Source organism: Rhincodon typus, chromosome 5 (genome assembly GCF_021869965.1).
Source record: "Rhincodon typus isolate 14 chromosome 5, sRhiTyp1.1, whole genome shotgun sequence".
Taxonomy (NCBI): domain Eukaryota; kingdom Metazoa; phylum Chordata; class Chondrichthyes; order Orectolobiformes; family Rhincodontidae; genus Rhincodon; species Rhincodon typus.
The window spans coordinates 68718573-68825667 of record NC_063336.1 but is presented as its reverse complement, the minus strand read 5'-3'; the positions used below and the strand labels follow the sequence as shown (position 1 = coordinate 68825667).

Genomic DNA, 107095 nt, shown 5'->3' with positions numbered 1-107095 from the left:
CAGAGGAGCAAGAAAGCTGACGTTTTGGGTCTGGGCCCTTCTTCAAAAAAAAGAAGGATCCAGACCCAAAACGTCAGCTTTCCTGCTCCTCTGATGCTGCTTGGCCTGCTGTGTTCATCCAGCTCTACACATTGTTATCTCAGATTCTCCAGCATTGGCAGTTCCTACTATCTCTGATACTTTGTAATTAAATGTTTAAATTGTTCCTAGTACTTTGAGATTCTGATTCATCGTCATGACAGCATCATTCCTAAAGGAGAGTCATGCATTCCTACCAAATGTGGAAGTCAACTGGTTGCACCAGTTTCCTGAGGCATTGTCATATTCAGCAGTTTTAAACTCCCACCCAGCCAAATCCAAGCCCGTGTGCTCTTCCACATTAAAAATCAGCCTTTATCTTAGGAGGTCAAACATGCCCTGAAGATAATGTATAAATATCACAACCAGGTTTGGCTACTTTAGACAGATGAGGATTTGATGCCATACTAGTGAAAACTAATGACATTGTTAACTACACACACTTTGCATAATATGGTTGAGCAGGAGTTCACTAGAACATTCTTCACTCATTTCCCAGTTCTATATAACCTGACATCATCTGACATTGGCCGTTACTACCAGGAATTTGGAGTATAAAAATGGCGAAGTCTTAACACAACTGTACATAGTGTTTGTGAGGCTGCACCCAGACCAATATGTGCAGGTTTGGTTCCTTATTAAAAAAATATTGCCATTGGAAGCTGTTCAACAAAGATTCATGATTCAGGATTCAGGATGAAAGGATTAATTTATCAAGTATGGGTAAAGAGATTTAGAAGAATGATGGTGATCTTTATTAAACTATGCAAGATTCTGAGTGGACTTGACAGGGTAAATGTTGAGAAGATGTTTCCACTCGTGGGGAATCTGGAACTCGGGGACATAGTTAAGCAAGGAGAAATTTATTTAAAAATGAGATGCCAAAGAATATTTTCAATAAGAGGGTAGTGAATATCTAGAATTCTTTACCCAAAGAGTTGTGGAGGCTAGATCATTGAAAGAATTTAAAGGTAGATCAATTTCAGAAATATCAGAGAGTTGATGGTACACTGAGCTGGTACGAAGGAGGAATTGAGGCCTTGACAGAACAGCTATAATCTTATAGAATGGTGAGCAGCATTGAGGGGCTGAATGGTCTACCCCGCCCCTATTTCTTACATTCTTATGACATCACTGATGATGCAGTCTAGTTATTAAATCCATATAGATGAGATCAGTAAGTTGCAAAAAAAGACAGACATAACAAATTAGTGGATAAAGGTATGGCAGTTGGAGTTTAATGCATCAAAATGAATGGTCGTGCATTTTGGATCCATTAAAGACAAATCAGAAATTTTTTTAAAATGTTGAGTGACTGGGAATGGTAGAGGAATAACGATATTTCTAGTACATCTACACAAGCCATGAAACGCAAATGTATAGGTGCATAAATGATCAAAAAAGACTAATGGAATGTTGACTTTTATCTCATGAGGTTAGAATTTAAAAGTCAGAAAATGATGCTTTGAACTCCATATAACCTTGTTCAGACTCATCTGAATTACTGGGTTCAGCTTTTGCAATGGAACCACGGGAAAGATTTATTTTCCTTGGAAAGGGTACAATACAAAATCATCAGAATCAGTATCAGAGATTAAAGGAACAAATTCTAAGAATGGAGTTGATAAATGGTGCTTATGTTTCTTTGAGTTCAGAATATTGTGGCATATCTAATTATGGTATTTAGGTTAATTAGATGACATAGATATAGAGAAACTCCATCTGATGGAGGAATGTGAACAAGAAGGCACAATACAAGATGTTGGTGAGGCCACATTAGGAGTACTGCATGCAGTTCTGGTCGCCCTACTATAGAAAGGATATTATTAAACTAGAAAGAATGCAGAAAATATTCACTCGGGTGCTACCTGGAATGAATGGTTTGAGTTAGAGGGAGATGTTGGATAGGCTGGGACTTTTCTCCCTGGAGCATAGGAGACTGAGGAGTGACCTTATAGAGGTCCATAAAATCATGAGAAACATAGATAAGGAAGATAGCCAACAGCTTTTCTCCATGGTAGGGGGAGTTCAAAACCAGAGGACATAGGGTTAAGGTGAAAGGGGAGAGATACAAAAGGATCCAGAGGGACAATTTTTTTCACATGGAGGGTGGTGAATGTCTAGAAAGTGCTGTCAGAGGTAGTGGTGGAAGGGGGTACAATTTGTCATTTAAGGAATATTTAGACTGGTACATGGATGGGATAGGCATGGAGGGAAATGGACCAAATGCAGGCAAATGGGACTAGTTTAATTGGGAAAACTGGGTGGCATTAGTAAGATGGTTGAAAGGCCTGTTTCCATGCTGTAGACCTCTATGACTCTATCTTAATAGAGCTAGATTTTTAAGGAAGTTTTTCCAAACATAGGGCATTGAAAATGTAGAACTCTGTTGTTAAAAAGTGGTGAGCCTAATTTTTGTCAGGTAGGGATATCAAGATATATGACTCAAAGGACAGGTAAATGGCATTGAAGACCAGATGAGCCGTGAGCCAACTAAATAGTGGAACAGGCTCAAAGACTGAATAGGTTTTTTTTTATTTGTTGATGAAAGATTTGCTATGTAGCTTTGGATCACCTGAATATTACTTATTTTCAGATGAAGCATTAAAGATAATTGAAGCAAAATGGTTTGGCGATATTGGCCTATGGATGGATTGCGTTCCCCTCACCCACCCACATACACAATCGCTACTGGAATTTTCTTTAGCCTCACATATTACCTGTGAATAATGCCAGTGTCTTATAGCACTTGTTAATAATGTTACTAAGCAGAACAAATTTATAAGCTATGGCATCTTTATAACATTACCTAACCTAGTCCAGAGTTATAAAAAAAAATCCATAGAAAACTTATCCCCTGCAATTTTTATTTTCATTTATTTTCTTCAGCTATGCAAACAGTGGGTCAATGTTTAAGAAATATGGTGCCAAATTATCATAGGATGGAGACAGCCTCAGGATATGTATTACACAGACAGCCTACCTAAAGCTACAATTGTTTTTGTGTAAGGGCTGCAATATTTTGCCAAGAACTTATTGGATGAATGTAGCCATCCTACTGAAATTTGCACAAAATAACGACAGCACTGATAGAAAAACCCCATAAACAGTTTGCAGAATGCACAGATTTCAGATAAAGAAAAGATATACAAAGAGAAGTGGAAAGGTGACAAAAAGTGCAGGAGACAGAGATGTAAGGTGAGTTCAGGGCCTGGAGAAATGGGAATGTAGGAAGAATTGATGGGGACAGAAACGAGTAAGCAAGAAAATAAAGGCAGAAGTTAAAAAAAAGCATCAAAAGACTGGATTCTATTGTGTATCGGTGAAGCACAAGCACATTGTGTACCTCGTTTAAGAATCTAACAACATAAATGTGTTTTTGAAATGTTGAGCATCCTGTTCTTTATGTCTTTGTGGGTTTTGTTTATCTTGTTTGGCTTTAGTATTGTCTTCCCGTGGGAAAGTATAATAGCACAGCTGTAAAATAAAAACTGCATTATTTCTAGCTTGAAACTGAAGAATCAATTCAAACTGACAAACTCAACATCTCTTCTCAGAAACTTGATCCTCCTTTAAGGCAAAAGTCAATTTGTTTCAAAAGTACTGAGCAAGACATTCATAATAAGAATCTTACAGCAGTGAAATCACCTTAAAGACTAATGGAATTGCTCATAGTGATAATATATTTCTATGTAGTATCAGAGAACTCTGTCAAACTAAATCCACTACGTCATCTTAGGAGCTGGCAGTAAAACAGCAAGAACTAAATGCATCTAAGTTTTTTTAAAAAAAGTAATTGGAACAGTATTCAATGTTATTCTGACAAAGTTTATTCAGTCTTTTGCAGCAGTAAGCAATTGCTTTGGACAAGTATTCTTGCATTATTATGATGGAGTGTTAGATCATTATGAACTGATAATTAAATACTTTGCTGGTTATATTAGATACATATCTCAAGAAGGTTGCATTTAACAAGCATTATTTGTTTATTTTTAAATATCAGATATTGGGGAGTATTTCATGTGACAGTGACAGAGGCAACCTTTCTTATGACCATCTATTGTAAAATATGTATATTTAATTATGCCAGCTGATGGCATATTTATGACTTAGCTGACTCATATCAGCAACAGTAAAAGCTCACACTCTTTTATAATTGAAGCAAATTATTTTTCTGATGTATAACTGAGAATAAAGATAGTTAGATCATTATTTTTGACTGGCACAGGTATGATGGGCTGAAGGGTCTTTTCCATGCTGTAGATCTCTTATGACTGTATGACTCTAAAGGGAGCTTATAGATTTCATGTTTGTTAACTAGATTCCTACTTGGTGTACACACACAGTACTCAGCACTCTTTTCTCACAGTAATCTGTGAAGATTATTATAACTCAGCAATAAGAGATGGCAAAAATCATTCGTATTTGATTGAACCATTCATTATACTTAGGCCTGGATTGTATTTTCATAATCTATGATGATGTGATCATGTCAATAAAAGTAATTTACCGTCCATTTATTGGCAATGAAGTGGAACTTACTGCCACTAAACAAATATGTGTATTTGAACTGAATTCTCCTGTCATGCCTTTGAAACACTGTAAATAAAATACAGATGAATAATAAATTCTGTCTGAATGAAAAGAACAGTCATGCCTTTAGTTGCCTAAACCTAAACTGTGTTATTTTCTCCATAAAATTCTGCAGTCCTGTGGACCAATTTTTCTTTCCTCCAGATCTCAGCTGGAACATTCTTTCTCTTAAATTTATCCAAATTGAATCTGGTCTTACGATTTTGTACTAACATTTTCATTTTCTGGTTAGATCTTAATCCTCATTGGGATTATCGCTTCCAAAGTGCTTATTTAGTACCTTCCACAGTCACCATATTTAGATTTTTACCAAATCTATTTTGTTACTTGTAACCAAATCTAGCAACATCCTTATTGACCTACTAATGGTTTTCTCTTATTATGCATTCATGGGATGTGGGCAACACTGACTGGGCCAATATTTGTTGCCTATCCTTAACTGCCCTGGACAAGGTAGTGGTGAACCTCTTCAGGCCTTGGGAAGCAGGGATATCCACAGTGCTATTAGGAATAGAGTTCTAGGACCTTTTCACAATGTGATATCATTCCAGGTCAGGGTGGTTTTTGGCTTGGAGGGGATCTTGCAGATAGTGGTGTTACCAAGTATTTGTTCTTGTGTTGTTTCACAGCTATTAAAAGACGTACTCATGATAGCCTCACTGTATTATAGCGTATGACCTAATGTATAAAGGTCTTAATCTCCATCTTACTGAATCCTTGTGCAGCATGGTGCACTGAGGGACGTATGATACAGCTTATCTCCAATATGTTCAGTTTTGACCCAGACATGAGTGCCCCTGGTTGAAATGTATATGGATGACAGGAGCTGTCATAGCTGTTCATTGAATCTTTCAGTACTATGTTACCCACCATTCATCATTGTTATAGGAATTTACTGTGGCTTTTAAAAAATCTCAGCAATTCTGAATGTGTCTGTTATCCTCTTTTAGTAGCTCTGCTTCTGGCCTCCTAACATCATGCTACAAACTCACATCACAACAGTATCACTTGTACTATCTCTATTGAATTGGCTGCAAGGTGGATCCCTGAAATGAGTGCCTCACTGCAGAGGTCACATAACTACAGCAAGTCAGGAAGGGTATTTGCACATGAAAGCACTCGTGAATTCGCCTATCCGCGCCAAAACGTAAGAAGCAACAAAATTCAACATCCGCAGGCAAACTCACATAAAACCTGCATTTTTAACAGGCTCAGCATTTGCGAATTCCATCATTTGTGGGAGTTCTCAGAAATGGAACCCTGGTGCATATGGACAAATAACTGTACTAGACAAGGAGCCCCACTCCTCAATTTTTGTTTCTATTTGTGTCTGTATCTATTTCTCTTTCTAAAGTTATTCATGAATCTAGTTCCACCACCATTTCAGGCAGTATATATTCCAGATCATTAAAATCACTGCCGCACAAGAATTCACCTCATTTTATCCTGGGTTCTTTTGCTAAATATGATAAATTTGCATCCTTTGTATGCTGACACATCCACATGATAATTTTCATCAATTCCTTCAAATGCCTGCCAAAATTTGTGATTTCTAAAAATCACAAACCTAACTTTACCAGAGTCTCTGCAGAAGTAAAATCCTTTAATTTGGAAGGTATTTTCTGCACATTTTCTCAGGCCTTGATGTTTCCAGAAGCATGGTATGCAGAACTGAATGCAACAACCAGTGTATTATAAACATATAACACAAATTTCCTATCTTTTTACTCTATGCCTCGATTTGTAAAGTCAAGAATGCCATCAATTGAACTTTACAAGTTTGGTGGCAAGATGAATGGATGGGTGGTTCAGTGAGATAATGGCATGCCTGCGACTGCTGCCAGCCAATTTGATTGGCCAACAGCGCAGGCAAGTTCTCAAAAAACAGCAATGAATTTCAGGGGACCTGGACTAACCTAGGTCATGGACTTTCAGGGCAGGAAGGATTCAGGAAGCCTAAAACTCGAGGACAGGGATTAGCAAAGTAGTGATGGAAAATTCTGGAGATCAGGAAGGGAAGGAAACAGTCGGGTGTCAACAAGACTAAAGAGGTAAAATTAAAGATTGATGAGGAAGATAGGTGCCAATTTTGGCATCTGACTGCTGTGATAACTTCACAGAGGCAGGTATACCACCATCAAGTTACCCTTTATTTACATGTGGAAATTCCTTTACACCAATCCAGCTTCCTCAGTGTGAACAGAAGCTCTGACACTCCTACTTATATCTGCCCGTGAGGACTCCCTGATTGGACCAGATTAACAGCCCTAATCAGGAAACTCATATTTTATGTGCCCATCTGGCTGACCTTGTTACAATTATTACAACCACATGCTGTTGTATGGGATTGGAAGTGGGCAGGAAGGCATCAAGCTTGCACCTCTTAGACATATTTTATTTGTCCCACCCCCACTCAATATACACCAACCATGTTTACTTCCACTTGTCCAATTTGAATGCTAGGTTTCCTTTAATGCTCTTATGTCAAAGTCTTCCTGTAAAATAATTGCTTGTATTACTCCTAGTACATTTCCCCACTCCATTGCAATATTTATTTTTTCAGTTATTTTTCTTCTCACTGAAAGAAAGCTATTCCCTTTCCCATGATGGGTTTGTCTAAAATAGCCCAAAATCTTTAGTTAATTTTCTTCCCTGTTTCTACTTTGTCAATTGATGTTTGCCCTCTGTGTCTGTATCACTCTTACTAATTTTTTTTATCGCATGATTATTATCCTCATCTATTTCTCCCCTCAGTATTCACTGGTTCTAGTTTTTCATTGTCAATTTTACTCCTTTGATTAATGGTTTTGCCAATGCATCAACAGCCAGGCTGTTGAGGTGCAGCTTAAACTAGGAACAACTCCTGTCTGCTCAACAAATGGAAGTTTTCATCTAACCATGCTTTGATATTGGTCCATTCCTTTCTAGCACATTGATGGGAAAGAAATCTTGAGATTAACACATGTTATGTTCTTCTCCTAAACCTATTTCTCTATCTTGTAAAGTGTACAAGATGATGAGAGGCCTAGATACAGTGGATAGCCAAAGACTTTTTCCCAGGGCGGAAATGACTATTACAAGGGGGCATAATTTTAAGGTGATTGGAGGAAGGTATAGGGGAGATGTCAGAGGTAGGTTCTTTACACAGAGAGTGGTGGGTGCATGGAATGCACTGCTGGCGGTGGTAGTGGAGTCAGATACACTAGGGACATTCAAGCGACTCTTGGATAGGCACATGGATGATACTAAAATGAAGGGTATGCAGGGTAGTTTGATCTTAGAATAGGATAATAGGTCAGCACAACATCGTGGGCTGTAGGGTATGTACTGTGCTGTACTATTCTATATTCCATGTTCTATGTAAATTCTCCTTGCTGAACTACATGGCTTTCTTCATCTATAATACTGGGAGATACATGGACTCCCTTGACCAGTTGTTGCCCTTCATTTTAATTAATCTTTCTAGACTATTCAAAATACCCCTTACTCTCATTCCTGGATGGTAATAGAGCATTGCTGTTCTAGACTAAGATCACATGTGATGCTTAAAAACCTTTTGCATATTAAGGTCAACAATTATTGGTGGACGCAATTTAATGAATATTGAAGTGGGAATCATGAAAGCTGCAGCTCTTAAATGGTTATTACTCCATTTTAAATTTTGTACTTCTGTTACTGAAGAACAGCTATGAATGCACACATGGAATAAGACAAATTGGAAGTTATATTGGAAGAATATAACCTGGATGACAAAAACTTTATGACTCAGCCCATGACAATCTTCAGGAATGCAGGCACAGCTTACCTACAGCGCAATGCCACCAGAAACATCATTAAGCAGGCAGTTGATATGGTCAAGTAATGCTGGACTGTTTGGGAGGAACTTTGCATTATGCCACTGAGTAGGTATCCAAATTCAGTGGTGTTTGTTGCACACTTCAAAATGTCATTATCATGAGGGACCAAGCCTCACCACAACCTCAGCAGACAGAAGTACAGCAAAAGCAGAGTGAATGCACAGAGAGAAAGTGCAGGGCTTATAAAGACACCGGGGGATGTCCAGCTGTCAGATCTTTCAGTGATTAATCCTTCAAAGAATGCTTCACATATCCACTCATACCAGCACACAAAAAGATCCATTAAGCATTACGTTACCAAGAGGAAGAGGATTCACCTCTAAATATATTCCCACTATCCAGCCAGCAGCCCCTTTAACAAAGTGAGTTAGTATTGAGAGCTGTATGCCACATCAGTATTATTTTTAATTATGCAGCATGATCAGATAAAAGGACAGTTAGAATCATTCACTTCCTTCAGTTACAACACCTCAATCTTAGTCTGGTCAAGTATCATTTTGCATCATGTACATATTAATGAAAGTCATGGGATATAAATTTGGAAGACTTGAAGTATAAGGTAACCATAGAGCTTGAACCTTTAAAATTTAAGCACTTATTATTCATCACAATTCATTTCTTATTTGCATTCTAAATTACATGTTAGAGCAATAAACATTGTCAAAACAATACCACTCAGAAATTCACCTAGAAGGCTAAACAATTTTGAAATTACAGAGAGAAATAATTGTAATGTCAATATTCTCCTTTGATTAACTTGTGCAAATCTGAGAGATGTCAAGTTGAAATTCCTTTCAGTTTGGATTACATGCCAATTGAGTTCTCAGCAATGTTTTTCAGGTCCTAACAGTATTCCATCATCAGTTGGCTGCACTGCACTGACTAATCTAAGTGTTTCAAATGAACGGTCACTAAGATTGGCATTTCTGCTGAGGTTTCAGTGCTACAATATTTAAGAGTGCATGACATTACAAATATGCTTTTTGGCTTTTATTTAATTCTAACTGAATCAAATAGGGCATGTTTCCAAGTAATTTCTGATATTGCCAGTTGCTTGATTTCTCCAATATGAAGTCAACTTTTAGTCTCTCAATCACCTCAATATAGCTTTTGCTATTGTTTTTCCCAAAAGGTGCACTGTGATCTCACAGTCTGTCAAATACAAAAAGAATAATTTACTCTGTCCCTTTGGTTACTAAATAAAAAATTCTAAACGCTGGCATTGTAATCCCATCAACATATGCACACAAATATGCACACCTCCATTTTTAAGAGTATTATAAAACATAATCAAAGATTATTTACAGTTCATGTATGATGTCTAACTGGGGAAAAAAAATCATAAAACACTCTGATACAGGAGTCTCAATAAAAATGATGACACACACACAATCAGATTAATGGGCTGCCTGAAAATAACTGACATTTTATATTGACAGACTGGGTAAACACAATGTAATGACAAAGGGGGACCTCCAACTAATTGTAGAGCCAAATGTGTGCACAAAGAATTTACAAACCATGTTTGGTTCATTATGTTATGAGTATCCATCTGTTAGTGTTTGTGAGGACTGTGCAAGGGGCAGAGAAGCGCAACTCTGGTGCCCGCTCGCTAATCCGGCAGCCTCCCGAAATAGTGGAGTTGGCCATGCCTGAAATGTGAAAGTATTTGAGGTTGATGCTGGTTGTGTTGGATTGTAGTTTCAAATTATTTTACATTCCATCCAACTGATGGGAGCATAAATTTCTCCTAATGGGAATTGTATAGAGACTCTGGAGTCCTAGGGAGAAAAAACAATTTAAATTGAATCGTATATCTTGTGAAATGGGCTTACATTGGACTTGCCTATTTGGGGTAGGAATGCCATACTGTATTAATGTGCCTTCTGGCTTGCTATGGACATGTGACCTCTAACATAAAGAACTCAGTGTAGGCATCCATCTTACAACCAGTTCAAGAAAGACATGATACAATCCAGAATATTGTTCTTTTAGTTTGTAATATGGTGTCAGACTGGAGCTAAGATGGAGTGTGGAGGAGCTGTGTATGAGCACATCTATTAAAAGAGGAAGACGGAAATATTCACAGAATCATTATGGTGGCCATTATGGTTCTATTAGCTAATGCCAATCTCCTGCCTTTTTCCCCATATCCCAGCACACCATTTCTATCTAAAATGTTGGATCGAACCAGAACAATTCTGTTTGTGATTTCAGGGCACAAGTCACAGGCACTGACAATTAGCATTTGCCAATTCCTCAGCAACTATTATGGCACCTTTCCACTCCACTCCAGTTCCAGGCTACTTCAGAAACACATTTAAATTGCACGGCACACCAGCAGCTAGCACTGAGAGACTACAGCAGGGACACTCGGCTTACAGGTACAGACACTCAGCTCAGAGAGTGGACAAGATAGCACCTCAGAACTCGCCTGCTCCCTTAATGCATTGATCGACTGCCTGCATGCTCACGGCACCTATGTTTTGTCTTTCCTTGCCATGCCTGCTAGTGTGTTTGTGCTTTAGCTGGAGCCAAAGCCTACCAGTAATAAAGAAACATAAACATCCCTACTCATTGGTAGGGATCTGTCTGAAAGTTGTGAGGGAACATCTTGATGTGTAGCAAACCCACAGCATGTACCAGCTGCCTGTACAGCCAAGACATTGCACGTTTATTCAACTAAATGACCATGTTGGGAACTGGGTGGGGGCCAGTTCCCTGTCCACTCAGTTAGGGATGCTGTTAGACAGGTCCCTGGTACCATCAGTCACAGGCACAGTCAGGGAGCTTGGTCATGGTCAATTATCATCTTTGGACATTTGCCACGACAGGCTCTGGCTGACTGTTGGAGAGTGGGTGTTAGTCAAGCCAGCACCAGCAGTCGGGGGCATTGTATATTGTCAGTTGGGCAGCTGCAAAGAAAGTAATTGGGATTCTGGTCAGTCATGTCTAGGGGCTTCTCGTCAATGTTAGTCAAAGGTCCAGCGTAATCACAAACCAGGGTGCCTGTCTGTTAAGTGTTGAGTATTGTGTAAAGGGGGGCTTATAAGGCCAGGGCAATCACTGCCAAAAGGGGCGCAGGAATGAAAGCTGCAGTGGGGGAATCAAGAGGTAAGCGGAGGAAATTTGGGATGTGGGAACAAAGAGAGTGACAAGAGAATATCAACATTTATGGGAGGAATACTTGGAACAATTTTGAAGGGCATAAAAGTCTCCAGGAGGAAGATTATTGGTAGTCTCCATCACCGTGGCTTCTGGAGAGGGAGAAGAAAGTTGCAGGTTGGGCATCATTAAGGTGTAATGTTGGAGTTCAGCCTCACTACTTGTCTCAGACCCAATCTAGCAGGTCTTCCATGATTCGGACAACTTGGTCAGTGGTAGTACTACCAAAAAAGCCAGTCTTGATGATGGACATTGAAGTCTCCCATCCAGAGTACATTTATGCCCTTTCTCTATACGACGTGCAATGTGGAGAAATACTGATTCGTCAGCTGAGGGAAGGGGAGGCAATAGGGAATAATCATCAGGAAGCTTTCTTGCCCATTTTGTTGTGAGACTTCATGAGGTCTCCCAGGTAAATTCCCTGTATAACTGTATACCACTGGTGGGCAAGGCCAATACCCAAGGATGGCGATAGTTGTGTCTGGGCCATACTCTCAAAACTGCACATTACAGACAATGCCAGGCTATTAGTTGACTGGTCTATGATACAGTTCTCTATATTTTGGCACAAACACTCAGATATTAGTAAGGAGGATTTTGCAGGATCAGCAGGGCTGGGGCTGCTGTTGTCATTTCCTCTATCGATGTGTCTTTTGAGTTTCATTCTTTTCTTTAGAATTCATAGCATCTTGAGAGTGTGGCTTGTTCTCCCATTTCAATTTAAGTGTCAATCACATAGCTATAGGTTTTGAGTCACATGTCGGCCAGACCAGGTAAGGATGGTAGTTCATTATTTGCAACAACATCACACGGTTGCCATGAGACTAGCTCTTAATTCCTGATTTTATCAAATGATATTTCACCAGCTGCACAGATGGGATTCAAAGCCATATCCCAAGAACATTAGCCTGACCTTGTGGATTACTCATCCAGTGACAATACCTCAACTGCACCACTTCTCCTTTTTTACAGCCATTGGCTTCAAGACTGCAATTTTTTTATATTTGGCCATCTCTCACTCCAGTTGAAGCAGATGGCATGGATTCTGTGTATTACCTCCTGCAATGCAGTCTACGTAATCCCTCTTGTGAGCAAAAGGAGTAAGCAAAGTATAGCAACTGTCTTTTCCAATGCTTTATTCACTATTTAAGACAGCATAAAATCAAACAGAGCATTTGTTAAATTACAGATTCTAGAGGATATTATTGTTTATTATTCCCATAACTACACTTTTTCATCTTCATTTCTCTGCTGGTTTTCTCCTCCACCCTAATGATTTTTTTTTTTGGTCTTTATTCATTTACAGGATGTGGGCATTGCTGGCTAGGACAGCATTTAATGCCCAGCAAGTAGTTAAGAGTCAATCACATTGCTGTGAGTCTGGAGTCACATGTAGGCCAAACAAAATAAGGATAGCAGCTTCCTTCTCTAAAGGATATTTAGTGAACCAAATAGCATTTTCCCAACAATCATTAGACTCTTAATTCCACTTGACCATCTCCTCTCTGATTGCTGGATGTCATCTTGTACATCAACAAGTTGATTAATCATTTTGTGTTTGCCTCAACAGTGAGTGCACTGAGGAAGTGAGTAACTGATAAGGAATTAAGCCAAGATTAGTTCTATCCTTATTGCACAGACTATCCAATGAATCCTGTTAGATCAGTTGTGGGGATCAGAAGTCTGATACTCTGTCCTATTCCAGAGGTGCTGAGGCCAATTATAACAGCTCCAAGCAGGAACTCTGCTTTTAAAAAAATTTTTGTGTTCTGGTATTATATAAGTCAGAAATGTACCAACAGGAAATCTTCAGGCAGCTTGCTCTATATTTGGGCAGGTTCCTAAAATGAAATGTTGAAATCAGAGAAGTCACAGCACTGATATCCATTCTGCTAGGCAGTGACTGAGTTCTCTCCTTTCTGAATTTTCTTCCAGAGATGTATTACAAAGTGAAAATGGGAGATGATGTAGCCTCCCCACCAACTTTGACCCACCCTAATTCTTCTCTTCTGCTTTTAGATCCCTAACAACTGTCGCCTGGACAGGAGGAGAAGCAGTAGTAAATTTGCAGCAGTAAACCCACAGCAGTAATGTAGATACATTATCACTTGCATTGCACTCCCATCCACCAGTTCATATACTGTGCTGACATTTAAGGGCTGGTATTGAGTCAGTAATCAGTATGTGATGGATCACCAGGTATTAGTTGTCAACATGAACATCTTCCAGCCATTGTCTAGGAGCATAGGGATGCTGACTCCAAAGCAATATAGTGCTTCATAAGTTTGGAGCCTGACTTACAAGGTATAGAAGTGACATCCAGCCAATGGCAAACACTACTGTGATGCAGCTTCTAAGGTCTCAGTTTCCATTGCGGCACAGATACAGCAGCCTCACTTCTCAGTGCTGTAGTGTAATCTCAGATGGAAGCCATGCAATCTATGCTTGCTGCTATGACGTTTCAGACTACCATCATCATGGCTTTATATTTTAGTGCTACAAAGCATGGGGCTATGTAAGCTTTCTCAGAAGTTCAGTCGTCATCTTTTCACAGATTACTAGATCTCAGAGATTTAGCCACAGGGGAGTAGTTGGAATTTGTTCTATGGAGCTCAAACTTATTATTCTTCCTCAGGATGATCCATTTCTCCCTCCCACCATGGCCACTCTACCAGTGTTGTTCCTGTTGTCTCTCAGCCAGTCAGACCATGCTGCTGGTGCCCAAGCATTGTTGGTGCCATTCAAAATCTAATCATGAAGTTTCAGAGTCCTTGACGTCTTTCCTGCAAGACCATTCATCATCCATTATACAGCCACATGGCTAACAGCTCAATCAGATGCACAACTACCATAAGACAAGGACTGAAGAGATTTCACCATATTGAGTAGTTCATTGTTCTTTGTATAGTTTAATGCGATACTGGATAAAGATTATTGGTAAAGTTTTGGTCAATGGTATTTATCTTGAGAGGGTGGCCAAGAAGATATGGTGATTGAATGTCATAAACGGATGTGATGGCAGTGAATCTTAGATCCACGTTGGAATAGGGGAATTGTTTCAGTGGAAGAGGAGCCTAACAGTTTCTCCCTGATAGTCTGTTCATTTGGTTCCAATGTGCATTCTCCCTGTCTCTTCCTCCTGCCCTTCTCTTCCTCCATGATGAGTCTTCCGTCTCTGCTTTCTTTATTCTATTTTCAAGCTAATGTGTAGACAGGAGACAATACAACAACTGTACCTGGATCGGGAAATCCTCTCCCCTCAATTGCATTCAGAAATTGCAAACAAAAGTACATCACTGAACTGGCACAATAACTATCTCCCAGGAAAGCACTTTTGGCTGTAGCTTGTAGAGTGTCCTTTTAGACACAGAACTCAGTTTGTATCAGAATGCTCCATTATTGTTGAAAGATCAGTGAATTTATTACCCACACCAGCAATGCCCAAGTTTCTATAACTTTCCTTAGCATTTTATCAGCTGATTAGGCATTAAGGCTCAGTGACATTAGATTATCTTGTAAAGCTTTGGGGATTGAATGAAGGAGTAGGAGTGACTGGATTATTCCATGTCGAATTAGTATGGACTCGGTGGGTTGAATGGCCTCTGTTACTGCAAATGACACTACAATTACCAAATTAGAGCTCTCCAGTACCCTTAAGCGAAACCCCTTTGCCTTCCAGAATATTTTGTTTGTTGCCAGGAAACAGCCAGCCCACAAAGCACTTCCAGAAAGCATCAATCAGCATCTGCAGTATTATTTCATGCTCCGCATTTCAAATTCATGCTTCACATTTTAGAATCCTGACTTGTAAATGAATTACAATTGTAAGCTGTGCACGTGTTCTGGAGGATGCCAGTTTTATAACTGATATAATCTCATGCTGCTAATGAAAGTGGAGAACCAAGAACTGAATATTGTCTGCATAATGAACTACGGTTTCATTACTTACTCTCAATCCCATATCTTATTGGGATTTTTATGAACATTATGAAAACTAATGTTTTTCTCACATCTATATTTCATTTACTAGGTGGGCCTAATTATATCCACCCTTAAGTTTAATTTTATTTTCAGAATCTCATTTTCAAGAATTGTGTATTCAAAATAATTCTGGTCAATATTTGTTGATTCCAATGAAAAAAGCTATCAGTGGAAATATGTAGTTTTTTTTCTCCTGCTTAATCTTTTAAAACCTATTTATTATATAATATTGTGGTACATTTGCACTCATTTGTCCTGGATTCAGACCCTAGTGTCAGGGTCAGAGGCCTTCCAGCTTTAAAGGAACAGCACGCTGTAATAAGATATAAGTGGTGGAGAGCCTGCTTCATGATGGTGATGTCCTCTTGCAAACTTTCCAAAACATCAATTTAAAGAGCAGATTTTGCAGCCAAGCCATTGCACCAGGCCTCCCTCAATCACTGGCTTTTTTACCTGCTGTCAGGAGGTCACTGTCAGACTCCAAACTGGTCATCCACCACCTGCTGGAAACTAGAGGATGATAGATTTGGCTAAGTTTAATTAGCCTCTTTAGGATCTTAATGAGCCAATTCTACTACCTACTACATGTTGGCAGGTAGCCCCCATACTCATCTTCCTCCCCAACCCACCTCAACAAAAATGGCCTATAAGCATGACTTTCTAGCTCCAAATGGTCTTTTATCTTGCCCCACATGCTCACAGTCCTGCTCTGGTTTTCATTCCTGTAGGAATGGTGTTTCTAGAGGGTTTAGCTCAGATTTTATGCCGTCTGTAGTCAAACACTTTGTTAATCGTACATTTTTTGATTCAAGTAGAACATAGAACATAGAACATAGAACATTACAGCGCAGTACAGGCCCTTCGGCCCTCGATGTTGCGCCAACCTGTGAAACCAATCTGAAGCCCATCTAACCTAAACTATTCCATTATCATCCATATGTTTATCCAATGACCATTTAAATGCCCTTAAAGTTGGTGAGACTACTACTTTTGCAGGCAGGGCATTCCACGCCCTTACTACTCTCTGAGTAAAGAACCTACCTCTGACATCTGTCCTATATCTATCACCCCTCAATTTAAAGCTATGTCCCCTCGTGCTAGCCATCACCATCCGAGGAAAAAGGCTCCCACTGTCCACCCTATCTAATCCTCTGATCATCTTGTATGTCTCTATTAAGTCACCTCTTAACCTTCTTCTCTCTAACGAAAACAGCCTCAAGACCCTCAGTCTTTCCTCATAAGACCTTCCCTCCATACCAGGCAACATCCTGGTAAATCTCCTCTGCACCCTTTCCAATGCTTCCACATCCTTCCTATAATGCGGTGACCAGAACTGTACGCAATACTCCAAGTGCGGCCGCACCAGAGTTTTGTACAGTATTCACATAAGGTGTGGTATTAAAGAATTGCCACTACACAAATATACAAAAACTGATCTCAAAAAGACATTCCAGTCCATTTGACATGTCCCAAACAATTACAATGCTTTTCATAATGGATATACTCTCTCCACCCAGAATGGAAAATCAGGTGGTGATAAAGGCGGAAAAAGATAAAAACACAATCTAATTTTGAGGGCAGGGTGGGTATCTGGGAAATTCCTCCCAAAGTCAAAGGTAATCAAAACCAATTCAGGATATTGCTTTGATCGTGGCCGTCATGTAACACTTACCTTGTCTGAGCAATGACCTCCATCCCAGCCAGAACAAAGTACGGCCCTCAGTTGAAAGTTTTCAGCATTAGTCCCAGACTATTATTTGAAGAAAGCACTGTTTCCTAACTCCTAAACTAATCCAGGCCTTAAATGACTTTAAATTGTGATTCTAGTCCTCCCTAACATATTTGAACCAAACAGATTGTCTACACAACTAGTTTATTTGCTCAATCATTGTTTTCAAAAGGCAAGAGAATGTATTAGATCTTGTTTTCTCTCTACTGCTCGTATTTTATTGCCAACAACTCTTATTTTTAAACAGATGCTTTGGCGTGTGTGTGTATGAAAGGGATTTAAAAAGTAAAACAGAAAACTGAACACAACACAGAAGAAAACCAGAGGATATTCCACAATAAGAAACAATGAAGCTTATTCAGAAGCAGAAGAAATAAAGATAATGTAAAACCCTAGCTGTCAGAGTGATAAATAGTACCTGCTTACTAACCAAGCAGCACATATTAAAACAAGAAATGACATATGCTAGGCCATAGGTCCTAGGTTGCACTCTAATTTTAGCATTCAATCAGTGTTCAGAAACCGCTTCAGCTGCACACTGTTCATTGTCATAATGACAGATCAGAACCCAAGTACAGTCAATATTGTTAACTTTTAGCTTCATAAATGTGTTTTTGAAAATAAATGCTGTGGCCTAAATTCACTGCAGATGTAGATTCAGTTGCAGTCTGGCAAAGCCCTGTGTGAGACCAGTAGAATGTTGCATCTGTAAAGTGTTAGGGAAACTTCAGAGAGAGAAACGTAACAGGCAGCGATAAGGATAGGTGAAACTATCTTCCACTGTCCCCTAACCCCAGCAGAATGTAACCTCTTTCAGAATGTCTGTGTTTTGGCCTTCCAGGAATATGCAATGGTTGAATACCAACTTTTAAATACACTACTTTGTGCATTACTGACCTGACATTCTACTGCGTATACTATTGTGCTGTGAGGGTTACAGCCCCTAAAACACCCTTGCATTTTAGGTAAAGAAAATAGAAATGGCTGAGATTGTAAAAGGTGTGTTGGCCTTTATTTTCCTCATTTAACACAATCTCAAACTTATCCAGATCAGCTTTGGCATTTACCTTTAAAATCTTGAGAAATCCAATGATTTGACCTTTTACAGTCACTTCCTTCAATGCAGAACATGTTCAATTCCCTTTTTTATCATTATCACTCGTCTCTGTAGTAGTAATATTCTACATATGCTTACGTGATCACAACCACTCACAGCACTCCAAAGTAACTTGAGCAAGATCTTTAATGGTAAACATATAATGTGTTCCAATTCACATTTTATTCCCCTGCTCACGTCATAAGCACCTTGTTTGCCTACCAGCTACCTAATCTCAGAACAACTCATACCACCCAAACATTTAGATGATGTCAAACTCCTGATTATCAAACAATACTGTGACTTGACCCCATGATTTTTATCCTAATGTGAATAACCATTTAAGCTCTGACCTGCAGCCATCTCCCAGGGACAGGTTCTAGGCAAACCGTCATCAGTTGCTTCATCAATGACCTTGCCTCCATCATAAGGTCAGAAATCAGAACGTTCACTGTCGATTGCATGACATTCAATTCCATTTACAATTCCTCAGGCCATGAAGCAGCTGATAAGTGGCACATAACATTAGTGTCATACAATTTTAAGGCAACATCTTCAACAAATAAGCCTAACAACTCCTCCTTGATGGTCAGTTGCAATACCATCATCAAATTCTCAGCTATTAGTACTCTAGGGGGTTAATGTAGAAACATAATTGAACCAGTCATATAAATACTGCAGCTACAACAGCAAGTCTGATTCTGGGAAATTTGTGGCAAGGAACTCAACTTCTGACTCCCCAAGCTAGGAGGCCAATTTTCAAAAGTCAAAACTGGGATACGTTGATAGACCTGGAAAGGTGGGATACTAAGATGTCGGGTGATCAATGACATGATGGAAAATTAAAGATCAGGGTTCTTGTGATGACATCTTCCAGATCTCATTCAGCCACCTATTAAGATTTTAAGTAATTGAAGATAGCAGCTATGAGTCATAAATTTTTGTTTCAATGGTATTTAGCTTTATTTTCTTAACAAAACCAGCCAGAATCCTTTATTTCTCTATAACATAACTGTATAAATACACAATGGTAAAAACAATATCCATTTAAATGTCTCATATGTTTTGCACAATGGGTCTGGCAACAAGATAGACATTAGGAGTCTTTTGAGGAAGATTGTGATAATGATCTGAGACAGCAGATGCTTCGAAGAGGAGTGAGTGTTGAGTGCTGTATGCATACATGTATAAACTCACTAGGCTGAATCTTGCATAAAATTAAAACAAAAAACTATGAATGCTGGAGATCTGAAGCAAAAGCAAAAATTGCTGGTAAAACTCAGCAGGTCTGGAAGCAACTGTAGAAAGAAAGCAGAATGGATATTTTGAGTATGGTGATTCTTCATCAGAACTGATAGCAGCTTGGAAAAAGTGATATTTATAATGAAATCAAAGTTGAGGCTGGTGAAGGTAGGAAGGGGATAAGGGAGCAAATAAGTGGAGATGATGCCAGAAGGAGGGGTGGAGAGAGTGACAGAGAGATATGAAATGTGGAGACAAACAAGGAGATAATGAATAGCAGGCCAGAACTGAAAAGAAGCCAAATAAGTTAAAGTAAGTACTGACAGCAGGAAAAAAAATGGGTGAGCTGTACTGAATGTGATAATGGGCCTAGGGGTACATACGAATAGGTGACTATGTTAAAAAACAACACATATCATTACAGGACCAAATGTGGGGTAGGTAAAAAAAAAGTGGAAGTATAGAATGAGGCTCCAAAGTTATTGAACTCAATGTTGAGTCTTAAGAGGCTGAATCTTTTCTTGACTAACTTCAAGTTGCATCGAGTTTTTTGAAGGCAGTTTTGTAATGAGGCCTAGTGAGTTCTCTCAGCTCAAGGTCCTCACCTTTCTCCTCAGATTACTGCTGTCATTCCCCTCCTCAACATTGATCACATCGCTCAATTACCTGCTCCAGTCAAATTATGCCAGGATGGTGCGACACAAACTGTCTGGACCATACTGGAGGGCCCTCTCTACACCCAGTCCAATACAGGCTACAGACCCACACCTTCAGCAGCCCTATCATCTGCTCCACCGTTGCCCTCAGCATTACATGTGGTGTAACTTGGTGAAAATGCCGTGCCAGTTAAGTGACCAACACATTGCATCAAAAAGGGAATTCCTGCTGCGTTCTAACCCCGCCCCCACTTCCTATCCTGGACCCACATTAGCCATGAAACTTTGCACTGAATTCAGTACAGTCCATCTTCATACTTAAATATGATATAATGAAGTGATGTTACCCTCGTCCCTCAGCACCCTAGAAGTTGAACAAGTTATAAGGCAGATTTGTCCAGCATTTGTTTCCTATTAAGTTATTGCTGCTAACTTCTACACCACTGAAGTGTAGGCTAGGTCGGCTTCAGAACAGTAAACTTGATATTTTACACAGTTAAAAAGCTAAGAATACCTGTCTTGAATAGTCCTTGTAAACAGCACTTACCCAGTTGAACAAACCTGTTCCCTCAAACAAGGAGGGGAGAAAGGAGGAAGGTTATTTTATCCTTCCTGACCTAGATATAACACTTACCACTACCTTCTCAAGGGAAATTAGGAATAGGAAATAAATTCTGATCTTGGCAGAGATGCCTAAGTACCAAAAATGAATTTAAAAAAATAATTTTTCATTGAGTACAATGGAACTTGTGTAGTGATGTAAGTCCAATATATAAATACAATTTCCAGTTGTTGCAAATTACACAGAATGAACTGTTTGATTTATACTTCTTGTGATGACTGGCTAGATGAGCATATCGATTAAAATAACTGCAGAAATAAAAGGAAAAGTGCAGCCAAAACAACTGCTGTGAAATGCATAGATTAGCAGAAAGCAGGCTATTAATGGGCTTTGCAATCAATGGTACAGTAATATATGAAAAAAAGAGATTAACTCAGATGAAGGAATTTGCAGTTTTGGCTGAACAGGAATTGAATATTCAAATTAGTTTTATCTTTGAGGATAAAAGATTGGAATTATTTGATTCAAAATCTTAATTTAAGAGTTGTGGCTGGCAATAGGAGTTGACATTGCTTACTGTAGTAAATATTAAGACATTTTGTTTACTTGTTTTTCTGCTCAGGATTGTGATGCAGTTCAAACTCCTTTAATATTTATTTTAAAAATAATGTTTTGTTACAGTTATGTTAATACTGTTACAAATGTTCACACATCTATATAAATTCATAACCAGAGTGAGACTACAAACTGCACTTTACACATTAAATATTAAATCACACAAGCTCTAAACAAAATAAATTTATAAACAACTATCTGTTCTCCAGCCAGCCTTGAAGGACGTCACGTATAGACCATGGCGGTGAACCGGGAGCTGATAAAAATATTTAGTGAGGAGACAGCAAGGCAGAATTGAGGAGGACTGGCCTAGAAATAATTGCTATTTTATGACATATTTCTAGTTTATTTTCTGACTTATTTCTAGTTAAACTTATTGAGATCTTACTGAGTGTCAACAATCTTTTTAGAGACTGTTAATTTTTAAAGATGGATTTGACCATGCAACAATTAACAGGAACAATCACACCACAAGATTTCTTGCTTTCAAATAGAAACAAACCTTTTACTTTATCCTTCTTAAAAAAACATTATTAACAGAGTAGTTTGTGAAACCTTGGAGTATAAATTCAGTACCCTTTATACTTCCTAATGCTACCCAAAATGTCCCTCATAAAGTATGAACTCTGAAGGGTTAATTTAATTCTCTTTCTGTATATAAAATTAAGTATGGCACAGCTCTCTAGATATCACTTTAATTTCTCCTCAGAATTCCAACCATTCTCCATGTTACAAAAGTTCATGTGGATCTTCCATTAGCTTTAGCTAATTGACACTCAACATTCCTTTAAGATTTCACAACAGTGGACTTTTCAGCTCAAGTTCAGATGTCACTGCTGCTTTGCTTTAAAAAATAAGAAAATTCCCTGGGTTTCTAATAGCCCATCACTCTGTCCTGGTTTTGGATGGACACAGACTGCTTTGAGCTAGTCCACTCCTAGGGTAACTTTCATTCTCAGGGTTACTGTCAATGTTTTCCTATAACTCCAAACAAGGCACATCTTTCAGCTTCTTTCCTTCACAAATTCAGTCTGCAAACTAAGTGTGAGCTCCCACTCACTTTCAGCATGATGAATGATAAAGTTAGAATTTTGTCTGCTTAAAACCTAGCTAACATTTATCTCTGTGTTCCCCTGACTTTTAGTGATCTGCAAATAATACAAGGCCAAATCTGTAACTATCTCCAAATGTAATATTCCTGACTTCATAGGACAGCCTGTAACATGATCCCAAAAATAGCTTCTCATCACTTTTTTCATGGCAGTGGGAAAACCCTGTCTCCAAGTAAAAATGGTACTTGACTATCTCTATCCTAGAAACAAAAAGGAACAGCTTTCAGCATAGCTATTTAAAATCTTGATTCTGATAATCTCTTATCAATTTCTGGAGACAATTCAAGTCTTCTGATTGTGGACATAGCATAGATGTTATAGTCCTCAAAAGGTACGTATCTGTCATTTGTCTTTCAGTAAAACATTAGAGTTTTGTCTTTGACCCCTGCTAATTATTTCTCTGTTTTGTAGTCAGGTAGACTGTAGACACAGGGTCAAAATCCTGGAACTCCCTTCCTCACAGCACTGTGGGTGTTTTACACTGCACTAAGTGCATCAAGAAGACAGTTAACCAGCACTTTCTCCAGGACAATTAATGATGGGCAATAAATTCTGGCTTAGGCTCCAATGAATTTTAATGAGTCAATAACAAAAAGAAGACTTTAGCACACATGCTTCCTCTCTTTACCCTAAATTTAAAGATATATTCTCAATATAATCCTCTTCCAAATCAAAAGCTACATTCCTGCTAGATCTCATATTTTTCTAAAGAGAATCGGAGTCCAGCGGTAGATTCAGGTACAACCTTAGTTTGGTACAACTTTGTTACAGTTTCAGATTTTCTTTTCTGTAAGGAACACAAAAACTTCAGATTGTATACAGTTAAAACTTAGAGTGCACATGCCCCTCCCTTTGATACTATTGGTCAGCAGCAGTGAGATGTTCCTCTGTAATTGGCTCTCTCATACGACATCTTACACAGTTCCAATTAAGATCACTGAACAACAAAGAGATGGACAGGTTGGTGGCCCCCCCACAGTCATGATGTTTCCACAGACTTTAATGTAATGATAAGGGAGGTACTTCTATTGCCTGAAACTAGTTTGAATCTTTCCTTTTGGTGACTTTTTTGTGTACATGTGGATCTGTAACTATTTCAGAATCGATATCCATGATTATCTGAAGGGTCTGAACTAAAACCTACTCTTAATATTAAATAATTCAAGACAAACAACTTATTAGTGTAAAATGTTCTTATCTATGTAAGCAATTGCAGCTGTACCCAGCCGGTAACCTTGATTAAACAGTCCTGCTATTGTTCGACTTGCTGATACATTAAGCAACTATTTTCCCACACGCTCTAACTACTGTCAGCCATGTTCTGCTGCATTCCATCAGCCATTTTCTGTTCAGTTGTGGGCAGCTGTCAGCCATTTTGTGCTAATTAATTATGGGCATCCCTAACAATCCTCCCTTATTCCTAAAACATAATTTATCAGATACACTTTGCCATTGTAACAGTGTAAATTGGCAGGACTTAAAGTGCTTTGTACCATCCTGAGTTAATGTAAGATATATAAATGCAAGCCATAAATTCTTAGGGATGGATTTTTATATTGGAGGTAGAAATTAATGGGCGGGGGCAGGACAAATTCCACAGTCACAACCCATCCTTCCTTACCAGGTTGCTGGCAAATGGGATTTTCCTGGAGAAGGCCACAGATTGCTCTGCCTACATTTTCTGCTCTTCAGTCAACTCTGTCAAACAGGCGCTGAATTAACCAAATGGGCAAGCACAAAGTAGAAAACCGCAGGTCCGTAACATGATGGAAGTTTTGTGAAGTTATTGCCATAACTCCTCCCGGTTGACCTGATTGTCAGTTTACTCTCCCTAAGCTAAACTTATCACACAACTTCTAACACAATTTGTTTTATGTAAAAAAAATAACTTTTTATTGCTAATGAAAAGTGCTTTACAAAATTCTAGGAATGACAATGATACAAATTCTTAAACAGACTAGCTAACTGCCCAGACAATTGACCCAAAATCCCCCTTTCCCACCTAGATATTAGGTTAAAAATAGAAAGAGAGAAATGTGGTAAGTCTTGTGATTGGACTGAGAATATTTGAATCTCAGGCTAGCAGCACTGACCTCCAAATATACTAAATCCCTCTGAGCAGCTCTAAGACAATTTAATGATGAAAGAGCTTAAGCCTTTGAAGGAGTTATTGAGTTCAATTGATTCCTTTTTCTGGGCTCTCTCCTCGTGGTACCCTACTGATCAGTCACTCACAATATGGTTCCTTGTTGAAAACAGTCTTCCAGTTTGACCTTTACTGCTCCAGTCCCAGCTTTCTGTTCTTTGCTTCAAGTAGTGTTGCCCTGGTTCCATACCAAGTGGGCACTCACGTTATGTCTCCTCTCCAGGAGCAATCCTTTCTCGGATCTCACTACTCAAGCTCTATTCATTGACTCCTCACCCAGGGCTGCACAGTTTGGCTTTAGAATTCCAGCTCCTTGATTTTCCCTCCAGATTGTAACTTCTGTCTCTTGTTTGTTTTTGTACCTGTGTGAAGTTACAGGTTTAAACTCCGTCTTAGTTTTTGTTTGCTTTCTGCAGCGTGGGGATTGATCAATCAGCGGACAATCCCGATCCCAATCCTGCTGTCGCCAAGGTCAATTCCTGGAGCAGGAGAAGGTGCTAGGGAGTGTGGCTTGGTGCACTGTGAATCACTTGCAGAATCCCAGTCTTTTCTGGCTAATATTAAAAATCAACTTTAGATGTTAGTTATAGAAGGAAAAATTAAAATAACATGTCGGTTAATAACACTTTGCACACAATGATAATCATGAACCTTCTTTTTTGGGCCTTTTGATATGGATGGAATGTCTTACAGCCCTGTAGGCTTCCTATGTTTAGCACCATGACCGCCAGCAGAAGTGGAGACCAGACTTCCACCCACACTGCTTGACTGCTATGTTCTGATGTCTTATGTCCGTTTTGACTGATTTTGGGCCTTGAGAGCTTGCATGAGGTAACAAATGATGGATAAATTTTAGTGTGACTTGAAAGAATATCAGCAAGAACATATTTTTAAAAAAAACAGCTTGCCTTCAACTGGTTCCATAATTATTTAAGAGATTCAAAAAGAAAATTAAAAGTTAACTTAATGTAATAGATGTAAGCACTAATGCTAAGAAAATCATGCTGTGATTATTGACAAGGTTTAAAATAATGCAAAGCAGTAAGATAACATTCAATGTGGATTAAAAGTGGCGTAAGATGGAGATTCAAAGCACCTTGAATTATTTCATTTCACATTTCTTTATAAATAAACCAAATTTGGACCAATTGGAGCAGGACCTAAAATGATTAAAATTGTACATCACCGTACCTGAAGGATTACCATTTCTGTAGTGACTACACAAAATACTTATTTGGGTTGTTCATACTAATTTGCATCAAGGGAAAAGTAATTAGGATGATTTCAATCCCTTGCTTCCTAATGCATGCTCAAAACTATTCAGTTAGTGAAAGGAGAGCACAATATTCTGGAAAATGGGGTAATGTCTTAATAAACAGAAGATGGTTTGGGGGCTCTTTAGTCTTTTTGTCCACTATTAGGATTTAAGGTTCTTTAGTTCAAGTGAGGATATGTGTAGCACACCGATCATGTATTTGGGGTGCCCCATTGAAAGGATGATGATGAATGATGATGAATGGCGTTCTAATTTTGTAATCTTTCCACAATTGCCAATTTTAAGAAGGTGCTAAAGACTTTAAAAGCTACAGGTGGTATATATTATTACACATTACTATAAACCTTTTACAGAGTGATAAGTTTTGAAAAGATATTTAAATTTCCAGTGACTTAATGAAAGGATCACATGACAAGATTGCACGTTTTAAGGTTTTTGTTGAAACAAACAGAAAGTAACAATATTGACTAAATACTTTTTTAGAACACAATTTAAAATCCAGATTAACCATCTGGATTTAATATTGAGTTCAACACCTTCAAATTATAAACCAACTTCCATTCTTTCCCTTTTTTTTAGCTTTACTTGTTACAGTCTCTGTCACCATGTCCTGTCTCCCCTCCTCCCAACCGTAGTAGGACTGTCTGTTCTTCCCAGTCTGACAGGAAGATCCACCATTGTTCTGACATTCTCACATCCCAATCACTTAATCTGAACTATCAACACCCTTTCTCCCCCCATCACTCTACACCCCACACTCCCCCCACCACCGCCCAAACTAAAGCATACACACTGTCTCCTCTACACTTCACTTCAGGTCTGACGAAGTGTCATCCAGACTCAAAACATTAGCTTGCTGTCTTGTCCATGGGTCCTGTCTGACCCGCTGTGATCTCTAGTATTTGTTGTTTTCAGTGCAGATTCCAGCATCTGCAGTAATTTGCTCCTCCTTATAGAAAAGCTTCCCTGAATTAACTTTTAAAATGACCAAAAATTCCCCTCCACAGATATAAATGTCCCTTAAGTGGACGTGTTATTCTCCCAGAACCAGTCCAAAGCTACAGAGCCTACACTTTTTAACCTTGCCAACTAGGTAGCCTCTAAACCCAGGACTGACTTTCTTGATGGTGAAGATTCATCTTTCTAGTCAAAATTAAGCTAATATTCCAAACTTGTTTAAACCTGGGAAATTCAACAAAAAAGACTAGAATTAAGAATCTACTGATCACCATGAAATCATTGCTGATTGTTGGAAAAACCCATTTGCTTCATTAATGTCCTTCAGGGAAGGAACTCTGCCACCCTCACCTGGTCTGGCCTACATGTGACTCCAGATCCACAGCAATGTGGTTGACTCTCAGTTGCCCTCTGAAATGGTCCAGCAAACCACTCAGTTGTACAAATCGCTACAAAGCCTCAAAGAAATGAAACCAGATGGTTCACCTGGCATCGACCTAGGCACCGGAAAAGACAATGACAGAAACAGCCCTGTCGACCCTGCAAAGTTCTCCTCACTAACATCTGGGGGTTAGTGCCAAAATTGGGAGAGCTGTCTCACCGACTAGTCAAGCAACAGCCCAACATAGTCATACTCTCAGAATCAGACGTTACAAACAATGTCCCAGACACCACCATCACCATCCCTGGATATGTCCTATCCCACCGGCAGGACAGACCCAGCAGATGTGGTGTTACAGTGGTATACAGTGGGAGGGTGTTACTCTAGAAGTCCTCAACACTGACTCCAGACCCAATGAATTCTCATGGCTTCAGGTTAAACATGGGCAAGGAAATCTCCTGCTGATTACCACATACCGTCCTCCCTCAGCTGATGAATCAGTACTCCTCAATGTTGAACAACACTTAGAGGAAGCACTGATGATGGCAAGGGCACAAAATGTACTCTGGATGAGGGATTTCAATGTCCACCACCACGAGTGGCTCGGCAGCAGTACTACAGATCGAGCTGGTCGGGTCCTAAAGGACATAGCTGCCAGACTGGGTCTGCGGCAGGTGTTGAGGAAAACAACATGAGGGAAAAACATGCTTGACCTCATCATTACTAATCTGCCAGCTGCAGTTGCATCTGTCCATGACAGTATCGGTAAGAGTGGCCATCGCACAGTCCTTGAGGAGATGAAGTCCAGCCTTCACATTTGGAATAACTTCCATTATGTTGTGTGGCACTATCACCGTGCTAAATGAGACAGACTTCGCACAGATCTAGCAACTCAAGACTGGGCATCCATGAGGCACTGTGGGCCATCAACAGCACCAGAATTGTACTCCAGCACAATCTATAAACTCATGGCCCGGCATATCCCCCACTCAACCATTACCATCAAGCCAGGGGATCAACCCTGGTTCAATGGAGAGTGCATGAGGCCATGCCAGGAGCATCACCAGGCATACCTGAAGAAGAGGGATCAACCTGGTGAAGCCACCAAACAGGACTACTTGCACACCAAACAGCGAAAGCAGCAAGTGATAGACAGAGCTAAGCATTCCCCTAAACAACAAATCAGATCTAAACTCTGCAGTTCTGCCACATCCAGTCAGAAATGGTAGTGGACAATTAAACAACTCAGTGGAGGAGGAGGCTCCACAATTATCCCCATCCTTAATGTTTGAAAAGCCGAGCACATCAGTGCAAAAGATAAGGCTGAAGCATTTGCAGCAATCTTTAGCCAGAAGTAACGAGTGGATGATCCATCTTGGCCTCCTCCAGTGGTCCCCAGCATTACTGATATCAGTCTTTAGCCAATTTGATTCACTCTACGTGATATCAAGAAACAGTTGGAGACACTGAATACTGCAAAGGCTATAGGCCTTGACAACATTCCGGCTATAGTATTGAAGAATTGTGCTCCAGAATTTGCCACTCCCCGAGCCAAGCTGTTCCAGTACAGTTACAACACTGGTATCTCCCCGGCAATGTGGAAAATTGCCCAAGTATAACCTGTTTACAAAAAGTAGGACAAATCCAACCCAGCCAATTACCACCCCATCAGTCTACTCTCAATCATCAGTAAAGTGATGGAAGGTATCATCAACAGTGCTATCAAGTAGCACCTGCTCAGCAATAACCTGCTCGGTGATGCCCAGTTTGGGTTCCATTAGGGCCACTCAGCTCCTGACCCCATTAGAGCCTTGGTTCAAACATGGACAAAAGAGCTGAATCCCAGAGGCAAGGTGAGAGTGACAGCCCTTGATATCAAGGCTGCATTCGACTGAGTGTGGCATCAAGGAGCCCTAGCAAAACTGGAATCAATGAGTATCGGGGGCAAACTCTCCACTGGTTGGAGTCATATCTGACACATAGGAAGATGGTCGTGGTTGTTAGAAGTCAATCATCTCAGCTCCAGGACATCTCTGCAGGAGTTCCTCTGGGCAGTGTCCTAGGCCCAACCATCTTCAGCTGTTTCATCAATGACCTTCCCTCCATCATAAGGTCAGAAGTGGGGATGTTCGCCAATGGTTGCACAATGTTCAGCATTATTCATGTCTCCTCAGATACTGAAGCAGTCCATGTTCACACGCAACAAGATCTGGACAATATCCAGGCTTTGGGCCGACCAGTGGCAAGTGAAATTCATGCCACACAAATGCCAGACTATGACCATCACCAATAAGAGATAATCTAACCACCACCTCTTGACATTCAGTGGACTTAACATCATGGAATCCCCACTATCAACATCCTAGGTATTATCATTGACCAGAAACTTAACTGGACTCACCACATAAACACATTGGCTACAAGAGCAAGCCAGAAGCTAAGAATACTGTGGTGATTAACTCACCTCCTGACTCCTCAAAGCCTCCCACCATCAACAAGGCACAAGTCAGGAGTGTGATGGAATACTGTCCACCTGCCTGGATGAGCGCAGCCCCAACAGCACTCAAGAAGCTTGACACCATCTAGGACAAAGCAGCCCACTTAATTGGCACTACATCCACAAGTACCCACTCCCTCCACCACCAACGCTCAATAGCAGCAGTGTGTACTATCTACAAGATGCACTACAGAAATTCACCAAAGATCTTCAGACAGCACCTTCCAAACCCACGACCACCTCCATCAAGAAGGACAAGGGCAGCAGACATAGTTCCAAGACGAAGTTCCCCTCCAAGCCACCCACCATCCTGACTTGAAAATATATCACCGTTCCTTCACTGTCACTGGATGAAAATCCTGGAATTCCCTCCCTAATAGCATTGTGGGTCAACCCACAGTAGGACGACTGCAGCAGTTCAAGAAGGCAGCTCACCATCATCTTCTCAAGGGCAACTAGGGATGGGTAAGAAATGCTGGCCAGTCAGCGACGCCCACATTCCACAAATGAATAGGAAAAAAAAGTCTGGCCTTGGACTCTCACCTTCCTCCCACATAGTAACTAATGATAGCATTTTCTACGTTTCAGTTGCCTCAATAACTCTGTTCTCTCTATCTCTGTATTCAAAATGTTACATATTCCCTTTCTCTGAATTTTAGGGATATCTGAACAAACCCTATAACTTGGCACTACAAGGATTGTCATGGACTCTTCCACTCTCAAAGCCCAAGCCTCAGCAAACAGAATCACATGGATCTTGTATCTAGGTAGTAAATTTATTGTACTATCCTTTTAACTCTATTAAATGGATAATTTAAAGTGCAATCATCCATAAAAGCTGACATTCCAAAACCACCCTGTGAAACTTCAGACTAATGGTCTACCCACAGTCAGAAAAAAAGCTGTTGTCATTGGCTAGAGGTGTGAACATCTTACACTAAGCTTATCAGGCAGAATTCAGAACGTATTACATGGCCTCCTTAATTTTTCCATTTTACTCTAAATTGCAATGCCAAAACATAAACTTCTTATAATTTGTAACAATTGAAATGAGATTCAAAAATGAAAACTCAGTAAATCATAGCTTATATCATGAAAGTCAGCTGAATGTCAGCCCGTACTGAAAGAATTGCCTTTATAGGGCTCTATTCTATCTGAACCGCTTGATCTACTTTTGCATGTGACACAGAGCGTGCCCTCTAGCCAATTAAAAGTATTATATGTTTTGTTCAAGGCTTAAAATGCCAGCAATTTAATGCACAAATAGAGCCAAAAAGTGAAAATAGAATCTATGGCCTCTGCCATTTTTACTGCTGTTGAAATAGATCTAAACAAATTGCAGGTATCACTCACTTTCATGGCATAATAAATGAATGTTGCTAGTGGACATAGAAGGAATTGTAAAGTAATAAAGCATAAGCAAGAAACAATTTGCAAAAAGGACAGGACAGGTTTCCTTGGAGATTCTCTCAGTCATTTGTACAACTTTGGTGGAAGAGCCATACAAGGCAAGGCTAAACATATTGCTGATAATTTGCGTCATAGAATAATATGAAAGTTTCTCAGTTTATAAAACATGCATCTAATTTAGGTTGTGGTGAATTGATAGAGCTGGAATCTTACGCATGTCATGAAACAATTCCAACATTCTTAAGGGATCTTGATTAAGAAGAGATTTTATTTAACTAGGAGATTTCAAAAGTATATTGTGAGCACATTGGAATGGGTCATACTCATGAATAAAAACTGTTATTCATAGTAGTGCTTGCCAGATAACAACTGAGAGAATGATCAGGTTCAGTTGTGATGCTAGTTCTAGTTAAATAGTCTGCTAGCACACTCATTCAGAATCACACATTAAAATAAAGCACATTGGTAAAGTATCACAACACTGCTGAAATAATGGAGCAGACTTTTACAAGGGTATAGTCTGACAGATAATGGAAGTGCAAAACTGCTGGTTTATCAAATTTGCATTAAGTTGCAAATAATTTTCACCATCTGTCATGGTGTGATTCTAACCCATGCCCCCTATCACATTAGCTTTGACTTCTGGATTACTAGACTAGTGACAATACCATTACACCACTGCCTACGCTTGGTTATGTAAATACAAGCAGTTTCTTTCACTGTGCGGCAAACCATTCCAAATGCTATCCAGGTTTGATTCTTGGGTTAAATTATCAGTGAATTATGCAGCTCTGAGATGTGTTGACCACTTCTTATCATTTATCACAGAGTATCTACAGAGACAGCAGAGAGCTGAAGTGGCTTGTCTTTTTACAGCCGATGCAAATGTAATATTTCCGGATAGCAACAGATGAACTGTTGCGCACACCACTGAGCAGAAAGTATTGCCTGTAGGCATCTCTTTTAATTTAAATTACTTGAGATGGAATTCAATTTGCTATGTTATCTGTTTGCTACAATTATGAAAATGAATCTTAATTTTATTTAGATTAAAAACACATTTTTAAACTAAGACAGTATTGGCCTAGAAATGCCTATTCTTATGCTGGTGCCAAATAGGCATCAACAGCACTCTTTTGGCTGCTATTTTACATGAAATTGCAATTCAAGACAATAAATGTCTTCGTTAAAATAAGTGGTAAACAAATTTTACAAAAGCATTAATATGTTAATAATAATAACAGTAATATCTGGCCAATGGTTCAAGCATTAGCACATGTATTATTACAGAGATATAAGAAAACTATTTTAAAAAGATAAGGTGAATTTTTCAGGTGTTTCCAATAAGAAACCACCCACAGGGGATATTACATGGAAAATCTGAACTTCAGTCATTTTTTTGTTAAATAAATCTTAACAACATCAATATTTGAATCTCACTGCAGGAGCCTGTGCTAGAATGTTGCTGATTATAACAATTGACTTACATCCCACACTGATGTGATTGATTTTGCCAATTTATGGTGTTTTCCAGCATTTTGTCATTATTCTAAACATTTTCTCCTGTGATGTTAACTGTGAACAGGATCTCAAATTACCATCTAAAATCGACACACCTCTTTATCTGGGAGGGGCAGAATTTGAACATTGTGCTATTACATCTATACCCAAATACTTCAGCGCATTGAGATGGAACTGTGACTTGTGACATAATTCTCATTATTTATGCTTTCATAATATTTGAGTTGATTTGATCTGATTTATTGTTGTCACATGTACCTAAGTACAGTGAAAAGCTTTGTTTTGTGAGCAGTACAGGCAGATCATAGCAAACAGAGATGTACAGATCATACTGTGCTTAGACAGAGCGAGGCATTCAAGGTTACGGCTGCAAGGAAGTGCACAAAGCAAGATCAACATTAGCAAGATCAACATTATTTAAAGTTAGAGAGGTCCATTCAGCAGTTTAATAACGGCAGAGAAGAAGCTGTTCTTGAGCCTGTTGATGCGAGCGTTCAAGCTGCTGTATCTTCTGCCTGATGAAAGAGGTTGGAAGAGTGTATTACCTAGGTGGGAGGGGTCTTTGATGATGTCAGTACCTGGCAGTAAGAATTACCTCAGAGATAGTAGGAACTGCAGATGCTGGAAAATCTGAGATAACAAGGTGTAGAGCTGGATGAACACAGCAGGCCAAGCAGCATCATATCTATAGTAAGAATTACCTGTTTGTATCTGACCTTTAAAGGTGTACAATAAGGTTTGCTCCAAGTAAGGCTTTTACTCCAGTAAGTCTGACCTGTTGTTGCGTTATGAGAAGTGTATTTTTATTGACAACTGTGGTTGATATTGAGGGGATGCTGGATCCAGATTGACAACATCCTTCGTGAAATATTTAATATAATCTCTGATGGGATTCAATCTGCTAGGGACATCCAAGGAAGTAATACTGCTCTCTAGAATGTAAAAAAATTATGCTTAAAAAATAGTAATGTAATACTGTATTCAAAATATATTGATTGTTAAATATGGAGGACAAGTGTTACCCTTTTCACTTAATCAATGAGTTTCGTGCATTGAATATCATTTTTCTGTACATTCTACTTCCTCATTCAATTCACGTAGTGAAACAAGCAGCAACAACTGCAGTATTGTGATTTATAGAAGCTAGAATATTCTTCTAACATCTTCAGATATATATAGATGAAAGCCTATAACTTAACCATGATTTTCAGAAACAGTAAGAGAATATTAATTTGATACATATTGTAAAAAAATTAATTAAAGTGTTGCATTTTTGTAATGCCTTTCACAAAATTGGGACATTCCAAAGGATGTTGTTAAACTTCAAAGTGTTCAGAAAAAGGTTTACAAGAATGTTGCTAGGATTGGAGGATTTGAGCAATAGGGAGAGACTGAATAGCCTGGGGCTTTTTTCCCTGAAGCATCAGAGACTGAGGGGTGACCTTATAGACTTTTCTAAAATCATGAAAGGGCTGGATAGGTGGATTAGCAAAAGTCTTCTTCCCAGGTTAGGGAGTCCAAAACTAGATGGCATAGTTTTAAGGTAAGAGGGAAAAGAGGGACCGGAGGGGCAACATTTGGAGCTGTCAGAGGAAGTGGTGGAGGCTGGTACAATTACAACATTTAAAAGGCATCTGGATTTGGATAAGAATTTGAATAAGAAGAGCTTTGAGGGATATGGGCCGAATGCTGGCAATTGGAACTAGATAATTTTAGGATTCATGGTTGACATAGATGAGTTGGACTAAAGGGACTGTTCCTGTGGTATATAACTCTATGATTCTATGTCTGTATGACACATAACAGCCAATGAAGTACTTTTGAAGTCTTGCCATTGTTGTAATCTAGCAAAATTATAAAGAGAGTGTAAAAAGAGCGCATATCTTGGGAGTGTCTAAAATAGTCATAAACTGTGATTTCAAAGATAATAAACTTCATAATGTTGTTTATTGCATTTAATTACTTTGAGAAATTGAGACCATGTCATGTAATATACTTTAGTCATTGAGTCATTGGGTCATACAGCACAGAAACAGACCCTTCGGTCCAACTCGTCCATGCCGACCAAGTTTCCCAAACTAAATTAGTTCCACTTGTCTGTGTTTGGCCATATCACTCTAAACCTTTCCTTTCATGTACCTATCTAAGTGTCTTTTAAATATTGTCACTGTACCTGCATCTACCACTTCCTATGGCAATTCATTCCACATATGAACCACCCTCTGTGTGAAAAAGTTGCCCCTCAGGTCCCTTTTAAATCTTTCTCCTCTCACCTTAAAAATATTCCCCCTAGTTTTTAACTCTCCCACCCTAGGGAAAAGATCTTTGCTATTCATTATGATTTTATGAACCTCTATATGGTCACTCCTCAACCTCTTACGCTCCTATGAATAAATTCCCAGCCTATCAAATCAATCTTTTGTCTCAAATCGTCCAGTTCTAGCAACTGGTAAATCTTTTCTGAACCCTCTCAAATTTAATAATATCCTTCCTATACAAGGGCAACCAGAACTGTATACTGTACTCCAAAAGTGGCCTCACCAACGGCCTGTACAACATTAACATGACATTCCAACTTCTACACTCATTGATCTGAGCAATGAAGGCAAGCATGTTAAATGCCTTCTTAACCACCCTGCCTCCCTGTGATGGAACTTTCAAAGAAATATGTACCTTAACCCCTAGGTCTCTCTGTTCAACAACTCTACCCAGGCCCTACCATTAATTGTATAAGTCCTGCCCTTCGTTATTTTACCAAAATGCAATACCTTGCATTTATCTAAATTAAACTCCATCTGTCACTCCTTATCCTTTTGGCCCAATTGATCAAGATCCCTTTGTATTCTTACATAACCTTTTTCATTGTCAGCTATACCATCAATTTTGGTGTCATTTGCAAACTTACTAACCATGCCTCCTAAATTTTGACCCAAATTGTTTGTATAAATGACAAACAAAAGTAGACCCAGAACCAATTCATGTGGAGCATCACTGGTCACAGATCTCCGGTTCAAAAAAACAACTCTTCACCACCACTCTCTGCCTCCTATCATCAAGCCAATTTTGTATCCAATTGGCAAGCTTTCCCTGAATCCTGTGTGATCTAGCTTTACTAATTAGTCTACCATGCAGAACCTTGTTAAAGGTTTTACTAAAGTCAATATAGACAACGCCTACCACTCTGTCCCCATCAATCCTTTTGGTTACATCCTCAAAAAACTCCAGACACAATTTCTCATGCACAAAGCCATGCTGACTATCCCTAATCAGTCCTCTCCAAATGCATGTAAATCCTATCTCTCAGAAACCCCTCCAACAACCTATTCACCACTGAGGTTAGACCCACAGGTGAATAGTTCCCAGGCTTCTCCTTACTGCCTTTCTTAAATAAAGGCACAACATTAGCCATCCTTCAGTCCTCTGGCATCTCAGCTATGGCTGTAGATAATACAAATATCTCTGCTAGGGGCCCCGCAATTTTTTCCCTAACTTCCCACAATGTGTTGGGATACATTTGATTAGGTCCCAGAGACTTATCCTCTTAATGCTTTATAAGACCTCCTGCAGTTCATCTTTTGTAATGTGGGCTGTTTTCAATACATCAATATTTATTTCCCCTGAGTTCCCTAGCCTCCATTTCTTTCTCCACAGTAAAAACTGACTCAAATATTCATTCAATATCCTTCCCATTTCCTGTGGTTCTCTCCTCACTGATCTTATTCTCTCCCCAGTGCTCTTCATCTACTTGATTTAGATTTTGATTGTATTGTCATGTGTACTAAAGTACAGCAATACAAGTGTAAAGTGAAAAGTGTCTAATGTTGTCACACATGGCACCATCTTAGGTACAAAACCCTCAGGCACAAAGTAGCAAAAGCAACAAAGTTAAAAATTTAAGTATTACAGACCTTCGTAGGATGAGTAGAAAATCAAGAAATAAGGCAATAGGTAACAATAAAGCCCTTCTTAATATAAACTGGAAAAATAAAGGAATAATGTTAAAAATAAAGGAATAATGTTAAAAGTTCAACTGTCTTTGATGAGTGCTTGCTGGGGTCCCAATCTCCTCTATTTAGCTCGCTCTGCGAGAGACTTCAGCTGTTTGTTCTTGCTATCGCTGCAGACACTGGGGAATCTCCCTCACCGCTCACTCTTGCTGCATTGGGCTGCAATGACATTGCCACTGCTGCTGCTTCCAGAATACTCCCAGGCAGGATCGATCGCAGGACCTATTCACAGTCTCCAGTCGCCGGGTATGTACTGGGCCCCGCTCTGACTGCCAACACCTTGGACATCAGGCCTGGAGACCACTACAGACTGCCAAGACATCATCATGGGCTGCCAAAAGACTCCCATGCTGTGCTGGGAAGACACCTCACTGGCTCTGCACTGACAAGGAGAAAAAAACACAGAGAGAAAAAGGAAGGATAAAGAAACAGATGGACCAGGCAAGCTCCAGGAGAAGCGTCCTACTCCTCTGCCATCTTCCGGTATAATCTCTTTGGATTATCCTTATCTGCCAAGGCTATCTCATATCCCCATTTTGCCCTCCTGATTTCTTTCTTAAGAATGCGCCTACACCTCTTAAGCTCTTCAAGAGATTCACTTGATGTCAGTTGTCTATACCTAATATATGACTTGTTCCTATTCTTGACTAGAGACTTAATATCTTTATTTATCCACTGTTCCTTATTTTTCACTCGATTTGGAACATAATGTCTCTGAACTCTCGTTATCCCACTTTTGAAAGCCTTACACTTGCCAGTCCTCCCTTTACCTGCAAACAATCTACTCTAACCAACTCTTGAAAGTTTACATCTCTCACCATCAAAATTTGCCTTTTATACAAGGCCTATCTTTTCCCTAACTATTTTAAAAGTAATAGAATTATGATCACTGGTCTTAAAGTGCTCCCTCACTAACACTTCAGTCACTTGCCCTGCCTTATTTCCCAAGGTCAAGCTTCATTTATTTTAAATTCAAATGCATTACACACACTGGTTTCGCCTTATTTACCCTACTACTTACAACTCAAAAACTCTTAATGGATTTTTCAAAGATGCTTTCTCTTTCATAAATCCATGTTGAATCTGTCCTCAGTCTTTGACAATGAAATCTTGTGAGGGTTTTATTTGTTTCAACCTTTACACATTTTGTTCACTTCAGGATTTGTCTACTTTTCTCCAACAACTGATTGCCCTGTTTCATATCTTCCCTGTTTGGTGTGTTCTGATTTTGTTGGGAATGAAGTGTGCTCCTTGCTGAACAGGAAAGCTAAATACTGGACTGAATACTCCCAACCTCTGAATGTTGTGGCCAATAGCAAGTTGATTGGAAAAACATGCTGAAATCAGAAAAGTAAAATTCTCAACTCCAAGAAAAAGTGTCTGATTTTCCAACCAAGGTTTGAATGGCAAAATGAGAACCATACTAGTGAGTGGTGAGGAGCCTCTCTGCATGCACTTATATCTCATCTATACCTAATCATGCCTCACTTGTATGCAATTTCCAAATCTCCCATGTGGTGGAGAGAAACTAAACAATGATAATCCCGATGTTAACGTCTGAGCTCCAGCTTCCTGTTGCTCTTCTGGGCTTTGAGGGTCATGGACATGGTGAAGATTACCAGGCTGAGCCTACAGGCCAAGCACAATCTGTGTTGTTTTACATCTTTATCTGAACCTCAAATGCACAATGGAAATAGAAAATGGCTGCAGCCACACTCAGGTTGGGCATATTAAATGTTTTCCTTACTGTATGAGCATGTGGGTTCTAATGGTCAGCAATGTGAGACCCTTCTAGGAGCAATTGCATTATTCAGTCACTTACATAGTACAGGTTAAAGACATCTGTAATCACAGCACTCTATATGTGAAATGTATGCACTGACCACCCTAATGGGATGCAAGTCCTGATCACAAGTAACCCTGACCATTTCATTACAGATTGATCACATTAACCTCTGTTAATCAGAAGTAATCATATGCAACCTTAAAAGTATCATCTGTGGGCAAAAATTCACAAAGACAATCCAAGGTCTCATACGCTGCACAAGGATACACAGATGATTTCCTTCATCCTTGAACTGTAAGCATTCACCAACCTGCTCTTACCGGAAATGCTACCTTTCTTGGGCAATGTAGGTGGGTTGTCAGGGGTAAGATTTCAGTAATCCCACTGTGCATTGCATGGCTTGTGCTACATTTATCAGAATAAGGAACAAAAACAGAAGTAGCTGGAAAAGCTCAGCAGGTCCGGGAGCATCTGTGAAGAAAAAATCAGAGTTAACGTCTCAGCCTGGTGACCCTTCCTCAGATGCTGCCTGACCTGCTGAGCTTTTCCAGCTACTTCTGTTTTTGTTCTTGATTTATAGCATCCGCAGTTCTTTTGGTTTTTATATATCAGAATAAGGTTCAGTTCATCAAATGTACATGTGGAGGCATTCCATGGCTCTCTTCTTTGAGTACTTCATGTCCAATTTAATGTAAACTACATTAAACTGTGTGATGCAACCGCTGACTGCTCACATTACTAAGGAACTGTTTTGTTTTTGATGTTGCACAAGGTCTTTGGAACCATGACTAATGGATCCAGCCACAGCATTGATGTAGCCGTGTGCTACCAAGGCACAGAGAAATCGAGGGTACAGCTATGCCATCAAGCCCAGGACCTGCAGCAATGCCCAACTGCAGATGAACAGTCTCCACATGAAGAAGTGGCAGCTGAAGGTCCCCTCAGGGCTGACAATAGACTTCCTGAAGATGAGGTTCCAAGACTTGAACCAGTCTCAGGGGGAGGCCTTCACAGTACCCTCCAGACAGAGTGTACTGCATAATCTGAACATACTGTGTTTTGCACAACCACAGCAGGCAAAATCGGCACGTGCAGTGCAGAATCTAGTGCAATAAGCCAGTCGACATCAGATTCCAGTAGATGTGAACTGGGTGTAGAGACCACTCTTCGAATGTAAATTTGTCATTCCTGAAAAGGCACGTAGTCTCTGTCTGTTCTGAGGCACAACATAATTTTCTTATGTATTCATTTTTATTTGCTTTTGTTGTTTTTCAAGAAAAGCTAATGCTTTCAAAGGTTTGAAGGCTTTCCAAATGTAGAAGTGAACAATAACCAGATGTAATGCTACACTGGATATTAGGGGAAAAGTAACACTCCATTAGACAAGAATGGCTCTAAGATAGGGCAGCCTGTGTGGAGTCATAGAGTTGTACAACATGGAAACAGACCCTTTGGTCCAAATTGTCTGCACAATCAGCTATCCTAAATTAACCTAGTCCCATTTGCCAGTATTTGGCCCATATCCCTCTAAACCCTTCCTATTCATGTACCCATCCAAATGCCATTTAAATATTGTAATTGTACCTGCCTCCACCACTTCATCTGGCAGCTCATTCCAGACACGCACCATCCTCTGTGTGAAAAAGTTGCCCCTTTCGTTAGAGAGAAGGTTAAGAGGTGACTTAATAGAGACATACAAGATGATCAGAGGATTAGATAGGGTGGACAGCGAGAGCCTTTTTCCTTGGATGGTGATGGCTAGCACGAGGGGACATAGCTTTAAATTGAGGAGTCATAGATATAGGTCAGATGTCAGAGGTAGGTTCTTTACTCAGAGTAGTAAGGGCGTGGAATGCCCTGCCTGCAACAGTAGTAGACTCGTCAACTTTAAGGGTATTTAAATGGTCATTGGATAAACATATGGATGATAATGGAATAGTGTAGGTTAGATGGGCTTCAGATTGGTTTCACAGGTCAGCGCAACATCAAGGGGCGAAGGGCCTGTACTGCGCTGTAATGTTCTATGTTCTATGTTCATCCCTTTTAAATCCTTTCCCTCTCACCTTAAACCTTAAACCATTAATTTTGGATACGCCTATCCTAGGAAAAAGACTGTGGCTATTCACTCTATACATGCCCCTCATGATTTTATAAACCTCAATAAGGTTACCCCTCAGCCTCTGACGTTTCAGAGAAGAAAGCTCCAGCTTATTCTGCCTCTACCTGTCGATCAAACCCTTCAATCCCAGCAACATACTTGTAAATCTTTTCTGAAACTTGATTCTTGTAGCTGCAGTTTCAATGACAGTTGATCAGACAAGTGATGAAATAAGATTGCAATACATTTATAAATGTGAGGTTCTATTTGCAATGAGTTGTCAGCCATGTGCCCTCAGGAGTTTTTGTCTTTGTTTCCCTCCCACTACGCGTGCTGTGAGAGCTTTTTCTGCTTGGCAGTGAGAGACCTGGTAAACAGTGGGGATTTAAATATGGCGTTTGTGATGGAAATCCCAGGAGGTCCTGTCAGTGGCGAGTACTTCTGCTTCTAGGATAGCATATTAGTACAAACATGTGCCATATAGACACAATGCATGTATAAGAGGTGAGCTACAGAGATTGGTATCAGGAACAAAAACAAAGTTGCTGGAAAATCTCAGCAGGTCTGGCAGCATCTGTGAAGGCAAAAACAGAGTTAACGTTTCGGGTCCGGTGACCCTTCCTCAGAATGGTATCAGAATAGTTCCTAGGACTCATGGAGTGAAGCCGTCCATGAAGCTCCCCGAAATTGACACTTAGCTGATTTTTGGTTAATATAAGCCTACCGTGTTTCGTTGTGTCATTTCCAAGGAAGAGTCATATTGGACTCAAAATGTTAACTCTGTTTCTCTCTCCATAGATGCTGCCAGGCATGCTGAGTTTCTCCAGCATCAGAAGTACTTCACATTTACCAAATTATCCACTGATTAATTATACATAGTGCTTTCAGTCTTATAATTTCCAGACCACTGAAATCTCTAAAATCATGCATAATTTATCCTTATTGGAAGATATGGATTCTGAAGTGGGTGATGCTAGTATCATCTTCAGGTCAGTTATCTTAATACTGTATGTGAAATTTAGAAGCTGAAAATTTACCCTTTTGATCACTCGGTGATCATGATCTATGTGTTAATGAAAGTAAACAGCCTTGGACTTAATGAAGTCAATGACGTTGATGGTTTTGCGTCATCTTATTCGACAATGGCTCATTTGCTTCAGGCTTTGATGGCAATGGTTACATTGTGTGTAACAATTGCTCCATCTAGTGGTTTGATTAAGTATAGTGATGGCATAAAGACGTCAAAAATTCAAATGCCAAAACACCTTGCTTTTACGTAGCAATTCAGTTAATTACGTGTTCAAAAAATGCTATCACTGTGGCAAATTGGCCTCCCCATTTCCATAAATTATGCCCAGCAACATTTTAAAAATAATAGTCTGATAATTTGGTTTTTTCATTCATTCACGGATGTGGGCCAAAATTTATTGCTAATTACTATTTGAACTGACTGGCCTGCTAATGCCTTTTCAGAGGATTGTCAAGAAACAACCACATTGCTGTGATTCTGGAGTCACACGTGGACTAGACCAGAAAAGGATGGCAGATTTTCTTCCCGACAGGGAATTAGTGAACCTGATGGTTTTGTGTGACAATTCACAATAGTTACATAGTTACCATGAGGTGAGCTTTTAATTCCAGATTTTCTTTCAAATTTTGACCATCTGCCCTGGCAGGATTCAAACCCAAACCCCTAGAATGTTAGTCTGGGTCTCTGAATTACTAAGCCAGCGATAATACCATTGTGCCATGGCCTTCCTGGTGACCACGTACCAAACAAACTAGGAGCAAAAGTAGGCCATTCGACCCCTTTGAGCCTGCTCCACCATTCATTATAATCATGCTGATCATCAAGATCAATACTCTAATCTCGCCCTTCTCCCATATCTCTTGATCCCTTGAGTCACAAGAGCTATCTACCTCCTTCTTCAAAAAGTGTGTTTTGGCCTGAACCATCTTCTGTGGTTGTGAATTCCACAACAGCCCTGGAGTAAAGAAGTTTCTTTTCCCTTCAGTCCCAAAAGGTTTACCCCTTATCCTTAAACCATAACTCCTTACTTCTGGACTTGCCCACCATCAGAAGCATCCTTCCTGCATCTAACCTGTCTGGTCCTCTTAGAAATTCTATGGGATCATCCACACACCCCCAACTTTATTCTTCTCGATTCCGGTGACAACAATCCCAGCCAACTCAATCTCTCATCATACATCAGTCCTGGAATCAATTTGGTAAACCTTCAGTGCACTCCCTCTATACCAGAAACATCCTCAGATAAGGAGACAAAAATTGCACATAATATTCCATGTGTGGCCTTACCAATACCCTGTATAATAGAAACAAGACGCCCTTGCTACTAATCTTGAATCTTTTCACTATGAAGGCCAACATAGTTTGCGTTCTTTACTGCCTGCTGCACCTGACTCATAACCTGGCTAGAGTTTTAAGTTTTTAAAAATCTCTCTCTCTCTCACACACACACCTGATATTAGACACAAGCATATGGGTGGTGAAGGAAGAAACAAAGCCAGAGCTGCACCAATTCGAATGTTGATGAGCTGTTCTCTTTCAGTTCCTTTTGATTCTGAGTATGTGATGTATGGTGGATACACTGATTTTCAGTCTTTCATTCAATGTTGAAAATTTCCCCCTTTGTGTCACTGAAAGTGTTTTTGGCCCTCTTTCTTTCAGCAAGAGTAGTTTATAGAGAAATTGAGAGTGAGGACAGCTGTTGAAAGATTTTCTGTTACTTCTCCGCACAAGAGGGAGATAGCATGCTCTGGATGCTTCTGCTCCGTCATCCACACCTAAGCCTGCGCCACCTGCCCAGAACTAATCAAGTGGCTGTAACCGTACTGAGCGTTCCTGAACCAACAACAACTGGTCAATTGAAATCAAAGAAATGTCTCTGGTCGAAACTGCCCCTAGTTTATACACACAAATGCACACTCAGCCAGTAGATCAAGCATCCTTCTCCACAAACATTATTCAAGCACATTGTGTTTAGTATCTACAATGAGTTCCAGTAAAACTCCAACAGCTTCTCCCTCAGTTTTCTTGGTTCAAAGCTGTACCTTTCCCCATTTTTAGTCCAGTCAAAAAAGTAAAAGTGGTCTTTACAATGTACACCCCAAGTTCCACTTCTTTGGAATTACCATTTTAATAAATATTACCAGCCTTCAGTGAAAGCACCAGTCATTCATTTCTACTTACCTTCTACTTGGAGCAACTATCTCTCAAAGCATGCAGTACTTTGAGTACCACTTGATCTCAAGGATAGCATTCTCCATCACGTGGTGCATAACTAAGAATATTTTCTCTCTCATATACAACATTGCTAACCTCTTTGGTCATTTTCTTTAGTGTTGAAAACACTAGTCTATCTTAATCACCTCTTTTTGCAGTGCGTTCCTCACTTACCTCCTTCGTTCTATCACATTGATAAAATGTCACTCCGACAGTTCTGGCCTGTGTTCTCATCCATACAAAGACTCACATCACCAAAGCACTAAGCTCTTGCTAAGCTTGCAAAGTTTTAGCACATTTGAAAGAATGAACTAAAAACTTTTTACATTCAGGATTCCCATAATGTAATCTCCAATGTCTGCAATCACTCTTGTAATATATGTACAACTTTCTGTAGCCTCAGATTCTCTACTTCTGGTCTGTCTTTCACTTTCTGTCCTCTCTGCTTCATTGTTGCTGACTTGCTCTTTCTACTATTTCCTGTTTCCACTCGAACTCTCACTCAACATCATCACCTTTTTCTTCGCTTTCAATCACTGCTAAAGATCCTCCTCTGATTCTCATTTGTTCTTTCCTTTCACTTTGTGAATTCTCTACCACCTTTGAAAAGTACTCAGAGAATGTGTGCAGTCAGTGTTAATGAAATGTCATGATAATATTTCATTCCCTACCTTGCAGCTAACCATTGAGCTGACAAGACAAAACCCTCTGGTATGATAAATGTCAGGACTTTTATTATTACAGATATATTAATTATAAAAAGCACTGGTGATTTTATTATGGTACATATTTTATCCAAAATTCAGTAGTGTAGACAGTCATCTGAATACAACAATATCAAATGGTGAATTATTATTAGGTGTTGATAAATTTCCGAATTTTACAGAATGCTGCCAGTAAACTACACCTATTGTATTTACATATCATCCCATGAGTCACCAGACTTCACATTGAGCTGAACTACATGATAATTCTACTTATTAACTAAACAGACAGACAGAGCTGGTTGGGAAGTTTTAAAGTATTCAGAATGAGCATAGACACATAAATGGTAGTATTAAAGCAGCATTTGCAAAGCTGATTTGACGTGAGTTTCAGTGTTGTATTACAAAAAAGATTACAGTGCAAAGTAGTCCAAATTAGATGCTGTATAACAGAATTCTTCTGCAGGCTGCATTCAAAAAGCAGAAATATCGAATTAAACAATTCGTTGCATAGATACCAGTAAGTAGAAACTTCAGTTTGTCACTATTATCAGCACTTACTCTCAACATTTCTGGCTGAATAACTCTCAATCACGTTGTAAAGCTTCATTTTTTAAAAAAAATAATTCTATGTAATATTATACAGATCCAATGTTTATATATTTCAACAAGCACTTTGCAGTTGAAATGGCACAAGTCAAAGAACAAAAAATTTAATTAGTGATGCTGCTAATTAATCTAGAAGTTGAGTGAAGTTCTATTATGGTTTAAGTACAGTAGTTCTAGATGGCAACAAATTATAATATAAAATGTCGATAAGTTTAACAATGAATAAATGAGTTTTGTTGTCATTTACATATATTGAGTGTTCTTCATAATCTGTTTTTTTTTTCTAAAATAAACAATAAGTCACCATTGCCAACATTTTTGATGTACCAGTATAAAATACCAAACCCACACTGCATCACCAAACCAAGTACAGTACATAGCACAACCCCGTTTACTTAAATACAATGAAGGCTGGTCAAAATAGATTTTATATTAATATACAGTTCTTTTCAAAATTATATTACAACAAAATATCTTTTAAAAAGCACATCAGTCCAGTGCCATTCTTTAGTTTTTGTTTTAAAGGAGTTCTAGATTTGTTAAGTACAGCAGCATTGGTCAGTAAAGTTACATCTTTGTAAAATAACAGTTTATCTTACGGCATAGTTGTTGTCAGTTAAAAATCTGCAGCATTTCCAGAATAATTTAAAATGTTTAAAATGTACAGTTGTAATTCAAAACTATTCACAACTATTGTTATTGTGTATGTTCCAGTTAAATTGTGGATCTATTATGTATACTAGCTCCAGTTGATACTCATGGTATATCAGGGTTTTCCTTCAATTGTAAAAGTAATTTTCTTCAAAATTTAAAGCTCAACATGAATACAAAAGGAGACATTCATGTTGATCTACAGTCACTGAAAATCACAGAATCCCTACAATGTGGAAACAGGCTATTCGGCCCAACAAGTCCACATTGACCTTTTGAAGGCATTCCACCCAGACCCATCCCCCTATCCCTTTAACCTACACATCCCTGAACACTATTAGCAATTTCGCATGGCCAATTCACCTAACCTGCACATCTTTGGACTGCGGGAGGAAACCGGAGCACCCAGAGGAAACCCATGCAGACACGAGGGGAACATGCAAACTCCACACAGACTGTCACCTGAGGTAGGATTCGAACCCAGGTCCTTAGCGCCGTGAGGCAGCAGTGCTAACCACTGAGCCACTGTGCCACCCTGTTTAATTCTGTAAAAAAACAATAGTTCTTGTCACCCTTAAAATTCACAATTAAGATAGCACAGCTATTGGGGTTGCAGCATTGAGTTCTGAATAATGCATGTAAGCATGTTCTTTTATTTCATTTTCAAATTTATTTGACAATAATATTTTAGTTATATACTAGTGTAGTATTTTAGATAATTGTTAAAATAAACATCCTAATTGTGTTAGATGCCACTTATATCATAGGGAAGCAGTAAAAATATTTTAAAATTACGCTTTAAAAGATTTTTATTCTGCTTCAAATTCAAATTTTTTAAAAATCATGGTTCTTTCCAAAATTGACCTGTTACATACCAGAATGTTTAAAATTGTTCGCTTTTAGTGAGGACACCTAACTTCAGAGTAATACATCAGTTCCTTAAATGTAAAATCCAAAAGACAATAAAAACAATTCTCTAAGTTTTCTTTGTCTAACCAACAATTCTGTTCCATGTGACGTGAAGGCATGAGTATTGATAATATACATATTCTAAATACAAGGCTACATTTTTCAACACAGAGAAATCAATTCAAGAGTCATCTTATTTCTGCTGAGAAATAAAGCTGCATTCATTTTTAATAAATAACTACATTTCCCAAATTCCCAAGCATTCTGGAGCAGTAAATTTATCAGCAATCTGTAGCCACAACTTGTAGATTAGAAAAACAAGTAGTAAGAAAGGCTGGGATCCTTTACAGCAGACCTTGATACATTTGCCACTTAGTAGCTGTGTGTTACATGTGGATTCTTTACGTACTCTTATAGGTATTAGTTATAATGGCTGGTTTCCAGTATGGTAGGAGGTAGCGGATTAATTGTCAATGATACTCACAGTAACTATCTTGTTAAAGTTCAAACTATCCCTTACAACGGTGCCATTACATGTATATCGTACAGCTCCATTGGAGTTTATTCTTTGCACTGATTTGAGAGTCGGCTTCCCACACTGTAGCCTAAGTTCTGAAGCTCAGCTTTGCTCCAATTGACTGGCTCACTCAACTTCAATTTTTTTTTTTGAGTGATAGCCCTTAATTAGTACGAGTCAGGGCTTCCATCTGTCCCCAAATGGGTGGCAGTAACTTTGCGCCACACTGGGATTGGTGGCTACAGCTAGTGCTGTAGAAGGCCTGACACAAAACAGAACCATGCATACCTCCACATTCAGCTAAGTCAAGGGTCTTACTTGGGTTGACAGGCCCTGGTGAAGGGGGCATGGCTGCTTTTCAGATAGGGCATGGGTACAGGTGGACGTGGGGAAATAAAAAGCATGGGGTCTGGGAATGAGGCAGTCCCTCACCACTTTTCATTGACCAGCAGCCTTCCTGGTTAAACATGACAGGCTACATGTTTGCTGCAGACCTAAGCTGCCTTTAAATCTTGTGGCAATGGAATGAAACCCTTAATGGGATTTAGTCAGTCAGTCAGTCATTCACCTAGCACCTCAATTGGGCCATAAGCAGACACGCTACCCAACATCAACATCACCCCCACCCCCACCCCCTCCTTCCAAAGAGGGAGCTGGCAGGCAAGGCATGGCCCTAATTTACAGGTTTATCTGCTTACCTTCCTGCCATTGGTGAATCTGCAAGAGACAGCCAAATGTGTGACAGTTTGTTAATTGTTTGGTAAAATGCCCCTAATTTTAGAAGAACATGGAATTGCTCAGAAACAACAAGACCAAGGCCAACTAAGTTCCTGATAGCCCTGTCAAACTATGCTATGATTAGTCTACAGCTCCAATATCAAGCAATTTCTGTCAATTAATATAAAACAGCTCCAGAAATGAGATAGAAACAATTGTGCCATGAAAATCATAGAACAAATCTACATACTGTTACAAAAACAAATCTTCCTCATTGTTGTTAATGCAAATCAGAGGAAATGGTGATTTTCAAGCAGGTGTTAGCTAAAGACAAGCAGCACATTTCTCTGCAGTTCTGTCCTTTCAGCATGTTCCAAAACCAAGCCAAAGTTACTGCGATTAGAATGCCCCATCTCAATCATAAAGTGAGTGGTTGCTTTGCCTAAACCAGATGGCATGGTGACAAGACTTCGAGTTTGTAGGTCATGGCCACACTTTGTTTGAGTCTGCGATCGTAGGAGGGCCTCTTCTACTCAAGAGTCCTGCAGATCTACTGAGACATTCTTGCACCGTATGTTTGATCGAGATTTTGCAAATCTGAAATAAAAAACAAAGCGATAATTTCATTTCTTTTTACTAAGACCATTATGTTCAGGTCAATTTACAAATTCATACTGCCATTATGGAACTTTCTCCACTGCAAGTGTGTGTCAGAAATGTGAGATGCCCACAATTTCCTGTGTATTAGAATTGAATTAAGCCTTATTTAATACCCTTTAAGATGCTAGATTGCATCCTGAAGCCATGTACATAAAACAAGTCATTGAAATAATCAAACACCGAAATTGAACATACTTGTATCAATTTAAACAAAAAAAAACAAATTCACATTTACATGGCATCTTCTGCAGGATTTCCCAGTGCAGTTCCAAGCCAAAAATGTATTTTGCGTTTAATCTAGGTTGTAATGTAGGAACTTCAATATCCAATTTTCATACGGAAAGGACCCACAAGCATGACCAGATAATCAGGTGTAGAGCTGGATGAACACAGCAGGCCAAGCAGCATCAGAGGAGCAGGAAAGCTGACGGTTCGGGCCTAGACCCTTCTTCAGAAATGAATTTCTGAATTCATTCAGAATTTCTAAAGAAGGGTCTAGGCCTGAAACATCAGCTTTCCTGCTCCTCTGATGCTGTTTGGCCTGCTGTGTTCATCCAGCTCTACACCTTGTTAACTCACCATAGTGTTGCCTGGGATGGAGCATATCAGAGATGCTGGGTAATCTTGGGCTGTTTTCTTTGGAGTTAAGGAGGTTGAAGGGGGACCTGATAGAGATGTAATAGATTATCAGTGTCATGGACAGGGTGGACAGAAAGGGGATGTTTTCCTTAGCTGAAGGCTCAATAACAAGACGGCACACTTTTAGGGTGAAAGGTAGGAGTTTTAGAGGAGACTTAAGGGAATGCTTTTCTCCCAGGCACAGGAGGTTTCTGGAATACACTGCCTGGGATGATAGTTGGGGCAGGTAACCTCACAACCTTTTAAAAACAAAAAAGGTACTTGAATGAGCTCTTGAAGTGTCATAATCTGGAGGGTTCTGGGCCTAATGTTAGAAAGTGGGACAAGTGTAGATTCAGTGTACTTTTGGTGGTACAGACTTGATGCACCAGTGAACCTTTTCTGTACTGTATGATTCTATGATTCTAAATTCAACATCTTGCCTGCAAGACAGCATGTCTGTAATGTAACACTCCCTCATACTGCAGTGGAGTGTCACCTTAGACTTTATGCTCAAATCTCTACAGTGTGACTACAATCCACATCCTATTGGTTCAGAAGCGAGTGTATTACCACCAAGCATATAGCTACCTGAACCAAATTTAAAATTTAACAATTTGTGTTTCAATTGTACTTCTTTTAGCTTGAATGATCAACATTCTCAATCCCTATTCCCAGCAAGGAGACAGGTTCCAAGGCAGTGTGACTCAAAAGACCATTGCTACAGTTTCATTGGCCCTCACTCCCAATGGATGCATCAGTTTGCACTGTCGTTTATATATCTTCAATCATTAATCACACAATTCAGTGCAAATAACTTCTAATTTACCTCAATTTCCTTTACCAATCAAGATTCTTTTGGACATAAACTAGTATCAGCCTGGAGGTTATGCCCTCTGGTCCTAGACTCTCCCACAAGGGGGAAACAAACTTTCCATATCTACCCTATCAAGTCCCCTAAGAATCCTGTATATTTCAATTAGTTCACTTCTCATTAGAGTCATAGATAATACAGCATGGAAAGGCCCTTTGGCCCAAACTGGTCCATGCTGACCATGATGCCCACTCCGTTCCAATTGCCCACATTTGGTCCATATCCCTCTGAACCTTTCCCAATCATGTACCCGTCCAAATAGTTTTTAAAATGTGGTTGTTGACTTGCTCGTGGAGCTGGTAAGTTTGTTTACAGATGTTTCATCACCACACCAGGTAACATCATCAGCGTGCCTCTGGTGAAGCCTTTGTTTAGTCGACCTACCAGGACGGCTTTTTCAATGTCTGAGTGTGGCCGGTCAGATAGGCTCCTTATCCAAGTGTCTGCCCGGTCTGTGTTGTCGTTGTGTGTAAGTTTCGTCAGTTTTTCCTGTAGGGCTTGTCTTTTCTTGGTCTTGGTCTTCTATTGTTTCATGATAATGGCTCGTTCTAGTGTTGTGGTCAAGTTTGAATACAAAGTTTTTTGGCATACAATTTCTGGCTCATATTTGTGATGGCAGTTGTGAGCATCAGTAATCATGATCTGTAGCATTCTGCAGCTGTTCTATTCAGCTGTTTTCCATGCTTGTGGGTTGTTTAGCAGTGGCTTGTATTTTACACTGTTTTTTTAAATGATGCTATTGTACCTGCCTCGACCACTTTCTCTGGCAGCCCATTCCATATACACACCACTCTCTGCGTGAAGAAGTTGCCCCTCAAGTCCTTCTTAAATCTTTCCCTCTCACCTTAAACCGATGTCCTCTAGTTTTCAATTCCCCATCCCTGGGAAAAAGACGATATGCATTCATCCTATCAATGCCCCTCATGATTTTATATTCATGAATAAGGTCACCCCTCATTCTCCTACATTCCAAGGAATAAAGTCCTATCCTGTCAAACTCTCCCTATAACTCGGGCTTGAGCCCTGGCAACATCCTCGTAAATCTTCTGTGAATGTCTCCAATGCTAGTTCTCGAGGCTTAAGCCAATATCACAATGCCGTGTAGTAAAGCCTCTCATGATGAACTTTCCAGTTTAACTATGTCTTTCCTATAACAGGGGCACGAAAACTTTATACAATACTCCAAGTGTGGCCTCACCAATGACTTATACAACTCCAACATAATGTCCCAACATAATGCCTCGATCAGTTGAGGCATTCTTCTGAACTTTGTCTCTCCTCATAAGAGGGTTCCTCCATACCCGGGATCAACTCTGTGAACCTTTTCTGGATTGCTCCAACATTAATGTATCTTTTCTTAGATATACCCACTTTACCTTTAACGGCCAAATATCTGAACAGATCAACGGGACACCTATGGGATCCCCTATCTCTGGACTAATAGCTGAAGCAGTGATGCAAAGACTCAAAAGCATGGCCCTTCCACTAATCCAACCGAAACTATGGATACAACACCTTTGTAATTATTAAACGGACCAAACTAGAGGACACACACAAACTAATAAACAACACTCTCACCGGGATCAAATTCACCAAGAGGAAAACAACAAATAGCTCCTATTCCTGGACATCATGGTGGAACGCAGGCCCAACAGGGAATTCCTAACAAAGGTACACAGGAAAGCCACACATGCTGACCAAGTACTGAATTTCAACAGCAACCATCCTAATTCCCACGAACGAAGTTGCATAAAAAACTCTACTTAAACGGGCAATAACACACTGCACCAATACAGAACTACGCCAAAAAGAAGAAAGAACCTCCAAGTATTCAAGGACAATGAACACCCGAAAAACTGGGTCAGAAAATGCCTATTACACAAATGACACCGGGAAGATACTGCATGCCCTGAAACACTCATCACGCTACCTTACACCAAGAACACATCTGAACTGACCACAAGACTCCAAGACCACTGGGCATCAGAGCAGCATGCAAACCCACATAATCCTATGCCAACTGCTAACCCAAACCAAAGACCCGTTACCCACTATGGACAGGATCAATGTCATGTACAAGATCGCCTGCAAAGACTGTGACAAACATTACATTGGACAGACAGGAAGAAAATTAGCCACAAGAGAACACAAACATCAACTAGCAACAAAAAAAACACAACCAACAGTCACTCATCTCTATCCACATTGATAAGGAAAACCACCAGTTTAATTGGGACAACACTAGGATCCTGGGACAGGCCAAGCAGAGACAAGCACAGGAATTCCTAGAGGCCTGGTTCTCCACTAAGAAGGCCATCAATAAACACATAGAGCTAGACCCTACATATACTCCACTGCGAAGGAAAACCGGAAGTGAAGTAACCCAGCTCAATGGACACCAGAGTTTAAACAACAGGCGGGAAAACACAACAACACTTCATCAGAGGCTACACTGATGATGTTACCCAGCAGGGTAATGAAACATCTGCGGAATAACAAACCAGCCTGGCGAGCCAACCAACCATAACTTCCACAACCCGAGCTACAAATCTACTCAAAAACCTTAGAAATCATTTCCTATGTTCACACACTAAAATTTATCACTCATATGATGTACCACAGTTTCAGGCATTTGTGGACAATAGAATAGAGGATGAGTCAGAACTGGGAAGAAATGAAATTACATCACATATTGAAAAATCACTAAATTTTAATCAATAGAAAATATATCTGTTGGAGTAAGTTATGCAAACTGAGAGCACAGCATAGCATACAAGTAGTTTATAAATTTTCCTGATTTTTCTCAAAATGTTGGGCAAAACTACATTTTTATGGTTGAGAGCATAATGTTTTGATATTGTTTCTGCACAGGCTCAACAAGGGCAAAGTGTTATTTTTCATTTACATCAAACTTCATGTACAAGAAGAGAAATTGACATTAAAATGCCAAGGTTCAGACACCATCATTACACTGCAGGCAAAAAGATTGGCAGTTTGCAACATCAGACTAAAATGCAAGGCCTGTACAGCAGAAAGTACAACAATACAATCCACTAGGGGACAGCAGACATCAGTGCACCACAAGCACTGATGTTTTGTTTTTCATGTGGTATATTCGTAACTAGAATTTTACAATTCATACAATTTTCTGAAAGACAGTGTTGGTGACAATAAAACAAATTCCAGACCAGCAACAATGAACAGACATCTGTCACAGCAGGACTTGTGCTCAGAAGGACTTGGTAGCGATCCCAAACCAGAGGCACCACAGCTACTTTAAATTTTCATACCTCTACCTCATTTTAAGGACAAGCAACCTCCCAATCCTCGATCTATAAATTCATTTGGGTTGAAATTGATTCCATTTTCTCCAGAGCACAGCTGTACACGTCTATCCCCAGTGATGTGCTGGGACAAGCAGCTGGGCAGTGGGATTCTTCACCATTGCTGGCTTCTGTAACTGCAGGGTGCTTGTGATTATACAGAGATTGCTTTAGGAGTCTTCTATCACCATCCTGCAGAGTTCATCTACAGAAAAGGCTTCCACTCCATCAGTACTCAAATTTTATACAACCATCTATACCACATCCTGAAGGTATGTGCCTAGTACTCTGAGAGCTGCCATGACTCTTACACAATAGGGAAGTCTCAGTTTCCTGCCTCCTTCCCCCTTCCCAGGTTTGAACGTCACTACCTCTCCAAACATGTTCCATGACACCTTCATTAAGTTCCCAGATTGGCACAGAATGAAAATATAATGGCCTTCGCACTTCCACTGGGGTCTTCGTGAAATAGACCACAGACCTCCTTAAGGTGAGGTTTTAATGTCCAGATCTGGACCAGTCTTGCAATGTAGCCCAGAAAGGATCTGCACATCATTATAGCATGCTGTGCCCCTCACAACCAGAGCTGATAGGAGATGTAGGGAGAATGTCCCGAATGCAGGCAAAATGTGGAATGAACAGCAAAATTCTGAGGAGGAAGATCAGACTGAGGATTATGACATGGACCAAGAAGGCCACCCAAGACAGCACCATTGAGCATAAGAAGCCAGGAAGCTTCCAGGATGCATGAATTGGATTTGGAATCTATTTAACAAGGTGTAGAGCTGGATGAACACAGCAGGCCAAGCAGCATCAAAAGGAACAGGAAAGCTGACGTTTTGGGCCTAGACCCTTCTTCAGAAATGGGAGGGGGGAAGCGGATTCTGTAATAAATAGGGAGAGAGGGGGAGGCAGATAGAAGATGGATAAAGGAGAAGATAGGTGGACAGGAGACAGACAGGTCAAAGAGGCGGGGGTGGAGCCAGTAAAGGTGAGTGTAGGTGGGGAGTTAGGGAGGAGATAGGTCAGTCCAAGGAGGACGGACAGATCAAGGGGGCGCGATGAGGCTAGTAGGTAGGAGATGGGGGTGGGGCTGGAGGTGGGAGGAGGGGATGGGTGGGAGGAAGGAAAGGTTAGGGAGGCGGGGACAAGCTGGGCTGGTTTTGGGATGCGGTTGGGGGACGGGAGATTTTGAAGCTTGTGAAGTCCACATTGATACCATTGGGCTGCAGGGTTCCCAAGCGAAATATGAGGTGCTGTTCCTGCAACCTTCGGGTGGCATTGTCGTGGCACTGCAGGAGGCACAGGATGGACATGTCGTCTAAGGAATGGGAGGGGAAGTTAAAATGGTCCGCGACTGGGAGGCTGTGTTCGTCCAGCTCTACGCCTTGTTATCTCGGATTCTCCAGCATCTGCAGTTCCTACCATCTTTGGAATCTATTTAACTGTTTAAGATTATGCAAGTATACAACCCTTCGAACAAAGGACATAAGTGTCTGAATAAATGTATTATTATCTGTCCAACTAGATACAATATCTTTCGTGTGGTCCCATTTTCAAGTATCTACATTTTGCTGCTTTTGCCTGATGGTTGGTAGAGGACATAGTCAGTGAGACAATACACTAACATTGCACATCTCCAATGCTAGCTCTCGAGGCTTAAGTCGATTTCACAATGCTGTGTTGTAAAGCCTCTCATGACGAATAGCAGGTTGACAGGAGTCCTAGTTCTGGGTTTCTGATTTCTGATGCTATGTGAAGTCAGTTGCTTGTGAGAGATCAATGCTCAACCAGTATGATGCCATCTGTACCTTAGACATCTGAAGAAGCTGATCATCTCTCACGTGAATGTGACTTAGCCACATCCAACAGGGAAAAATATACTACAGAGCACATTTTAACAGTGCGTATGAAGGTATGTTTAGAAAAGTAAGAATTAGAAAGACACAGAAACATGGAAACAGAAACACAGGAGCAGCAGTAGGCAACTAGCCTTTCATGCCTGCACTGCCATTTGACATGATCATGGTTGATTATCCAACTCAGTACCCTGTTCCTGCCTTTACCCCTTTGATGCCTTTAGCCCCAAGAATTATATCGATGTCCTCTGTGAAAACATTCAATTTTTTCACATTAACTGCTCTATGGCAGAGAATTTCACAGGGTCATTACTCTGTGTAAAGAAATTCTCCTCATTTCAGTCCTAAATGGCCTACTTTGCTTCTTAAGACATGATCCCTGGTTCTGGAATCCCCGTTTAGTAGGAACATCCTTCCTGAATTTACCTTGTCTGGTAGAATTTTGTACGTTTATATGAGATACCCCCTCATTCTTCCAAATTCCGCGAATATGACCAATTCAGTGTATCTTCATTCTTCAGCCCTGCCAACCCAGGAACCGATCTGGTACATCATCTTTGCACTCTCTTTATAGCAAGAGCATCCTTTCTCAGCTAAAGAGACCAAGACTGCACACAATACTCCGAGGGCTGTCTCATCGAAGCCCTATACAACTGCAGCAAAACATCCCTGTTCCTGTACCCGAATCCTTACATGAAGGCCAACTTACTCAAGTGTCTAAATCACGTTGAAACATTTCTGCATCGTCCTCACAATTCACCCTCCACCCAGTTGTGTGTTATCTGGAGATATTACATTTAGTTTTCCCATCTAAATCATTAACATGTATGATGAATAATTATGGACCAAGCACTGATCTTTGCAGTACCCACTGGTCACCGGTTGCCACTTAGTAAAAGACCCATATATTCCTATTGTTTTCTGTCTGCCGGCCTGTTCTCTACCTAGGAGAGTACACAACCCTAATCCTATGCGTTTTAACCTCACATACTTTACTCTCGTCTGGGACCTTATTGAAGGTCTTCTGAAAGTCCAAGTAAGCAGCATTCACTGGCTCCCACTTATCAGCTCTACTCGTTACATCTTTTAACAATTCCAGTGGATTTGTCATCAAGAACAAATGCCCTTTTGTAAATCCATGTTGACTCTGTCTAGATTAGATGAAAGGTCACTGGATTCAAAATGTTGATCTCCAGATGTTGCCTGAGCTTGCTCTGTAAGTTGGCCTTCTTGATGTGGAAGACTGGTTGGCTATCCCGGAGTGCACTTAGGCCTAGAAAGCTCAGAGCTGCTGAGAACCTTCTATATGGCTACAGACAAACCTTTCTTAGTTTGAACTTCTGGATTAAGACAGGGCAGGGGAAAGTTGGAAGGGTCAAGCTCTTCTAGAACGCCCCAAGGGGAAATTTCTGTGGATCGAGTGTCGATCCTCCTCCATATGGATGCTTCCTGTCGGCACTTTCTCCCTGAGAGGAAAGGGTGTCTCGAGTGAGGTTGGGTCACTCATTGGCCTCTTGGTTTGACAGTAATGCTGAACAACTAGGACTATAGTGATGGAATGCAGTTCCATCTGCAGATCCGGCAGACTCTGAGCATGCTGCAACACTAAGGCAACATCGTGGTGGTGAAAACAGGTTGATACAATACAGACAAACACTGTGGACCCCTAATGTAGTACCATTGTTCAAGAAATGGCAGTGATAAACCAGGGAACTATTGACAAGTCTGTCTAACATCAGTGGTAGGTAATTATCGGAAAAAAATTCTCATCTTCAGAAATAGTTTCCATTTGGCAAGGTTTAATTAAACAAAGTCAGCAAGATTTTGTCGGAATGGGGTTGGGATCACGTCTGACAGGTTTGATTGAATTTTTTGAGGAGGTGACTGAATGTATGGATGAGGGTGGTACATTTGATGCAGTCCAGAGGATATTTGTCAGGATGTTGCCAGGCTGGAGCAATTCAGCCATGAAGAAAGACTTGATAAATGCGTTTTTTTTTGTTTTTTTTAAAGGCAGCAAAGGCAGAGAGGGACCTGATTGAGGTGTATAAACTTATGAAGGGCACAGGCAGGGTAGATAGGAAGAAACTTTCTCCCTTAGTACAGGGATCAATAACCAGGAAAACACATATTTAAGACAGCAGATGTAGAGCAGAATTTTCATCCAGAAGGTGGTGGGTGTCTGAAAGGCTGGTAGAAAGGAAACATCACAAGATTTCAGAAGTATTTAGATAATCAGGTAAAACTCCATAGCATACAAGGCTAACTGTTGGATAATGGAACTAGAGTAAATTGTTGTTCGCTAACTGCCAAGGTCATGACGGGTCAAAGGGCCTCTTTCCATGCAGCATAACTGTATGACTCGGATGTCCCAATGCACAAGTAGGAAGTGCAGAAGACAGGAAGGGATAGTAGTTTGGGAGGATTAAGTGGTTGAGAGCCATTGAGTGGTGATGGCACATGCAATAGTCCAGGAGACTTGATGTGCGCAGTGACTGAGTGAGTGGTAGCCTGGAGTGAGTGGGTGATGTTGACAGGGGGGAGGGGGAGGGAAAGGGAAAGGGAAAGGGAAAATAAAAAGAGATACCAGACAGATGATTATTGCACTCAGCCATGCTTAGTGCAGAAGGTCATTGATCAGCCTCACCAAGGTGGTTGCAGTCAATGTCATAGCCACAGCTTCTTGCAGCAGTCAGCTGGGGAAAAAAAAACTGCTCTCGTCTCTACTATCATGTACGCCAACACCTCCAGGTTCTTGACTGCAAAGCAAGCTTTCATTTCTGTGCTAGGGGCAAGGGGCTGTTCCCGACTTGCAACATCTGAATGTGTAGCTGAGCTTCAAAAAATGGTACCAATGGCATGAACGCCAGAGGTTGTTGGCAGTGGTAAGCATGTCAGTGTCTCCCCTGGCATGCAACTGCAAGGAAAAGGTACCAAAGAGCCTGGCTGTATAATGAATGAGGTGAAGAGCAGAAGATTATCCAAGAAAAGACACTCTGATCCATATTAAACTGGGTTTTATGAATCTCACTCGAAAAAACATGCTAACTGAAAATAGAAACATTCTGCCCATTATGTTTGGGTAGCTGTTTAAGGCTCCTCTCAGATTCAAACAAATGTAGAGACATAAAACTTTACTGTCTATTTACAACATCAACAAAATCTTTTAAGTGTTTTATAGTTGTCATTAATACAGCATGCCAGTCCAGAAGTCAATCATACACCCAAGACACTGCCTACTGCCAAAATAAATTCAATAGCCAGTTCCTGTTTCTATACATGTTTGCCATCCTATTACTGTAAAGCTGAGGTAACATTTCCAGCTCACTGATTTTCTTCTGTTGTCATCCCGGAATGAATTCTGCTAACTACGTTTAGAAAGGTTTTCAGTCAATATCCCATTATAAATCAGCTGGAACAGATGGTCTTACTCCCAGGTCGATGGCATTGGTCCTAAATAATTGGTATTCTGGGATTGGTTTAGTAGTTTGAGAGGATGAGGTGGGCGAGAGCCATCAACTGGAGACGACGCATGAAATTGTCCAGGAGACAACTGCATGTGTCATATACAAGTAATTGGACATTCTGCCAAATAAGGAAACACTAAGTTAAAACAGGCCAGGCAGTCTGCTATGTCATAATTCAACAATTGAAGAGAGAGAGAATTAGTGAGATTTTTGGATCCTCTGTGTGAGGCAGACGAATAGTGAGCCGATTGTATGTCTTATTATTATGCTTCTCTTCAGTGATTTTCACTAGATGCTCTAGTCCCTAGAAATTTTATTTGCATTAAATACATACAATCAATGTATGATCTGTCCATGTGTCTTTTCATTGCTAAAAAGGAACAAAAGCTACCAAACCAGGACCATCATCACCAGGTCAGATTCTTGGTTCAGATCTTCGGGTTAGTCTCAGTTCCCATATTACGACAAAGCAACAGGACTTCCATCTACCTCAACAATGCATAACTGACCTGGCCCAGTTTGCTGGGGTGCAGCCATTTAAATGGTCTTGAAAGACTATCTGAGCTGTGCCTGGGAGTTGCCAGCCTGGCTATAGCTTGCACCATCCTGGAAGACTTGCTGCAACACACACTTTTATCATGTGATTTGAAGATACCTTGAGAGTCTGAGTTCAAGACAGAGTTCAAGAAGGAGAAGCCAAAGTCAAGAACCACCTTCAGGTTTAGCTCTCAAAGTAACACTATTTATCATACATTAACATTAATCATTGAAAAACCAGGTTCTGACTTACAGTTGCATTATTATGGGCAAATCTATCTTCCTTGTGCATTCATTTTCGTGTGCTGTCAAGACACACTCATTCTGGCGTGTTCCTGCACTGCCCACATTGCTATTCGTTCTCAGTCATGTCCAGTTTGTGACATCATTGCGAGGTTGTTCCAAGGTCCTGAAGCCCTTACACAGTACTTCTCCCTGAACTATTTTCCCCCTTGTCATTAACTTGGAATAATACTGCTCTATATTCTCAAATGAGTTATAAATTACATCTTTTTACATTGCGTTCATTTTGTTATTATCTCACCCAGCCACCATTTGTCAATCTCCATGGCTCATTGAATCAACACGTTCAGCTGTTAACCAGAAGGTTGGTGGTTCTGAGACTGCCCAGGGACATCCTCGTATTTAGGGACATAGGTTTAAGGTAAAAGGGAGAAAGTTTAAAGTAGCTAAGTGGGGTACACAGAAGATAGTAATTGCCTGGAATACACTGCTGGAGGCAGCAGTGGAGGCAGATAAAATAACAACATTTAAAAGACATCTTGACCTATATATGAATAGGCAAGAATGGACGGATTTGGACCGCATAGAGGGAGAAGTTTTTTAGTTTAGAAAGGCATCACATGTCAATGCAGCCTTGGTGGACCGGAGGACCTGTTCCTTTTCTGTATTGCTCTTTATTCTCTGTGCGTTCCTCCCCTTGTCTTTAACCTGCTTCATCAGTATCAATAGCTGGGTAATGAAAGTCTATAGCCAGGTACAGAAACACTTGTGATCTTGCTTGTTCGCTGCAGGCTTCCGTTAGGTCAGATATGATTATAAGCTCTGACGTATTAGTAAGGACTAATCTGTTTTCTTCATGTCTGGTTATTTCCATATTATCATTCTTGAGTGTTTTAACTCTTGCCACATTGTGCTATTTATGCTCAGTGATGTGCAGCTTCATGATGTTGTTGCAAGGTTGCTCCAGGACGTTGAAGCCCTTACACAACACACAACAGTCTCGAGAGATCCATTGCGACATGTGCAGCCTCCAGAGCAACCACAGCAGAGAATGGGAGTCTTTCGAAAAGCTAACTAAGGAGTATAATTAATGACACAGAATACAGCATCTGACATTTTCATTCCCTGACAATTATAATACATTAATTCACATATGGGTAGATGGAAATGATACTGGGCTCTCAGTATAAGGCACAGACTAGTCACACCAGGACCGATTAGTGAACTGGCACCATGGTTAATCTAGGCCCTTTTATCAAAAGCTCTAACCATAAAAAAGAAAATGAGTACACACTATGTTTGGCATTGAACGCATCAATCATCTACATGCAGACAGATTCCAAAATTAAGCTTATAGAATCCACAAATGTGATGCATAAATAAAAATCTTGCTTAATAGCAACCATATAACCACTGTAGATCGTCGTGAAAACACATCTGTTTAATTAATGTACATTAGGGAGGGAAATTGGCCAATCTACCGGTTCTGGCTGATACAGGACTTCAGATCCACAGTAATATAGCTGACTCGTAGCTACCCTCTGGACAATTAGGATAGGCAATAAATGCTAGCCAGTGACTCATGTTCAGCAAAACAATAAAAAAGGTATAATGCTATTTTAACATATTTATCAATAAATATGCCAAAGAGGACCAACATACGCTATGAATAAGGTAAAAGAGTAGACCATTTGGCCCTTCAAGCTTACTCCATCGTTCAGTAGGATAATGGCTGATCTGCTTCTAACCTCAACTCTACATTCCTGCATATCCCGATATCTTTCACCCCCTTGGTAACCAAAAATTGATCTACCTCTACCTTAAATATATTTAAAGATTCTGCATCCACTGTCTTTTGAGGAATATACCCTTCGAGAGATAAAATGTTTCCTAATTTCTGTCTTAAATGGGTGATCCCTTATTTTTGGTATATTCTCCCACAAGAGAAAAGATACTTTCGACATCCACCTGGTCAAGTCCCCTCAGGATTTAATACATTTCAATTAACTCATTTCCAACACCTCTAAACTCCACAGGATAATGGCTGAGCATGTCTAGCCTCTTCTCATAAGACAATCTCTCACTCCAGATAATCTTCCAGGAAATTTTCTCTGAAATGTTCTAATCATATTAATATCTTTCCATCTATACAGTGACTAGTACGGTAGACAGCATCCCACACACAGTCTCAGTGCATAACTGAAGCATAACTTCCCTAATCTTGCATTCAATTCCCCTCGCAATGAATTAACAGTCTATTAGCTCTCCTGATTATTTACTGTCCCTGCACAATAATCTTCTGCAATTCACGTGCTAGAGCACACAGATCTGGCTGCATCTCAGAACTCCGCAACCTCTCATCATTTCGATCATATGCTTCTTTTTTATTCTTTCTGCCAAAATGGATAATTTCACACTGTCTCACATTGTAATCCTTTTGCCAGATTTTTGTTCACTCACTTAACCTATCTATATTGCTCTCTGGACTCCACTTCACAACGCGTTTTCCTATCAATCTTTGTGTCATCAGAAAATATAACCAGCATACTTTCAATCCTTTCATTCAAATCATTTATATAAACTGTGTCAAGTTGAGGCGCTATTGCCAACTCCTGTGATACACCACTCATGACATCCTGCTAGTCTGAAAAAGACCCATTTACTCCTACTCTCTGCTTCATGTTAGCAAACCAATCTTCTATTCATTCCAATATGTTAAACCCTACACCCAGAGCATTTCTTTTGCTCAATAAACTTGGATGTGGCACCTTATCAAATGTCTTCTAGAAATTTAAGTACATACATCCAATAGTTCCCCTTCACCTACAGCATAAGTTACTACTTCAATAAACTCCAATAAATTAGTTAAACATCATGTCCTTAATAAAACCTTTTTGGCTTTGTATGAAAACCTTGAATTTATCCAAGTGTACTAATATAAGATCTTGAATAAGGGCTTCTAACATTTTCCGTGTGACAGTTGTTAAGCTAACTGGACTGTAGTTTCCTGCTTTCTGCCTCCCTCCATTTTTGGATAAAGGAATTATATAAAAAGAGCCATTTTCCAAATTAAAAGGAACATTCCCTGACTCTAAAGAGTTTTGGAAAATTAAAACCAACACATCATCTACCTCACTAACTACTTCTTTTAAGACCCTAAAATGAAATCCATCAGAATCTGGGAAATCATCAATTGTAATTTCAACAATTTACTCAGTACTAGTTCCCTGGTAATTGTAATTTTTCTGGAGTTTCTACTTCCCTTTCAATTCCTGATTTACAGCTTTTTTCATATATGTTACTTGTAACCTCCCTAGTGAAGACGGATGCAAAATATCTGTTCAATTTGCCTGCCATTTCGTCATCCAATATTACTAATTCTCCAGATTAATTTGATTACAAACACTTGGCTAATTCTTTTCTTTTTTAAATATCTAAAGACGCTTTTTTAAAAAAAAAAATCTACTTCTTTATTTTTGGCTAACTTTCTCCCATTTTCCTAGCTTATTCGTGGTTTAGTAACAATTTGCTTTTTTTTAAATATTTCTCAAATCTTCTGAGAAGCAAAACTAGACCTTCTTTTGGTCAATAAGTCAGGGCAGGTTACTGAAGTAAAAGTGGGGGAACACTTTGTGTCTTACGATTATAATTCTGTTAGTTTCAAAATGGACATGGAAAGGAATAAGCCTTCCAAAACAGTTAAAGTTTTTAATTGGAGTAATACAAATTTTAATGGTACGAGACAGAACTTTCAAAAAGTTGATTAGAGTAGGCTGTTCGCAGGTAAAAGGACATCTGACAAGTGGGAGACATTCAAGAGTGTGATGACAAGAGTTCAGAGGCATTTTGTTCCTGTTAGAGTGAAGGATAAATCTGGTAAGATTAAGGTACATTGGATGAATAAAGATCTCATCAAGAATAGAAGAGAATTTTGTTTAAAGATACAGACAACTTGTCAATTGAATCTCTTAATCATTATAAAAAGAGTGTAGGGGCAGTTTTGAGAGAGAAATCAGGGAGGCAAAGAGATGCATCTCCTCCAGGAGATGGGAGAGATACTAAATGAATATTTTGTGTCAGTTTTTCCTGTGGAGAAAGAAATGGAGTCTAGAGAATACAGGGAAATAAACTTTATTTTAAGAACAGTTCACATTACAAAAGAGGAAGTTCGGGAGGTCTTAGAGAATATAAAGGTGGATAAATCTCTGGGACCTGATCTAATGTATCCCAGCATGTTGTGGGAAGTAAGGGAGGAAATTACGAGATCCCTTGCAAAAATATTTACATCATCTATAACTACGGGTGAGGTACCTGATGACTGGTGGGTGGGTAATGTTGTACCTTTGTTTACGAAAGGTTGTAAGAAGAAACCAGGAAACTACAGACCTGAGAGTCTGACTTTGGTTGGAGGTAAATTGTTGGAGGTAATTATAAAAGACAGGATTTATGGCCATTTAGAGAGGCAAAAATTGATTAGGGATAGTCATCATGATTTTGTGCGAGGAAAATCATGGCTCACAAACTTGATTAAGTCTTTTTTGACAAAGCTACCAAAAAGGTTGATGAGGGCAGAGCGATAAATGTTGTTTATTTGGATTTTAGTAAAGCCTTTGACAAGGTTCCGCATGGAAGACTAATTAGAAAAGTTGTCACGTGGGATTCAGGGTGAGCTTGCTAATTGGATACATAATTGGTTTAACAGCAGGGGACAGAGAGTAATGGTGGAGGGACTGGAGGCCTGTGGCAAGGGGTGTTCCACAGCGATCAGTTCCAGGTCCTCTTTTGTTTATCATTTATATAAATGATTTCAGTGAGAATGTAGTAGGCACAGTTAGTCAGTTTGTGGAAGACACCAAAATTGATGGCATTGTAGACAGTGAAGAAGGTTTTCTAAGATTACAAGGGGGACTTGACAAAATGGAGCAACAGGCTGAAAAATGGCAGATGGAGTTCAATCTGGATAACACAAGGTATTGTATTTTGGTACAACAAACAAGGGCAGTGCTTATACAATTCATGGTAGAGCCTTGGGTAGTATTGAAGAGGAGGGACCTAGGGCTGCAGGTACATAATTCTTTGAAGTCTGCATTGCATAGGGACAGGATGATTAAAAAGGTGTTTGGTACACCTGTCTTCATTGCTCAGTCCTTTGTGTATAGGAGTTGGAATGTTGGGTTGAGGTTGTACAGGGCATTGGTGAGGCCTCTTCTGGAATATTACGTCCAGCTCTAGTCGCCCAGTTATAGGAAGGATATTATCATGCTGGAGAGGTTTCAGAAGAGATTTACCAGGATGTTGCTGGATATGGAGGGTTTGAGTTATAAGGAAAGGCTGGATAGGCTGGGACTTTTTCCACTGGAGCGTAGGAAGTCAAGAGGTGACCTGATAGAAGCTTATTAAATAATGAGAGGTATAGATAGAGTTGATACAAAAACAAAGTTGCTGGAAAAGCTCAGCAGGTCTGGCAGCATCTGTGAAAGAAAAAACAGAGTTAACATTTCGGGTCCGGTGACCCTTCCTCAGAATGACATATGCCTTTTTTACTAGCTTATCTACCTACGTTTTTTCCTTCACAGATGCTGCCAGACCTGCTGAGCTTTTCCAGCAAATTTGTTTTTGTTTCTGATTTACAGGATCCGCAGTTCTTTTGGTTTTTATATAGATTGAGTTATAGGAGTTGTCTTTTCTTCAGGATGGGGAATTTCAAGACTAGGGGGCACATTTTTAATGTGAGAGGACAGACAGTTGAAAAAAGACATGAGGCAATTTTTTTTGTTTTACACAGAGGGTGGTTCGCACATCGAATGAACTTCCTGATGAAGTGGTGGACGTGAGTACAATTACAATGTTTAAAAGGCATTTGGGTGGATATATGAATAGGAAAGGTTTGGAGGGATATGGGCCAGGAGCAGGCAGGTGGGACTAGTTTAGTTTTTGGTTATGGTCAGCATGGACTGGATGGACCGAAGGCACTATTTCTGTGCTGTATGAATCTATGATTCTATGACTCTCTGATGTATTTTGGGAGGTCAAGCATAGGTGGAAATTATTGTGAATGGCAGAACCTTTTACAGTATTGATATGCAGATGGATCTGGGTGTGCAGGTCCAGAGATCACTGAAGGTGGCAGCACAGGTAGATAAGGTAGTAAAAAGGGCCTATGTCATGCTTGCTTTTATTGGAAGGGGCATTGAGTACAAGGATAGGCAAGATATTCTGCAGGTTGATCAAACTTTAGTTAGAACACATTTGGAATATTGTGTACAGTTCTGATCAACACACTACCAGAAGAATGTGGATGCATTAGACAGGATATAGAAATATGGTGCCTGGTATGGGGGATTTTAGCTATGAAGAAAGGTCGGATAGACTGGGTTTATTTTCACTGGAAGACAGGAGGTTGAGGGGCAACCTGAAAGAAGTTTGTAAGATTGTGAATGGCATAGACAGAGTAGAAAGTATGAGGCTTTTTCCTCAGGATGGAGGAGTCAATTACTAGGGGGCAAAGGTTTAAGTTGCAGGGTAGGGGCAGGTAGTTTAAAGGAGATGCACGAGGCAAGTTTGTCACACAAAGGGTGGTGAGCACCTGAATGCACTGCCAGAGGTATGGTAGAAGCAGACACAATAGCAGCATTCAAGAAACACCTGGACAAATACGTGAATAGGAAGGGAATAGAGGGATAACCATCCTGTAAGTGAAGACAATTTTAGTACGGGAGGGCAGAATGTGTTGGCACAGTCTTGGAGTGCCAAAGGGCCTGCTCCTGTGCTGTATTGTTCTTTGTTCTTTATGTACCATGACCTACCAAATGGCTTCTGTTAGCAGGCCTGTATACAACACTCAAGTGACCTCTAACATTTACCATTCCTCACCTCTATCTAGGCTGCTCCAATATCCTGGTCCTGCCTCTCTACTGTGCAAATATCATTCTTAATTAAAAAAGTGACTCCTCCATCATTTCCTAGCATCCTCTCCTTCCTAAATATTACATACCCTTCAAGATTCACATCCCAATACAAGTCATTCCACACCCACACATCAGTAATGGCCTCTAGATTATACTTGCATATCTCAATTTATACTACTAGTTCATCTGCGTTGTTTTGAATGCTACGTACATTCAAAGACAGTACCATAAGTTTTGCACTTTTAATCTGTAAGCATGCCATTATGTATTTGCCGTATGATAGCTTACTACCAATGATAAAATAAGTTGAACAGCACAAATTTCAATTATTGGTTTGACCAGCTCAATATAGACAGAATATGGGGCTTTGAAACTGAGCAATCATCACACACACAGATGCCCTATCATTTATTGGCACAAAACAGCTAATGAAAGAAAATAGGAAGTTGTGGAAAAGGAGTGGTAGATCATACAGCTGGCATCCTGAACATTAACTTGCTAATTCTAAAACTGCTTCTCTTTTCATCTAATCTAAGAAGGATTCAACAGGATCAGCACAAATATCTGCAAAAGGGCATGTGCACACTTCTTGTGACAACTCTCAAATGTGGAGCTCCAAAATTGATGGAATTACTAATATCTTTTGCCAGCATCTTGAACACTCTCTTTCAATGCAAGAATGTGAAAAGTTACATGTTCAATTCATGACATACAGTATTAAATAAGAAATCCAGAAATCAAGTCACATACGCAGGTCAATCTAAATGGCAAGCAGACTTGTTTATAAACTGCTAGCTGTCAATTTAACTGAATTAGGTTGAGATACAGTCTTGCCTATTTAATTCACTTTAATCACTGGATTTGCTGACACTGGGGATTGTTTGTGGTGTTCTCTGAATGAACATTTAACAGCAGTGTTATCTACAGTTAGATTTTCCAGCTACACTATTTACAGATTACATCTCAGATGTTTTCCCTACAATAATAAATGTTGAATAAATAAAGTGACAATCTGTAAACAGGTCGAACAACCTCTTTGTCATGCTTTAGCCATCATGGCTTAAGCTGTGTCTAAAGATGATTCACTAGTTTGATCCTGGGTACAGAAGGACAGTTATGAGGACAGTTTGAGTAGATTGGGCCTGTAGTCTTTGGAGTTCAGAAGAATGATAGGCAATCTTATTGAAACACATCAGCTTCTTTGGGGAGTTGACAGGGTAGTTGCAGAGAGGTTGTTTCCCCTTGTGGAAGAGTCCAGGACTAGACGGCATAATCTCAGAGTAAGGGATCAAATATTTAAGACATAGATAAGGAGGATTTTCTTCTTTCTGTAGAATCCTTTACCACAGAGGCTGTCAAGGCTAAGTAACGAAGTAGATTCAAGGCTAAGACAGATTTGTAATCAACAAGGGGATCAAGGGTTATGCAAAAAGGCAGAAAAGTGGAGATGAGGGTGATCAGATCAGCCACAGTCTCACTGAATGGTAGGGCAGATGCGATAGGCTGAATAGCCTTATTCTGACCCTGTGCAACACTTCAAATGACAATTTGAAACCATGTTCTTTATTGTCTGGAAAATGGATCAATGGTATTTTGAATTTAATGATTCAACTCTGAAATCTACCAAATCATCAAGAGCTAGTTAACTTACAAATTTATTTACAAGTTTGCCAATCAGAATGATTACAATGCCAGAATTCCATTAATCTATGAAAATCATAAACAAATTCGCTGATATTTGATATTCTGAATTTTTTTACAAGTCTTTGCTAGTTTAGTTTCGAAGGATATATTCATGATTCAAGTAAACACCACTGAATGAAAATGAGTTTAAAATGATACACATACATAAATATATTTTTTAAAAGAATACCTGTAATTGGCTCAATTCCATCCGCAATGCTGCTTGTAAAATTGGAAAATAAAAGTCATGCTTTACACAACTTAATAATTCTAGCAGCTCCTACTGGTTGATTTGGCTACTTGTTGCTAAATAAATTTTTAATTACAACTGAAAGTTGACTGGGTATTTAACTTCAGATTCCACTCTCAATACAAATCTCTTGCATTCATGGCATTTTCTGAAACATTTTCCAAATTCCAAATCACACACATTGGACAGAAGTCTTCTCTAGGCATTGATTTCAGTGAAAATTAAGTTACTCCCTTGGGACAGATACCTAAAAGAATTTCTTACCTGAAGAGGTAGAAATGAAGAAAAACAAAAGTCAATTTAAAAAGTGAACATTCCTAAAGTCACTGCTCTATGTTTAAGTTTATAGAAACATTTCAGATATCCCAATAACAAACTTGAAAATCTTGTTCATGTCAACTACTTCAAACTAATATCATGGTGTTTTAATAGAAGTGGCAGAGAATTGAAAGTGAATTTACTTTTCAGATAATTAAACAGTCACTTCCATATAACATAATTGTTTCATAAAGAGGACAGCAATGCTAATCTAGCCATGTAACAAGATAATGCCCAAGAGAGTAGATTACTGATAAAAGCAACAAATCCTTGCTCATTTTTAAAACTTTTTTTTAATATAGTGTACCTCCAGGAGTGATTTTATGTTGATCAGCACAAGATCAATTAAAGAGAGAATTGTAATCAACCTTGAAACCAGCAGGAAATTGTTAAAATTTTCTGATATATAAAACTGTTTAAGATGCCAGCAGTCTACTTCTATTTGATTGTTCCATTTGACACCTAGTTAACTCTACGCTGAAACAGCTATTCCATGCCAGGACTGGATTTTGGCCAGGTGGAACATAGGGGTACAACACAGATTTTAAAAGCTCCAGATGATCTATAATAAAGCTATTTTGTGGTATTGCAATAAACTATAAACCCAGTTACTTCTCAGAATAGATTACCTATCTGTTCTGAAACAACTCCTCTGTGCTAAAGTAACTAAAATAAAATTGAGGCAAAGAAGATGGAATTCTTGTTCCTGATCATTATCTATAGTGCCCTGCTGTAAACTATGCATACGGACACTGATAAAGGATTGTCTTGGACTCCCTTCAATCATGAGTTGAATACTAATGTGCAATGCTTTCATTCAGGCAAAGGAACAGAACTACATTTAACCCCCTCATGGCTATTACATCACGTAATGAGATCACAGCTAATCTGTGACCTATATGTATGTAACCACCTTAGTCTTATACGCCTTAAATCCTTTGACTAGCAAAATCTATCAATCTTTTATTTTTAAACAAACAATTAATCTGGCATCAATTACCATTGAAGAAATGAGACGCAACATTCCAGCACCCTTTCTATGTGCAGGGACATTTCCTAGTTTCAGTCTTGAGAGGTACCTCTAATGTTTAGGCTATTGCCCCTAATCCTAGACTTAATATCTCAAACTTTGATCAAATCACCTCTCATCTTTCTAAATTCTAATGAAAACAATCCTACTTTGTTTAATCACCTTAGTTCTTGGAATCCAGGTATCATTTCAGTAACTCTATGTTGCGCTCGCTCAAAAGTCAATATCTGCTTCCTGAGGTTTAAACCCCAGAACTAAACACAGTACTCATGCTATAATCAGTTAATAGAGGTATTATGGCTAACCATGTACAAGGAAATGTTTCCTAACCAATGTCAACACTTCCTGTAGAGTAAAAAAAATTCACAAAAAAACAAGATTAAACATAATGAAGCATCAGAAAGGAAAATAGTTCAGGACTAGCAATCACTATTTCACAAAGTTTTAATGACATCTTAATAACAAGTTCTCAATCTAAAAACCCCAATGAGATTTTCATTTTAGAATGAAATTTTCCTACAGTTGAGGTAGGTAGCTTACTATTTTGCTGAAATTATTTTGCTGAAATAATTTATAAGCAAACTTAACAAATATGTTGTAACATTTTCTCCTTAAACAGGAACTTTGTGCCTAGTGCCCCAATAGTGAACAAAAGTTAATTGTCAAGCCATTTAATAGTTTTCATTTAGTACATTACAACAAAAAATTCACAACACAAACAAAGGAACTTCTCAGTAAGTATCCACTAAGAACAGGAGGACTTAAAACACAGGTTCTAGCATTGAAGGAAACCATTTAAAAGAATATAAAATTATATTTCTCAGAAACACTTGCATAGACAGAATGACAAACAGTTCCCTTCGGAACCCGCTGGATTTGATCTGTTTATAGAACAGATCTTAAAACTGGAATGCAAGTAAAATGGACTCCGTTGCAAACATTCTACAATATCATAGAAATAATAATACCTTCTCATAGAAACAGAGAAAAAGGATCGATCTGCCATTCAAGAGTCAAAACTACGCTAATTATTTAAATAGAGTTTATTGGTCAGCAGTGTGGTTGCTAGGAAATGGTGGCTATTTTGTTCAAGATTTTCTCCATTGCCAAGACAGTTGTTGAAGCTTAAATGTTGAGCACTCTGTTACCTGGAGACTGGAACAGTTGTAGTTCATAAAAATTATACATCATGGGCTAAATTATGCAACCTATTCTCTTAAATCAATTTCAAAATGTTTCTGGCAAATGCTCAAGACATTAAATCTCGATAAAGATATGTAATGAAGCTTGTATAAAACAGAGACAGATGCATCAGGTTCAGTAAAATGCCTGTCTGGACAAGGAGATGCATAACTATAAAGAGAAGACAAAATACTTCACAACACAGGAACATGCAAGATCATATCACTACATACTCAACCATGATTAAAGATAAACTCCGAACAATAAAAAATATTTTAAAGAAATTTATTTTGGATAGGATTATTTTTTGGCCAGGGGAATATAAACAGACTCTAGGATGCCTTACCTTGAGAAAGCATCATCAAGACCATCATCCTCTTCCTGCAAAAGAGCAGTAGGAAATCTTGTTAAACTGTGCTACCATTAACTAATGTCTCATAGATCTGGCTTATTTATTAAATTAACATCACACAGATCTATTTTTCTAGATGTCAAGCTGAGATTTAGCAACCTTTTCTTCCATTGTTTGCCATATTGCGACATTAAACACATTCTAAAGAACACCTAAGACCAAAAACAGATCAGCATGTTTAATTTACCAATCTGACTATCCTCATGGTGTAACTGAAGGCAAATTAGTATCAGCTATATTACATTTAGAAATATTTTTGAGGTGACAACCCTTGGCTTTATTTTACTTAACAGCTTTATTGAGTTAAACTACATCCGATTCAAGCCATGCCCATTAAATAAGTTCTTCAAACCAGCATTGTCACCCAGTTTCTTGCAGATAATTCAACTTGTATATCTTACACCCACCTCACAACTTCAATTAAATGTGCCCTCAACTCATACAAATTACGCAGCAACACTAGAGTCAGACAGTGAGTAAGAATCTAGATAATGGAATTTTGTTTGAAAGTTACACACACGTTATGCTACAGTACACAAGTCATTAAAAGTAGATGGACAGGTAGAGAAAGCTGTCAATAAAGCATTCTAAGCTTCATAGATATATTGAGTACAAAAGTAGGGAGATTTTGATGAACTTACACAGGATACCAGTTAGACTTCAACTGGAGTATTAGGCACAGTTATGGGTGGCACACTAGAGGAAGGATATGAATGCACTGGATAGCGTACTGAACAGTTTATGAGCATGATTTTATAGATAAGGCATTTCAGTTATAAGGACAGGTGGCAAAACTTTGAACTGTTTTCCCTGGTGAGCAGCAGCCAAAGAGGAGATTTGTTAGCTATCTGCAAAATCATGAGGGGTCTGGACACAGTGGATTGGTCAAAATTGTGCCTACTTCAGAACAGATCATGAACCAGAGGGCACAGTTTTAAAGAGTTCTGCAAATAAAGAAAGCTTTTGAGAGGTAAGAAAAATCTTTTTCACACAGAGTTAGGATACAGAATGCTCTGTAGGGAACTGTGGCAGAAGCAAGTTCAGTGGGGACATTGGATGATAATTTTAAAAAAACTTACACGGTTACAGGGAAAAAGCATGACTTTGGCACCAAGTTAAAATGCTCAGACAGCTGGTGCTGACACAATAGGCTGAATGGGCTCCTTTTGCACCGTAACACTTGTAATTCTTTAAATTGTAGTGTATTTACCAAAACAAATTTTGGCTTGTAGTCAAACTGAACGCACATTCAACCAATCAGATCTCTTTTTTCTGGAATTTGGTTGAATCAAGCATAATAAGGCAAAAAGGGCCCGGATAGATGAAGTACCACCAACATTAGGCTCCTTAGCTGCGTGAGGAGAGGATCCTGCCTCTTAATGAAACATCCACGTCCTACCAACGGAGTAAGTACCACTCCTCATTCCACAGCAACTCTCACAGTAACCACGCTGTCTGTGCTATCCATTGAACACCATGTTTAACCACTGGCTGCAACGTCTTCTCTCTCTTTTGTCTCCCAGCTGTCCCACCTTCTCTCTTGTAACTTCCTGCTGCCCCCAGCATGTCCACCAGCTCCGCAAAGATGCAGCTACCTCCTCAAATCGGAGCATGAGGTTACTGAGGAATCCTCAGAGAAAGAATTAGCAAGGTTATTTCTTGTACCCACCACCAGCGGGAAAGTTAACGTAAGAAACTGCGGGAACACAATCTGATGAGCTCCTCACAGACAGCTCCACAGCCAACCAAGGACGGACTGCCAAATGCAGATACCAGCTCAACCCCAGGCAGGAAACGACCCTGTAGTTTCAGCAATCAAGAACATTGTCCACTTTGACAGGGACAGTAACAGCAGACAGTTGTGAGAGATGTAATGGCCCTTAATGTGTAAAAACTGCAACAGTGCAGTGCAGTCAGTCACGCAATCGTCTGAAACAACAGAACAGTTGGCAGCTGCCATGGAGATTCAGATCCAGCCTGCTCAGGGTCTGCTCGAGAGGCGCAAATACCTGCACTCCATCACTCCAACCAATGGTCCAGAGGACAGATGGTATGGCCATAGGGAGAATGGGGAGCCTGGCATTCATTCTATTTGCATCTGGCAAGACGACCCTTGGCATGGACAGGCCACAAACTAGCACCCTGGGGTCACCCACTCAAACGTCCAGGTCCAACAGGCTCAACTGCTGAGCAGGTTCCTTCCACTCCAAGTGCAGAACCTGGAATATGCTAAACATAGCGTGGGAGAGAGAGGAAGAAGAAAACCTATTGGATGCACCTTGGTGGCCCAGATAACAATGCAACGTACACTATTTGATTTGTTTATGTATATTGTACTGTATAGGGCTTATACTTGATTTTGTCTGTGTGTAGTCTGAATATAACCGTGCCAGCATTATGCCCAATTCCATGACACAATGTATTATAGATGGAAATTTGAGGTGACAGCATGTTGCAGCATCTGGAAGCAAGAGGAACAAGGGCTGCTGACATCTTTGGTCCTGACCCTTAGAACATTCCTATTCATTTCCAGTCACAGTCCAATAATGTTCATGTCAATGAGTTGGTCAGTGATATCTGGGACAGACAGATGCACAGCAAAGAGAGGGGCGATGCATAAGGATCACCACAGATCAGGGGCCCTGCAGGTCTGTGTCCTGTACGATGTGAGGGTCTACGTTAAAGTTCTTTCCCTTTCAAAGTGATAACATCAGTGGGTCCTGCAGATCCCTTCCTCAGAGGTTGAGTCACGCCACTCTTAGTGAGGCCCCAGCCAATTTCTTCCTCACTATGCATTTCTAATTCCAGCACGATGGAAGGTGGCAGTGGGTGGCCCTTGACCAGTGGTTAGGAGCCTCCACCTCCATGTATCAATATCCAAAACCCTTTTGTTATAGCCTTTCCTGTAAGCCCCATATGCTTATATGCCTCCGCAGGACCTCAACCAACCTGTCTACATGACCCTGCGCCTGCTCATTTGACCCCACTGCCCCAGCATATGAGGTGATCATGCCAGGAGTGATCAAACACTGTTCACCCAGAATGCTCTTGACCATGAACCAATCACTCTCCCAAATGGCCCCTTTCCCATCCTCGCTTTACTTTATAACCCTCTCGTAGATACCAATGCCCCATCCCAAAGAACAGTTCCCCAGATCTCCTACACATGGCAGTAGCAGCTTATGCACCCCAACATTTTCTCCCTAGTTCCTGTGAACAGACCCAATGGACTAACCAAGGTCCAGTCCCACGAGCAACTGAACCGGATAGCCCTGGACGCGATGTGCCTCACACTCCTGTTTGTGGCTGTACAACTCCCTAACCATGTTAGCTCACCACCGGACTGGCTGCTATGGAGCCACAGGACTCTCTCTCTGTGCTGCAGAGGCATGGACTCCTGACCTAAGACACTGTGACTGGACACATGACCGCAGCCAATCCTCTGGACTGATACTGAAAGCTGCACTCGACTTACTGTGCCAGGACTCACCGTGGGCTTCGCTGAGACAAAGCACAAATGGTATGAGCATACAGGCTGGCGCTAAGTGAGCGAACACTAACTGAGTGAGCCAGCAGCCCTGAGTGAGCCCCAGTTGTCCACACTTTGAGCTGAGTGCCTGTCCCTGTGCGCAAACTGTCCCTGCTGCAGACATTTCATGCAATGAAAGTCTGTACTTCTAGAACTGTGCTGCTGGAGTTTCGGAGAAATGCTGTAATGATCATGACATGCCAGATGCTAATGTCCATAGATGAGAAGTGCATGCAACTGGTACTTTGGGATCATGCCTCGAGATGCTATTTGATCAGACACAATATGGAGACCATTTGAACAAGCGGTGAGCTGAATTCACCAGGTACATGCTCTGATTTCCATATCACATTTTCTCAACATCTAGCTTGTTTGGCTCATTTGGTATGTTACGAAGCTGAATATTAATCAGATGAGTTGGGCCATTAACAAGGCACTTTAAAAAGTTACAATTCCCTCTGAATTGGTAACTTGTCACTTCATTGTGAGAAACAGATGACGCTTCTTAAAAAAAAAAATGGAGCAAGATGGTTCCAACAGAGATCAACCATGCCAGAATTCTAGTATAATTCGGCCAGAAATCTCACCTTAGCCTTTATTATTTAAACCCCTGTTAGATTCTGCCCATTAAGTCTATAAGGAGGGACAAAAAATATTTGTTCAAAGTCTCAGCCGCTTCCTTGTTCATTATATTTCTCTTCTCTGTGTTTACTTATACCAATTCCATATACACTTACACATTTGTAAAAGCTCAGGATTATTTGGATGGATAGAAAGTCAAATGAGTGAGTTACATTAGGAGCAGAGGTTCAGGAATCAATAAGTTTGCTAAGTACGTTCAGAGAGAGAAAGATAGCCAAGTGCAGACACTTGAAGTGAAGAACTGACAGTCTTTTCAGGAAATAAATAAATGGAGAAATTGAAAATAAAAACAGAAAAGGAATTAGATAAAGCAGATGGGTGTAGAATATTGAGACTATCAATTGAGGGAAACTTGAAGAAAGCTAGGAAAATAGCAAGAAGTTGCCACTAGTCTCATTAAGATTATGGTGACAACAAATGGATATTGCTATCAATAATTAATTGCTGACTTTCCAAATCCTCCCAATCATCAAGCTTTCTATTCTTTTCAGTGACATTGTAAATTTCTTCTCTTAATCCAATACTATTTTTAATATTTCCAGCTAGCCATGGTGCGTCAGCTTCGCAGGGATATTTTTATTCTTCAAGGGAATATGCATTTTGGAGTACATCAAACTATTTCTTTAAATATATACTATTGTTCATCTATCATCATGTTTTAAAATCCGATTTCCTAATCTGCTTCAGGCAACTCACCCTATTTACCTCGGGGATAATTAGCTTTGTTTAAAAATAAGTCCTTGACTGCAATAGCCACTTGTTTTATACAGTGGCATAATTACTTGATAGAAAAGTCTTTGCAAATAATTTGATTATGGTATAACATCTGTGTATCCCTCAATATCTTCACAACTGGTTTTAGTTTGTGACGGTGTGTCTTACTAATAAGGACAAGTTTAAAGACAGTATCCATTTGCTTAAATTCCCAATGAAAAATTCAAATACAGGTGGATAGACTGCACCTCAAGGCTACACTACATGGTAGAGTAGCTTCTAGTCTTACTTAATTTGACATCACCAGAATGTGATTTTGATCTGATAAAGCCTCATACTGCTTCAACCCTTTCCAATAAAGAACTGCACAGGAATCTGCAGCTTATCCAGATGACCATCTGGCTGTCTGAGTCTGCTGAGCACAAAATTCTGAATGTCTGTTAATCCTTTTTGCAGTCAAGTTGTATAAGTCATTTCTAATACAAGCCATGCATCACTAAACAGATTTTTTTAACTATGCGAAAACGATGATATCGCACAATGTGGTTTCTATTCTGGCATCTAATCCAGTAAAGTCAAGCAGAGCAAAATATATATTAATTATGCTATTTAGATAAGCACATTCAGATAACAACAAAGTTGTACCTACATCAGGTACACGATCTTACCACGTAGATCGCTTGTTGGTTGAAATAACCAGCAAGATCGGTAATGGCATCCATTTTTATCTAATATGGAGCATTTTAGTCCAAAACATTTAGGAATGAAAAACATATCAATGCTCAAGTAATGCAATGAGCTTCAACTAATATCATAAATAATTCTAAAGACAAAAGACAATTTTAAAAACATACCCAAGAGAGTGCATGTAAAGGGGACCCACAAGATGGACTGTTTTGCCTTGTGATGCCTAGATGGACATCAGTTGGTGAGATAATTGGATTCTGGACTCGGGTTACTTTGTGATCCTTTGCTGTAGTTGCATCTGAACATTATGAAATATAATATAAAAATATCTTTTCAATTTTAACATTAAACTCACTGTGTATTGCAACAACATAACCTGTTAATGAGAAGAACTGAAACTACTTAAAAGGTGGCTTACACTTTACCTTTCTCAATATGTCCTGTCGCTCCATTAAAAGCTGCAGTTTCAGGGCTATTACACAGCTCATGTGTCTTTTTACATTTTTCTGAAAATACAAACATGTGAACTGAATTCCCATGTCATTGCCCATTGAATGCTCATATTAGAGATTATTGTGTTTTACCACGAATACATTTTACGCACAATTACATCTAATTGCCTCAAGAAGATTTCCCAAAATCAGAAAGACAGTAATTTCATACAGTCAACCAAATGCTGGTCAGGAAACATTGCATGCTGATGATATTTTCCTTCACATGTCAGATTAACACTTAAGAGAAAGCACAGGTTTTTCTGCATATAATTAATTATCGAGAAACTGCAAAAATTTCAAATATAACATTTCCAAGTTTACATGAGAAAACTAGGTGGAACCGTGAATGGTGAGGAGCACATAAACAGGCTTCAAGGTGATACAGGCGAGTTGAGTAAGTAAGAAAGAACGTGGCAAATCCAGAATAATCACTGCATTGTTATGGGGCAAGAGGCGGCCATTTGGCCTATCATGCCTTTACCATTTCTTCAAATGAGCATCATTTCCTGCTTTTGCTGCCCCATACCCTAGGCATTACTTCTATTCAAATAAGCATCCAAAACATTCTTGAATGCCTCAAAATGAACAAGCCTCCACATTTCTAGGCAGCACATTCTGTAACTTAACTACTCACCATGTGAAAAAGCATTTCTTTTTTTCCTCATCACATTTGCTCCTTTTGCCAATCACTAAATCAATGCCCACTGGTTTATTTCCTTTTATTAACCAAAACAATTTTTTCTCATGTATGCTATCCAAACCACACACAATTGTGAAAACTTCTCTTAACTTTCTTCTCTCCAATGAGTCCTAAACAAAAACAGAAGTTGCTGGAAAAGCTCAGCAGGACTGGCAGCATCTGTGGAAAGAACTCAGAGTTAACGTTATGGGTCCAGTGACCTTTCTTCTAATGTGATAGTAGCTAGGAAAATGTCAGTTTATGTGTTGAAGATAGGGTGGGGTAAGGAAGAAACGATAGTTGAGGATACAGCCCAAAGGGAGAGAAGAACATTTGAGCTAACAAAGGAGTGAATAATAATCTGGCTAGGGGAGTGAATAGATGTTAATGGAGACCGTTAGTGGCTAACAGTAGGTAGTGCATAATGGCAGGCTGTGTGATAACAAGGCCTGCTGTATGGCGTTGGGGGCTAGGACGTGGGAAGAGTTCGGGCCCTTAAATTATTGAACTTGATATGGAGTCTGGAGGGCTGCAGGGTCTCCAAGCAGAAAATGAGGTGTTGTTCTTCCAGCTTGTGCTGAGCTTCGCTGAAACACTGCAGCAAGCCAGAGACAGAGATGTTGGCCAGGGAACAGGGTGGTGTGTTAAAGAGGCAGCTCCGGGTATTTTTTGCGAGCAACGTAGATGTTCTGCGAAGCGGTCACCCGGTCTATGCTTCGTTTCCTCAATGTAGAGGAGACCACATTGTGAGCACGAATGCAATAGACTAGATTGTGTGAAGTGCAGGTAAAGTACTGCTTCACCTGGAAGGTATGTTTGGGCCCTTGGATACTGGAGAGGGAGGAGGTAAATGGGCAGGGGTTGTACCTTCGGCAGTTGCAGGGAAAGGTACCTTAGGCTGAGGGGTGTTGGGGGTGAAGGAAGAGCAGACCAGGGTGTCCAGAAGGGTACGGTCCCTGTGGAAGGCAGACAAGGGAGGGGAGGGGAAATGTGTCTGGTGGTGGCATCCACTGAAGATGGCGGTAATGGCCGCTAATGATCCTCTGGATTTCTTTTCAGGCATGAAGAGAAATTTCTTTTCACACAATTTGCAACAACTCAGACACACAGCCCTCTGGAACCTTCCTCACTTCCCGTTCCCTCTGACTCCATCCCCTCCTCCTTTCAGGTATTCACGATCCCTCCTAACCTTCTCCTCTCCGATGCTCAATGTTCTGTGCTCAGCAAAGGTCTCAGTCTTATCCCTCTGCATCCCCACCTTAATGAATTTAGGGCACTACATGACGTTGAATTCTTCTTCCATAGTCTTCACTTCCGTGCCCATTCCTTTGGGCCCCTTCACCCAGCTTCAGCACTCTCCCTCCACCTGGACCCCTCCCTCTGGCCTCTTACCTGTACTCGATCTGTTCATTTGAGAACTGATACCGTGACATTGGTCACCTCAATTTCTCTGCTTCCATCACACAATCCAACCTGTCTCCCTCCAAACTGACTGCACTCTGTGTGTTTAGATTCAACCCTGACTTTGTTATTAAGCCTGCAGATGAGGGTGGTGCTGCTGTAGTCTGGCGTACTGACCTCTATGTTGCAGAGGCTGAGCACCAGCTCTCAGATAACTCCTCTTAGCTTCCTCTGGACTATGACCCCACCATGGCACATCAGGCCATTGTATCAACTATAGTCACGGACCTCATTTCATCTGCTGATCTACCCCCACCACTGCCTCCGAGCTGATAGTCCCATAGCCCCGCACAGCTCGCTTCTACCTCCTGACAAAAATCCACAAACAGGACTGCCCGGGCAGACCCGTTGTTTCAGCCTGCTCCTGCTCCACAGAACTCATCTCTTCCTACCTTGACTCAGTCTTTTCTCTCCTGGTCCAGTCCCTGCCCACTTACATCCGTGATTCCTCTAACACTTAATGCCAGTTTCAGAATTTCCAGTTTGCAGGTTCTAGCCACCTCCTCTTTACCATGGGTGTGCAATCCCTTAACATGTCCATCCCCCACCAGGATGGTCTCAGGGCTCTCCGTTTCTTCCTGGAACAAAGGCTTGAGCCATCCCTACCCACCATCACCCTCCTCCACTTGGCTGAGCTCATCCTCACCCTCAACAACTTCTCTTTTAACTCCTCTCATTTTCTCAGGTCAGGACCCCCACCCACAACCTTTTCTGCTGTGTATCGATATTATCATTGGTGCTGTTCCTCTCTCTCATCCAGAATTGAGAAAGTTCATCGATTTTGATTCCAATTTCCACTCTACCCTCACTTTCACCCGGTCTATCTGACTCCCTTCCCTTCCTCGACATCTGTGTTTCTATTTCTGGGGATAGACTGGCCACTAATATCCATTACAAACCCACCGACTCCCACAGCTACCTGGACTATACATGCTCACACCCTAATTCCTGTAAAGACTCTATTCCATTCTCCCAGTTCCTCCGTCTCCATTGCATATGTTCCAATGAGGCCAACTTTGACAAGTTAGCCTCCGAAATGCCCTTCTTCCTCAACGAGGATTCCCCAGCACTTTGTTGACAGGGTCCACAAACGGGTACGACCTATCTCCCACGCTTTCGCCTCACACCCCCCCACCCCTTTCCCTCCCAAGGGTTCCCTTGTCCTTACCTACCATCCCACCAGCATCCACATCCAGAAGATCATCAGCCACCATTTCTGCCACCTCCAGCGAGATGCCACCACCAGACACATATTTCCCTCCCCTCTCTTGTCTGCCTTCTGCGAGGATTGTTCCCTGTGGGACACCCTCATCCACTCTTCACTCCCAAAACACAGCCCCACGGCACCTTTCTCTGCAACTGCTAAAAGGTGTAACACCTGCCCATTTATCTGCACTTCACACAATCTGGTCTACCGTATTCACTGCTCACAATGTGGTCTCCTCTACATTGGGGAAATGAAGCATAGACTGGATGACTGCCTCGTAGAACATCTACATTCTGCTCGCTGTTTTGTGGGATATGAGCAGAATGCTAGCAAATGGGACTAGGTCAGATTGCAATGTGTGGTCAGCATGGACAGGATGGGCCAACGGATCTGTTTCCATGCTGTATGACTCTTTATAAAATTCGGACAGGGCTGGACAGTCTGGGTGCAGGGATGATATTCCCCCTGGCTGGGGTATCCAGAACAAGGTGTCATGGTCTCAGGATATGTGCTAGACCAAATTGGACTGAAATGAGGAGACATTTCTTCACTCAGAAGGTGTTGAACCATTGGAATTCTCTCCCACAGAAAGCTGTGGAAGTGAGTAATTTAAATGTTTACGAAATAAAGAGATAGATGCATCAAGGGTATAGGGAGACAATAAGATGGAGCATCAGTGCCAACCATGTTGAGTGATGGGGCAGGCATGATGGGCCGAATGACCTAGTTCTGTCTGTATTTTCTATGTTTCTGTGAGGTCCTGCCATTGGCCCTGCTCCTGCAGTGGAAAGTATATTCCCCATGCGAAGACCCAATTTAAAACTTTGCTACTTTTCAAATTAGGGTTTTAAATAAGATGCCATTTCATCGAAGCTCAAATTTTACTTTTTACCTCCATCGGGAATAATGATTTGCTCACTGCCTCATTTGGTGGCTCATCTACACAGTATCCATCTCCTCAGTGGTCTCTTGATTCAAAATGATATCTACTCAGGGTTGCATGTTTTTGCTGAGGGTCTTCACATGGCAGGATATCCCATGACAGTGTGATCCAGAGGGCCTTATCTTTCCATCTTTGGCACTGCCCTGTCCTATCAAGGTATTTGGACCAAAACATAATGCAGCAGACAGACCACTTGTTCCCACTTTAAATCCTCTCTCAAGACTACCAAAGATTATATAGATGCAGCGTTACCATGAGTCCGCTACTATTCACCCTGCCTGAGGTTATAATCGATCAGATGGGTGCAGCACTACAATGTGGTTTCATGTCACCATTAGCAATAGAACAAGGGAACAGACAAATGGATAATTACTGCAATGTTGCTTACAAAGATTACATGTCTGCAGCACTTCCCATTTCTCCACGATTTGACCAAGAGATCCAACAGAAACAAACGCTATCACAAGCAGATCCAGAGTTGACAAATAAAACACACTTCAGGAATTTAATACATCACTAAATTAGACAGCTAATTATGTCAGTATCAATTTTTAATCCAGTTATTTTGCTGAGAGTTTTCCAATAAAAGATAATAACTTATTAAACAAATAAATATTATTGGTGTAAGTTGCGATGTTGGATAGAGTTTTTGTGGATTGGGAGGCAGGGTATTAGACTTTGGTGTTTGTAAAACGTTAGAGGGGAAAGCATTGCATGGTCCCTTTAAAAGATTGTGCTTTTTCAATGCTTGGAGATGTTTGTGAGCAGCTTGAAAGTTTGCAAGTGCACACAGCACCCGAATTAAAACATTTGTATCAAAAGGCCATACTGTTAGAAGGCCAAGTAGCATTTTTACCAAGACAACAGGTTTTTGAATTTAGCCAATCAATTTGAACCAGGCACTTAGATACCAAAAACCAATCAAATTTGAATCTGATGGTTTTGCCAAGCTAGGACCAATCCGATTATAAGAAAATTGATATGTCATCAAGGGTATAAAAGAAGTAGGAAGGTGGACAAAGACAGGAGAACTAACTGCCATCTGCCAGAGTTAACAGCTCTCAGCAAAGAATCGCTGGCTCTCACAGATTCCTATAAATTTTAGGGAAAGCACCATCTAAATTTAAAAGGTACCAACAGCACAACTAATTAATATTCATGACAGGAGAATCAACAGAGGAGGCATTCCTCACAGAACATTCAATGGAGAGCATACTGGACGACATGTAATGTGGTTATAATTTCAAGATATTAAATTCTACATTTTTAAAGTTTTAGTTTATATACAAGTGGAAGCCATATTTATTGGAACAGCATACTATTAGAATCTTGTTTTATTCAAGTATAGCTAGCAGTTAGAAGGGGTTTATTCGATTTGTTAATAGTTTAGTTAGTTTGTTCACTATTAGATAAATAAATTGTTACTTCATAGAATCCCTACAGTGTGGAAGCAGGCCCTTTGGCCCAACAAGTCCACACTGAACCTCAGAGCATCCCACCCAGACCCATCCCCCTATAACCCACCTAATCTACACCTCCCTGAACACTATGGGCAATTTAGCATGGCCAATCCACCTAACCTGCATATCTTTGGACTGTGGGAGGAAACCCACGCAGACACATGGAGAATGTGCAAACTCCACACAGGCAGTCGCCCAAGGGCTGGAATCGAACCCGGGTCCCTGGTGCTGTGAGGCAGTAGTGCTAACCACTGTGCCACCGTACTTGTTGATTGTAAAGTGAATGTCAGGGGTTTATTTTATTTAACCACTAGAAGTTGCTGAAAACCAGGTTACACCACTTTCCACACTCCTTTTACAGATTATAGGGAGAGGTGCTTCTCTCTGGGTGTTTCAGTTTTAGTTCACAGAGGTGGGGGTCAAACTCCGCATTATAACAGATTGGCGGCTTGGGTCTGGGATTTGGACGGATTTGGGCAGATCTGGAGGCAAATGAATAGATTTGAACAGATTTAGGGTATAAAGATACCAAGCAGATTTAAACAGACTTGGGGACTAGTGCCCTCGATCTTAGGTGAAAAGTGGAAAATCTGTTTAATTTTGGTTGCTTGTTGTTGGTTAAGTCAAAAAGTGGGGAAATGGCACTTAACATTACTGAGAGAGGTTCTGGGGGTCGAAGATGCTTCCCAAATTTGCCAAGAAAGTTTAGAAACACAGAAAAAAGGAGACACTTTTAGAATTGATGTGGAGGTGCCAGTATGGACAAGGTCAGAAATCACACGACACCAGGTTATAGTCCAACAGGTTTATTTGAAAACCTGTTTTTGAAATAAACCTGTTGGACTTTAACCTGATGTCGTGCGAGTTCTGACTTTTAGAATTAGCAAACAGGCTAGAATTGGGTTTGACTCGGTAAAAGAAAGCTGAAAATGTAACGGAGTTAGCCAAGCATTTAGGTATACCAGAGAAACTGTCAAATGCAGTGGAGTTAGAAAACATTAAATTGCAAATAGGACAACTGAAGTTAGAAGGGAAAGAAAGGGAAAGAACAGCCATGTTAAAAGATAAAGAAAGGGAACTGAAATTGTTTGAATTATGGTTAGAAGCAGAAGAAGGACAAGAAGAGGGAGGGAGAAAGAGATAGAGTTTGAGCTTCAGAAGTAGCAAATTAGACGGGATAGCCGACTTAGAATGATGGAAAAGAAGGTAGAAGATAGACTTAGTGAGGAGGAAGGTGACGGTGAGCAGACCCATCATAGCAAAAGACCTGGTAGGGATATATACAAATATGTCAAAACATTACAAAATTCAATGAAAAAGATGTAGAGGCCTATTTCATTTCCTTTGAGAAATTAACTAAACAGATGAACTGGCCAGAGACTGTGGATAATGTTAATTCAGACCAATTTGGTAAGCAGAGCTAATAAAGGTGTTTGCAGCACTGCCAGAGGTAGTGTCAGGAGAATATCAAGAGTGCCTGCAAATTGGTACCATAAGCACATGGACAACGGTTCAGAAATGTAAGAAAGGAACCAGATCAGACCTATTTCAAGTTTGAAATAATTAAACAGAGCAACTTCAATAGATGGATGACAGCACTAAAGATAGAAAAGACTCATGAGGATCTTAGAGATCTTATTCTGCTGGAGGAGTTTAAAAACTTACTCCCAGAAATGACAAGAACTTATGCTGAGGAACAGAAAGTTAAAAAAGCAAGAACTGCTGAGATGGTGGAAAAATATGCATTAGTGCATAAATCAAAACCTAGTTTCCGACAGCAATTTCATTCTATGAAATTTCATTTCAATGAAAAACAGAAAGTAGATCACACTGGGAACAGTTTACCACATGAAAAAAGAAACCCAAGAGGGTGGAAAAGAGGTGAAAGACCTCAGGTGTTTTCACTGCAGTAAGGTGGAACACACAAAGTCACAGTGCTGATAGGTTAAGAAAGGCACTGGGAAAAACAATGTGGTAGAAGAGGCTAAACCAGTAGGATTAGATCAGAAAGTGAAGGAAATCCCAAGAGAAGCAGAGGAGCTGCAAGAGAGTGCAATCACAGGCTGGACAGTAAGATAGAGCCTGATCTTTTCAAGGACTTCATCTATGTGGGTAAGGTTTACTCAGGTAGAACAGGGGGAGTAGGTAAAGAAGTCAAAATATTGAGAGATACGGGAGCTGGTCAGTCCCTAATAGTAAGAGATAAAAAATTTGCATTCCTCCAAAATATTTCCCGAGTGAGTGATATTCTGTGGAATAAATGGGGAGACAATTAGTGTTCCCCTGTGTAAGATAAGGCTAGAAAGTCCAATCGAGACTGGGGAAAGAGAGAGTGGGAGTGATTGAAAAATTGGCTATTCTGGGAATACAGTTTGTTCTTGGAAATGATATTGCTGGATCACAGGTGGGAGTGATGCCCATTGTAGTGGAGAAGCCAAAAGAAAACCAGGGAACTGAGGAGTTAAAAGGAAAACATAGTGGAATTTTTGCAGACTGTATGGTGTCAAGTTCCCACAGCTATAAGTTAAAACAAGAAGGAAAAACAAAAGAGAAAGATGAAGGAGTTGAGGTTCAGTTAACTACCACTCTGTTTTGATGAGATGGTAAAGGAAAAACCTAAGCAGGTAGAGGATCAGGCAGAGGTATTTAGTTCTCAAATATTACTGGAGTTACAACAAAAAGAGGAGATGATAAAGGATTTGTATCATAAAGCCTAATCGAGAAAGGAATCAGAATGTATTCCAGAATGCTATTATCTTAAGGATAAAATTTTAAGGTGGAAATGGAGACCTTGGCAGGTTAGTGCAGATAAGAAATGGGCAAAAGTTGACCAGATTGTGTTGCTGATAGAATACAGACAGGAAGTATTGCAGGTAGCACACAAATTACCAGTAGAAGGTCATCTAGTAATGAGGAAGACTCAGGCTAAGATACAGAAGCATTTCTATTCGCCTGGATTACATAAAGACGTGGGTGAATTTTGCCATTACTGCCGTACATGTCAGATGGCAGGAAAGCCACAGGCAGTAATAAAACCAACGCCTTTGATGTCAATTCCCGCATTTAAAAAACCTTTCATGTGGGTTATGATTGACTGTGTAGGTCTCCTCCCTAAAACCAAAAGTAGAAACCAATATTTGCTAACTATAATGGATGCGTCTACCAGGTTTCCGGAGGCAATTCCATCACAGACTGTCAAGGCAAAAAAGGATGTGGAGGAGTTGCTTGCTTTCTTTATCCATTATGGACGACCAAAGGAGATTCAGTCAGACCAAGGATCTAATTTTACTGCCAAAATGTTTAAGGAAGTCATGGATAATTTAGGCATCTAACACTTTAAATCCAGCACGTACCATCTTGAGTCCCAAGGAGCATTGGAAATGTGGCATCAGACCCTAAAGACCATGCTGATGGCTTATGGCCAGGATTACTCAAATGTTTGGGATAAGAGTATCCCATTTATATTGTTTGCCATGAGAGATGCTCCAAATGAATCAACTGAATTTACTCCATTTGAATTGATATTTGGACACAAAGTAAGAGGGTCTTTAAAATTAATTAAGGAAAAGTTGATAGGTCCAAAGTCAGAGATCTCAAAGTTGGATTATGCATCTGAAGTGACAAAGATTAAACAGAGTAGGTGAATTAGCTAGTCAACATTTGAAGGTGGCACAGCGCCTAATGAAGCAAGAAGCAGATAAGAAATCTAAAATTTGTTTGTTTGCCCATGGGGATAAAGTTTTGGTGCTGTTACCATTGGTAGGAGATCCCTTTGAAGCAAGGTTTAGTGGTCCACATCAGATTGAGAAGAAGTTAAGTCAGGTGAATTATCTGGTAAAGATGCCAGTTAAGAAAAAAATTTTATCAGGTATGGCATATGAACATGCTGAAACCTTACAATGACAGGGAAAGGGGACAAGAGAAACAGGTATTAGTTACTGCCCCTCAGAGTGAGGAATCAAATCCAGATGCTTTGGTTTTTAATATGCCTCAGAATAAATTGAATAATGAGGAGGTCCTTAAGTAATGGGATATAATACTGAGCTCTCTGTCCCAGGAACAGAGAACTGAATTGAATGACTTGTTGCAGTGCAATGAGGACAGATGTAGAAATAGAATGGGGAAGACTAACACGCTAGTGCGTGACATTGGCAGAGGGAATGCTGTTCCGATAAAACTACACACCTACAGGCTTAATCCTCTTAAAGCAATGCAGTTTCAGAACAAAGTGGAAGCAATGCTCCAAGAAGACATCAAAGAGCCAAGTCAAAGTGAGTGGAGTTCGCCGATCATGTTGGTTCCCAACCCTGATGGTACTCCATGATTTTGCGTAGATTATCAGAAAGTCAGTAGTGGACAAATCTCATTCATACCCAATTCAAGGCTGGAGGACTGTGTAGAAAAAGTAGGACAAGCCACTTACATCACAAAGCTGGATTTTCTTCATGGTTATTGGCAAGTACATTAGTTGGAGAAAGCGAAAGAGCTTTCTACAAAACTGCTTTTGTAACCCCAAATGGGCTATATCAATTTAAAGTAATGCCCTTTGGAATGAAAAACACACCAGCTACTTTTTAAAAACTTATGAACAGAGTTGTTGCAGGATTGACTAACTGTGCATCTCCAAAGACAGCTTAGTGATTGTTAGCCATTTGTGGAAAAATCATGGAACATTAGGCAGAGCTCTTTGAGAGACTACAGAAGGCAAAGTTGGTCATGGACTTGGCAAAAACAGAATTTATGAAGATGGAAGTGACATTTTTAGAGCACAACATCGGATACAATGGATGACACCGAGGAATAAGGTGGCAAAGGCCACTGAAAAGTTCCCAACACCATCCTTAAAGAAGGAAGTGCTGCGATTTTTAGGATTGAGCGGATTCTACAGAAAATTTGTACCAAACTTTAGTAATATTGTAGCATCATTGATGGATTTGTTAAAAAGGAACGTGAAATTTTGGTGGACAGAACAATGCCAGGAGGCATTTGAGAATATATAAGCAATGTTAATGACCGCACCAGTTTTAGCCATGCCAAATTTTTAAAAACACTTTGAAGTTGCCATTGACGCAAGCGGTGAAGGTGTTGGAGCTATGTTGTTACAGGAGGACGATTGTGGAATTGAAAGGCCAATGCAATATTTTTCGACGAAACCCAATATCCACCAGAGAAAATATTCAACCGTTGAAAAAGAGTTATGGAGTTTGGTACTGGCCTCACGACATTTTAATATTTACATTGCAAACAATGCATCATAGATGATTGTGTATGCTGAGCATAATCCTTTGACATTTCTGGAAAGATTTAAGGATAAGAACACCTGACTATTTCATTGGAGTATTATGTTATAAGCATTTAATTTACAGAGTGCACACGTTGCTGTTAATGAAGATGTTATTGCAGACGCTTTATCACAGGTTTAAAAGAAAAATGTCTGTACAAGATAGACATGCAAGTGTTCAATGTTTTATATAAAAATATGCACCTCTAGATTAATGAGCTATGAATCTAGCAATATAATCAAGTTAAGGTTTTAAGAAAAATGAAACCATCTTTTCATAATGATGGTTCAACTTTTTTTTTTAAGTGGAGGGAGGTGTTGCAAAGTTGGGTATGTGTGGGTTGGGAGGCAGGACGTTAGAATTTGGTGTTTGTAAAATGCTGCGGGGGGTGGGGAAGGGGAGGAGCATTATGCGGTCCCTTTAAAAGATTGTGCTTTTTCAATGCTTGGAGATGTTTGTGAGCAGCTTGAAAGTTTGCAAGTGCACACAGCACCCAAATTGAAACATTTGTCTCATTAGAAGGCCAAGCAACATTTTTACCAAAACGACAGGTTTTCGATTTTAGCCAATCTGAATCGAATGGTTTTGTTAATCTAGGACCAATCCGATTGTAAGAAACTGATATGTCATCAGGGATATAAGAGAAGTGGGCAGTTGGACAAAGACAGAAGAACTAATTGCCATCTCCCAGAGTTAACAGTTCTCCAGAGAGAATCGCTGGCCGTCACAAACTCCCATAAGTCTTAGAGAAAGCACCTTCTAAATATCAAAGGTATCAAAGGTACCAATGGCACAACTAGTTAATAATCCTAACAGATGAATCGAAGGAGGTGGTGTTCCTGATCGAACATTCGAAGGAGAAGGCACAGAGCATTCCAGAAGACACATAATCTGGCTGTAATTTCAAGAGACTAAATTCTACTTTTCAAAAAATAGTTGTATTTATTGGAACAGCATACTTTTAGAATCTTGTTTTATTCTGTAATAGTTATAGTTAGAAGGGTTTTATTTGGTTTGCTAATAGTTTAGTTAATTTGTTCACTGCTCGAGTTAGATAATAAATTTTTACTTGTTGATCGTAAAAAGTGAGTGTCAGGGGTTCATTTTGTTTAACCTCTAGAAGTTGCTGAAAGGCAAGTTATACCACTTTCCACACTCCTTTTACAGATTATAGGGCAAGGTGCTTCTCTCTGGGTGTTTTGGTTTTACTCCACAGAGTGGGGGTCAAACTCTGCTTTATAACATGTAGTACCAGGAATGCTGCAAACCTGTGATAGATTAACAGTTATAGCTTGTATATTCCACTATAATTGAACAATATTAGGCATTCACAACATCACCCATTATTTGACCACAGGTGCCTGTATTCTAATCTAAAGTACCAGGACCTAAATGACAAAGAATCTCTTCAAAACCATCACAGATGAACATTCTAGTACGCAATTAATTTTCAGCATCAGCAGAAATTGACAGCCAGAAGTGAAAAATTTCAGAAAATAATTTTAGCTGAAAAGGAGCCAGCGACATTGTAAGCGGATGAGTGCTGACACAAGTGACATGCTCAGAATCTCCTGCCAAGAAGCAGCTCTGCTAGTTGTTCAGCCCTATACCTGGTGATGAAAAATTTAATTATCTCCACTCCACTGCCTTCCGTTCCCACCATCCACCCCAATGAAGCAGATGACCACTCCCAGGCTTCTACCAATCCAGCTATGCAATTAGTATTAACAGAAATAATTTAGGCAGTCATATTGCAATTCATCTAACACCGAAGACATATCTGGCTTTTGTTTTGAAACTGTGCACAATGGCCCACCGAAAATTGAATGCAGTCACACATGCATCAGCAACCAATGAATAGTTACTTATCAGTTAAATTAGGTTTCACCGTTAACATAACTTCTAACAGCAACTTATGTTGTTCTTCCTAATTAACAGAATTTAACAGCATTTGGACCAGTATCCTTATCATACATAGCCAGTTTCTCCTCGCTTTTTTTAAAAACTGTACAACTTTCCTGTTTTTCAGCAACATCCTAATTGTCTCAAAAAGAATTCATAGATTGAACAAAACGTCACTGAAAGGAAATTACAAATTCTTTTCAATCTGTGCACAAATGTACAATTTCTTATCACATCTTTAATTCAGTTGTGAGCCAAGGGGTCCCTCCCAAAGATCAAGGCAGACCACGCTAGCTTTTCTTCTACTGCCTTTCTCCTCCACCCACCCTTAACTTACTTACCTGAGGGCCAGCTATGGTGAGATGAACACACTGGATAGTTTGAAACTGGTGAGTCAAACTTTGTGAAAAACAGACAGATGACTTGATCAGCAAGAGATTAGTTTGACACTGGGAACAAAAATTAAAATTACCATCCAGGAGTGGCAGCAAACTTCTGGGTGTCACCATAATATGACAGTGCTAGGATAATGAGCTAGTCTATCTCTCTCTCTCATAACCACTCAAGAAGTTGCATATTATTTAATCAACAATTAATACAAGCTGCTACTCATGGATGTTTTTAAAAATGTACTTTGCAAAGCTTATACATCATGTCATGTGTTTCTTGTTCAATTGCCAATATTGATATCAGTGAATTTACCCATTTCCCACAAGTCATGTTTGTTCACTGTGTGGACAAGTTTTCCTGAAACCTAGTTAGCGGATTTATTCTTTGGTTGTATGATCTGCAGTTCAAACAAGAGCTAAATTATCCCATAATCTACATTACAATTGAGATGAAGAGGACAACTGCAAAGACAGGTGCACTTTTGTATTTCATTATAACATCCATTACCGGAACAAGAATTAGAACACAAAGATAGATCATGCACCCTTATACTGTACATGTACAAGACACAATGCTGCTCAGTGTTACTGGTAGAATTTTCAATCTTAGATATTGTCAAAATTAATTTGTACCAAATTACTACACAAGCATCTGCATAATGTATCAAATTAAAACGGTCATAAGTAGTAATTCAAAGTGTTCAAAGGTTTGGTTCAATTATTTTTGCTCTTACCCTCTTGTGCCACTTCCCACAGATCAAATGCAATTCTGAAGGCCTGTGCAACAGTTAAGGTCACAGCTTGTGCCTGTATTAGAGAAAAACTAATGCTTGTTAATAAGCAACAGCAGCAATTCAAAATTACCTGCGTCTTAATAATTCTGATTTATGTCAAAGTAGCGGAGAAGAAAAGTTCTGAAACTTTAAATAAAAATTACTATCAATAATTATTTGATGTGAGTAGTGTGCCATACAACGTTCTTACAGTACATGTGAAGAGGTCATCTCAGAGTGCAAGACAGCCTTGGTCACATGGCCAACAGGCCGAAGTGTGGCAGATGGAGTTTAATTTAGATAAACGTGAGGTGCTGCATCTTGGTAGGGCAAATCAGGGCAGAGCTTGTACAGTTAATACGAGGGCCCTGGGGTATGTTGCTGAACAAAGAGACCTAGGGGTGCAGGTGAATAATTTCTTGAAAGTGGACTTGCAGGTAGACAGGGTGAAGAAGGAGTTTGACACACTTGCCTTCATTGGTCAGTGCACTGAGTAAAGGAACTGGGATGTCATGTTGTGGCTGAACAGGACATTGGTGAGGGCAACTTTTAGAATTCTGCATTCAATTTTGTCTCCTGCTGTAGGAAAGATGTTGTTGAACTAGAAAGGATTCAGAAAAGACTTACAGGGATGTTGCCGAGACTGGAGGGTTTGAGTTATAGGGAGAGGCTGAATAGGCTGGGCTATTTGCCCAGGAGCAGAGGCTGAGGGGTGACTTCATACAGGTTTATACTACCATGAGGGTCATGGATAGGGTGAATAGGCAAGGTGTTCTTCCCAGGGTAGGGGAGTCCAAAACTAGACGGCATAGGTTTAAGGTGAGAGGAGAAAGAATGAGAGGGGACCCGAGGGGCAACTTTTTCATGCAGAGGTGGAGTATGTATAGGATGAGCTTCCAGAGGAAGTGGTGGAGGTGGGTATAATTACAACATTTAAAAGGCATATGGATGTGTTAATGAATAGGAAGGGTTTAGAGGGATTTGGGCCAAATGTTGGCAAATGGGACTAGATAAGTTTAGGATATCTGGTTGGCATGGATGAGTTGGACCAAATAATCTGTTTCTGTGCCATGTTAACTATGACTCAAAGAGCTGATCTGATTTAGAATACCCACCAGCCTTGTCTCTTGTAACATAATGGTTTGCACTGTGGTGGTCAAATCTGTGTTAAGCATCACTTGATGTGGCTGTCACACTGTACTCTGGATTGGCAGTCTCTGTCATGTTTGCTACAAAGGCAGTGGGTTGAGAAACTGCATTATTTACTAGCTTCTTTTCTCTCAGGGACCTCTCAGCCAGCTGAAGTTTTTCAGTTTGCCTCTTCTAATGACTTTTGAAACAGTCAGCCTCCAGAGATCAAAGCTGAAAACGACCGTCTCCTAGATGTCAGTGTCAATGGCTGCCATCTTCAGGCCTTTCTTGCATATGTCATGTAGCAGAGAAATGGACATCCCAGAGGCAATAATCTATTGGCTAATTCACAATACAGAAGATCTTTATGGGTATACAGCCATCAATTATCTGATGAATGTGGCTGGGCAATGCAGGCATTGTGGTTCAGCAATGAGTGTTCGCTGATCCATCACCATAGCAATATGATGGGCAAGGTCAACTATGATAGGACACCATCAGAATCCTTGGAGATCTGTAATAATGTCAAACAGGTTGTTTTCTGCACCAACTCTTTGGCATATTTAACAATCTTTGGCATTCCTTGCTCCTGTTAGATGCCTTCAGATCATCTACACAGGTTATTTTTTTCCATATCTGAACTGATGAAAAGCTGTTCAGCTTTACTTGCTTGGGATTCAAAACAAACGTGCATCAAGTTCACATCACAGTTGTTCTACATGGTTATTGACACATTGGCATTCTGTATTGTGGAACACTTTCAGTGGCAAATGGACAGACTCTCTCATATCTGTAAAGAGTTTGGCTTGACTATCAGGAAGACAAAGGATGTAGTCCAAGATGTTGTCATCTTTCAGCATTGATAATGTGATACTAGAGATTACTTCACATGTCTAGGTTGTACAATCCCAGCAATCTATTACTTGAGCTGAAATCTGTAGCTGTTGTGTCTATTCTAAATAAGACTATGTGGAACACAACATAATGGGGAGATGGGGGCCTCGTGGTATTGTTGCTAGACAGTTAATTCAGAGACCCAGAGTGTGTTCTGGGGACACGGATTCAAATCCCACCATGGCAGATGGTGGAAATAACAATAAAAATCTGGAATTAAGGATCAAATGATGACCACAAAATAATTGTCAATGGTCAGAAAAACCCAATTGGTTGACAAATGTCCTTTAGGGAAGGAAACTGCTATCCTTTCCTGGTCTGGCCTACATGTGTTTCCAGACTCTCAGCAATGTGGTTAACTGTTAACTACCCTCTGGGTGATTAGGGATGGGCAATAAATGCTGGCCTAGCCAGACACGCTGTCATCCTGTGAATGAAAAAAAATCAGCATGGTGACAGAGTACACTAAATTGCAAGCCTGCATCCTCAGTGTACTCCTCTGTAGTAGCAAGAATTGGATGACATTTAAAAGGCAGGTGAAAAGGGCTGAACAGTTTCTACTTTTGCTGTCTCAAGCACAAATCTCCTGGCAGGGCAAGCTGAATAACTCAGAAATCCTGATGTCAGTGCTATCAAATTACAACATAAGCAACATAATAATTAATTCAATATGTATCACTGTCAAAAAGAGTCAGTTTGAATCTGTAGTAAATATGCTTTTGTTCAGCAAATACAAAAAAATCATGTCTCAAATTATCCATTAATTGTCATTCACAGGCATATGGTAAAGAAGTGGAGGCAAGCTAGATAGTTCAAAAGGAATGCATCAGTTTTTGCTCATATGGGGAAAAAAAGACAAGGGATCAAGATACTTTAGCTATTTTGTTACGCATACTTCTCCAGAAATAACAGCAAAGATTATTGTAGGTATAATGGAATGCCTTCACACCCAAGGGAGGAGCATCACTAAATGTAGGATGCTGAAATCATGGGAATCTGTTCCATACACTGACTAAATTTGAAGCTGACTGAGTAATGTAAGGATATAACTGCATAATGGAGAAATGTATACTGGGAAACTGTTCCATCATATCAATGGTGGATGAATTGCAATAGTTCTAATCTCCCAAAACCAAGATTAAATTTATACCAATGTGCCGAAATAGTTAAATGGTCTGCCTTTAATGTGAAAATTGACTTTTCATAGATTCTTTCTCAATGTCAACATCTTCAATCTTATAATCCCAGTAGTCAGGTTTGGCAGAGTTACATTTCACCTTTTGACCAGTTCATTACTCAGTATCAATTATATCAGCCACTAGATGGAGAGCAGGTTTAGCAATGAGGAAAAAGACAAAAGATTTAACAGGAAGCAGAATAAACATTTTAAACCATGAACAAATGAACTGTGCAAAAATGATAACACAAATGTGTCTTGCTGTAAATAACTGTTTAATATAGTGAAACAAGTCTGGAATCATTCAATTCCTTACTCAATTACTCCCCTTATTGACAACTTTGCACTGCACCAGATTCCATCACTGTTATTTCATGTCATTAGGCAATGCTCACTTTCCATTATTAACTTCAAACATCACTAATTGTGAAAAAAGCAAACAATGAGCTTGTTAGTGCTTACTGTAAAGTAATATCTCACCATACTATTTTGAAACTTACGATTTTTTTCTTTGGACAAAGAAATGCATGGCATTCCAATGTCTCATTTAGTTGACTCTGTGCAATGTATGCAAAGACCTTGTCCTGAGTCTTGTCTGCAGTGCAGTACGATATTCTGTTGGGAGAAAATTACTTGTAAGCACAAGATCAAATATCTCCGAAGTGTGGCCACTGTTGAAATGCAGGAAACCTTGCAGCCAATTTACAAAGCAAGTCTACAGAGAGACAAGGAATAAAAACTGAAAGAACTGCGGATACTGTAAACCAAGAACAAAAACAGAAGTTGCTGGAAAAGTTCAGCAGGTCTGGCAGCATCTGTGAAGAAAAAGAGATCAGAGTTAACGTTTCAGATCCAGTGACCCTACCTCAGAAGGAAGATCTGAGGACCCTTTTAAGGAAGGGTCGCAGATCCAAAACATTAACTCTGATTTTTTTCTTCACAGATGCTGCCGGACCTGCTGAGCTTTTCCAGCACCTTCTGTTTTTGTTTGGAATTAAATAAAGTTTGTCTGTATTAAGGATCAATTGATAAGCAGAACATTTGAAAAACTCCCATGCGGGTCTCTGGCACAAGGCTGTCAAGAGGCAAGAACATTGAGCACAATAACAGCAGATTTCATGACATAGTAGTTTGCAGGAATGCTGAAATAGGCGGACAAGGCAGATGTAATTTTATGTGCACTAAATTTCAAATGATACAGTTTGAAAGAAACAAGACGGAGAAGTACTATTATTTAAGTGATACAGCTTTGAAGGAAAATGACTGTCTTCCTCTATGTTCACATGTACCAGCATGAGGACGAGTGACAACAGCAATTTGGCAATAGATGTCAATGTCGATTTTGAAGGGGTACAAGAACAGAGGGAGCTGAGGTTGCAGTCCCTGAATGGTTAGAATGGCCTGCAGCTACAGCAAGGGACAAGCAGGCACCTTAGTTCTGCTGCAGACAGCTCAAATTAGCACTTTGAAGGGAGACTGCACAGACAGCAACTTATGAGTAGGTACAATAAAATGCCCTGTAACATGGCATTCTGGTTTTCTGCCAAGCTTGTCAATGTCAAGCTGCATGAAAGTGCTTAGCTTACCCACCTGGTACATTGTTTTGCATACAACTTGGAGTTTTGCCCTTTCATTATGGAAGTGGTGGCCAACCCCATTGACACACTTGACGAGCTAGCCATCATGAATCTGACGACTGCTATCTCAGCTCTTATTGCAACACAAGTAGTAGTCATTCTGGGTGCTGCAGCAGAATCTCAGGCCTCTGCAGTGCAAGTCGTGCTTGCTGCCAAGTTGGAGGGATAGGAAACAGGCTGGAGGTACAGTATGGGATGATGCATAGACACGTACAAAGGAACTGCTAAGTCAGTCTAGAAGACAATGGGAATATAGTCAGGTTAAAGTACAAGAGAGCATGGCAAGGCTGGACATCATTTATTTTAATGCAAGGAGCCACAGGTAAGGCAGATGAGTTGAGGGTATTGAATAATGCATGGAGATGTGGTATAATTGCAATCACAGAACCACGTTGAGGCAGGGACAGAACTGGCAGCTCAATATGTTGGAGTGTAGAATCTTTAAGCATGTAAAAGAGGACAATATTGATCAAGGAGTCTATTACTTCAAAAGGACGATATCTTAGAAGATTCCTCAAACAAGACCCTATGGGTAGAACTTAAAAACAAACAGGATCCAATCACTTTGGTGGGGGTGTACTATAGACAAATAGTCAGAGAGATAGAAGGATTAATTTGTAGGAAAATCTCAAATGTAAACATAACAGGGTAACAACAAAAGGGGATTTCAACTTCCCCAGTTTTAATTGACATTGTGGGAAGCTAGGAAAGACATTGTGGGACCCCTAGAGATATTTGTATCATTAACAGTCATAGGTTGGGTGCCAGAAGACTTGAGGGTGGCTAATGGTGTATCATTATTTAAGAAAAGCAGTAAGGAAAAGTCAGGGAACTACAGACTGGTGAGCCTAACATCAGTTGTGGGTAAGCTATTGGAGGGAATTCTGAGAGACAAGATCTACATGCATTTTGAAAGGCAAGGATGACTAGGGATAGTCAACATGGCTTTGTGCATGAAAAATCATGTCTCACAAATTTGATTGAGCTTTTTTGAAGAGGTGACCAAGAAGATAGATAAAGATAGAGCTGTAGACATTGTTTACATGGGCTTTAGCAAGGCCTTCGACAAGGTGCCACATGGTACATTGACTAGCATGGGATCCAGGGAAAGCCAACCAATTGGATACAAAATTGGCTTGACAGTAGAAGACAGATGGTGGTGGTGGAATGTTGTTGTTCAGACTGGAGACCTGTGACTGATGGTGTGCCGCAAGGACTGATGCTGGGTCCACTATTGTTAGTTATTTATACATGAATTATCTGGATGAGAATATAGGAGGCATTGTTGATAAATTTGCAGATGACACCAAAATTGGTGGTATAGTGGACAGGGAAGAAGGTTAAGAGTACAATGGAATCTTAGTGAACTGGACCAGTCAACCGAGGAATGGCAGATGGAGTTTAATTCAGAAAAATGCAAGGTGTCACAGTTTGGTAAGACAAACTAGGGCAGGACTTACACAATTAGTGGTAGAGCCCTGAGGAGTGTTGTCAAACAGACACACCTAGGGGTACAGTTACATAGATCCTTGAAAGTTGTCTCACAGGTAAAGGACTAGTGATGGTTAACTGACAGAAGTGACAACAGTACAAAACAAAATGAGGTATGATGAAAGAGAAACGAAGGACATAAAAAAGACTCAGAGGTGCATGAATACTTACAGCAGGTTACTAGAGTTAGACGGAAGTGCAGACATGACAGCCTGACAAAATGGAGCAGGCTCTATAGGCTCACAAGATAGGTTAAAGGATATGCTAACTTAAAACTTGGGACAACAGTTTTGCAGAATTGAGAAGAACATGGACTTTGAATGTGTTGAGCAGGCTGCAGTTGTGGATGCTCCACCTTTACTTCTGGCAGTGACAGGGGGTCAGAATGCAACTCACATCAGCAGTAACTTAGCAGAGCCCTTTGAAATATAAGCAGTGAATGTAAATACTCTTTAATAGATGGATAATGTCTTTTTAGACATAATGATCTTCAGTTTTATCCAAATTCCCTGCTATTTAAATATGAGAAACAAAGCAGCTACCAGTGAGATTAAAAAAACCACTCTGCCAAACTGCTTTAACGCATCAGCTAGTGTAGTTTGGAAACATGCCTAAGGACTATTATTACGTCATTATGAATGTTTGGCTGAGTTTTAAAAAGTTACAATTATCTCAGCAGGGGAGATAGAGTTTACTGTTTGCTTGACAAAGTAAAGAGTCTGTAATGAATCCAAAGTCTTTGACATAGATCTGAAGAGAAGTTTGTTTTGATAAGAAAATCAACCATTTGAGAAGGTTTAAAGGCTCTGAATACATTTCACAGAAACTAGGAGCAGACCATTAGGCCCTTCGATTCTATTCTGTTATTCAATATGATCATGGCTGATTGTCCATCTCTATGCCATATTCCACATATTCCACACAGTCCGCAGTCCTCTTGGGGCCTTTAATATCTAAGAATGTATCTCTTTCTTGAATATACTCAGGTGACCCAGCTTCCACAGCCCTCTGTGTAGAGAATTCCACTTTGAGCGAAGAAATGTTTCCTCACCTCAATCCTGTATGGCTTATTCCATTTCCTGAGACTGTAAACTCTGGTTCTAGATTCTCCAACCAGGGGAAATATCCACCCTGTATCTGTTAAAATTTTATATATATCAAAAATCAATCTCCTTTAATTTTTCTAAACTAAATTCTAATGAATTTCATAGATAGAGGTTTTTTTTTATTACCAAGTGTGTGAATGGTTGCAAACAATTCAATTGTTAGAACTTTTGTTTTCATCTGTACATGGTTCCTGAGGGCTGTCCATGGGAATAATTGGTGCAGGATTATTGCAGTTACATGGGAGATACAAGTGAGTATAGGGTATGGGTAGAGCCACAAGGGTAGGTGTAAAAAGGGTGGCTGAGGAGGATGCAAGGGTAAGTTCCAGACAACAGGGGCAGGCCTACTAACCAGCTTGCCTCAGTACTCATCCATCCCCACAGCTACTTAGAATAGCCTTTTTTTTTGCTGACTCTGCCCCATCCATCCACCTCAGTCAAAACGGACCTAAAGAGGGCCATGTAAAACAAGTCAGATCTGCCAAGGCAGCAAATTTCCTGGCTCAAACTACCCACCTTGGAGGTAGAGCAAGTCCAGCCCTACAGGTGCACACAAGGTGCAGACAAGTCAATAGGGAAAGCTCATCATAAGCATCAACCTGTTCCTTTCCCCTGTTTATGTGCTATGCCAGGTTCAATAAAAGAAGAGAACAATCAGTTCATCGAAATAGCTTAATAATACAAGGCAACAGTTAAAGTTTAAAATATAAATGCAAGGTAGAAAGAGGGGAAAATTGTAAAAAATACCAAATGATGCAGCATCACTTGTTAAGTTAAACACAGTACCTGTAAATAGAGACATTTTCTATGAGTTCATTGGTTATTGTGTCCTGTAACATTATCCCCCGAGGTGAAACAGTTAGGGTAACTTTGAGGAATTTCTTTCCACTTGCTTTTGCCTAGAAACAATCAAGTAAAAAATGAAAATTACTGTAATATTACAGTGTCAGGCTACTCAAAAAGGACAAATAACTAGGTAATCCAGTTAATATTCTTTATAATATACATATCACCAGTTAAAATTTGACAATTTAGAAACTATATTTTCTCGCACAAGCACCCAATGAATGTGAAAAAGTGTTGCTTTATACTTAACAATGATCTACCGGAATAGAATGTAGTGCTATGAGATGGCTAAACGCTTGGTCAAGGAAGCATATTTTTAAGGAGCAACTTAAAGCACTGATAAAGAGGTAGAAAAGTGGAGAGGTTCAGGAAAGGAATTCCAGCACTTAGGACTTGGGTAACTGAAGAAGCAGCCACAAATGGAAGAATAAAGCTTGGGATTTGTAAGAAACTAGAAATCAGAGGTGAGCAGATGATTGTTGGATTGGAGGATGTTGTGGTGATAGGATGGGTAAGGCCATAGAGGGAATCCAAAAAAAACAACAACACTTCCAAATACTTTTAAGGGCCAACGAGAGTAGGCAAAATGGTGTTCTGTAAATTCAGTCTTTCATTAATGAATATAGCATAGCTGACAAGTAAGCATTACACATTCAGTAACAATTATCTACAACAGGAAGCACCCACACATTTCAAAATGAAACAGAACATTATATTTGAATAACTGTTGGTTTATTCAGAAACACACGTGTATCCTTTCAAATCTATGGTACTAACTGGTTGCTAAATAGTACATTAACTGCTTTAAAATGTGTTTTCTTTTGAAGGGGCGATTATTTGCTAAGGATGAATCCATTAACAGGAGATGCAGTTGCTCTGTGGTATCTTGTCAAAGTACCTGTTTTTCACATCTGGTCTAAGTGAAGTGTTAGCTGTACAGTACTTAAACACAAGGCATCACATGATACCAGACTTTTCACCCGCTCTGTCACAGTTCCTTGTGACAAACCTCAAGTGAAATGGCAGGTTTTGAACTACCATGGGTGACAGCAGTCCTTGCTAAACAGGTTCATGTCAAGCTGGAGCTCTGTCCAGCCAACCTCCATTAAGGTTTCATTACAAACCCCAACTGCACTTTTGAAGAGAATCATAGAATGCTGCATATGACCAAAGAGTGTCCTCTCTACAGACTAACTGACAGACTGATTGTTTTTTAATTCAGCAAATGAGGAGGTCATTACCTGGTTTTGAGGATTTGCATTCAGTAAATAAAATCGTGTACACACACGCGTCACCTATGCAGCACGCAGTATTAAATAACGTTAGTCCTCATTGCACACTCCAAGTGTTACTGATATATTACAGTTGTGCCCCACAATTAAGCAACATTTGACATTACCACTTTCTGGTCAATATGGGACTATGCCAATGCTGCCAGGTGATTATATTTTGGATATTTTTCAGGTCAGAGAAAGGTTTGTAATGGGAGTTTCCCAGGCAACATTAGAACCTTGCTTTTTCCTGAAGTATATTAATGTTCTGGATCTTGGTGTTAATGGAGCAACTTCAACGTTTGCGGATGATATGAAACTTTGAAGCATTGTAATCTCTAAGGTGGACAGTGTAGAACTCAAAAGGTCATGGACAAGCTGGTGGAGAAGGCAGATAAATTTCATGATATGTGATATTTCATGAGATATGAGAGATGATGCATTTTGGTAGGAACTACTGAGACAGAATGTAAAACAGAGTGTACAGAAGGTGAAGGAGCTAAAGAACCCGGGTGTATACATGCACAGATCACTAAATGTGGAGACAGCAGGCAATAAAGCATCCTGAATCCTGTTTTTTTATTAATTGGGTTTTGGGTACAAGAGTAAGGACAATGTGTCGGATTTATACAAGATGCATTTTAGACCTCAGCTAGAGTACCACGTAAACTTCTGGGTGCCAAACTATAGACTATAGCATTGGACAGACTACAGAAGAGATTTACTACACATGATTCCAGGGATGACAAACTTCAGTTACATGGATATATTGGAGAGGTTAGGATTGTTGTCCTTGGAGAGAAGGCGGCTTAGAGGAGTTCTGTCAGAAGCTTTGAAAAATCATTAGGGGTCTGAATAGATTAAATAGGGAGAAACTGGTCCTATTCACAAAAGATTTGAGAACGCGAGGTCACACATTTAAATTGATGTGTAAAAAAAAGCGAACGTAATGCGTGAAAAAGAAAACATTTTCACTTGAATGGTTCAGGTCTGGAATGCACTGTATGTTGGAGGCAGAGACAATTAAGGTATTCAAAGGCCATTGGATGATTATGTGAACAAAAATAATTTGGAAGGGTATGGGAAAATGCAGACGAATGGCACTAAGTCATAATCTTCATTGGAGAGACTTTACAGACACAGTGAACCAAATGGCCTCCCCTTCTGTGATGTAACAATTTACATGATTACGTGCTTATCCAGATTATCTGGCTCCCAGTCCAACAACATCCCAAACTTCAAACCTTTCCTGTGTGTTAAATATAGACATTCCACCTCTAGAATACAAATTCAAATCAACCCCAATAGATGTGATTGAATGATCTCTTCCCGCTTCTTCGCAATTTGCATGTGGAATTTAAGCGTCACTGGCTGGTCCAGCATTTAATACCCATCCCTATTCCATAAAATCCACCCCATAGAGACTTGAAATTTATAAAACTGTATAAGCAATTAATTTCAGTTTTGGAAGCATGAAGTACAATTAGGAATATTGAAAGATGCAAACAACAGAGACAAGCTATTAGACGCAGGTAATGAGGCTGTATACTGTACACATTAATAAAATCAGTGTGGAAGCTGCCATCAGTTTGATTATCATATAATAATTTATGGCTTTTTATTTCAAATGTCAAATTCCTGCTTTTGTTATTTTGATGAAGTTGTGAATCCACTTAGTTGATTCTGCTGGTAACTTGCAACACCCTCAATTAAGAAATTGAGTTCCAAACCAATATTTGTCTTATTTATTCTCACAGGTAGTGCGACAAGAAACCAACTGATGTAAGCTGTGAAAATGTACATACGTATAAAGGAGGGATAGGAATAGGCTCCTCTGATGCTGCTTGGCCTGCTGTGTTCATCCAGCTCTACACCTTGTTATGTCATAGGAATAGGCCGTTTGGTTTCATTAGCCTGCTCCACCATTCAATAAGATTGTGGCTGAACAGATTGTATCCTGAAAGCCACATTCCTGTCTACTGCATAAAAAAAATCTACAACTCCTTTATTAAAAAACTTTCATTAAAACAATATTCAATGATTCTGCCTCCATTGCCCTGTGAAAAACAGAGTTGGACATGCATGACCCAGAGGGAAAAAAGTTTTCCTCTATGTCTCAAATGGGAAGCCCCTTATTTTGAAGGTGTCTCCCCGGTCTCAGTCTCTTCTGCCAGAGGAAACATCCTTTCAGAAACAATTCCCCTCAGGATCTTGTATGTTTCAATAAGATCACCTCATTCTTCAAAACACCAAGAGACTTAAGCCTTCCCAATCTTTCCTCATCAGATATCCTCCTGGCTGTCAGTCAACATGAAATGTACATAAAAACGGATTCAGAACAGAAAAATCACTTGGAAAGACAGAAGTACATAATGTGCCACTATTAAATGTAGTTGATATGAGCTCAGATTTAGTAATTTTCAGGTTTTTTTGCATTAATCAGGGCAAGAATGACACCTCATCATCCCTGAATATACAGCTTTCAGGCAAGATAATGAAGAAAATTAAAAAAAAAGGTGGAGGTAGAGCATTATTGGTTAAAGAATCAAGCATAGCAGAGAGAGATTATATACTAAATGAAGCATCAAACAAGGCCATGTGGATTATGCTTAGAACAAAAGGAGCAGCCATACTGTTAGAGGTGTACAAATATGTAACCAAATTTCTGAGAGCAGAAAAATATAACAATAATAGTTAAGGATTTCAATTACCCAAATATTGACTGGAATACTACAAAGGGCACACAATTCTTGAACTGCATTCCAGAGAACTTTTTTAGCCAGCATGTAACAAACCTAATGTGAGATGGTGCAATCTCAAATGAAGAAGAAAATCATTTTCTGAAGAAGGGTCTAGGCCCGAAACGTCAGCTTTCCTGCTCCTCTGATGCTGCTTGGCCTGCTGTGTTCATCCAGCTCTACACCTTGTTATCTCAGATTCTCCAGCATCTGCAGTTCCTGCTATCTCTGCTGCAATCTTCTATTTAGTCTGAGGAAATGAAACAGGGCTAGTGATTGAACTAGTGGTGGGTGGCCTTCCAACTGTGCTCATAATACACTATGTTTAGCATCATTATCAAAAGGGCAAAAATCAGTCAGGAATAGAAGTTTTAAACTGGAAGAAAGGCTACTTTACAAATCTGTGGTGAACTGGCAAAAGTGGACGGGGTGCAGCTACTTGAGAGGAAGGCAGTGACAAATTAGTGAAAGGCATTCAACTGTAAGGATCGACAGACACAAAAATTAAAGGATGATACTGCCAAATCTAGAGTCCCACAATTCTTCAGAAGAACAATGCAAGATACAGCAGGAATATTAAACTTATGACAGTTTTAAAAAACAGTAATACTTGAGGAAGCTTAGAGTAGTATAGAAAGCAGAGTGATGAAGTGAAAAAGGAAATTAGGAAAGAAAAAATAGAGCAAAATAAAGTATTGGCTGGCAAATTAAGGAAAACCCAAAGGTATTTTATCAGTACATTAACAGCAAGAGGATAACTAGGGAAGGGTTAGGCCTGAGGGCTGTATATGGTAACTTGTGCATAGATGCAGAAAATGAGGGCAAGGTTCTTAATGAGAATTTTTCCTCTGGCTTCATAAGGAAGAAAGACAATGCAGACATACTAGCTCAAGAGGATGACTATGGAATATTAGATAAGCTTGAGGCAGAAATACTGGAGAGATTGAATTCTGTGAAGATGGAAAAATCAACAGGACTGGATGAATTGAATTCTTGGCTGTTAAAGGAAGTAAAGGAGGAAATAACAGGTGCTCGGTGGATTGATTTCCAAATCCTAGATACAAATGAGGTATCAGAGAACTGAAGATCTGCAGATATTGTACCATTATTCAGAAACACTACAAACAATAGGCCAAATAATTATAGGCGAGTCAAGCTAGCATCAATGATGGGCAAATTAACAAAATCAATATTGAAATAAAGGATAAATGGTCACTCAAAGGCATGTATTAATATGGATAGCATGCTTTTAAGGGAATGTTGTGTCGTACTAACTTAATTGCCAAAGTAACAAGGTGGATTGATGGGGCTAATGTGGTGGATGAGGTCTACATTGATCTTAGTAAGGCATTTACAAGGTTGCACAGGGCAGACTGGTCGGAAAAGAAAAGTGCATGGGACATAGGGCGATTTGGATCCAAAATTAGCTCGGTGACAGGAAATAAAGGGTAATGATCATCAGATAATTTAGTGAATAGAAAGCAGTTTCCAGTGGTGTTCGACAGGGTTTAATATTAGGCCCCTTGCTGTTTATGGTATATACTAATGATTTATGCTTTAATGTGGGAGGCATGATTTGGAAATTTGCAGACAACACAAAAGTTGGCTGGGTAGTTGATATTGAAGAGGATGGTTGTTTGAGTGGCCAGAAGTATGGCAAATGGATTTCAATTCAGAAAACTAAAAGGTTATGTATTTGAGGAGGGCAAAAAAATAAAAAAAATAAAAATAAATTAAAAAATCGGAAGAAGACAAAAGAAATGGGAGATAGGAAGTAAGTAACCTTGAAGTGAATGTTCATAGATCTCTGAAGGTGGCAGGATGAACAGGTAAGTTAAAAAGGACAGACACGTAAAAAGAACTAAACAGGATGCTTTCTTTCATAAGGCAATGTATTAAACATAAAAGCAAGATGTAATATTGGAATTGTACAAGACACTGATTAGGCCATGGGCAGGGGTTTTAGTGTACAGACCTGATCATTACATTATAAGAATTATACTTCAGAGAGAGTACAAAGGAGATTCACAATATTTCTGGAGCTTGAAAACTGTAGCTACAATGAAAGATTGGATAGGCTAGGATCATTTTTGTGAGAAAAGAGGTGACTGAAGGATGATGTAATTGAAGTGACAAAATAATAAGGGGCTTCGATAAGAGTGGACAGGGAAGGCCTGTTTTTCCTAGTGGGGAGGCCAATTACAGAGGGCACAGATTTAGGGTGATTCGTAGAAGGATTGAAGAGAAATGAAGAAAGTATTTTTCACCCAGATGATTATATAATGTTCAGCACCATTCGTGACTCCTCAGATACTGATGCAGTCTGTATCCAAAATGGACAAAGGCCTGGACAATATCCAGGATTAGGTTGATATGTGGCAAGTAACATTTGCTACACAAGTGCCATGCAATGTCACCTTCAACAAGCAAGAATCTAATCATCACTTTGACATTCAATGGCATTACCATCACAATCTCCCACTATCAACATCCTGGGGTTACCATTGATCAGAAACTGAACTGGAATAGCTCTATAAATATTGTGGCTACAAGAGCAAGTTACAGGCTAGAAATCCTGGAATGAGTAACTCCTGACTCCCCAAAAACTGCCCCTCAGCTTCAAAGGCACAAGTCAGGAGTGTGATGGAATACTCCCCAACTGCCTGGATGGGTGCAACTTCAACAATGCTCAAGAAGCTTGACACCATTCAGAATAGAGCAGCCTGCTTGATTGGCACCACATCCACAAACATCGACTCCCTCCACCATTGATGCCCAAAGTGGCAGTGTGCAATATCTAAAAGATGCACTGCATAAATTCATTAAAGATCCTTCGAGAGCACCTGCCAAGCCCATGACCACTTCCAAGTAGAAGGACAAGGGCAGCAGATATATGGGAACACCACCACTTCCAAGTTCCCCTCCAAGCCAATCACCATCTTGATTGGAAACAGTCATTCCTTCAGTGTCACTGGGTCAAAATCCTAGAACTCCCTAAGGGCATTGTGGGTCAACCTACAATACATAGGCTGCAATGGTTCAGGAATATAGCTCACTACCACCTTTGCAAGGGCAAAAAGGGATAAGCAATAAATGCTAACCCAGCCAACAATGCCCACATTCCATCAACGAACAAACAAAAAGTTTGGATCTGGAATTTA

At 39.9% G+C, this 107095-nt stretch overlaps 1 protein-coding gene across 1 annotated transcript; it reads right to left on the bottom strand.

The window, feature by feature from the left end:
• Positions 1 to 46689: 46689 nt before the first annotated feature.
• LOC109932756 (low density lipoprotein receptor adapter protein 1-B) lies at positions 46690 to 104030 on the bottom strand. The gene is made up of 8 exons (XM_048597289.1): positions 103992 to 104030; positions 99866 to 99978; positions 95346 to 95460; positions 91605 to 91677; positions 77479 to 77559; positions 77221 to 77351; positions 71416 to 71450; positions 46690 to 48714 (listed from the first exon to the last, which is right to left on the bottom strand). The coding sequence occupies exons 2-8, from the start codon at positions 99916 to 99918 to the stop codon at positions 48651 to 48653; spliced, it is 552 nt and encodes a 183-aa protein (XP_048453246.1). The 5' UTR covers positions 99919 to 99978; positions 103992 to 104030; the 3' UTR covers positions 46690 to 48650.
• Between the last annotated feature and the right edge of the window lie 3065 nt (positions 104031 to 107095).

Excerpts from the sequence above, each read along its gene's own strand:
- LOC109932756 (XM_048597289.1), bottom strand. The coding sequence starts at position 99,918 with ATGTTACAGGACACAATAACCAATGAACTCATAGAAAATGTCTCTATT. Across the intron at positions 77,560-91,604 it reads GTGGGAAGTGGCACAAGAGG|AAAAATGTAAAAAGACACAT; the intron begins GTAAGAGCAAAA and ends TTGTATTTTCAG. Across the intron at positions 77,352-77,478 it reads GACAGGACATATTGAGAAAG|ATGCAACTACAGCAAAGGAT; the intron begins GTAAAGTGTAAG and ends CATAATGTTCAG.